The sequence below is a fragment of the Epinephelus moara genome, chromosome 5, assembly GCF_006386435.1.
Source record: "Epinephelus moara isolate mb chromosome 5, YSFRI_EMoa_1.0, whole genome shotgun sequence".
Taxonomy (NCBI): Eukaryota; Metazoa; Chordata; class Actinopteri; order Perciformes; family Serranidae; genus Epinephelus; species Epinephelus moara.
In genome coordinates this window covers 39104263-39225569 of record NC_065510.1, presented here as the reverse complement: position 1 = coordinate 39225569, position 121307 = coordinate 39104263, and the positions used below count along the sequence as shown (strand labels likewise).

General features: G+C 41.2%; 4 protein-coding genes and 1 long non-coding RNA gene across 12 annotated transcripts in view; 1 reads left to right on the top strand and 4 right to left on the bottom strand.

Annotated features, from left to right (window-relative positions):
- Positions 1-42821: 42821 nt before the first annotated feature.
- atf7ip (activating transcription factor 7 interacting protein) lies at positions 42822-79750 on the bottom strand. Of its 4 annotated transcripts, none has more exons than XM_050043994.1 (15): positions 79212-79750; positions 54114-54166; positions 53032-53155; positions 52631-52863; positions 52026-52488; positions 50557-50735; positions 50298-50435; positions 50057-50128; positions 49855-49952; positions 48180-48244; positions 45389-46054; positions 45003-45104; positions 44807-44884; positions 44124-44206; positions 42822-43737 (listed from the first exon to the last, which is right to left on the bottom strand). In XM_050043994.1, the coding sequence occupies exons 3-15, from the start codon at positions 53147-53149 to the stop codon at positions 43279-43281; spliced, it is 2754 nt and encodes a 917-aa protein (XP_049899951.1). In that variant the 5' UTR covers positions 53150-53155; positions 54114-54166; positions 79212-79750; the 3' UTR covers positions 42822-43278. The 4 variants fall into 4 exon arrangements, with proteins under 4 accessions (XP_049899951.1, XP_049899952.1, XP_049899949.1 ...); XM_050043995.1 differs by having other exon boundaries at positions 52026-52238; positions 52431-52488; positions 52631-53155; positions 79212-79749; XM_050043992.1 differs by having other exon boundaries at positions 52631-53155; positions 79212-79749.
- Positions 79751-96290: 16540 nt separating this feature from the next.
- septin3 (septin 3) lies at positions 96291-113639 on the bottom strand. Of its 3 annotated transcripts, none has more exons than XM_050045468.1 (10): positions 113484-113639; positions 108051-108491; positions 107759-107887; positions 104131-104212; positions 103762-103899; positions 103014-103131; positions 101363-101458; positions 101049-101145; positions 100880-100931; positions 96291-98891 (listed from the first exon to the last, which is right to left on the bottom strand). In XM_050045468.1, the coding sequence occupies exons 1-10, from the start codon at positions 113542-113544 to the stop codon at positions 98762-98764; spliced, it is 1344 nt and encodes a 447-aa protein (XP_049901425.1). In that variant the 5' UTR covers positions 113545-113639; the 3' UTR covers positions 96291-98761. The 3 variants fall into 3 exon arrangements, with proteins under 3 accessions (XP_049901425.1, XP_049901426.1, XP_049901427.1); XM_050045469.1 differs by lacking the exon at positions 113484-113639 and adding an exon at positions 113103-113396; XM_050045470.1 differs by lacking the exon at positions 113484-113639 and adding an exon at positions 111380-111577.
- Positions 113640-114164: 525 nt separating this feature from the next.
- LOC126390926 (probable serine/threonine-protein kinase samkC) lies at positions 114165-115604 on the bottom strand. Its single transcript, XM_050045443.1, has 3 exons — positions 115394-115604; positions 114537-115279; positions 114165-114202 (listed from the first exon to the last, which is right to left on the bottom strand). Exons 1-3 carry the CDS (start codon positions 115597-115599, stop codon positions 114165-114167), a joined length of 987 nt encoding a protein of 328 aa, XP_049901400.1. The 5' UTR covers positions 115600-115604.
- A 53-nt stretch (positions 115605-115657) lies between these two features.
- LOC126390950 (uncharacterized) overlaps positions 115658-121307 on the top strand; it is a 9875-nt gene continuing 4225 nt past the window's right edge. Inside the window, exons 1-2 of the long non-coding RNA XR_007570003.1 lie at positions 115658-117863; positions 117965-118207. This is a non-coding gene — a long non-coding RNA (uncharacterized LOC126390950). The remainder of the gene's footprint in view (positions 117864-117964; positions 118208-121307) is intronic.
- The window catches only part of LOC126390948 (serine hydrolase-like protein), a 9459-nt gene continuing 6507 nt past the window's right edge, over positions 118356-121307 (bottom strand). For all 3 annotated transcript variants that reach the window (XM_050045472.1, XM_050045471.1, XM_050045473.1), the window contains one exon: positions 118356-120358. In XM_050045472.1, the coding sequence (XP_049901429.1) occupies positions 120239-120358 (120 nt within the window). In that variant the 3' untranslated portion in view covers positions 118356-120238. The remainder of the gene's footprint in view (positions 120359-121307) is intronic.

Here is a 121307-nt window from a genome sequence, read left to right as displayed (position 1 = left end):
TCCACATTCACATACGACGTGCAAGGTACCCTGGGTGCGTTAGTTGTTGAAGTTCTGGGACACCATGTCACCTTCTTTCAAGATACACTTCCGTTTTCACAGGAAATTTAACGTTTACATACAGTCTCTTTCAAAACAAACGCACTACATCAGTACAACACCGCAAATTGACGTTTTTTTTCCTTCAACAACAAACACACATGGTTAGGTTTGGGCAACAAAAGGAAGTGGTTAGGTTTAGGAAAAAAGAACAGGGTTTGGCTTTAGAATCTTACTGAACACAAACACTGCTCTCTCGGGTAAAGGTCAGTGTTTGTTGGACCCATGCGCCACCCCTCCTGCCCACCCAACTTGCACTATCGCCACTTTAACCTTCGGCCTTGTCCCGCCATGTTTACCCCTGGCACCGATGGGCGCCGTTAAACTATAACGGCAACTGGCCGTGTATCATGCCAACCTTAAAGGGTGTCTTTGTTCCTTGGTTCAGCAAGTCATTGCCCAAGCGCCTGATTTCGACAATTTCGGAGTGAGACCGTGCTCACCAAGCCGAAAACCGGCTGTTGGTCAATGTCGGGTTGCCAGTGAGCATCTGTCACCCCAGTCCTTGCTGTGTGTCCCACACTGTCAGCCCTCATTGGCCCTTGTCTGCTTTTTTTTTTCCCCGGCTGATTCACTTTCTTGAGCTGAGAAGTGAGATAAAAACAAAGTTGTTATATTAGGTAAGGCTGTGCTTTATGTCTTCAACTTTGTGTTGTGTTGCTAATGTTCTAACTGGCTAATTACCACCTTGAACGTCCTGTCCATCTTCCCGTTTCCCTTTTTTAATGCAAATACCAACCATCGCCACCTGCTGGTGTGGATAGTTATTTCCTCTCACACAGGTGCAGAACGTGCGTGATGGTTGGCTATTGGTTGGTTTAGTGTCTTTGCAGTGTGTTTATATGCAACTTTTTCGCCAATACACAGGCAACGTGAGGCCACACTTGGACTTCGTCACCACTAGTTCTTTGATGTTGGTTGTTGGTACCTTAAAGGCAAGATAGCTTTACGAATTTTTCATGTCATTCAGAATTAAATTTACTATCAGTTTTACAACGACCAAGAATTAAGAAAATAACAACATGAACCGGCAATCAATTACTAAGGGTGCGGGGCAATTTTGCTCAAATGTTAACTGTAAATTATGTAACATGACTTGGCAATTTTCTCACTCTGCATGTGGGATCCCACTGCCTCCAATCCCATCATACAGAATTTGAAAAACTTAAAAATACACAGAGTCTCATATGCATTGCCTTGTATGAGCTTTAGCAATGTCACAAAATCTTGGTCAAATAGCCAAGTTCTGTTGAATTTGTGCTTTACCATGATGTCCTGGGTACAGTTACATCTAGCTAGGAGACAGTGAATCCTCTGCTCTGAGCAGAAACAAAATATGACTGTTGTCAGTTCTGCTATCCTGATCTACGTAGTGTTAATGCAAGAGACACTCAGTATTTTTTTTTTTTATAGATTATTTTGAGATTTTTGCCATGCAACATTAGAAAAAAGCATTTCATAAAATTCTATTTCCCGTGTCTTTGCATTTTTAGGACTTGTGAAAGATTGATTTAAGGCATGTTCATACCAGTTAAGGCCTTATTTTTAGATTAATAAATTCAATGCCTTTTAAGGCTTCTTAAGGATCCACAAAAACCTTGTTCTAGCTGCAGAAAATGTTTGACAATGTTTTTTTTACTCAAATTAGCTTATAAACAAACAAACACACTAGTTCCTTTTTCCAGAGTAGCCTATTCAACCACATGGCGTTTGAACAAATTCCATCTGTTGGCAGGAGATGTGGCTGAAAGCTCTGGACAAGCTAATGAGATTCATAAAATAATGATAAGATATAATTTGCCAAACTATCTCCAAGATCAAGAATGATATTTCATACTCAAATATCTTGGACCGACTCAACCTTTATCAAATAAACTGAACTAAATATACCTTGAAAATCAAACACACAGTATGTTACCAATACCATTACTCATACTAACAAGATAGCTGCAGAGAATCTCTGTTGCATGTCCCATTTTCTCCAAGAGGTAGGCTGCATCAAAAATCTAATAAAAACCCAACCTCAGCCCCATATGGATTCTGTCATTTTTCTGTGAGGGACTTAAACATGGCTAAGCCTATTAACACGACATTATTTAAGGATACATTTCAAAGCCATTGTTCCGTTTCTGGATCAGCGATTCTCCTTGTGCGGCCTGGTTTGTGCCAAATCTCTTGTATCCCGATCCCACAGAGATTTTTTTTGTTTTTTTCACTTGTTATGTACTCTTTTGTTTCATGCTGTGAGTCCTTTCAGAGTTGAGTCGACTCGCTGTCAGGAGCTTCAACATGACGTCAGGCTCACAGAGGAGGTCAATTAACAGCAAACTCAATCAGCAGAGAGACTGGGTTAGAATGAGAAGCAGCACTGAGTGGTGGGAGGCTGATGCATCTTAAAAGAAAGTATGAGAGAAAGTTTTTCTCTACATTTCCTTATTATCTTAAACAGAACAAAAAAACTAATACTAGATATCCTAAATAAAACTATTACGACTTTCATAGATGAGTCACCTAAAATATAAGTAGATTATCTTAGAGATAAATGATTCAGTTATTTGTTTTCTGTCTGTAAATCTTAATTAAAATGGTTGCAGTTAACATGATTTTGCAGGTTCTTCAAGGTGGCTGTTAAATTTAATCCCACCCAGGTGCTATTTTCCTAATGTTAGGTATTTTAAAATAATCTTTTACAGAAATCACATCCAAGAAACATTATTGTAATTACTGCTGGATAATGAAGCAACAACTTACAAAAAGATGTCTATTCCTGCCTCACTAATCACTATCAGTATTTGGCCCTGGTGATTGTGCAGTGTGGTCAAATTATTGGTGAAAAGTTCACAGTGCAATGTTTTCTTTTCCTACCTTGGCAGCCATGACCATAGCGGAGCCTCCCCTTATGCCCAGGATGGGGATGTGTGTCTGGGCAGAGATGAAGTCCAGGATCTGAGCGATGGCCTCTTGGTCTGTGTCATCACCGAACACTACGCCTTGCAGAGAGTTCCTCGTCATTTGTGCGCAGATCCGATTGATGATACTCTTGGGGTCTGTCTCATTCATTGTGACCACCTCGACTTTGGGAGGGTAAGGGATGTGGAGGAAGTCTTCTTTCTCAAGTCCAACCCCCAGGGTTACTTCACTAGAGTTGCCCACCAGGATGACAGCTATACTGAGCGAGTTGATCAGTTTGGGATTGATTGGGGGAAGAGCCGGCAAGGCAGGAGAGTACTGAGGAGGAATGGCAACGCCTCTCTGGCTGCCGCCTCCCCTCTGGCCACCTTGTCCCCCTGGAGCACCTCCAGGCCCAGTCCCTGGACCTCCACCCCTGCGAGACTCGCAAACGGGCAGAAGGAGTATTGAGAGTAGGAGCAGGGAGAAGGACAAGGAGAGGAAGGGCAGGGTCAGCCGAGGCTGAGAACAAAGATGATAAGAGGACTGGTCTGAAGGAGGAGGGGGAGGAGGGGGAGGATGATGAGGCGAGGAAGGGGAGATGAAGCGCTTGTCCTGAAGACGGGAGGGAGAAGGGTGGAGGCTGACAAGCATTGTGGAGGAGTGTAAATGCCGTCCCTGGAGGGAGAGAGAGGGAAAGAGAGACAAAGAGGCAATAAACAAAAACAAAGTGTAAAAATACAAGACCAATTTCAAACTTGCTGGCTCAATCTATATCTGCCAACATTAGCATATCAGAGATACATATCCATATATTATATGTCGGCTGATAAATAATCAGGAATTGCAGTCAGGGTTGGAAATTAGCACCAGCCACCATGCAGCAAAATGCTGGTAAAATATGCAAGAGGCTGCTAGATTTGCTTCACACACCAGGCAAAAACACAATGGTAATCTATTGATTGGATGCTCGATCTTGGAATCCACCAGCCACAGTGGCAGGTGGGAAGAAAGTGAATTTCCAACCCTGATTGCTGTACAGAAATGCCAAAGACATGTTTGTCATTATTTAGAAACAGTATCACCATTCCACAGTTTGTACACCAAAGAGCACTGACAGCCTTATTTTTTCAGCTGTAAAATGTCCTTCTCAGTACATTTGGTGGTCACAGTTACATAAATTAAAGGGGCTCAATGTGAAATTCAGAGTGCATGAGTTGTCTGAACAGTTGTCATCATGGAGGTGGCTGAGCCGGCAGCTAGCTGCTTATGGTGCGAACTCCATAAACAGCGCTAAACGACAGCAACAGTGCTGACAGAGCTAATGGTGTTAATCATGGGGGAACCAGATGGTGGGTGCTATGCTTCTGCAACAACGCCGCACAATACAACATCGTATTGTGGCAGACTTTGTAATATCTGCAAATATTGTATCGTTGTCAAAAGAATCGATTTCATATCATATCATGGTGATACTAGTGATTTACACCTCTACTGGAAAGATGGTCTTTTAATAAAACTGGGCTGTCTATGCCAAATACTTTTGAAATTGGTGCTACATGACCAGAGAAAACAGAGAAAAAGACTTGTGGCTCCAGAGGTAGAAAACCTACAGCTACCATAATGCATTGCACCACATCAGACCAAAAACTGCTCCTACTAGTAGGGTTGTCAAAAGTATCGATACTCTGAAAAGTATCGATACTCAAACGCTGTATCCGGATACAATACTAATTTACAAAAGTATCAATACTAACAGTGCAGGCCACCTCAGCGCCTGTCAGGTGCGCGTGACGGGTCCGACGGACACGGGCTGTGCAGGCAGCGTCTGGCAGACACAGAGCCTTCGCTGCAACCCGGCTTGTTGTCGTTGCTGTGCATGCATGCACACATTTCTGTTGCTGTAATATGGCCAGCGCAGCTGCAGGAGGGTCAGAGCAGCCAGTTTTGGTCAAAAATGATAAAGGAAAAAGCGCTCTTTGGAAATATTTAGTGAAGTGAGCACAGCACGCTGCAGACGGCAGGTACAGCCCCTCCCCTCACTAGCAGCTGAGCAGCTGGTGTCGCCAGCATCAAACTAAAATATAACTTCTAACGTTAATGTGGGAGCTAAGCAGAAAACTTTATCAGTCATGCCCGTCTGTAACATTAATAGACAATGTTAGTTTAACAGGACAACACAATTATGTGTGTCTGAAAAGTTATGTTAACTGTAAAGTCACAGATTGAAGCTGAAAAAACGTTTGGTTTCTCCCGTAACCCCTGGTTAGGGAGAAGATAGTGAGGTAGAAACAGGAGCATCCTGAGCCTAAACTACCAACTCTATTTGATCAGCAACGAAAATATGGTGCCAATTCACCAGAAGCACAGAAAATAAACAGGGCTGTAGATAAATACATTTGTATGGACAGATCTTGTTTCTGGTTGTTATTTATTTTGGGGGGATTTTTTGTTGTTATCATTGATGTTACTGTCTTATCTACTACTCTTACTACGACTGCTGTCTTGTATCTTTATTTAAAAAATGACATGCCTCTTAATTTTTTGCTGCTGTATCGAAAATGGTATCGAGTATTGAATATTTTCCTGGGTATCAATATTGAGTTTGAAATTTTAGTATCGTGACAACCCTACCTGCTAGTAGGTGACATTATGTGAACTTGTCTGTTTTACACAATGGCAGCTGCTTCGTAACAAACCATCTTGTATTACAGCAAACATTAAGCCAAAACATGTTTCTGAAAACATTTGAGGTGAGAAATAGCCAGTGCAGTAACACAATCTTGGTTTATATTTAACCAGCACCGTTTAGTTTCACTGTTTGATCTCAGTTCAGCCTCCGTTTCTACTATGTGGGAAACAGTACGGCGCCCACTTCCTCTTCACAAACTCTCACTATTACAGCTAAACAGAGCAAGCAAGTTTTACTGGGAAGGGCGATGAGCTAGCTTGCGGATACACGTTCTAACATGTATGCACAGCTGGACCAGTTTACCACAACAAACCATAGAGAAGCTCAGATTACAACGCGCACCGAGTGAGTGTAACTTTATCCTCTGTTCTAGATGCCATAACTCCACTTTATCTATAGCAAACAGTGGTTTGCTGTTCTGAATGTCGCGTACAGAACCATTAATAATTATAATTTCAACTTAAATAAAAATGCAAGGGATCCTTATCAAAAATGTTCGTTTATGCTATAAAAAACAACAACAAAAAATATTGGTTGGTGAATTATTGGTGAATTGTGAATTATTTTCTTTTTTTGTTGTTGTTGTTAAATCTCAAATATTGATATATGTACCTTAAGAATCTAGGAGACCCATAGAAGATACAGTTGCGCTATTTTAAACTTATCTAGCAAGTTAAATTCTCATCTACTTCATCTAAATTTCGGAGGGACTTTCACAAAAAGAAATGGAGCATACCACTCAATTTTTCATTCTGTATTAACTATCATTTTGTAATATTGAGAGGAATGGTTGTTACAAAAGAGATGAGCATCTGATGAGGATATTAATTTATTTGAGTTGCTGCAAAATACACTACATCTGCAATTGTCAAAGTGGGCAAATATGATAAAATAACACATGAAGTAAGAGCTAACTTATTTTGGATAAGGAATTTCTCAGTTTTCTAACATATATTGACGTAATACAAATTCTTTAATTTCTCGTTCTTCTCGTCTGATAGAGCCACACTGGGCAGAGCAAGTTTTACTAACTGAAAAAAATATTCTGTAATTATACCATTGCTGTTGGCTCCATGTTATGAATGACGCTAATAAAGAGTATTTTCCGGTATTGGTCAGGGTCTTAAGACATACAGATGACTCAACCCTTTAATTGCTGAACCAAGTGACCCAGATAGCACGGTATCAAACCATACACTGAGAGAGGCCTGTAAGCTCTCATAGAGCATCAAGTGACAACGCCACATCCATTATACTGTGCTGTGACTTCCTTGGAGGAACCCTGTGGCACACATCAAAGACAGAGCGGGAAGGAGATAGAGAGGTGTGTGTGTGTGTGTGTGTGTGTGTGTGTGTCAGGACAGCACTGGGTGCATTTTGACAGATTGACAGCCTCACAGCTTCATGGACTAGCTGCCAGGCTAAGTGACCATTAGACACTCAGACTGGGCTCCACTGAGTCTGTCTCTCCTTTTTGTCTCTCCCCCCGTCTCTTTCCCTCCCACACTACGTTTATTGCTTTTCTCCCTTTTACCCTCCAAACATGTATTCTTTCAGTTGCTCCCTCCAACCCTCTGAGATCCCTTCACTGCTCTTTGAAGTCAACTGAAGACCTATTATTTACTATTATTGCTATTATTTACGGCTCCTCTATTAGCAGCCGTGCAAAGAGCACATGGAGTAGAGTACAGAGGAGAAATGTTCACGAAAAAAAAGAAAGCAAGAGAGAGGCGGAGTGAAACATGTGAGCAGAGGGAGGTGACAGGCAGGGGAAACACAATTAGTCATAGCCTGATGTGAAAATTGTGGTTTCTTACTGTGTGTGTATGTGTGTGTGAGTGTATCGGGGGGACAAATTTGGGTATATTTTCTGCATAGATAAAGATGTGGAATCTTAATGAGTATATGTTCATGCTCATATTCTAAATTAAGCACGATGGAGCACTTTCAGAGAGGGATAAATGAAGGGCAGAGTAAAAGGCTTGCTCCTCTTCTTTGCTAGCACAACACCTTTGCTAATCTTTTATTTATCAAGCACCCCGTGTGTTGAGGAGCTGATCCAGTCAGCACCAAGTCCAAAGAAAACAAAGAGAGAACTTGGGAGGAGAACTGAAATCCGGCAGAGGCAGAAAACAGCGAGGAGTAATCTGTAAAACAGGGCGGGCAGAGAGTGAAGAGGCCTGAACTGTATTGAAAATAAGAAGAGGAGGAAATGTGATCTCCACATAAAAAACAGTTTGTCTAAAAGGTCTAATTACCAGAGGTTTGTCAGGCTTAATTGCAGGTGCACATGCTAATTGTAAACGAGCTGAATTTTCCATGGGGGCGCCACAGAGGAGCAGACAGATAGAGAGAGAGAAAGAGGGAGAGAGAGAGAGAGAGAGAGAGAGAGAGAGGGAGAGAGAGAAGGAGGAGGAGGAGGAAATGAGTGGGAGGAAGGCAGCAGAGAGAAGAGAAGAGGAGAGAGAAGAGTGGGGCGAGGGAAAGAATAAATAGAGACATACACAAAAGAGATGGAGGTGGAGGAAGGAACAGCAATAAGAAACCCAGAGGAGGGAGGGAGTGAGGGAGGGAGGTGTGGAAGGGCAATACAGCTGAGGAACGAAAGATGAAAAGAGGACATGATTAGCACAGGATGATAAAAGAAGAGTCAAGGGTGGGGAGGAGGTTAAAGAAATCTAAAGAAAAAAGAAAACTGAGCAAGGAAGAAGGAAATGATCTCAATCCACAGCGTGTTGCGGGAAAAAAAGGATGGAAATTCTGCTAAAGGGCTGATGAATCTACTGAGAGGGACACCAGAGGGAAACTATTAGAAAAAAATCTTTGAAAATAATGCAAGAAGTGTGACAGTGAACGAGGGAGCAGAGAGAGAGAGAGAGACAGAGACCCACTCGGATATGCGTTTCTGTATAACAGCAGTGCTCGGTTTCCATAGTAACAATTCAAATATGCCTCCACATAACACCCTGATGGACAGGAAGATACACACAACTCGCACTAATTCATGCAGCACACTTCACGCAGTGCGTGCCCTCTCCTAATAATACACAATTTACTTTTATCTAAGCTGGCGCATATTTCTGTGCCGACTCTCACTGACAAAAATAAAACGCTTGTAACATAAAATAAATATCACAGTGCCTTCGCACAAACGTGTGCATGCACACCCACGTACACACATACGAGTTAAGTTAATGCACTCCTGCAGATAGAGATGATCCACTGCTCCGCCTTTAGTGTACCTCACATTAAAAATGAATCTCCAAAAGGGCTACAGGCAAATAAACAGAAATAACAGGATGGAGGGAGCATCCAGCCAGCAAACAGGCGGAGCAGGAGCTGCTATGCATGCACTGTCATTAACAGCCCACCAATTAATAACATTTAAATGGAGGGTGTCAAGAGTGGATCATATGCTCACAGCGTAATAGGACAAAAGTAAACCACCTAACACTGCGTCAACGAATCAAAGTTGACACATGAATTTATGTGCTCTTGTGTGCCCATTACAGCACTTACACAGCAATTACAATAACATATGCAGCGCCAGGAAAACATGGATAAGTGGTGCTGAACAGCTACATATAACACCCACATGTAAGCATTGCCTGTATCCAGTAATTTACTGCAGACGTGACAAACCCTCTGCCCTGTGCTCCCATAAAGACACACATGCACCAGCACTGAGCTGGTCATGCAAATGGTTTGAATGCATGCACTGTAGGTCAAGCACTGTTTGGGTCAGACATCTGAGCGCTACTGTTGCATATATGGCTTCTGTTTTTCCAATATGAGAGGACATATGTGCCCTTACATGCAGAAATAATACACAATCAAGTTCATGTGCACACAGCAGGCTACAGGTCAGCCAGATCATGCCAATACGACAGAGGCATTAGTCATATCACACTTAACATTTACAAAGCACATTGATCATCGCAGTCTTTCAAATGGCACAAGCCACCAATAGAATAACCAGAGCTGCTTGAGTCGCGCAACTGCACACGCTCACACTCAAGGACTTCCAATCTGCCGATAAAGATTCCACACGATCAATCAAGCCATGAACCGTGGGCCTCAATCAACTTGTCCCCCACAGTAATGAATGTGTGCGGACTTTAACGATCAGATGTTTTCTTCCTGAATATTGCCGGGGATTACAGACTATAGTGTTTATACTGCAGAGGCTGAAAGCAGCAGGCTGACAGACATTAAAACTGAAACTGCCACGCTATTTAAAACACACGTAGGCCATCATTATCAGGCTCTACTATATCCCTGGAGACTTGATGTGGTGGGCTGCGCCATATAGCATTTGAAAGGCATTGTGGATAACATAAGCTGACAGGCATATCTATTACGGATCCCATTTACATTCAGTGGGTGGTCAGTTACAGGTAAGAGTGGTACTTTTGTCATCTCCACGAAAGCACACACTAACATCGGATGTGATTTCTAAATAAAAACAAATACTGAACAAAAATGTGCTTTAATACATTAAAAAAGGCATTATAACACTACTATAGCTTCAGTATATGCACACATTGTGACCTGGCAACTGTGAAAAAAAGAAAAATCTTTGAGAGTTGAGTGCTTTCATTTCATTCAAAAGTCTAGATTGCCCCTGGAGAGATGCCACAGCAGGTGACAATGTCTGACGTTTCTCTTACAACTCCAATACATCATCAATAATTAAAAAATAAAAAGTACTTTATACTAGAAAATAGTGGACTAGTTTTCCTTTACATACACCAAATGTTTCCTATGACAAATGCTCTTTAAATATAAGACTATTTCTGTTGTTTATTTAAAACAGTAAACAAGTGACAAAATAAGGGCATTATCTAGTGTTAGCACATCTTTCAAAATAATCCTAGCATAAAATGGTGTGTTATCTACATATTGGACATCTGTTAACTAAAGGGCCCTTTAAAAAACAGTACACCTAACCTAAAGTAACCTAAGCATCACAGCAGCAAATGAGCAACTGTCTGACACATCTCAGTGTGAAGAGGGGCCTTGAAAAGCTGGTATTTAACACAGATGAATAGAAAATGACTTAATGCATAGAGGCAGATCTTCCTATAGGCAACATAGGAAGCCACTTAAAGAGTGTGTGTGTGTGTGGGGGGGGGGGGGCTAGATCCGGCCCCATTTCTATATATATGTACATTTTTTTGACTTTCCCAGAGACAGCACCTGAGTTTGAGCAAAACAGTCTGTTTTATCTGTAGCTGTGACAAAAATGACTCAAAGATGAGGAGAGTTAGGCCCTCACTGTTTACTCCTATTCAATTAAGATCTGGCCGGTGAGTGCACAGCCAACACTCCTAAGTTTCAAATCACCTGTACCAGGAGACTAAAGATGTTTTTGTTTTCAGTGAATGACATTCTGACTGTCAGAGCTGTGTGACTTTGTGTTCAGTCAGGTAATCAGACATCATGCAGCTATAATCACTCCCCTGCAGGGGTGGTGGGAGTCAACACAAGTTCTATTTACATCCTCTCTAATTATTCAATTCACTCTCACAAAGTCAACTGCCACTTTGAGTTGAATGTTGGCTGCAAAGTATACTACTACATTTTCATGGTCAGGATTGAATGAAAATACACTATCCTGCTGTAGAACAGGCAATCACATTTAAGTGATGCAAGTGGTGTTATTCTATATTTTATTCCATATTTTTCTTATTATCAACAAATCCTTTGAAAGGACTGACACAATGTGTTGGCAGGTGTTCAGACCAAAAACAACCCTGAAATATGATCCAGACAGATCTGAGTAACAGATCCTTGAGTCTCAAACAGTGATTCATAACACTCTTAAGACAGGATTTTACAACTGAAGTTAATTATTATGGCTGCAATTATTCTATCTTTCAACAGATGATGTTGCGGTACAGTCCAGCCAAACTTTTTTCTTTGCTAAAGGTCTCTGTGTTTTCTTGCTGGAGCCTTGTGTGCTGGCACCAAGCGGCAACATCCAACGCTGAAAAATGAAGCCCACACACATGTGCCAAAGCTGCAATTCCTCCGATGACCACTTGAAGCTGGCTCAAATCTTCATAGACCCCCTTGTTAAAATGCCCAACTTTACAGCAGAAATAAACATTTACAGCTTGGTACAAAAAAACGGTTTTGGTCTCAAATAGCTAATTTCCTTTTTTACAATAACTGTATGGAGGGTGATTTTTTTTTATTTACGCTGAATCAACCTATTCTCATTCCAAAGTCATCAAATACTGTTGCTTGGTCAGGAATTTCGGCATCAGACACAGACAAAAAAGGCACCCTTGCCACTGGGCGACATCAGTTAGAAACACTGCTGGATAACAATGTAATTTACGGAGCTGGAAAGTCCCTATAGAGTGGGCCAGAGGGGTGTTGGATGGGTCCAACAAACACTGGACTTTCACCCGGGAGCCCAGAGTTACCTTCCTGTATGAATGTGGAGTCAAACCATGATGTTTTTTGCTAAACCTAACCATGTGCCTTTGTTGCACAAGGAAGAAATGGAAATACAAGGTGTTTTAACAATGTTCTAAATTTATTTTGAAAAAGACTGTGTGCATTTAACGAGTTGAAACTGTACATTTTGAAAAGACATAATTCATGTAACATGCATGAAGGCATTGAGTGGCACGCATCCTGGAACGTCAACAACAGACACAGGAGGATACCTAGCACGTCATATGTAGACGTGCTAGGTATCCAAAAGTGCAATATTTGATGAGTTGGGAGTGAGAACATGTTGGCTGAATTTTAAATATGGTCTCTGCTGGCTCCAAAAATCCAAAATGGCAATGGCCAAAATGCCAAACTCAAGGCTTCAAAACAGGTGTCCACAGACCAATGGGTGACCTCACAATGGCTATGTCCATTATTTTCATACAGTCAGTGGCTGGCAACCTGCTACATCACTGACCTGTACATATTCAAATGAATGAGGGGGCTTCTTTTCTCACTCAGGGCTAAAGTCAATGTGAACAAGGACATCTCTTAATAATTTCCCACCTTATCTGTAGCTCTCAGCACCAAGCCCATTTGTTCCTACTAAGGATGTCGGTCCTTGAAAATGGCTCGTAATTATCTAGATTCATTTGCTATTCAGCGTTTGTTGGGGAATATTTTCAGCTGTGGATTACCACACATTTGGTGGCCTTGTGAGTATTGACGGCAGCAGGATGGTTATTTTGAGACTGACTAGAAATAAACTCATCGTAATGAAGGAACACGTCATCCACTGTGACAGTGTGGCAATATGTTTTTAATAGTTTTCTGAACAACAATGGAGGTCTACAGTGCAGAAGAAGAAACTATATCAGGATTTGGCTACACAGACAACACTTTTGTTTTTGGTCTTTTCGTGAGGTTTACTGCCAATATGAAAAATATAAAATATCACCCACCTTATCACTTAAACCATGCAGATTCTTTTGGACGCTTAAAGATTTTTAATTTAGTATCAAGGTGGGATGATATGTAGAGAAAGATGGAGATAGATTTTATGGAATTAGCAACAAAGCAATGCAGGCAAGAGACAACAGAGAGTCAAGGGAATATAACATATAAGGGACAGTAACCAACAGTGTGTGTGTTGTGATTGTATTACTGAAGTCTTTGAGAAATCTTCTAATACAGTGCTCTCTATTGAATAATCTGTCACTTTACCGCTGTCTTGTGGAAGGGCCAGAATGGCAGAAAAAAAAATCGCTAGTTTATTGAAGAGGGTCTTGGGTGTTTCATTAAGTGCACTTTAGTCTGGTCAAGAATGCTCTCCCTGCTAATTGCACTTATAATGAGATGCACTATGGATCTCGACTGTCGTACTGAGGCTGCCTGAGCTCTCTAAATAACATTATATGGTCTCTTCATCAGAGGCAAATAAACTGACCGAGACAGGGAGCACGCACACACACACACACACACACACACACACACACACACACACACACACAAAACTGCAAGCACACACACATATATATATATATGACCACACCAGTGCAATACATGCATGCACAAATACACACAACTAAACATACACACTGAGGCACAGGGATGAAAAAAATGCAAGATTGAGGCAAGATCCATCTATCCCCCGGGGTCTTCATTACCTCATTGAAGCCATTTATTCCACTGAGGTTATATCTCCTGCTCTGGACTTAATTTAGCAGCAAAGTGACGTGTCCCTCTTTGCAGAAATACAGGACTCTTTACCGCCTGGACCACCTCTACACAGTGCATGTAGACCCATGTCTCATGTACAATCTGTCACAAACTACACGTTTCCAGCCTGTTTTTTCTTTTCTAAAGGGTATCATAACTCACTCTGATCCAATATGTTACCCCTTTTTATCTGAGGCAGCGCAGTCCATAAAGAGCCAGTCTCACGCTCCCTTCAGCCTGAGCCCATAATGTATTTTCTCAGGTTTCTTTGACCGGCCTTTCTGAAAAGCTGAAACATGATACTGGAGTTTTTCATTCTTCATTCTAAACCAATTTGGTATCTACTACTTTACTGGTGGCAAAATCTGAGCATTCAACAGCTACAGCTCTCCTGAGGTTTTGATAGCACGCCTATGGCGCCTAGGACCCATGAGACTAGTTGTAATGAAATACCGACAACCCACTTTGTCAGTTTTATAATTCCTTAATTACCTAAGGGCCTTGCAGCAGCCCAAGACCTCTGTAGTCCCCTTACACCTCTACTTGCACCTGTAGCTGCACTGCCTGCAAGCAAGCCCTCTGTCCCAGGCCATGTCAGTTTGTTGAATTTAATTTATTTGCTTTTTTAAATCTATAACCTGACAACCCCTCTGTCTAATGGTCACCAACCTAACATCCTGAAAACATCTGCTCTGACTTGGAACCCAGTTTTCATGAGTGCACAAGGCACATATTAAATGTAAGGCTATAACATGTTGCTATTTTCCTGTGCTTAACATGCGCTTTGTCTGTTTGTTTGGTATTTTTGTGTCCTGCAGAGTGTGTATGGCAAAAAAAGGAAATTAAAATCAGGGTTTTTCTGTTTTTGGATCAGGTCTGTTTTCAGCACGACTGCACATCATATCTTTATCATGATATTTTAGTGATTCCAGTGGAAAAAAATAAAATGCACAACAGAAATGTGTGGTAATTACAGAAAAATGGTGAATACACACTTTCATATATCGTCCAATCAGTCGACACCTCAAATGAAATGTTACTACTGTGCAGATTCTAGTAAAGTCTGTATTAAGCACAAAGCTTATGGATACGGACTAAATGGAGCAGTACCACTGGAGATTGTGAAGGCAGTGTAGCACAGTTCAAGTGAGATACACTTATAGGAGACAACTAAGATATTTCAATAATGGCAAAACACAGCGAATCAGGACTATAGTGAAAAGAATTCTCCGTCCATGTCAGGATGTATATAATGGCTGCACAGACCACCGCCGTCTACAACGCTGCCTTTGTTTAAAGGTACAATATTACAACCTTGTCCCATGTCAACCTGTTTCCTGTGGCAAGTGCGTTGAGGTGCGCTCAAACGCTAGAGCAACGCTGTCACAGCGTACCTAAGTACCTATTTTTCAGGGCGCGATGAGTGCACCCTGAGAGTTCAACTTTTGGAACGTAGCAGCGCGCACTGCATGTCATGTGACAAGGATCAACCAATCACAGCCAGCAGATATCTTTCCCTTCTTCCGTGAATATCAGCCTGTAGGAAATATGAATAAGAAGTTGATCATCTTAGTGCAAGGCTACCCAGAGCTTTACATCTGCACAATATTTTTAGCCAAATACACAATTAAAAAACAACAACTGGAAGAAGATCAGCTCTGCACTCAGGATTTCTGGTAGGTAGGCTATGATATGGTGCTGGTTATGGTCGCTTAGCAACCTCAGACACAACCTGTCTCTGTGCCCTTGGAAGATGGCACGGAGCAGGCATAAGAGTAGAGCCCAGCGCCTGACCTTGCGTTTCCCAGGCAGTTAAAGACGTGGCATGTGTATGGCCCCTAAATGAGCTTTAACAACTACAACAGTGACAACATGTCTCAGTATGTAAAGAAAACATGACAACCATGATTTACGTTGCATATTCGTGGAGAATCTGGTTTGCACTCTCCTCTCTGTTGGATGAGCCAATCATACAAGGCACCATTATAATCTGCACAGCTATTTAAAAGGTGAGACAAGTTATGTGACTTGCTGAGCATTAATTATTAATAATTACCACACCTTTCTATTTATATTCTACTTTACCAACCCATTGTGTGCACAGCTTTGTGCCTTTGAACAGAAATAGCAAATGTGTACAGTTATGCCCTTACTGACCTTGAGCATGTGACTAGTGCAGATTTCTGTGATTACAAGGTTATACAAAGGTGGAGAGATCAAAAACAACTCATTACAGTTTCATAAACTGAGAAGAGCAGTTTTCTGTGTGAGAAAAACACACAGTACAGACAAACAGTCCTACGTCTTTTATTTACTTCTTACTGTTTTCAGCATCACGTCTTTATAGACATTTAATAACTGTTTGCATACCAAGTATTTCATTTATTACTTCTTCAATTTACATAAAGATGCTCCGTCATTGCTCATTTAACATTCATCTCTATAAAACATGCTCAGTAATATACATTAAATGGAGCACCCAGAGAGTCTGGACTGGTCCAACATCTCTACAAAGCAGCTGGTCCTGGTTCTCCACTCTTCGAGTCTCTCAGATTATCAGCTGAAATCATTGACCAACTCATTCATCATCACCACAGCCTCACAAAACCGTGTGAGCCTACAATCATGCTATGATCTTCATTCCAGTCTCAGTGGATCTCTGAGCTGCCTCATCTGAAAGAGCTTTTAGGTTAAAAAAAAAAACTATGCTGATAACCTGAGATGTACAGCTGATTACATCCTCAACTACTTTTTGTTAGCAATGGTCTCATTAAATTCCTTATAGTTTTTGAAATAATTCAGTTTCAACTTTTTTGTTTTGTTTTGTCAGCGATTGCCATGATCATGCAACAAGAGGAAGGTCAACGAACTCTGGTCAGTTGATGATCGGCAGAAATACTCCAGATCAACAACAGTGCAAACAACAACCCAAACAGACACAGACATAGATAAAGATATGCAGATACAGACATAAACATAGATAGTCTATTTATGACAGTGTCCAACAGCACTGTTCATCACTGTCTTTGTAAAGGCAGAAGTCATGGTGTCAGGCTGTTGTATTGAGTGCATTAGATTTTACAGGTATACTTAAAGTGGCCACTGGGTGAGGGTCAGGACTGGGTGATTGCAGTCTTATTAGCCTTCATTATTGTCAAATAAATCTATCGAGCTAGCTGTTTGTCGAATTCACAAATTTACAGCACTACTAGTTTTACTTTTTTGTCACCTAAGCATTGCAATATGAATCTAGACTGTTCAAAATCAGCATTTCCTTTGTGCAATAATGTGAATTCAACCATTCATCTACTTACACTTTCTTTTTTACTATGTACTTAATTATTATATGATATTTTATGTTTTAACTGATGCTTGTGGTTTGTGCTGCTGTAACCCTGCAAACTTCCACGCTGGGTGACTAATAAAGGATTGTCTTATCTTAATACCTTATTTTAGGATTGTTTTATATGCATATATTGTTTACATCAACAATAAAGAGACAGTTTGCCCCAAATCAAAAATACATTTTTACATACTACATATTTGTCGTCACCTCTTGTACCAATCATCAGTATAGATTGTTTTGTTGTGCGTTGCGTCAGTGTGTCGTCCTTCAATACATTTGTCAGGTTTAGTTTGGTAGGAAGAAAATAGTTCCTACATGAAACTGCTCGCAACAATGTCTGTGGATTATCTTGAGTTACCAGGTAATGTTTTCTGGCAACAGACATTGCTGTTGAGTGCCATCTAGTTTCATTATATTATATAGAGAAGACATCTCTACAGCCGATATCTCCAACACTCAGGAACTCACACCATACCAGTCTAGACTGATAAATAGTACTATGGGAAACAGGAAAAACATGTTTGTTTGTTTGTTTGTTATTGGTTTTTTTTGGCGGGGGGGGGGGGGTATTGCACTGACAACTACATATAGATCAATCTAGAGCTGCAACAACTGATTTTTTTATTGACTAATCTGGTAATTTTGTTCTTGAATTTGGATATGACAACAGATGAGATTGAACTAGGTAATATATGCTTTGGCTTTTTTGGATTATCAAAATAGTTGCCAATTAATTTTCTGATCCATCTAACCAGAAGCTGGAACATTTATTTTAAGATCCAATCGCACCTACACAAATAAATCTCAGTAATATAAGCCTGCACACTCGCCTCCACTTAGGCCTAAATGTGACAGCAGAGCCCCAGACACATCGTTACATGTCCTCTTCTTCTCTTTCCTCACCTTCCAATTTACCCCCCTGAGAGGTCTGCTCTAGCCTTCAGCCTTGCCTCTGTCTCACTGATCACCTGTTCCTCTGCTTCGTTAGGAAGAAGGGAAAAAAAAGAAAAATGTCTCTGACAACTGCAGCTCTTCCCCACTGAGCTTGTGTTGTTCCTTCATGTTCAAGTCTGTGTATGTGGAGGGGAATTTGTCCTCACCTCGGCAGATGTCTGCTCTCCAAAGCCACTCCTAAGTCTCAAGTCACGGCTAATTAATTGACAAGTTGTCCCAGCTGAGGGTCAAATGTAGACAGATTCACTGACACTTGGAACGGGTTAGCAAACACAGCCACTGGGGATGTCAAATAGCTGCCACCTGCTAATAGCGCTGCAAACAGGTTGTGAAATATCAACAAAACAAAATCTGATTGAAGTCTTCCAATGGTTCCCTTACAAAAGATTGGTTTTATAATTATCATTGGTGTATGGTTGTTTAGAGGAATGAATTACTCACTTACAAACAAGATCTGAACCTGTCAGAGTTTCTTCCTCATTAAAGTAATCTTACTCTGTTGATGATTACCATCACAGGCGCGTTTCTTCCTCTGGTTCAATTAAACATTCTGTTGTTTCAGCACTTCCCTGTCTGTCTTTGAAAACAGTATTATCATCTTATCATCCCCTCTAAGCAAAGCCATCTGCATGACATGATTTCTTGCAAGTCCTGATGTCTGTCTCTTGTGCGCCTTTTGAGGACAGTATTATCAAATGTTACTCAGTCTTTTTCAGCTATCAAACCCTCCATCAGCTCCTCTCATCTCCGCACCTCGACCCTTTTCTCAGCCAGTAGATCTTGTCTTTTGTTCTATCGGTCTCTTTTATTTGTCTGAAAAATTATTTGAAAAAAATCTCTGTCTCTCTTCCCTGTCTGTCAGTGGAGAAGCTTCAAAGGCCTCCCTTTGGCATGGCATGAAAAAGTGACAGTTTCTGATGAAATTTCTGCATGTGCCAGCCCAGACATTCTGATCATGTTATTAGTGAACATATACAGGGTGAAAAACAGATCTGTGGCTCCATCTCTGCATCAGTGGAAAATAAAGTGACTTATATAGCAAAAGCGACAGTTTGCATTGTGTTCAGTTACAGCAGAGCCTGCATTAACAGATATCAACGAAAAGTGGTTGGATGCCTGCTGACTTCACTAACAGAACGGCACACCGAGAGGCTGAGCAACGTGGGTAGAGGCGGCATCACAGCATTGGGCCCCCTTTTCTCTATTCTTAGCTCTTCCTCCTTCTCTCACAGTCACACATGACTAGGTAAAGAAGAGGAGAGGTAGAAGAGGCGTCTTGAGTTTCGGTCTCTAACAAAAATGGGATGACATTTATACTCAGTTTCCAGTTTATTAAATATTGTCTGTCTGGACTGTCTTTTTTTTTTCAAACTTCCATTTAAACTTGAGGGTGAATTAAAATTAAATCTCTACCATCTGTTCGAATTCAAAATTTACAATGTACAGTAGAAGTGACAGGACTGAGTCTTGTACTCTTGCAGGAGGTGCTTGTAAAATGCACTGTTCATAGGAGCCATTGGGTGCCCTGTGGCCCTAAAAAACTCGGCTGTTGTTGTGCAGCCCATTCACCAGAAGAAAATGTGCACATTACATTTGTGCATTTCATATGCATTATATAAACATTTCTAAAGTGACATAATATATAAGCTGACTTCTGTCACAGTGAGGTGGAGGGGATGGTGGATGGCTGGAGACCACTGCAGACCACTGTTCTGAACCAACAACTCGCCATGTTTCCCAGCAGTGTTTGAGCCAGCGTACCTTGGTGTTTTTCATCGGCCCGTCCCTGCTTTTCCAGTGGCTTTTGTGGCCACCAAACGTTGGTGTTTTAAGCCAAAGCATGATCCTTTCCTAACTTAACCAAGTGATTTTTGTGCCCAAATCTGAGAGACATTAAGTTTCAACATATTCACTACAAAATTATGTTCAAATGCCATGTATCTGTGGTTTGCAAAAACGCACAATACAGACTTTTTTTCCCTAGAATTTCAGTTGAGCTGCTCACACCTGCACGTCAAGCAAGCTGACTGGGTGATCCAACTCCTTTTGAGGGGCAGGTGCAAAACAGAGAAATAAAAGATATAAACATTACGCAATTGCACATACAAGTATAAAAGAAAGGGCTGCGTGAACAACTCATGTCCTTTGCCTGCAGTCCAGAGAGGCAAGTTTTAGCCTTTAGATTACATTAGATTTTGCTATAGTTAGTAATATATTCGTATTTTTTTCTAGATTGTGTTGCATGGATCATTTCTTGAAATAATCTGAAAATGCATGGATGATAGAGGCTTTTCTGAGGCATTGTGTAACTACTTTGCACTTCTCTCCCTCCCCCCCTCTCTCTCTGAGTAAACAATAAACACCAGGCTGTTCAGCACCTGTAATCCTTCAACGACTCAATCAACATTTGTAAAGCTGGTCACATGAGGCTCCCATCCAAAACTGAGTCAGTCGGCTGTCTGTGTGTCCAAGCGTCAACATCGCAACGCCCATATACTCATGGCACTTCACTGCGGCCGCTCTGTTCACGGTCCACCGATCAAAACAGGGGGACCATGCTGCCCGCCTGACGAGAGCCAACGCTCGGATCCAATAATCCCCTCTATCCAACCCACTCTCCAAAAACATGCAGCATCACGACGCTGCAACAACACGCCCCTCCTAGGCCTTGTTGCTTACGCACTCAGAGCTACATCTGTCTACAAAGCTTCCTCCTTCATCCACTGTCAGTGAAGCTCCCCCTGGATTTACCGCCTGCGCCTGGATCTTTGCCTGTCTGTCTCCTTTTCTGTCTGCCACGCCTTAACCCCTTGCTCACTCTGTCATGTCTCTCCCCTCTTTTTTTTTAGATGGAAAATCTGCCCTAGAAACACAGTTCACATGCAGCCATTTCAAGCCTTGAGTGTCAGCCAATACCCAACTGTCGAGACAGAGGGTGAAGTTTAGATTGAAATATTGCAATGAGGAATTCGGGAGCTGTGGAGCGCAGTGTCTGTGCAGCATATGTGAGTAAGGAGTGGAATGCAGTAGGTCTGCTCAGTGTTGAAGCTGTTGTGAAGGAGGGACATAACCAGCTGTCACACACCTCCTCTCAGTCACGCTTCAACAAAGAGGCGCATCATAATTAGATAGTTACATCAGATCCTATGAGTCGGTGAATGCAAATGTGGAAAAGCTCAGTTTAGATTTTTGAGCATTAACTCGTCTCACCCAAAGCTAAAAACAATCCAGCCAAGAATCTGATCCACGATGCCACCAAGAGACAAATCCTGGACTTGCTCCATTGGCAGCAGCCGGACACTGTGACAGAACATGGGATTTCTGAGCATTTTCTGTTGCAAAAACACTGACACACACACACACACACACACACACACACACAATGAAAATGACTATAAACTAGTCTTAAAGTTAACTCTGTGCACATGAATGTCAGGTGTGAGCTCTCCTCTTGAGGTGGTTTTACCTTATCTCCTCTCTTGTAGTCTTTGTCACACTACCTCTTAGACAAGTCTTTCCATTATCTTTACACGCCCCTCATACTTTTAAATGTGCCTTTTATCAGTCAAACTCCTGCTGAAAGGCGCACAAGCTCAGCAATAAAATAGGCTCCAGCTTCCCCGTTCTCCTGCTTTATACTGTTACTATTGTCTAGACCTGTTTTCCCTTGTGAAGCAGCACAACTCATGGTTTTGATGGGCTTATTGAAGCTGGTGCCTCGTTATCCGTTATCTCAACACGGGGTTCCCTCACAAAGTGCCGCCAGAAAGCATATGTGACTAAAAAAAGACATTCGTCCTTTCTTCTTTTGCACTATGAACGTTCATCCGTCTCTGTGCTTTCATCTGTTTGCCTTGCTCAAAATCAAAATTGCCATTAGCTTCTACACATACATTCAAACAAAGATATTTGTGTTCATGCTGGGCTTTACTTGTCAGACAATTTTCTGATAAATTTTTTTTCTCAACTTTGAAATAACAACTAAAAATCATTCCTATCTAGAGCCTCAAAAAAGAGGCTACTTTTTTGGTTTAGCCCATTTCTAGACTATATGATTATGAAGTGGTGTGCAGGATCACTGTAACAAAACTGTACAGTGAAATCGCTGTGAGCTGCTGCCAGCTTGAAAAATAAAGCCCAGTGATTCCCCAGTTTTACAAGAAAAAAACCCACAAGGCAGATCCTTGAGGCTGTTATCCCAAGAAGCACCATGTGTCATCACAAATTACAAAATATTGTATACTGTAACACGACACATCTGTAGATGTGTTTTGACCCATTATTTTAATCTGCTCTGATATTTTACATGACCCGTAATTATCATGAATATCTGCGGTTAAATTTTAGCAGGACACAGGAAAGAAAACAATCACAGAAGTTGGATATTTTGAATATTTTAGATTTTAGGATGCAGTCGGGACTACAGCTGAAATGATTAGTCAATTCGTCAATTAATGAACTATCAGAAAAATATTAGGCAATTTTGTTTAGCAATTATCAAATCCAAATGCCACCAGTTCAATCCGTTAGAAGATGTTTTGTCCTCCAGGCAAATGTGACTTTTCACATTTTTCACTATTTGTTACCATAACAACAGAAATATCTGTAGATTCATCAATAATGAAAATAATAGACCAAGTTAGGATCATTACCAAAGGAATACTTCAAACCCACAAAATGAATGAATGATTTGTATATCAATTACTCACACTGTGTTACGTTGAATTTGTGAAGAAAACTGTTTTTCTCACATCGCTCCATGATGAACCAAGGATCCAAAAACAGAGAAAATTCTTGATGAATTGAAGAAAAATGAAGCCAAGTTTGACAACAGCAAAACTATATCAAAACATCTGTTTACATACTCTCACACAACTCGTGCAGTATGATCCAAGTGTCATTTATTCTTTCAAATTTACAGTACACACATGCATTTTCTGTAAAACCTTACTATTCAAACCACTTACCCATACGCATAACGGGTCTGGGTGAACACATGCATTTGAACTCTGCTTGTGCATTCCATCCAGCACAGTTCAAACGCACGCACTTGCCATGGCACACTACTCGTCCGTGTGTGAGACTGTTTTTGTGGAAGGGTTTTAAATGGTAAGGTTTTACGAAAATGTATGTTTGCAAAGGACCTGGCCTATGACTTGGTAAATGAGACTTGGATTATACCATGAGTTGTCCGAGAGTTTGTAAACGCATGTTTTGATATAGTCTTGTTGTTATTTTACTCCAATTCATCAAGACTTTTCTCTGTTTTTGGATTCTTAGTTCACTGTGGAGGCATGCAAGAAAAACAACATTTTCATTGTGAATTCAGTATAAAACAGGGCAAGGAACTGATATACAAATGTACCATATTGCGATTGAAGCATTCCATTAAACAATAAGTTTCAAGCAAAAGTTCATCTGAAATTTACCTCAGCAAACACACAGCAAGCTGATTTCAGAGGAAAAGGTTCAGGAAATGCTCACAGACACAAAAATCCAATTACTAGAATCACTGGCCTACCTTGAACATTGCCAGCCCGGATCTCCTCTCTGCTCTTCAGAACTGGCATGATGGAGTGATCTGGGATTCGACTCCTCCTCTCATAGCCTCGGATGAAGGGATGGTAGACAGATGAAGTCACGCACAGAAGACTAAGGTCGGGTCTTGCAGGGCGAGGGGTAAGCGATCTTGGGTTGAATGAGGGTGGAGGTGGGCGATGCTGGGTGTTATCAGAGTGCTGAGGTGGGAGGGGTGGAGATGACTGTTTTTAAAGCGTAATAATACATACAAAGGACACTTGATTGCTGAGAAACGATGTCTTTACGTATATAGAGGCCAAAAAAGATTAACCTGCTGATCTAAGCTGGTTGAAATGTGTTTTGACTAAGATCTTATAAGACTTCAAAAGTTGACCATCAACTTAAAATGTCAGCGGTTGCGTGAACTCAATAAAAGAAACTAAAGGGTGATAGATGGTGAGTGATGAAGGGACGCTCTTTCATTCGTCTCTTTCCATCTGACTCTCATTCCCCTTCCTCCAATGCTGGTGATGCAGCTCGCCAAGGTCTCCTCCCAGAAGTCTGTGAGCGTGTGAACGCAGTTGCCGTGGAGATGAGCAGCAGTGGGTGTGTACGTACTCCTCTTCTTCTTCCCTCCCTTCCTTCTTCTTCTTTGGCTTTCTTGCCTTCGCTTTGCCTTAGCCGGTCATGATGATCAGTTTTCCGGCCTGTGCTGCGCTCTCCTCTTCCTCAGTCTGAAAGGGAGAAGAGGAGAAGGACAGAGTCAGATGGCGGAGAAAGACTGTGGATGGATGTGTTGTTGGTGAAGGCTGTGTACACAAGTCAATTGCCTCTGAGGTCAAGGCTTAACTCAGTCAAGCCGCTGTGTCTACATGCCCCCTTTCACTGTGTTGAACGTTGTTGCCTAGTAATATTGCTGTGCTATTTTCTTCATAGTACATGCTCACAGTGCTTTTGTTTTACCCTTGCTTTAATCTAGTGTTTCTGACACTATGGGTCCTGACTCAAAGTGGGTTGCAGAGATTTTTTGCCGTACTGCTCACATCAAAAAAGTCCTTCTTTAATATCTTTGGTTATATTGGGGCGCTTGTTGAAAATGAGAGTAATAGCTTTATAGCTTATTGGCTTGATTGGCTATTTATGTTTGCTGCATCAATGTGATAAAGTACCTTGATTTGTCAGATATTAAATTTGCTAGATTTGCCCAAAATGGACATTCTTGGCAGTTTATTTTGTCCTTAAAAGGTTTCTCAGTTGATTTTTAGAGACAATTTACTGTATCACAATGCACTGTACATGTAAACAGCATGATTTAAAATCACATACACTGTGATAGGAGATTTCATTCCTTCCACCCACTCCTAATGTTTATCTGTAACTACTTCATTCACTTTCTCAGATTTTAAAATATGGCCCTCCCTCGCACGCAATCTGCTTACATCGTGTGTTACTAGGACACTTTTTTCCATGATTTTCCTCTTAAAGGTAATGATCTAAAGGTTCGACACATTAGATGTTTAAATTTGTGTATTTTAATCAAAATTTGTGCCTTTATTGATTGTAGGCTAACGTAGATATTAAAGATACCATGCAGGACTTTTCTAAAAGAAAAAAAAATGTATACATATACATAAATCCTCTCATTCATCACTCATGAACCCACAAGAAATATGTATGAGTGTATTTATCTGCAGAGACTTCGCCCTCTGCTTGTATTTCCTTGTTTTCTTCTTATTTTGGTATGCTCAGGACGTTTCTAAGCACAGGACGCAGGTGTGGTTGAGACTTTACGTTCCATTTGTACGTTATTATGTAGTAGATACATTGAAACTTTTTGTTTCTTTACGTTTTAACAACATTGTGGTTACTGTGTGTTTAAGTTGAGGCACAAAAACCACTTGGTTTTTGTTAAGAAAAGATCGAGTTTGGAGTAAAGAAAGAAATGGTTTTGCTGGCATAATCACGGTTGGAGAATGATGTTCATTAAAAAGCAAACGCTTTTCTTGGCACTTTCCCTGGTGGAAAAACAGCAATGGGTCGGTAAAAGATGACCCATTTTGTTGTTTGTTGTTCTTCAACAGTGTAGCTTGGAAGGCGTTTCGCCAAGGTGCTATGCCATCTACCACCCCCTCCCCCTGACGATGATTAAGTAAGCTCATATACTACTAGGGTTGGGAACGATTAACCGATACGACCGGATATCCGGTTTGACAAGCGAGAGATACGGCTACGTCGGTAGCAGCCTCCTCAATCAATACGAATCAGCCATGAATCCTTAGATGAATCGATTGTAGAGTCATGGATTTGGGTATCGCGAGACTAGCAGTCGGGTGACTGGCTTTAACAGTTTGCATCTCGAAAACAACGCAACAGCCGGCCCGGCGGCATGCTCTGTAGCAGGCATTACTGACAACGATAATGGATGTAAACATCAGCGCCAGCTTGACCGGTGGAGATGAGGAACAGAAGCTAATGCTGGTTGGATAAACCAGGGAGCAGCCAAGCCGCAGCAGAAACTAAAGGCGAATCCTGCCAGTTGTGGGTTGAACGCGGGGTCACAGACACAGACAGAAATACGTATTCCTGTCAAATACGGCAGCGCATGATAACAGCTTACCGGCCGGCGACCGAGAAGCCCGGCTCCAGGTCCAAGAAGTCTTCGTCGGTGTCATGACTGCCCAAAAATACCAGCCAAGCCCTGGCAGCACACAGGTATGTGACGCGTCAGAGGAGAAACAAGCCGTTCACATTTCCACAAACCTCACCGCACTTTAGGGACTGTTCTTTACTTGTCAGGGGAGGAGGGTGGCTGGTTGATTTTGATTTCATTTATTTATTTATTTTATTTTGATCCCCCCTATGTTAATCACTTATTGATGCTGTTTTTGAAGTATGAATAAGTCAATAAGTAATTTATTCCATTGAAATATCAGTGATGTATTATAGAAAAGTGATTTATCTTTTTATAAATGACAGAGTGTAGCAAACACAGAGAAATAGTCTGACATGCTGTCAGTGATAAGCTGCTAGTCATCATAGTCCATGATATCAACTATTAACAGGAGATGTCAGATTCTGCCCCTACATTGCAGGTTATTATTTTATTCTACTTTATGTTTATATTGTACAGCATTATAATAAACTTTATTCCAGACTCAAGTCCATATAAGATACATACAAAAACACAGACAATACCATAAAAACAACACAACAAGTAGGTTTAAAACACTTAAATTTTACTTAAAGTTCACTTCATTTAAAGTTTAAAACTTCTTCTCATTTTTATATTGATCCCATCCAACAAAATGATGTTCATTCAGCAAGTCTTTTTTTGGTCCATGTCTAAAAATAAATACATTTGACATGTGATTTTGTTGTTGTTTGTCTTTTTATTTTATTTTTGCCAGTGCCATACAGCAACAATGCTTGGGGATGTGGTCTTTTACAAATTTGAAAATACTGTAAGAATGTCACTTTTATAGAATTGACTTCTTTATTCTATAATGTATGATTAATGTCTACATCAACAAATGTTAACCATAGAATCGTATCGAATCGTATCGTTCATACACTGTATCGAATCGTATCGAATCGTTCTGTATTAAAAATATATCGTTTTTGAATCGTCTATCACAGAGAGATTCCCAACCCTATATACTACGTATATAAAACGTTGATATGCTATGTTCGAAACATGCAAATATGAAATGTATCCTTGGGTTTTTGCGTGGCTATGAAAATTGCGGACTCAGGGCCTAAAAACACAAATGTAACAAAGTCAAACACCAATGAACAAAGCCTGCTCAGGAACTGATATTTTTAGTTCTCTTGATTAAAAAAAAAAAGTTTATCAATTTCTGCTTTAATCCAACGTTAAAAAAAAAAAAAAAATCTAAAACAGGCTAAAACATTTGAAGTATTTGTGATGATTCACTTTAGCTTCAATGTTACGAAAGTATAAATGGATTCTAATGAAACTGAAACTATTAGTTGATTAATCGATTAGTTGATCGGCAGAAAATTAATCAGCAACTATTTTTAGAATTATTTAAGTAATATTTTTCAAACTTCTGTGATTGCATCGTCTCATATGTGAATATGTGCTGGTGTTTTTAGTTTTTCACCGCAGTCAGTTCAGTTTTCGTATTTTGGATTGTTGGTTGGACATTCACCTTTGACTCTAGAATGATGTAACACATAATTTTTTCTCTATATCTTGATATATTGTAGACCAAACAATTAATCAATAGAGAAAATGAATCAATAGTGTCAGACACAGTAATGTTTGTTCTGTCTGTTTCACCCTTTAAGTCTTTAACAGGGTTGTCATTTTAACGTGTACATGCTCACAGGGATATGTCTGTATCTGGAAATGCGTGTGTGTGTGTGTGTGTGTGTGTGTGTGTGTGTGATGCGTGTGTGTGTGTGTGTGTGTGTGTGTGTGTGTGTGTTTATCTGTGTATTTTGGGGAAGTCGGATATGTAGGTATACACAATTTAGCCTTAGGAAATTTGTCAGAGGATATCTGCATGTGTAGAATTTTAATCCTGTCTGGCAGTGTAATGAATTATTCATTCAACAAATTTTATTTACAAAAATCCATCTTTCTCTCTGACTCCTTCAAATTCTCATTATCTCAAACTCTCACAGTAGTATTATAACGACACTGATAGCTTGACTCATGCAGAATAATACAGTATTTCCTTAAATAAACCTTAGCAGAAAATAACTGAATGAGGCTTGTTTGCTTGTTTTGTTCCCTCTCTAGGTTATGAATCAACAGCTTTTAAAAAATGCTGAATAATGTTATTAGGTGGAGTTATTCCAGAGAGACCTTTTCACTGAGGCAAAGGTTTTAATGTGTGTACTTATGTTACTTCCTTACTACATCAAAATGCCAAAAGTGTGTGTCCAACTTAACAGTTAGAGCTCATCCTATTTCTCTTTTCAGCACAACTTTTAATTTGCTTTATGGGTAGCACTGTTTTGATGTGAAATCAAGAACCATGTGCGCTCTTGATGTGCTCGGTATTTAAAGATCTCCACAATCTTAACACAGTCTTAATGACTCCTCTTTTGAACATAAATCCTTCATTAGCCTGAAACCCAAGAGGTGAGCATGCCCTTTTAAGCCTTTATATTTTAAACTACTGTGTGCTCACAGCGAGGCAACATCGCACCACTCTTTTGAAAGATGTCCTAAATCATTTAGACTGTTTGGGCTTAAAGACGCTGCGTTAAAATCAACTTGAAACTTCCAGGGCAGGGGCCCACTTGTTCACTCTGTTAATGGAGAATATTTAAGAGGAAGCCGCCGTAGCACCCTTTTTATGTTTTAAGTTTGCATATGAGCAATGTCAAGAGATCTGATAATAATTTTAAATGCTTACACACAACTTAATGTCTTACGACACTTGGTATTTTGGGTTGCAAGGGGTTAGGGTTTTCGCCTTATTTACAAAAATCAGCTTGCAGCATCGGTAAAACATACTGCACAGACTGGATTCATACAGTTGGGGAAATGTTTTATAATTTGTGTTTATGTGTAAACAAGTAAGAGTTTGTTCTCCCTTTGTCTAATCATCTTTAGGATAATTATGCCAGTATTAATTAGCTATTTAGTTGATTAGCTACTTAATTAACATAATAAAGACATCTGGTTGTAGAAAAGCACACAGCATTGGATCAGCTATCCCATATATGATGATGCACTCTGAGACATGGAGCCTAGTATGTCATCTATAGTGTACAGTGTACTCATTAAGGTCATGCTGAAGAGTCTGACACAGTTAAAGCTGGTGTATGAGTCACATTAGATCTGTGATTCATTGCCAGAGATCTAGTCATTTTTAGAGATCTGTTGTAGATCCATGGAGCAGGAAACAAGAAGAAATGCAATGGAGGAGGAGGAGGAGGAGGAGGAGGAGGAGTAGGAGGAGGAAGAGGAGGAGGAGGGCATCAACAAAGCATTGGTTAACAAACCTCAACCAACTAAAATGCACAATAAGGAGAGGAAGAGGGCTAAAATGAATGCATGTAAATGCATGCACCTGCACACTGAACTGGACTAATTGAGTGAGTCAGCTGATGAAGAGGGATTTAACCAAATTGACAGAGTATTTTGAGACGGTTTCTGCCACGGATTAGAGATCGTCCTTGAATGAGAAATCTCTGTTGCTCAAAATCACTATTGAGAGAAGTGATAATGCGTGAAATTCTTAGAGATATAACGGTACATATATAGAAAATGGATAAAGATCAAAGGCATGGTCTGATAAACAACCAATTAGTCACAGCAGGGTGAAGAAAGGTTTAGCAGTACAAGCAAATGTGGTGGAAAATATAAAAATTCCCTTCACAGAGAACCTGCTGATTAAGGTTCATGCACAATACATTTCCATCAGTATCATGCAGACGTTCAAACACACACACACACACGCACACGCGCACACACACACACACACACACACACACACACAAGCACATGCACGCTCGATAAGCTGTAATCTTGCACACACACACGTTCAGTGCACACACCTACATGCATGTGCATACATTCAGTTACAAAGAAGAAGTGAGTGCTATATTAATTCACTACTCACCTAATTAACTCTTTTCTGTAACACATAATTTATAGACTGTAGTGGAGATGTTTTACAGAGGAGCAGAGTTGAGACACAAAAGCAAAGACAGAGCAAAACGAGTGGTCCTTCATATTCCTTCATGACGACATCCCACTCTCAGAACAATCAAGAAAAGAGGTATTTATTAAGCCTCTTAATCAGTCCGTAAGAAATGAGGAAAAAGGGGAGACTAAAGTGGCTGGTGTGGGCCTACGCTACTGGGCGTAATTTTTGAGTGCACAGGTTGATGTCCATGGATATATAGGCTAAAAACTTACAGTCTGACAGTGTAATTAAAAACAGCGCTCCCAAAAAGGTGTGGCAGTGAGAAGTAGAGACAAAGCATCAAAAACAACGTAAAGAAAGGAAGGAAATGTGAGGAAAGGAAAAAGGTAGTGATGAGATTGGATATTAAGTGCTATCTATTTTCATCTGTCTATCAGTCTGTCTCTATCTTACAACCTGCACACCGTCCATTAGACCTCAAATCCACCACAAGGCATTACCCACTTAATCCACTGTTCAACATCCAACTAATGCCAACTGGTCTCTCTTGCCTGACAGAGGATGAGAATGAAGACAAGTTGAGGGGGAAGAGCTTCAGGGATGAAAAATGGCCAGTTCTGGATGAAAACTAATCATGGCGAAGGAAGGGAAAATTGAAAACATGCAGAGGCACGAGGATTCAATTCTGAGAGATATTTTTGATGATAATAAGGCGCATATTTAAGGTTTGAGGATTGTGTGTTTGTGTGTATGTGTGTGTTGGGCAGGTCATATGAGAACTAATGGCTGCTGATGGACTGGCAGGATGAAAATAAGCACAAATCAAGCATGAAATGGGATACACTCTTAATGACTTGAGATGGCCATTAGCTCTGAACTTTGAATGCAGCTCAATAAATAACATGAGAAGAGTGTCATTTCGTTAAGACGATATATACCCAACTTTGACAGATTATAATCAAACATACCAATATGCCAAAGTGTCAAAAGATTAATCTCATTCTCCATCAGGTCTAAACTTAAGTTTTCCTCTGTTGTTAATTCTCAACAGGTTGCAAAACAAATGTATTTATTTATTAGATGGAAAAGGGGACAAGACGTGTGAGCACATGAAAAAAAAATTCTCAGAGACGATTAAAAATGGGCGCACTTTGCCATGATGAGAAGAACAGATGAGAAGGGTATGAAAACGGTGCCAGACCAGACCGATATCGACCCACTAAACACTGTTGTTTTAGGCATAGTTTAGTGTGCGAGTGCATGTGTGTGTTAATGTGTGTTTTATGTATACGTAAAGCACACACAAATACACACAGACAGACAGATGGACAGACACTAAACGATAGTTAACCTACCTAGAGTAACATTTAAGAATCCCGCAAGAGTGTGATGCAAAGAAAATGGGTGTGGAGGGACCAAAGAGAAGGAAAAGGGAAAAAAAGAGTCATTCATGAGGAGTTTTTTAGTTGTCTTTGAAGAAAAATCATCCAAGTTCATATAACATCAGAGTTTAGAGACAGAAAGAGGCGTAGGATGGGGAATAATGGACTGATGGCAGCAGCTAGAAATGGAATGGCAAGGAGGGACTGACAGGTATGATATGGTTTGGTGAAAGGGAGGGAAGAGTGGAGAGGAGGAAAGAGAGGTCAAAAATTAAAACAAAACTCCTCCCTCCTTCCTCTTTTCTCTCACTCATAAATAGAGAAAATTATACACCAGGTAGATGGAGAAATAGATGAGGAGGCAAATGACGGAGAGAGAGACTATATGAAAAGATGAAGCACCTCCCAGCACCGCGATGAGGAATAAGAAAAATATAAAACGAAAGAAAAAATTGAATACTCCAAAGCCTTCCGTTTTTGCTCTGTTTAGTGAGGCGAGGGGGGGGGGCTGTCAGTTATATCCCCCCTCTCTCTGCAACTGGTCAGTCTTCTTTTCTCTTCTGTCCTCCTCAAAGTAAGGTGCTACTTTCCCCTTCAGATGAGCTGTAACCCTCTGCCAACACAGCTGTTGGACATGGCACTCAGGCTGGCTGCACGGTGGGGTGCTGCTACCCAGAGATACAGAGAGTGGAGCCGAAAGACACCTCTGGCTGGCATAGAGCGCAGAGCACAACTCCTACTGCACTCACTCGCTCTCCTCCCCCTCCTTGAGAGAGAGAGAGAGAGAGAGAGAGAAAGAGAGAGGGAGCGACAGATAGAGAGGGACAGAGTGAGAGAGAGATGTGGAGGTGGGTCCCTCTATAGGATTGTGAATTAGAGAGATGCTACAGTAAAGAAGAGCTGTTGCAACAATTGTCAAGAAAACTGTTTTTACAAAGAAAGCAATGGCTCCCTCTGTTGTTATACTGAGGAGAAAATAAAATGGTCAAATATGAGGTTGAATCTGAGAAGATCAATTTGAGAATAATGCCTCTGCAAACATTTTTCTAACAGGCAATTTTAAAAGCACCTACATTATTGTTATTACTTTTATAATTACTGTATTTGTTGTGTACTAATAATTTGTTTATTTAAGCTCATATCAGCCCAATAGTGGCTTACGTAAAACATGCTGGTTGAAGAAATGTTTACATTTTGTTCATTTTGAAAATTCATCTACCTACTTTCCAGAATGCTTAATGTAGTTTAGACGTTTAAAAATGTATTTGAATTTTTCATTCAAATGTTATTTGAAATTTTATGTGGAACACACTATGGGAAGAAAAACACATAAACTTACTGTAATAAATTCCTATATAAAGTAACAAATTACATTTACTCAAACACAGTAGCGTTACTGAAATAATGTTTTAGGTTGTTGTTACTAGCTAACAGATTAGCTAAGACTTTACGTACAAAACAATCAGCTTCTAAAATATGATTTCTAAACCGTACTACAGTGATATTCAACTTATGGCCCTTGGGCCAAATGTGGTTCCCAATAGGGTGCTGGGTGGCCCCCCAAACCATTTTCTAATTCACAGGAAAAATACATTGATTCACACTGAGAACTTCTTTTCTTTTGATATACATTACGCTGCCTTGCTGCACAGCAACTGTCCTCACAACTACAACATGACAACTAACATGGGTGGCAACTGTTTTATACCCCTACTGCCATGTTGGATACTGTGGCTAGTTACAGCACAGCAGTGTGAAAGCAGCTTAAGGTGCCAGAGTGCATTAAACAGCATCAAAATAGAGCTTGTTTATCAAAAATGTGCCTGGGAGGCTCCTCCAGATCCCCTGACAAATGTCCTCAAATCCTGGAAACGCCCTTGCATACATGTGCGGGGCTGCTGACTGGACCCGGACCTCCTGTCATTTTGCAAAAGTGACCGTGGCCCCCAAGCAATGCAAACTGAGTATGCCAGCCTGCCGTACTACTTTATTGTAATATATATAGCGATAGACAGATAGATAGATAGATAAATATAGTGTATATATATGAAGAGAGAGAGAGAAAGAGACTCCTAATTGGACAATCCTGCATGACAAATATGACTTTGTCACAGCAAAAATTTTGACTTGTCATAGTAGAAAAGCACAGGTGTTACTAATAACATTAACGATGGCTCTGTGGTAGTCAAGTGCTCTAGGGAGAGTGACAGTGAACAAACATGCAGGATACAAGGAATATGAAATCAAAGCAGCTAAATGGAATTCAGCCGTCATTAGTTTTATCATTTACACCTGTGTTGTGCCTTCTGTGACATGTCAAAATGTCTTCCCTAAAAACACCTATTCATACTGTACACTGCGTAACTTATTTTAAATTCAATGCAGTACTTTAATTTTTAAGTATGTTTTCCCATGAAAACATTTAAACTTTTAAACAGAAGTACAACTAAACGTAGAGTCTGTATAAGCTAACGTTAGCCTCAAACGTTAGCTAGGTTAGCTAACACTTACAACTTTTCACAAGTTACGTCAGACACAAGTTACAGACACAGAACAGACTTACCGTGTTGTTAATGGACTTGAATGAAGGAACAGTTCTGTGGGACACTCGGCGTGGTCCAACTTTCCACGTAACACTTCACAAAATAATAAAAATATGCCAACTAGTTAAATTATTGATGGCTGAGCATAAAGTGACAGTGAACATGAACGGACCTGCAGCAGTTGAAAACGTCCGCGACCTATCTACGTAAACACGTTCTGTGGAGCATGACACCAAAAAAAAAAAAAAAATATATATATATATATATATATATATATATATATATATATATATATAAATTGTTAATTAAATTAAATTTGCAGAGGGTATAATTATCATGAAGTTATATTCAGCTATTTATAATTCAATGTCCTTTTTGTCTAAAAATTATAATGACTATTATTACAAGTAATTTCAAAAGGCTTTCAAATATGTTATTTTTTATCTCATTGTTTCATTTGTGTCAGCATATCTTAACAAAACAAAACAAAAAACAGGCAGGCCAATGTTTTGGATTATTAGCTAAATATAACATTGTTATATTGTTGTACATGTAGGCTGAAAAGTAACAAGAAATGACATTACAGAAATGCAGAACCAGGTGGAAACAGCTATTGTCATCCCTCCATAGACTGTCCACCAGGGACCAATGACAAGTTGATTTTTCGACTGTAGAATTTCTTGCTTGGAATTGGTCATAATTACGATGTGCGATTATGTACAAATAAAAATTACCATCAACACATTGATAAACTCACAATTAGCAATACTAGAATTGGCCTCAAAGAATAAGTATTGGTCTGGCTACACTAATAATCTTATCACTAGAGGTGTTCAGTTCATATGTACTAACTTAATAGTGTGCTCCAGGGGTGAAGTTTTAGCCGAACGCAGATGCTAGCATCGTCCTGGTTCCCTTGTCAAAAAGCCTATCAAATTCTTCCATTGGATTTTGGATCAGAAAATAAGCTGTTTAGAAAAAAAAGTTTATTACACTTACACATTTTGTGCAGCAAGATAATCTTCACAAATGAACACCACTTTTATTATTTTTGAAGCCTAAATGCAATTGCCAGAGGTAAAAAGCTAACGTTAGGCTATAAACAAACTACACCTTCATTGCATGACTTAACGTCACCAACATAATGAGGCTGTAAAGCCATGTTTTATTTAGCCACTTGTTGGCACACTTTTTTGAGACATCTAAAGTGTTAAAAATTCACAAGTCAAGTATCAGCTGAACATGAACGTGAACACCTCTCATGCTTGTGTTAACAACAGACCTTATTTCAAGCATCTAACAAAAAACCCAGTCAAAAAACCCTCTGACTTTGAGACAAGGGAACCAAGAGTGCTAAAATGTCAACTCCTTTCTGTGTTTTTAGGACTCATTCCTGGGGCACTCTATACCGAATCTTCAAACTGAACTGACAACGGAATCATGTCACTAATTAGCTGTACTGCGCCCCTCACTGGTGACCAAGGCCATAACTACCATTGAGGACACCGAGGTCATGACCTCGGTATTTTTTCCCGACCTACATGAATGAATAAAATGAAAATAAAAATAAACCATTTCATTTGTGCGGTGAAAGTACGTGGGAGGACCGATGGAAGGTGATTGAGTGACTCTCTCTTCTCTATAATAACAATTATTTAAAAAAGAAAATTCTGGTACTCTTGTTTGATCAACGCAGCTTTCATACAGCTTTGCACACACATTATTCTTAGATGGATTACTCACGAATGCAGGGTCGCACAGAAATGCCACACATATCATATGAAAGTGCAGGACCAGAGCTTTCCGAGGATACCACACACATCATTGTGCTGTCATCCCATCACGCTATAAATACAGATCAATTGTCTACAAAATAAAAACCTGACGAATTTCTTTACAATCCATTATACAGATCTTGTTATCAGTCACTTCATATAGTGAGGAATATCGTATCTTACCACGTCTTAGGCTTGCGTGTGTTTCTCCCTGTCTATCCACATTTGTAGTCCGGCTTTCAAGATGCAAATATCTCCATATTCTCCAGTTGTCACTCAATCAAACTTTGTATGACAAGACCAGCGCACTTCACCTTTGCGCACCCAGACAACTGTAGCCTAATTATGCATGCGTGACAGGGCCGTAGTCACCATATACATTGTTTATTTCAAATGAAACACATTTTTGACTTGTGAATGAGTCAATGGAATTTCTTGCAATAATGAAAAAATACTGGCAATTATGTCTTCCTGGCACAAACCACATGTTTTGGACAGCTGTGAAGTGACAGAATGTCCCAGCATCATGGTTCTTATATTGCCAGATTCCAGAGAGTCTCCCCTCTTCATATATGGCAGAATATGTCAACTTCCAACTTGCTATGGTGAGATACATGTAAAAATGTAAGAATTTAGTAACACGGATTGTTTTTTTCATTGATATAAAAATTAATATAACTGACAACTGACAGATGAAGAGAACTACTTCCTGCTAAAGAATAAGTGGTTCAAACATAATTATAAATACCCACAAACAAAGTTTGGTGAAAGGCAATTACGCTATAGTATGAAGTGGGAAGAGAAACATGATAAAATGGGATTAATCTAATACGATGTGTGTAGTTCTTTATAGATGTAGCCTCTTAATTTGGCTGTCAAAGTACACCAGATTGAAGGCTTTTGATATATAATTGACAAAAATTTCTGACCCCCCCCCACGTGCACCACAACTAAATGACCTCGGTATTTCAAAAATCCTGCATACGGCCCTGGTGGTGACTGATGGCATTGTTGCCAGCTCAGCCATCAACACTACAGTATTGCCTGGTTTACAGCCTACTGAGAGGCGGCAAAAAACAAAATGAATGGTGTTGGAGCCTATCCCAGCTGACATTGGGCGAGAGGCAGGGTATACCCTGGACACGGGGAGAACATGGAAACTCCACACACCTGGGATTGAACCAGGAACCCTCTTGCTGTACAACGACGGTGCTAACCACCACACCACCGTGCTGCCATACTGAACTTACTTTTGCATTTTTTATGTTTTTAATGAACAAGCTTTTTGAATCAGCAAAGTGATTTGTAATTCAGCTTTTCTTTATCTGGTGTGAGGGTCCAAGGACAGAGGGATGTTGTATGCTGTAAAGGTTGTAGAGGCATATTGTGATTTGTGATATTGGGCTTTATAAATAAAACTGAAATTGAAATTGATTAATTCCAATGTACCCATCTGCCCCTAGTTTTCTTTTCTAGTGTGAAGGTGTCAGCCAGAGGTGCCAATCAAACAATGCAGCATACTTACTGAATTCAGGTCCTCAAGCACATGTTGGCTGGATGGGCAAAATCCCATGACTCACATTCTCTGCCAGTGTGTCCTTTTCAGCACCATGGCATAAGCTCCCCTGGGCTAAGCAGTTTGGCCTCCTAACCTAATCTTAATCCTAATCTAACCACGCCCGATGGGCCTCTTCAAGATGGATGCCTTGTTTAGATGTTAATGTCCATTCGTTAGTTTGGTGTCATTACAGGGATAGATAACACTCTGGCTACCACTTCAACCTCTCTCCTGGGATGAATAAAAAATCCTCCAGAGGTGGAGTTCGAAGACTTTATAGGTAGGGATTACACCTGAAACCTACCTTATTAAGTCAGATTCTGAACCAGTCAACCTTTCAGTGGATCAGCAGGAGTGGCAACATAAGTTCCAGTCCTGCCTTGTCATCTTCCAGGGCTTACATTGATGCAACCCAGTAAATCAGTCTCTCCACCATCAACCACTCCTCAAGCTGGCCACCCCTACAGTCAACTAGATGCCACACTAGCAGTCATCAAGGTGGCCTATCTTCATTGCCTCCCACTTGACTGTGCTCTATTGCAATCAGCTTGGTTTCATGTACTTCAACTCTTCAATCACTGGAACTGAACTTCTCTGTAACCTACAGCTCATATCCCCTGATCTTCAACACTCAGGCCCCTCAAAATCTGTTTCTCTGTTAAATCCTGTAGCCGTACCACAGTCAGTGTCTGGATTACCTTCTGTCAGAACCTGCTTTAGTTTCTGTTGCTCTATTCTGTTTTTGAGCCTCACCACAGTATGTCTCCTTCAGTTCTTTGTGGCAACCTGTTTTCCAAAGTTTTGTGTGCAATTCACCATTTCCTAAATTCCCCAGAGCCAAATCCTCCCAAAGAATCTCTGAACCACCTGGTTCCAGAGAACAAGAAAGGGGAGTGAATTGTCATTCTCTCAGTAGGGAAACATCACATCTCCCATATTCTGTGGGTCCACAAAATCAGGCTCCCATTCAGTTTTGCTTGTAACTGATGTGTGTATGAAGACCCCTAAATATATAAGGTTCTGGACAACTGATTTGTTTAATAATGTAGCCAAATGTCTATTAGAGGTATTAAAGGGCAATAGGGCAGATTTTCCCTGGTTAACTTTGTATCCAGAGATCTGGCTGAAATTCTCAACTCAACTCAAATTTATTTATAAAGCACATTTAAAAACAACTGATTTTGACCAAAGTGCTGTACAAAAGAAATATGATGCTAAAAACACATACATGAGTGGCAACATAACCGTTAGATACACAGCTCACACATTTAGAAACACAACATACACAGGCAGGCATCGGAGAAAGCCACGTTAAGGGGACTCAAATGTAATGAATAATAGTAGGTTTTGAGCCTTGACTTAAAAGAGTCAATGGAGGGGGCCAATCTGATTGGGAGGGAGATAGTGTTCCACAGTTTGGGGGCAGACACAGCAAAGGCACAATGACCCCTGGGCTTAAGACTGGAGCGTGGAACAGCCAGGTCAGCTGACCTGAGGGACCTGGGGGTAGAATAGGGGGTTAAGAGGTCTGCAATGTAGGATGGAGCCAGACCATTAAGGTCTTGCTAAAAATATGTGGGAAGCGGGGCATACGACTGAGGGACAGCTCGAATAAAGATCAGTATATCATCTGCATACATGGTGATGAGATACATGGTGTCTGGTATTGTAAGCAATTAAAAAATTAGCAAATTGCTGGACAGCCGAGTGACTGTTGCTTTGGTGTACATTTCCTGCCTAGCTTCCATGTTAGTGTCATTTTCAGAGATCGTAAGGAATATATTATTCAGTGTGTGTCATTGCTTTTATATTTGCCTACACTCCTTGTTATGCGGTGGACCTGGCTCATTGTCTTGCAGTATATCCGGATTGATACTTTCTGCTTCTAGCCTTTGCTTAATGCATCTTCACTGTTGTGGAGGTAGGCTGGTGTGTTTTTTGTTGCTAACCTTAGGTGGCTTCTATATGGCCTGCAGCTAAGCGTAACTTTGCCTTGGTCTCTGTTCCGTCATCAAGAGTGATGAGCAACGGTCTGGCAGCTCTCACCCTCCTTTTGTCCGAAAAGCAACATCTTCGCTCTCTTGTACGTATATGCAAATCTGCATTAGCCTACTTTAATATCAAGTTTAACTTCTAGTTGGTAATTTTAATTTCTCCATGCACTTTGCCGTCACTTGTTTACAAGACTGTGCATCACAGTGGTGGTCTGCTCCATAGTCCCAGCCTCCAGAGTGAAACTGCTGTTTTGTCTCTACGTGTCTCCACAACTCCTCATTCTGTCTCTATGGGGTTTTGTTTCCACAGTTACTGTATGTCTCTGTCTCCATACTCTACACTCCAGTCCTTGTCTTTGTATTGATTGGTTTTACTTCACTATCACTTTTGTTTGTGTTTTTGTAGCACAGTTGTTTTGGCTCTGTGGCTTTGTCCACACCATGTGACCTTTAAATTCCTAAAGTGGTTATGTGTTCTAAAAATTACCTGGGGTTGAAATTCCCCTGGCTGGCGTTGTCGACAATACTGCATAAAAATAACCCCTGCTCCTGCCACAGATGTTTCTGCAGTATTAAATATTCCATAACACAGACGAGGCCTTGAACGTTGTCCGAGGCAAGAGGATTTTTGATGAGCCCATTTGGTCCTCATGTACCAGATATATCATAAATGGTTCCACTTGAGAAGCTAGTGTTTTGACATATCTGTGTTCAAAACTGGCAGGGGCAGTAATTTAAGCAGACAATTGGGTCCTTGCCATTTTTCAGAAGGAGCGAAATAAAAGCTATGTTATTGTTACAAGAGAAGGAGTCTTTTAAGAGCAGAATAAATCATTTTGTGAATAAGAGGTGTCACAGTTTTGCATCACTGGTCACCTGCTCACTTATGCATGCCCATTCACCTAGCTCCTACTCAGTAAATTTCCATTCCCCCTTTTTTCCCGCTCCTCAGCATCAGTCATGCCCACTTCATCAAGGCAACCCAGTTCACCTGTTCCTGATTACACACAGCCAGTATATGTACCCCAGCCTCATAGACACTCCTCGCCAGATTGTTTTATGCCATTCTCCAGTAACTTTCCTTATTTCCCGTTGCCGAGCCGGCCTGCCTTTCACCTACCTGTCTCATCTGATTCCCGCAAAATGCACAAGCCTTCTGTCATTGACCTAGATCTGCTTCTGCGCCCCTGATTCCTGTTTGCTTGTGGCTGCTTGGCATTACCATCCGACGACGACGCTACAGTGCGAGTGTTCCCATCTTCTTACCTGTTGTTTCCTGCGATCATGAGATCAACATGTCGCCACAGTCGCTATTGTGTGTGCGTCCTGTGAGTACTCACCTCTTGATTTTGCCTGGCCTCGACCTACTTGTCTCCTACTGGTTCGTCTGCTTGCTGTGCCCTTGCCTGATTGTCGATCTTCAGCCTCTACGACTATGTCTCCTGCCCGCTCCTCCACAGTACTGCTGCCTGGAATTGAATTAACGGTGTGTGTTTTGGCAAACGTCACAACCCTTGGTTCCCAGCCTGGTTCACCCAGCCAGACCTGCCAGGTTACCAGAAAATTTGTGGAGAGACTTTGCTAGAGTGTTGAACTGTACTGTGTGCTGTTAACCTGCCCTGCCCTGTACCTGCTGAATGTGACATTAAACATCACTACCAACTGTTCCTGGTTTCCTGTGTGCTGCAATTGGGTCCTAACACAACCCGTTACAAAAGGGCTCAACTGGGGACAAAAGGACAAATAAAGCTCATGTGGTAAACCATCTAGACCTTGTGACTTCCCTTTGGTCACAGCCCCCTTATGGATTCTCTGGAATACCCCTCTGATCTGAGCGTCTCCCACCAGGTTCAGGAGGATGTGCCCAAATATTTAACAGGTTTAAATATCTGGACAATGTTGTTGCTCTAGCACCACCATCAGATGAAACTCTCAATTTTCAATTGAACAGGTTTTCTGTGATCAAGCTACCCAGACAAAACAGCCTATTAGTGCCACCATCAGGGCTAACATTTACTTTTCAAAGGTATGTTTCTTCTGAACTGTAAGCTATAAATGTGCAGTACTTGCTGTGCACAATAATGGCACCAAGATTCATGTTCCTTTTGATTTTGGATGCATATACTTTCCATAACAATGTTGACTATAGAAGATATGGTTAACAGGCTATGTTACTTTAAGTCGAGGTCGGCACTTAATCGAGTGCTGCAGGTTTGATTGATTTCACGCTCACCAATGTACTTGCTTTCCTCCTCTGCTCCTCTGCTGCAGTTGAGAAATGAGTAGAGTTAAAATGAGAAATGCACCAGTATGCTCGACGCTGACGTCTTCTTGTAGTCTGTGTGCAACAAATTGAAACATAACTGTAATTAAAGAGGTCCTAGATTTTTACTGTAAACAAACAAAATGTATGTTTACATTGAGTGTTTCTCACCCAAATGTATTGTGTATATTATTGAGGTGCTCATTTTTTTAAGTATGTAATGCTGCATTTAAGTCTGAAGTTGGAGGCTGGAGTTCGGAATGACGTCACACTCAAGTGGCCACATTCCAGTACAAGTGGGAAAGCCAAGATGTTGTTAACAATACCAGTTCTAGACAGGTAAGCAGTTGTTAGCATTACCGGTCATCTACCCTCGTCTTTGCTGGTGCATTGAAGCATATCTTAGCATGTTACTGCCAACTGTTCCATTTCAATAGAATTGGTACACCATTGTTAGGACTGTGTGTCATGTCACCCGCATGCATGTGCAATTGCACGAGATAAACAAACGGGGTCCCACTCATAAGAAAACAGCTTCCTAGCACCACTAGAGGTCTACGCCTTCACAGGGAACTCAAATTGTAACTACTAATGTTGGCAGTCCTGTGGTTCATCATTGGCTGCCAGATACTATGTAGAGCAGCTGTGAGATTCCCGAGGAAAACAAAGCTGCAGCAGATCAGCCCAATTATGTAGATCACCATGCAAGAGAAATAAAAAGTATTGGTTTCTTCTGTGCACAGCGCTGTATATCCGTTTGGAACTGGTAAAACACGAGACTTATGTCACAGACATCTTTGTATCCTGTTACCAAGGTGGCAATATCTCTGTGGGGCACTTACATTCAAGGTGGAATTGAACCAAATGAATGAAGGTCTGCAATGTAAGATGGAGCCAGACCATTAAGGGCTTGCTAAAAATATGTGACTGAGGGACAGCTCGAATAAAGATCAGTACAATGAACCAAAGAAACGCAAGATGAAATTAGTTACAAAATTAGTGAGCCTAGACTTTAATAAAACCTTTTATTGTGTTTGTCAAAGTCTGGTCACCAGACAAAACTTACAAAAGTTATCATTCAGTTTCTACCACACATTTATACATTTCTGTGCAATTCTGTGTTTACACGAACAGTCCTGTCACCTATTCTCAAGTAAAGCAAATGACGTCCGAATCAGGGTAACAGGAGACAACAACATAAATATCTGACTTGGTAGGGGGGGGCAATGTCATTGAATTATATAGAACAGCTTGAGTCACAGAAAATACATTACATACATTAACCAGACAAAACCAACTGTTTGCCGCTTCAATTCTCCAAGTCAGTCAGAAGTCCAGTTGTTATGTAGAGAGATATTTACAGATACTGTATGTGTTCAATGCACAATATTTGAGTTCCTAACACAAAAAGAAGTAAAGGAAGTCAAGGACTTTTAAATGCAAAAAAAGGTTTCCATTCCTTAAGTGTTCAGCTAGAGCTGGAACTGGTGACATTTGTGCACTGAGGTTCACAGAAGGAGCCAAAGCGCCCATAGATGTCTTTGGCTCGAACAGCAAAATGATAAGTGGAGCCAGGCTGGAACTGGGTCAGTGTACAGGCCATAGGCAGAGGAAGGGCCTTCACCTCCCCAATCTTCTTCCAATGCTGCTGCGCTGCATTGCTGTTAGAGTTGTCTTGATGGAAGGCATAGAGGTGATAGCTGTCTACAGCTGCACAGGTCCGATCAGTTTCTGCCACACACCAGGACAGCACTATACCGGTCTGGCTTGGCACTAGCTTCAGTTGAGGTTGCTGAGGAGGTGAGGTCCTCTCAGCCTCTGGGGGTAAGCGTGGAGGTGCGGGTGCAGCAGGGAGAGGTGGCAGTGCCGTGCTTGAGCCCCGGGTTGGTGTACTAGTGGTTACAGTGCGGGATTTCATTGGAGAGTCCTGAAAAAGAGAAAATTATTGTCATGAATTGTTCCTCTAGCAAAACAGGTTAGACATGATTATGACCACTAATTCTTGATTAATATAAAAAGTACCCAGTAATCACTCATATAGAAAGTGGGTCTAGAGGGGTGATGGGGAGAGTTTCTCATATGCTGAGATAAATAAATTCTCAACTTCCAAACAGCTGTCAGATGAAGCTTTTACAGTCAGAAATGTGTTTTAAATTGGTCTACCAGTACCCTTATATGCAACCTATCAGGATCCGTAGATTTCACATTTCATAACATGTGCAAATAACAGTTACCAAAGACTTGATATACAAGTTATAGAATTGGACAACTACATTTGAGCAAAACATGTAAAATGCAGTTATAAATCCTCACCAGTGGGGGGCGGTGGTGGACTGTCAACTGAGGATTGCTGGGAGAGTTCAGATTGCTTTGCGGGGACGACCTTGCTCCTGCACCTGAGGGCAGAGCACAAGAAAAAAATACAGATGTATAATTCACATGTAAAACACCAAATATATACACTTAATCACTTTAATTATGTTTTTTTAAATTTATATAAATTTTAAATAAATCATCATCATCATCATTGTGCCCAACAGCCAGCATTAAGGTTAGAGCCATGATTTAAGTGTTTGTAACATTATCACATACAGGCACAAAATAATACACATAGGAGAGGTTTTCCTTGTAGGCTTTCTCCCAGAATGCCTTTTCTGACAGAAATCTATAATTGTATACTTTTTTTCTAACCTTAACCAAGAGATCCCTTTCTGGTGGAAAGCCCTTGAGGAAAATTTCTCCCAACTGCCAAAATAACTCTTTCATGGGGTGCCGGTGGCTTAGTGGTAGAGCAGGCGCCCCATGTACAAGGCTGTTGCCGCAGCGGCCCGGATTCAACTCCAGCCTGTGGCCCTTTGCTGCATGTCACTCCCCCTCTCTCTCCCCCCTTCACGCTTGTCTGTCCTATACATTAAAGGCTAAAAAGCCCCAAAAAATATCTTAAAAAATAAATAAAATAACTCTTTCATTCCCTCAATACAATGTGGTGGACTTACTGTTGGGAATGCTGGTGACCGGGTTAGTACGCTGGGTGGGTGAGGGAGCTGCAACAGTGGCATTCTTCACACCTGTCACTGGATATAACAGGAAGTACAAAATAATTAGACAAACAGCCACTTTTCATTACAGAGCATAGTCAGGTATAAAAATGAGTTTTACTGTATGGGGGAGGGAGGTGTCTTTTAACCTTACCTTGTACATCATCATCATCCTCTGTGAGATCGATGACAGAGCCTTTGGGTCGTGCCGCTGGAGCAGCTGCTTTGGATGGAGTGGATCCTGTAGCTTGGTTATCTGAAAAAAAAAGAGGAGAAAAAAAGATAAATGTTGAGATAACTTCAAGAAAAGAAAAAGCCAGCAACACCACACTGTTTTTTGGCCAAGGCGAAGATGATGTATCAGGCAACACAATTTACCGGTGATAATAATATACCTCATATAAACCAAGGAAAGCCAAGTGTTAAATCTTAACTTCCCAATCAGACATGTTTGGGACTAGCCGAATGACTGACGACTTCAGTTTTACGAGCTGTTGACTGCTAAAGACAACAGCCATGCCAAGCAAAGTAGACCCCCACCTGTCTTTGATGTCAGAGACGTCCCTTGAGGCGGTCCTGGAGCGGTGGAACCTGTTGCTGCCGGCCCAGAGGTTGCAGGTGAAGAGGCTGAAGACATAGCTCCTGCTACAGACACAGACTGAGCCGGTGTCCTGGCTGTGGTCACGGATACCCCTGCATTGGGTGTGGTTATTGCCCCAGCGCCACCCTGGTACACAGCACGGGCAAGAGAGATCTGGGCAGAGGACATCTGGCCAGTGGAGGCCTGGAGTGCTGGGGCAGTGGCAACAGCTGGGGTAGAGGCTGATGAAGTTGTAGTAACGGGAGCAGGCTTGAGTATAAAAGTAGTGGTGGAAGCAGTGGTTTTGGCCTTGCTGAGTGAGCTGGCTGCAGGCAAAGAGGAGACAGGGATGTTGACCAGCGTGCCTGGCTGGCCATTAGCCATTGATAAAGGCAGCTGGATAAGCAGCGGCTGGCCCGCAGCCACCATGCTGCTCCCGGAGGCTGTCTTTAGCAGCAGGGTGCCTGTGGGGCTCTGAGTGGTGATGCCAGTGGCCAAGGTATTGCCAGCATTAGAGGTGGAGGTGATCAGCTGGAGGATGGGGGCCTGCGAGACCATGGCAGTGGAGGTGGATGTATGGACTGGACCTGTGGCAGAAGCTGGTGGGGCTAGTGGGGCTGGATTTGCTGAGGAAAATAAGAAAAATGGCTTGTTTCAGAATGTAACAGGAAGTTTTATGGAGATTTTAAAATGAAGTGCAGTCTGTGCTCCCCATATGCTCCTCATTGCTTAGAGGTAACTTCAATATTTTTTGACCTGGACCTGTTTTCCAAAGGTTTTGTGTCTAAGTGACAAATGGGAACACCTATTTCTGAAGTCCAGAACTGAGCAAGACCGGCGCTCCAAAATAGGCTGCAATGCAACCACTCGGGCATGTCCGCACCTTAAATTTACGTCCATTATAAAGGTTTGTTTTTGCTACCGACAGGCTCAGTTTGGTATACTAAGTGCCTGACAACATTATGGAAAGGATCCTACTGGGATAGACTTTCTTATTGAAGAGTTAGATCCATTTTGTTTAACCAGATACAGCCCCTCAATCACTATCACCAAATCCACCACACTCCAGTTAAACAAGCTGTAATTTTAGCATGTATAGAGACACTGTTAAGGGTTTATTTCAATCAAACCAGAGATGATCATTTTTGAAACAGTGTAAAGACAAACAAAGACGTTTTTTGAGAGGTTTATTTGGTTCCATCAACTGAACTGGAAACGCGTTTCATTATGATAAAATTACTGTTTATTTTAATGGCATCTGGCAGGTTTGGTTATGGTGATTTCACGGCTGTGTCTGGCTAAACAAAAAGGATCTTTATCTCTCACAAAAAAGTCTATCTCTGTATGGATCCTTTCCATGGTGTTGTCAGACTCTTAGATAATAATCTAAGCCTGTCAGTGGCAAAAACAAGCACCTTTCTTTCAACATAAATTACCAGAGCGCACATACCCTCAGTGTTTACATTTGGCTGCAGCCCTCTCACTTAATACTGGGAAAACAGGGTCCAGGTTGAATAATACTGAAGTTACCCTTTAAAGTCTGCTAACGGGTGCAGAAAAAAGGAGCAGATTAGTCATCATTATAAGTATCCATTATTTATTGCTTGCAACAGTCATGGCAGGTAAAACCTATCCTGGTATGCAAACAAATTCACTCCCACGCATGCAAACGCTACAGGACACTTAAAGGGTAAGGTTGGCAGATTTTATGTCCATCACTGTCAATAAATCCCAGACCAAAACCAACAATGAGTTAGTAATTGTGGCGGTAGTTGAACGGCGTGGGGGGCCTGGGCACAGATCTTCTGTTAGCACTCGAATTCAGCCAGAAGATCTGATCCTGAACTGCCCCAACTCATCAAAAGGATCAGCAAACTTTCTGTTGCTGCTGTTACACAGGTTAGACCAAGCACTGGTGCTGTGACCCATGGCATTGGGGTTTGCACTGGCTGAATTTGAGTTGCCACAGCTGCTAACTAAAGGTCTGTCTGGGACTGTGTGTTGGTTAGCTAGCTAATTCTCGGCTCATTTGATTTGTGGTCTGATGATGAAAGAAAGAGAGAGAGCTGAAGCAATGAAAAGAGGGGCTAAGCGAATCAATGTGCTGCATGCAGCTCTACGATGAAATAAGATTTTAGCCATTGTAAAAAGAACAAAAAAGACAGGAACAAAATTAGTAACTGGTGGACGAGCCAAATCAATCTATGGGAAACACTGAGCTCTGTGCCTCTCGTTCCTATTGAAAACAACTTTTATAAACCGTGTCACAAATGTACACTTTAATTTTTTTTAAAGGCAAAGCAATTTCCTATGACAGCTGGGCACTGTTGTTTTTGGAAACATTACTCAAACAATAGTAAACTGATGGGGTTTAATTTTAGCCACAGATTCCGTATGTTAAGTGAGAATTAACTGCAGCAGGACACAAATATTGAATTAACTCAAACTAAACTGCAGCACTGATGTTAAAGGTAATGAAGGAACATGTCCCTCCATGTTTGGCTACACATGCAATACTTGTTAGTTGGATCAGTTCATTGTTGGTTTTGGTCTTTTAAGAAATTTCTTTGCACTGTTGGGGGAAACTACATCATTCAGACAGAATCACATGAACACAGGGAGAACATGCAAACTCCATATGAAAAGAAACAGGACCAAGATTCAAAACCCACAACCATCGAGCCTTGGGTTATTCTATTTAAGGTAAGAGACCAACACAACATCCAGCATAAAGGAAAACCTGCTACTCACCAACTGTGCTGGACGGAGAAACAGTTGTTGGAATCTGCTTTACCTCCATGGAAGTACGGACTGGCCTGTTTAGAAAGATTTCTTATGCTTAGAGCTGTTTATGTCCACAAATGGAGGACGACTGAATGTGATTAGGTGCTGACATACCCTTTTATTCAATTTCATACAGTCATATTTGAACAACTTGTGGTGAGATTCCACCTTATAATTGAAGTACATGTCAGAGGTTTTCGTTAAAGCATTTATCAGTGTGTAAGTATAGTTTGTTTTCAAGCCAATTCCATGTTTTGTGTACAAGTCATCAGGTACTCATATCCCTTTCAATATGAAATTCAGTTTCAGTGAACACTCTTAAGAATCTAGGTGCAATGAATGCTATTTAGAAGTAATGTTTTGATCATTTTAATGATGCATAATGACAATTGTCCCAGTATGCTTCTTTTCCTGTATTATGAGACCATCAAAATGACGCATCAGTACTTTCATGATATTCTCGAAAAAATTCAGGTCTCCTCTTCACTCGCAGTATTTCATTGATAACGTCACGAATCTCTCTCCAGCTGTCACAAGATAGTAGAGGGAATCGCTGCTCAATGTACATCCTCATTGTTCTCCTCAAGTTTCCGGGCAGTGCTTCCTTGCCCATTAATCCAACATAGTTGACCTTTGCGACCCATTCACAGTAGATGTCGTATGGGACTAGGTAGCGGAAAATATAAGATGCATAGCGGTCAGGCCTGGGATTCCCTGAGCTTCTCTTGCAGTTGTGGTACAGCACTTGCTCCAAGTGGGAACTGATTGTGCGGAGTTTTATGTCTGCTCTGCATCTTCCTTCATGGTATTCTGCCAGCTTTTTTGCCATGGCAATATGACGTGACATATCTTTGTCCTCTTCCTCCTCTATTTCCTCCTCTTCCTTCTCCTTCTTGACAGACAGTACACGAGTCTTGCCAACAGAGGGCGCCACTCCCTCTCCAGGCTCCTCAGGCTGCGGCTCTACTGTCTGCCGACGGAGCACGCTGTTGGGAGGAGAGGTGCAGTTTTAACTACACTCTGCACTGCCTGAGGAAACGCTCAGGCTTCACATTGTAGAACGTCACAAGACTCAGGACCTGGACCCACGCGGGGTTACTTTGCAGGTGCAAAACACAGACTGTGTTTGTTATTTCCAAACCAGTCTTAAGAAATATTTGGATGTTAAAAGTTAAAAAGTTGATCCTGACAAACCGAACAAGGGACATTGAATCTTGGGTTTCCAAAACGGTATGGATTTGGAGGATGTAGGGATTCTTTATTCTGTCTATTAGATTTAAATTCAGTCTCTAGTAATTACAGATAGCAACCTGGGACAATGTCAACTATTCATGCTGTGAACGGCTCCGTGTGTAGTACTGGCTTCAGTCCGGTATTGTCACGTTCATACAAAGGCCAAATTATATTCACACAAAATACCAAAGTGCACAGACTGCTGTATGATTAAAAAATAACATGTTTCAATACATCTATACTGTGAACTTTGTCACAGAATGAAATGGTTAAGCTAACTTGTGAGCTTGCAGTGAAGTGATACAAATCACTTCCAAAAAACCCTAAGAACCCAATTTCTATATTAAAAAGTTAACACACATGGTATGGTTGACTGGGATTTAGAGGAGAAATTGCTCTTAACACTTACCGTTGAACTTGAGGGATACTTGCAACAGTTGCAGTCTTGGCAGCAGCAGCAGCAGCATTAGCAGCAGCAGCGGTGGCGGCAGTAGCAGCAGCAAGCGCCTGAGGAAATCAGACAGCATGCTGTCAGAACATTCTTAAGCACAGTCACTTGCATACAAATTGAAAAGGTATTAGCATGTAACAAAAGGAAACATATTTCTTACCTTCTGTTTCCTTTTGTTCTCTGACGCCTGATTGGCCTCTCCAAACTTTTTGGTTAGTCGGTTTATCTTGGCCTAAACAAATGGTGGAGAGAGAGGGACTTAAGATTTGGGCTTTGCAAACTGTGGAAAGTTAATTTAAGCAACTGCTTTACTACACAGTACGAATCAGCCAAAGAGCATTTTACTTTGCTGCATGTGTTTTCCTACAGACATTCACATTGCAGTATTACCATCTACTTACTTGGAGTGTGCTAATGGCGGTTTGGTGTTTGGTGGTACAGTCAATTTTGTCTACTCTGTCCTTCAACTCTTGGAAATGTTTGTCGAAAAAGGTCTGCTCCAAGGCCCTCAACCGTTCTTCTACCAGCTGCTGCACAATCTGGGAAAATCAGGTTAAGGGGTAAAAGTTTAGATTAAGTTATGAAGTATTCACTGGCATCAAAGCAGTTGGCTTAGATTTTAAGAAATCAATCTGTGCTGCAGGATAATTGCATACAAACCTTTTCAAGTTTATGGTGACTGCCAGCCTTTGCAGTGATCTTAAGTTCCAGTTGTGCCTCCAACTCCTCACGCTCCATCTTAGGCCTCTTCCCCTCTCTTTTAACAGATGATCCATCTTTTTCAGAGCCTACTGATAGAGTGCGCTTCAGTCCCGAGGTGGAGCCCTTCTCCTCTTGCACTGCTCAGGAAACACAGACAAACACCAACTAGTACCCAATGGTTGCCATTCATTGCTCTATATCTTTTATGCTTTCTGGCACTATTCTGTTTTCTCAGTAAATAAAACATGCAAAACAGATTTCTCAAAGAAAACACTCAAAAAATTACATTATTTTCTAGCAGCAATAATGTAATGTAAAGTACTTGTCAATACAAAATGTTGCCACGTAGTCTTTTTCCCCAAATTGGTAAATTTTGATTTACACTGAAGGTATACTATGCAGGATTGTCAGGTACTCTTGTAAATACATTCGCCCACTAAAGTGAGAGTCAAAGCCAACTCCATATTCACTCACTTTTGGTGTTCCACCTCGCTACATTAGGATTTTTTTCTTGGACATCTGCTGCTTACAGTCTAGCTACCTTTTAATAAAGCCCTGACATCACTTGAGCACTGTGGGGGTACACACTCATAAATGTCCAATTTATATGAAAATTACACACATTAAATGCATCAATTCTAAGTTAAAAGGAATTGAAACTCTGATTCAGTCTTACAAGTTCTGGTGCCTTGGGATGGTCTCACCCGTATTCATTACTTTATGCTTAGTTCCTTTCACCACAAAAACTCAAAATCATCAGAAATCATTTTCTGAAGATCGAGGTACATTTTCTGGCTTCAAAGTGCAAACACCTACATCTCCCTTATTTTCTTGATCTTGGTAATACTTGCCAATTAATACAACATAAAAGTGTTCTTAACATCCTTAACGGTTGATTTATTAAACTTACAGACTTGCAAAATATTTTGTAAAATTGTTAAATGAAGCTTGATTTTATCAAAATCAATTTATGAATCAGAGGGAGTAAGTTACAGCCTGTCGAAACAACTTTGTCAAGCCTAACGACAACGTCAAGTTACATCACTCGGGAATCTCATTTTGGGATTGTAGACTACAAATTTTTGTGTGGTCATGGAGTTAAAAGGTCAAGGGTATTTACCAAGCATGGAGGATCTAACAAAAGACATTGTTTAAATACTGATTGAAATGGCATCTTATTATCATGTAACACAGCCTTCAACTGCAAAAGAGTCTTTGTGTAATAGAATCATAAAATTTCCATTGCCATCCATTTTGGGGCAACATTGACACATTGAGAACAAGAACATAAAACTCTGCCTGTATAAAATTTTGACTGATGTCTAATGTGACTAATTTTGGTTAATTTCCTTTGAATTTGTACTAAACTCAATCAATATGGAGCAATTACCCTGAAGCTATCAGGCACAGTGTCCACTCTCTCATACCTGTATTAGATGGTGGAGTGGATGATGGCCGAGATGGCTTTCTTGTTTGTCCAACTTCATTTTTTTCCACTTTGATTTCGACTTTCACAGAGTCCACCTCCATCTTTTCCTCTTTTACTGATGCTTTCTTCGCACCCTCTTTTTTATCCTCCTTTTCTTTTATGTTGTCCTCTTTGATTTCCTTTTCTTGTTTTAGATCCTTAGAAGAGGGAGCTGGATGAGACGGGGAAGGACAAGGAAGAGAGGAATCAGTGGTAGTGGGAGATTTGGGGGGAGAAGGCTTTTCATCTTTCATTTTGGCTGTGGAGGCCCCAGAGTCCTTGGCCTTTGTAGTGTCACTATCTGTATCCATTGGTTCTGTGCAGTCAGATACTGGAGGTGGTACAGGCGAACATGGAGCCAAACCTTTCACAGAATCCTTCAACAAATCCACAGCTGGGTCCTCTGTAGTAGTCTGAGCCTCCTGAGTAAGAGCAAAATTAAACATTGATTAGTTAAACGGTTTCTGGACTCTCAGTCTATCCACACTTTAGCATTAACCCTGGCAGTCTGAGCAAATCCGCTATATGTCATTAACAATTTCCTAAAAAATTCAAAGAATTTACCTCTTTCTTTTCCGTTTCTGGAGTCGCCTCAGTGTCTGTTTCCTGGTTTTCCTTGGATTCTGTTGAAGCTGGTGTAACGGACTCCTTCGGTGAGGAAGATGGCAAACTTTTCTTCTCCTCATTCACCTCTTCGTCCTCCTCCTCCATCTTTTTAAGTTCAAAGTTCAGAGAATGGAATGGTGATGCCGGAGAAGTAGGAGTTTCTTCCTTTTCTTTTGGACTTTGTGAAGAAGCTGGGGAAGGGGATAGATTTAGGGACAGGAAAGGAGCAGGAGAAGCAGGGGATGTAGCTTGTGGGGAGTTTGAGTCCGAGATGTTGTTTTGCTCTTTGTCCCCCGCTTTTTGTCCATCCTCTTTGTGTGTGCCGTTCATTAGGGGTGGCGGAGAAGTGTCAGACAAACCTGGAGCTGCTGTCAACAGAGTGCTGTGAAGACTCTCCAGTTGCTGTCGATCACTGATCTTCATGGTTTTCCTAGCACGGAAAATCTTCTTCTTCTCCTCAGTCACAACAATTTCCATTGCTGTCTGTGGAGTGACAAGGAGAGATTAGATGCTATCAAATGGCATGATGCATATGGGAAAGATCTACAAACCGTAGTGATAGCTGCAAGAGTAAGCAGCACAGCCTCTTCCGCTTATGAACCTGTCCTGGACGTTACGCACTGCATAGTAAAGAAATGACTGCAGAGTTTCAGAGCAAACACTAGAGGTCACTGTGGAGCCCTATGGCTTTCCTGTTTGTTCTTTTCTAGAGGGTTCTTCTTTCACAGAGATCTGCATACCTAACTGTTTGGTTCCCCAACAGCCTGTTTCTTTACTAAAATTTGACTCAGTACCCAAGCCAAATCAGAAAGATCCTGACTGCCTGATTACACATTGCTCTATCTGTCCTGCATTGACAACAGTGAAGGTGCAGCTCAGTAAGCCAGAAGGACTTTTGCCTGTCAGTCAGAAAAAGCTTTAACTGCTATGACAAATGCCCCTTTACTTAATTTTCCTATTAAACCATGGATTTCATGTTTACCTAAGTCCCGATCCAGAGAACAGAAATGACATTGAAGTTAATAGCAGCAACCCAACCTTCCTCCCATCCCCCCACCTTCCTATTGGTTCAACCCTCAGCGAATCAGAGCGGGCGGATCGAGGCTGTGTTGGCAGCAGTAAAGAGGTTATGCAAAACCTGAAGGATTTTCCGTACATAGTTCTGACTGTTGCACACATTGTAGTGTTGAAGCTAGTTGTCATATTTCATATGTATTCATTTCATTTAGATTCATTTTATATGCATGCATGTCTGTAAAGATTTAAACTTCTATTTATGGGAGTCAAACACAATTAGAAATGCATTAAAGCTCTGTGCTGCAGGAGACTGTGCTTGGCTGCAGTAAAATTCTCATTTTACATTCAGTAGCAAAGAGGAAATGTGTTATGATATTAAATAATGCGGTGCATGCACTAATTAAATCATCTATGAATAACTCACCTTCACCCCGAAAGGCTCCTAGTCATGGATTTACCACAGAATTCTTCGTCAACCTGAGGAAATAAAAAAAAAAAAAAGACGGATTTTTTACTGAATGTTGTATTGTTGCTTGAAACTTGGGAGGCAACATCAACTATGTATGAAATCCATAGACCATACAAATGAAAGTGTAACCCTAAATTTAGGTCCTCTGAATTAAGCAGTCTATCTCCATCTCTGATGCTGTAACTGAGCTCTTGGCTTTAAAATGAGATATTTGTAAGGTTACTGCAAATTTCATCAAACTGGAGGTACAATTATGTTGATGACAATGAAGTATATCCACATTTAGTAAGAACTGATTGACCACGCATCTGGACACAAAAAGCTAGTATATATCAAACAATGAGAGCCATGTTGTTACATCTGAATGTTACTACAGTCATACTTCACTTTGTTAAAACATCTTTACAAAGGAATAATTTCTTCCCAATTTATGTCAGTTTTTTTTTTACAGTTTTATTTTGGCAAAAAAAATTTTTTTTTCCCCAAACAATTAAGACATGATTATTTCATACAGTTGATGCACATTCCTATTTAGCATTAGTATTAGGACAAAGCTTATAGGATCAATGTACAAAAACCTGTATCAGCTGATTAATAAGCTATTTGCAGGCAAGACAGCAAGAGAACCCAATTAGAAACATGACATGCTGACCAATCAAACAAAGACGTGGCGAAGAAACAGATTCACAGGAAACTGGAAACGGGAAACTATTTTGCCAGCACAACGGACAGAGAGAGGCATGGAACTGCAGAAAAGAGGCTTTCATACATTTTCCCACCCCATGTTTTAGTGAAGGTGAGCTCAAGAATACGCAGCCACAGGGATTCATTTTTCTGTTAAAATGCTGACTGCATTAGTGAGATCCATCAGTCTGTTAACATAACTCTAATGCTGTCACAAAAAGCAGTCATATTCCAATGGTAGATACTGTATGCAGGTAAATGTCTCTATTGCTTGCAGTGCAGGAACAGAACGCAAAGCCAGTTATCATATAAGTAACCTTTAAAATCCTATCTCATGAGAGCAAGCCGCTTCAGTTTTACGCTGTAAAGTTGGTTAGCTCTGTTACTGCATTGCTGACCTGCAAGACTGCAGCTGACACAACCACCTGAACAGGCCTCCTCCTCAAACAATGTTTAATTTAGACATGTGTATTTTGCCACCTGGCAGGCTGTCACATGTACATGGAAAAATGCAACTCCACTAGGAGACTGATCTGGGCCGAGTGCACACTTTACAATGTAAAACTGAGCAGCACTCTGACATGCTGGCGCATACGCACAACACTGTAAGTCAGTCCTATTCTGCTTTCATATCAAAAACCATGCTTCCTGCAATGATAATAAACTCCTGATTGTAGAAACAAGTGAGAAGATATTTTGTCAGAATTTCTTTCAATTTAACATGAGAAAAGCATCACGCCAAAAGTCAGCATAAAAAAATAAATAAAAACAAATAAATATAGAGCGTTGTAAGTTCACGATCACTGGTGCACTTCACATTCCAGTGTTATTGCACACTGCGCAGAGCACAATATCCCCCCTCCCCCATCAGACGGCCTCATTTACTGCGCCTGGATTCTGTGCAGAACTCAAAATGGCCGTCAGCCCTGCTGTTTGCTGCCAGACTGAGCTCTCAGTAGCTAGCTGAACTGGATTCTCTATCAGACATCAGGTTGCAGCACCACCCTGCTTAATCACAATTTTACTATCAGCCTGATGTTTCAGCAAGTTGGCACAGTAAACAGGATGTAGAATTTTTCAGAACATTTAACAAAAATGTTACATAAGCCAAAATTAAACATTATTAAATTGTTTATTTTTTTCCCATTCGTTCAATCTATCAACTCCTGTAATACATGCTACAGCTACTCCTCAGCCATTTTAATTGCACTGGGTGACTGTTTTAATATTAAGGCAGTTATGGTTTAAGTTGTGTTTTTTATAGTTTATACATTATATGTACATAAACTATAAAATCAGTGTTAGTGAAATAACTCATTCTCTTTTTTCCATCTTCTAGAAAGCTCATTAGCCCATATTTAGAAATGAGGCTATCGTGAGCTAAGTCAGTGAGTGCACTGCTGAACGTGACTAGGAGAAATGCAGAAAACAATCATTACACGTGTCAGATGAGTATGCACACGCTGGGTGTGGCATTTGCTGCGCACCTCAAAAGCTACATCTTTTTTTTTTAAAAAGACAGATACACATAGATTCAGACTTGTGCTTAAACTCTCAGGATAGCTTGACAAACTCAGAGGATTATCAATTCCCAGATTGTATTCCCTGCCCAGACAAACTGATGTCTCTGAGGTGATCTGAATTTACACCCGATAATGCTGTTACAGGCAAGTCACGCTTGTTTCCTGTGATACTATCCACTGACTGCTAACTCAAAACATTAGGCAGACTTCCATTATGTCTCTGCCTTTTGGTAAAAAAAAATCATGCACCTTCTGTGAAATTTAGGTCCCGCAAGATGGCATGTAAGTGGAGTCGACAATCCCAACATGCTCCAGTTTCACTGCAAAGAAAAGAGGGCTTACACAACTTCCAGCACATTTTAATAATTAAAAATATTGCTTGACTTGATTGTGTTTATTGTCATGTACTTGGTAAACAGGCTACCATACATAAGAAGGAATTTTCCACATATCCCTTTATGTGACGCTAGAGGCATCAACAACAGGAGACAAGGAGAAATGTCTACCTCTCTCTCTCTGGGTTTTAACAACTCCTTTTCTCTCACGTTGCAACACTGATCCTTGTAGTCTCAGAACGTTGCTTCTGCAAGAAACTTTTTTAACCCAAGGTGACTTGCCATTGAGTTAGTTGCTGGTCAAATGTCACAAAGTCACAGTGATTCTGTCAAACTAGACATGTAAGTCTCTTTAACTCCAAATAACTAGAAGATAGGGTGACTACGGATTCAGTCCTGCGGCGGAAGGACTCAAGTTTAAGCCTCTGTGACACCAAGCAAACAAAAAACTTGGCATTCTTTCCTCACAAGAACATCCAAACGGTCTCTTTCAGGCTAAAGTATCACATTATTGGGTCAAATGTGGAAGATGCTACCATAATTCAGCGGTTTATCTTGCTCATCAAATCTTGTCCAACATGATCCAAAGCTGTTAAGAAGACAATGGAAAAGTTGATCATAAACCCAAAGTGCAAGTCATATCTTGTTGGAATGCAGTACATGGACATGCATGTGCAACTTGCCAAAGCACGTTGGCCTCCCCAGTACAGGATCCAGACTGTGATACGTGATTTAAATAAATCACTTCTCTCTGATACCACTTATTCATAGGTATGTAACTGGTTGACAAATTAGACAGGTTCTGGTACACATGAAAGCACTTTTAATGGATCAGTATCTGACTTTCAGATACATATCCATTTCCAATTTCCATTTCATTTGTTGTATCTTCCTGTGTTCTGGTTTAGCCAGAACACAGGAAGAAAATGCATCACTGAGCTCCATTGAAACACTGGAACTAGAACTGTGACTGTGCGTTAGCAAGTACAGCAAGTGGGCCACTAAGAGCTAAAAACAATTCAAGAACAATTTTGCAGGCGCACTATGGCTCTAACATGTTTAAAAACTGTACTTGCTTCTATAATTAGTTTGTGTCAGGAATGATGAGATGATGCCAAGATTCTGTTCAAAGCTTCCTGCCCCAACAGGAAACTCCAAGGACATAAACAACAGCAAATGACCGACTTGGTCCTGATTACAAAAAATAATTAAACAAATAATGTTAGCAATTGAACTGCTAACTGGACTAATGCAATGGTTTTAGCAGCTGGATAGCGCTGCATAAAGTTTAAAGATACAAATTAAAAGTAACTGCCATAACGATAGTAAGCGAGATGCTTTACACCTTTGTGGAATCTGTGGGAGTCACATTATTGAACAACTATAAATGTGTTGACAGTGCTATAAATACATACAAGTACACAAGTGTGTATGGACACCGAACGTGAATGACTCACGTTAACAACTTTCGTTACTGAGCCCAAAGATGTGAGTGCGACCAGGTACAAATGTTTAAAAAGAACGCGCACTCCTGGTGTCACGCACTCTGCTGCAAGTAAGAAAATGCTTACTGACATCGGCTACATTTGTCTCCTACTTTGCAGGAAACTGAAATATAAAGAATGTCCAAAATTAATGTTTCCTGTTACAAAAAACCACCCCAAAAACATAAAAACATAAACAAGCCAAAACCCTGCCTTCTTCATCTAGCTTACTGCCCTTGAGAATTAACCTTAACCTTGAGAAGAGTGTGAAGCTGCAATGACAAAAACTGAGTTAGACTTAAATGACAGAGAGAAATGTTAAACATGCTTTAAATACAAAGAAACATGAACCTTTAGCAGGAGGTGTGGGGATTGAGGCCTTCCATGTATTTGTTGATTGTGGGAGCCGGGTGAGTGGCCTGAGAAGAACATTAAAGGAAGGAGGAGGGGCTCACTTAGGACTAGTCCATCTTGTTTCTTGCAGGGGTATGTTCTAAAAAGGGTGTGAGGCCTACATGTCTCTATAATGAGCATTAATCAAACCCTTTCAAAAGAACAGTCAGTTCAAAGCTCCTGACACAGCAGTCTGCCATTAAGTAAACCCAAAAAATAAAATGCATATTTTTTTTATGTCTGATGATTCCCAGTAAGTGCATGATATACTTGAAGGTCCCACAAATACATACAAATCAAATCTTGTGTCTACAACATTTTTAACTACAGCGTGGTGATTATCAATACTAACACTAGCTAGCACCGCACAGACAGAGGGGAAGTACACTGCACAGACTGTTGCTTAGCAACACCCATCCCCCAACTCTAGCACAAACTAGACCACAGTATGGAAAGCTACAGCCAGCACAGACTAAACCATTCTGACAAAGGGCAGGGGGGTGACTCTGCTTTCTAAAATAACACCATAGGAAAATCAAAGTAAATGACAAAAAAGAGTAAGGGAAAACACTGTAGCTCACAGAAATGCTACTGGAGTGCAGAGGTTGACCTTAATAATTTGTTGAGTGTTCACCACCTACTGGGTTGAAATGTAAAGCTGTGTTTCAAGCCATCATTTGCATGTCACTGTTTTCCTCTAGTGCTACAATAGTTAATTTTCACCACACTCTCACAAAAGACAAAATTAGAAACCCTGGCACAGCTTTAAATAAACTCTTTCAGTGAAATGTGTATTGTCTTCCCTGATCTGTCTTCTGACAGATTTTGTCTGAACTGCGTATGCGGCATGGTCACTTGAGGTACCGTGTGCAATAAACTGAGCACTTGCTGCGGCTGAGCAGAGTACCACGTTAGCCTCAGCCTACTACTATGTCTCTAATGACCCGACCACTGCGGACCAGAGCTTACCCAGGATGGAATATGATCTCACATATCAGCTCTCTTATAGATCACGGTAAAGGCTAACAAGATTCTGCTGTTAGTTAAACTGCTGAAAAAGCTATCTAATGAGGAGGCTAAATAATATCAGAAAATGCTTTGTCTGACAAGCTAGGTTATCAGGCCCTGACAGAATACATTTGATAGTCTACATTTATCTAAACACTCACTATGACTAGTTCAACTTGTTTTAAACTCTGGAAATACGAATAGTGATCCCCTTCTGGTTATGATGGCTCTTGTTTTTTTAATGGTGAGGTAAGCCACTGTATCTCAATAGTTTCAAGCAAGAACTGAGGAAAATCAGTGGCTTTGATGGTTTTACAGTTTGCTTTAATGTTTCTATTTCTTAAAACAGCACAAAACCACATCCTCCTTTATCCTCCAGAACCATCCTGCTACACATCCTTGCATCTTCCATGAATGTCACTTGCTCTTACTCCACTGTCACCACTTAGGGGAAAAACAACAACACAGAATCTCAACAGAGAATGTCTATTTTTGACTTTATGAGTGCAAAAAGTAGCCTTAACGGTGACCAAACAGAGAGTTTGCAATATCCTCTCAAGCAGCTCTATCACCCAGTCTAGCAGAGTAGGTTTTAACAGAAGCAAATTAGATGAAAACAAAACTGAAAACTCAATGTTCAACAAAATGTTGATGAAAAACATGTTTTTAAAATGATGAAAAGATCCCCTTAGAGAGAAGGGCTTGAAAATCTGGGGCAATCCATTAGAGGTTAGATTAATAATTTGTTGATCTTATCAATGGCCCACATGGTTAAACAGCCAAAGAAAAGGTCAACGGTCTAACATCTAACTAAAAACTCTGATCTTTTTTTACAGCAACTATGCCCTCTTAAAGGTCTATCTGTGGTTAACAGTCACAAACCAAATAGCAGAAAACCTCTTATTAGATATGCCATCAAACAATAACCAGTTAAACACATACAAAACAAATGAAGCCACTTTTAACATAACAAAGCAGCACAACATGCACTTTAGTCAGGGCCTAGCTAGCGGCGCACAGCCAGCGCTAAATTGCACACCAACAGCACTCAACGTAGAGGCAGCTGCACCCACCCTCCCCCATCTCTCCTTCTCTCTCCCTCTCTCACACACACACATACACACACAAACACTCTCTCTTTCTTTCTCTCTCAGCTCTCCAAGTCAGACACGGACTCAACCATTCTGATGGGGGGAGGGAGTGAATGGGGGTGGTGCGATAAAAACAAAAGAGATAAAATGAAGTACTCAAGTAATGGAACAGTCAAAGTGCTGTGACAGATTTGCTAAATAAAGGCTAGGAGTTTCATTTTCTTGGGTTTTCACACAACAAGTGAAATACTAACGCAAGTTTTATTTCGCTCAGATTTTTTAATATAATTTCTTAAAACAAGTCAATATAAGCCAGACTAACACTTTTCTCAGAAACATTAATGCTTTTTTATAATTAACTAAAATAACCACATTGGAGATAGAAAGATTATCTCAGTTTTGTTTTTTTTGTTAAGCACTCTTCATCTGCAAGCAAGAAAAATCGCTTTTTAGTCACTCAAGTCTCAGGCTAGCTGCGCACAGCAAGTAACTAGAGCACAGCATGACACATAAGCAGCCTCTATCCGCCCAGCCTCTCCCAGAGCAGGGAGGGCTGCTGTTAGGACTGAACCATTCCAACACGGGGGTGGCTCCTTACTCAGGAGGAACAAAGAACACCCACCTAAAAACTGAAAAATCCCCTATTTTTTGTGCATTACTATTAATCTTACTGAAGTTTGCACTGCTGGATTTTATGGATTTTTCACAAAATACATTATTTAAAACAATTTCCTGATTTGACTGGTTTAGACTCAAAACAGAAAAATGTTTTGCTGAAGAGGTTCTGCACTGTAAATGTAATGTGTAATTACAATGAACTTTAATTTGATACCTTCACCTGTCTTCGTCAAAAGCCCTATTGTGAGAGTAAATAAAACCTTGCCATGCGTTCTTTGCCCAGCCCCCCTTTCTGATACTAAACACAAAATGGCCACCAGCGCTGCTGCGAGCAGCATGCTGAGCACAGGCTTGAGCAGCTCATATAACAAACTCCGCCTCCAAAAAAAAAAAAAAAAAAAAAAAAAAAGGAAAAGAAAAAAACGACTGTATCTGCAGAAATCTCCATACTCATACATGGATCTTGGGGGAAAACTAAAAAAACTTACTTCTAAAACAGCAAATGTGATTTAATGATTTCAAATAATGTTATCTCAACATGTCTTTGTGAGTCTTTGTGACCACCTCTATACCCTGGGTTAGAGTTTCACTGTTGTTGCAAAGAGCCCACATGCCTGTCACTTTCAGCAGGAACACCATAAGCCATGGCTGGTGGGTTAACAAAACCAATTTCTTCCATTTTTCACCTCACATCAATTCAGAGCTAAACTGATAAATGTTTGATGAATTTATGTCTAGATAACTGGATATTAAAATAATACTTTTGTTCCTCCCGGCTGCAGTTAGTGCTTCAACCAATATGCCAAACAGTAAACCTGACACTTAGCTGTCCTCAACTGTCACTTACAGGGGATGCTGTCAGTCCTGATTTAAAAAAAAATGTTAACAGCAATCTAATATTAGAAATCTTCTATAGAGGCTAAATACTGAGTGTGAAAAAAAGATGTCGCCACTGAGAGCAGAGCCTGCATTCCAACATTACTGCGCACAGTGCGCAGTCTTCCCCTCCCCCACTCTCACCGCCTGCATCTGGATTCACTGAAACTCAAAATGGCCACCTGGTCTGCTGAGCACAGCTACACAGAGCCCTTAGAGCCTGCTATATCTAGCACAACATCTTATGTTGCGGCAGCACAACGTCTTCTAAAGTATTTCTTACTTGCATAATTCTCACCAAGACATTTAATTTCAGTTGATGGACTTACTAGAATATTTAGCTAAATGAATCAAGAAAATTTCGCACTATTCTCCTAAAGCACGTAGTCTACCTATGAGGCTGTTGCACCTATCTGAGCTTCACCCTATTAAACTGTTTGCACAGAGCCGAAGCAACTCATACATGATTCCTATGTAGAGCATTAAATCTGTATCATTATTATTATAATTACTGTGATACTGATTTAATAAGTATATTGTTCAGGCTGTTTCTCAATACATGCTAAAAAACATGATTACAGTCAGACTACTCTCCATTGTTATTCTTTTAATACATTATTTTACCCAACACCTCTTGGCTACAAGCAGTGATTGTGTAATCAGGAATGGTGTCTTTTCTGAGTAATGTGGTTTCCGATCACAGTCTAAACACATGCGAGTCAGGTGGAAACTCTAAATAGCCCAGAGGTGTGAAAGTAAGTGTGGATGTGTTTGTCTGTATAGATATTAACTCTGTGACGGACTGACAACCTGTACAAAGGATACTCTGCCTCTCCCCTAATGCATGCAGGAAGAGGCTTCAGTGCCCAGAGTAAGAGGATTCAGGGAAAGAAAGTGGACACACTTAAATGTAAATTCCCACAAGCAGTATAACGCACTAATTCAAAACTGTTAAAGAAATGAATAAATAAAATGTGGTTATTGTATCTTAGTGAAATCACAATTTTCACGGTGGTGCATAAAAACATACTAAAAGCTCGTTGAAAGGGAAAATTTGTTAAGCAGAAAATATTTTCAAGAGAAACATTAACTTACCGGATTTTCACTGTGGTAATACATTCTAGATATGCTAGCAAGTGCTAACGAGGCAGGCTGTCCGAGACACCATTTACGGCCTGCAGTAAACGCGTACTGAGAAAACGAACTGCAATCGAATGTTGCTGGACCACAAAAAGTAGGCTATGAGTGTAAATGCACCCAAAACGCATTGAGGATGGGTTGTGATCTGTTCCGCCAAAACACCTCCAGAGGTGGTCAGGGTCACATTGTAAACAGAGTAAATGCAATTGCGTTTCTAGTCCATCAACAACAACTATGTGGGCAGAAATAAATTATCGCGCGCAACAAATCAGTGGAGTAGCCACCATTAACCTGTTTGTGAACTAAACTACTAACAAGAAAGCATATGGACATTCAAGGAACTCGTGGATGGACTCAAGACGGGACTACAGTGTCTGCTTTCAATTTGGTCTGACAAAAGGACCAAAATTTGGCAATTCATATCACAACCAAGCCATTTATGAAGCAATAGCCAAGCAAATAATAGAGAATAGCTACAGATGGTTCTGATTAAATGTAGTCTGAGTGGGCGGAAGTTCGCTCCAGAGATCAGCCTCTCATTGGGCGGAACGAGCCACCCGCTGAAGTCCCGCCCTACCACCTCCGGTTGTGTAGCAGTTTTCAACCGTTTTCAACACGTCCTTTACTAACTTTTGCTGTGTTTGATCTTGCGGGGATGTAGCCATTTTTCTGCCATGGTTCGTGTCCTGTAGGCGATATTTTTGTGGGCGTGTTACACCAAAACCTGTTTCCCCCCGGCAATATTTTTGCAAGCGCACCGCTGCTGTGGCACCGCCCAGAACGACTGTGATTGGTTGAAAGAAATACAAGCAGCCGGGGTGTTTTTTTCTCCAATCTCAAAGTGAGAGTCGGCGCAGCCAGACCTTTCTTTTCTTGAGAAAGGTCTGGTGAGCGAGACTAGATTAAATGTAATCAGGATAAATCATATCTAGATACAATCTGGATACGAGACACATTTTATTACAAGGTGCAAGGTCTGATGGTGTTTTCACACCGATTGCAAAGCGAGCATTTCTCCGACTGATATTACAAACAAAGTCAATGCAATGATGCAAATAGAAGCAAACTCACAGCAGGCAACGTGAATGATGCAAACACGCAAAATTTTTCCTATTTGCGAAGTTGAAACTTTTTCAACTTGCATGACCCACAGCCGACGAATACATGAAAATTTTGCGCTATTAGCGCATTCTTGAAAGTTTAATCTTTTAACTTGGGCGAGCCGTTCACGAGATGCTCTGTTGCAGAAGCCTATCAGTGTTGAGATCTAGTTGAGATTCTCCTAATGTTACAATCAGAAATGGAGGACAAACTTAATGTCGCAGCCTGTGGGCACGTGGAACTCAACATTAGTATTGTAAAAAAAAAAGAGTGCTCGAGGATAAGTGAGTGAAGCCTTAGGACCACATGATAAGCTATTTTGCTTAGGTGCGTCTTAGCATATCGCTCTGAGTAATTCAAGTTGCTTTTTTATTGTAGCAGATTAACAACGGAATAAGTGAAGCAGTAGGCTCTGCCTTAAAAAGTATGAAAAATAAAAGAGTTGTAAAATACAGTTTATACTTTACTACGAACCAAGTTTGCCATTAGCCAACCTTCAAGCAAGTGAAACAAGACAAAAATTCGCTTTGCATTTGGTGTGAAGACAGCATTTGTCTGTAGGTCAATAATCAATAATAAATATAAACACAAAGTAAATTGCCTGCCGAAGTAAATTATAATCATACAATTCAAAATCCTGATGAAGTGTAATAGCTCCCATTTCACTTGTTCACATTTCACCTCATATAAATCTCACTCATGTCCTGCAGAAAAAAAATCCCAAAACATCCTGCTGCTTCCCCATATGATCAGACAGTTTTTATCTTTGCTATTTTTGGAGCAAAGACTTTGAGTTATTATAAGCAGGAGCTGATTATTGATCTTTACTGCGACGTTGCTTCATGTATGTCTGTTTGTAACCCGTTTTCCATTCAGGGTGGGTATTTTCCCTCCAAATGTTATAGACACACCACTTAATCATAGCAGCTACATTAGTTAATCTCTTGCCTCTACCTCAGGCCACTGTAAAATAATGTGAACTCTAATAGTATTTTAAAGAGAGAATTGACAAATGACAGATTGAAAGGGTGAACAATTCAAACATGCAAAAAATATCATTGTCAAAGGAAAGTTATCTCAAAACATGGTTAACCTGTTCTGCAATAGTATGAAGGCACTGCTTCTTAGGCTACCATTGCCCAAACAGTGTACGCGTGATTTCTTTTGGGTTTTTTATTTTGAATAAATGGAGACTAGCAAGAGCTGGACAGAAGGAAATGAGGGAAGAAAAATAGGGAGGGGGAGGGGGAGGGCAAAACCAGGAGTTTCCATGAGAATCAAGCAAAGCACATGGTGATTCTTTTGCCATGCCCTACTGAGGGAGGCTCCTGTCATGGCTACAAGAAAAGCCAATGAATGTTGATTGAGATACTGCAGAGTAAAAAACACACACCAGGCGCATATTAAAGTAAGCTAGGTAACCTAGGTAATAATAATACTTTTGGTTAATTGCAGGACTGAACTGCATGCAGTTACTCCCTCCTTTTTCTGGTACAATTCTAATAACCTAAAGACAATCTTTAAAGTAACTACAGTTTAAATCAGATCGTATGAGCTATAGCTAGCACCACAGAGTCAGAGCTGAAGTCCTCAGCCTTACACAGAGCGCCAACTCCCCTCCCCCACACCAGCAGTCTGCTCCAGTCTGGAGTTTTACAGCCAAGCATGGACTAAACCATTGCAGCAGAAGGGTGTTCTCACAAACAAGGGAGGGAGCTAGAGAGGTGAATGACAAATTTTAAGCTCTCTAAGCAATTGTAAATCTGTTTTAGAAGTTCAAAACTGAATTAGCCTATGTTGAGCATGACAATACTCTTGAATGAATTCTAGTTCTCCTAAATTTGCAGAGAAGCCTGGCCCTGAAAGAGCAGCTCATTCTCCCTGAGCTACTCGATCAAATTTTATTTCTGTCTCTGTAGCAACAACACCACCTCTTATGTCTAAACATGGCACATTTCTCAGAAGTCGAGGCAAAAATTCTACTGTCTTTATGGAAGGATAAATCCAACGCTTTAAACTGCTTTTTTCCTCTCAGCCAAAAACACTCATTTCAGACTGAGTAGAAAGTAGCTAGGAGAAAAATAGAGATTTTCTGTGATAAAGCTGGCATAACAAACAGCTAACATTTCCTGAGCTTAATGATTTGAATTAGTCAACAAGCTAGCTACTCGACACTTTCCCCTCCCCCACTCCTTTCCCTTTGATAGATTGCTTGCAGTGCTACAGCACAAAATGGCTGCTGCTGCTGTACGCACTTAGAGCAGGAAGAATCCCTTTTATCATGAGCACAGCTGAATTGCACTGCCTGTGACTGCACTGTTACTCCGCTTAGTTAAAAATACTGCTGCTTTTCCATCTGCTGGTTTGCTCTCTTTAGGTTTTTGATTCCTTTTGATCTGCAAATGGGTGACATATCTTAATCTTTTGGTCTTCTATCATATATTATTTTATGTCTCTGTATTACTTCCATGTTCTACATAATAATAACAGTAACCATTATTATCATTACAAAATCATTATAAATATTCATAAAACAACTTCAGTATGACCTTTTAGTTACATTCATGACCTTTTTCGAGGCAGTTACTTAAATGGCTAAATCACATGTTCGCTAGGCTGCACCAGAACACCAGTCCACAATTATTTTATACACTACTGACAAAACTCATCCAAAACATTATTTAGTTTAAATGAATTTCTCATTGTTTTAAATGCATCTTTAAGAAAGTTTCTCTAACCTCAGAGTTTCATTGGCCATTCATTTTATGCCATGCTAGAAAAATTTCGAGGTGGTTTAAATAATGCCCTATAGTGGTACAAGGATGAAGTTTTCTTTGGAAGTTAACATTGCCCTGGTTCCCCCATTTAAAAGCAAATGGGTTTTTCCTATTGGATTTTAGACTGTTGCAGAAAATAGGATAAGGGGCAAACAAAAGTTTATGATATTTAAATATTTTGTTCAGCAAGATAATCTCCACAAATAAACACCTTTCCTTTTTTTATGATTCTTTTAAGCATAAATGCAATCCACAGAAGGAAAATGCTAACATTAGCCTAAAAACAAAGTACACTACAGTCGCAATACTTATCGTCACCACCGTAATGAGACTGTAAAGCCATGTTCTGCGTAATGACATTTTGTAGTCTCATTCAACCACTTGTGAGCTATTTTTTAATTACACTAGGGGTGGGAATATTATTACGATACGATATTATTGTGATATACTGAGTATTGCCATACAATTAGCTAGCAACTGTTCATCTGACTTTAATCATTTTTATTTCAGCAAAATGTGATGCAAAGCAGTCAGACTGACCAACGCCATCATATAACCTGTCAGAAATGCTGCATACACCTGACAAACTGAACTGGCAGATTTAACACCCTCTGCTGGGCCAAACTAAGCGTGTGAGCGAAACACTTAAAATGCAGGTATCCCACTAACTGAATGGCGGCACCCATGTTAGAAGCGTTGTCTGTTACAACCGCAATCCCCCAATCTTGTGCTGCATCTTGCAGGAGGTTTGCAATGTTTATTCAGGTGTGACTTAAATTTCCTGCTCTAGTTTGGAGAATGCGAAACAGTGGTCGCCAGTCCTCTGTGAGATAATGTGCAGTTATAATCACATATGAACTGCACATGCACAGCTTCCGTAGAAGACAAAATAACATCTCCAGGCATCCGCGACCAAAAATCGTTTACCCTTGATTGCATTAATTTTGAAATCGTTTGACCTCAAATTCATAATTGCAATCACCAGACGATGAATTGCACAGCCTTATGCTGTACTCAAAGATTCGTCGACTTTATACTTCACTTCTCTGTAGCGCTGAGTTCCAGTGTTTTTGGCATGTAACAAAAGCTTTTGTCTTCAACAACGCTGTATGGACACAGGTCTTTGCACATAAAGTAGGTGATGGACTGTGTTTTTCCTATTTCTCTCAGAGTTGGATGGTAGTTTTGTCAAGATAAGTGTGTCCACTGTTGGTTGATTTTTTTCGGTGGAGCAGGTTTAGCATTCGCTTGGATCTCAGCAGCTAATGCTATCTCTGATTGGTTGAGTGTGAGGTGGGCCCTCATGTTCGTAGTATTCCCAGAGTATTTTATTCTCATATGACACTGCTTGCAAAGAACATGTTTCATATCTAAGTTCTCCTTTCCTTCCATGTTAAAAAATCCAGAATAAGTCCAAACGTTTGATTTAAATGCTAACGGCGCATTTCTGATTTCTTTCTCTGATGCCTCCATCTTTGTTTCGATGAACATTTTGCCAAATGCACCTGACTGAGACCTCTGCTGACCTCGGCAGGAGAAACATATCAGCACCATCTAGTCAACCGAACAAGCAATTGAGTTTATTATTCTAGTACCCTAGTACCAAAAGTTGCATTGAGTATTTACAAAAGTTAATTATGTATAATAAAAGATAGATACTTGGAGCCCCTGTATCAATGCAATATCGCCACGCAAAATATCACGATACTATGCTGTATCAACTGGATGACCGCAACTCCCTTGTTATGCTGCTGCTTCTGGCTCCTGAGCTACCACCTAGAGCAAGTCCACAATGCTGCCTGCCTCCTGGAGTTCAACCTCTCTACATTTGTCATATAACTACACTTGTCTGTTTCTATCACTGGCTACCTGTTCCAGCTCACATCCATTTTTAAATTCTAGTGCTAGCCTACAGGGAAGTGAAAGGTACTGCTCCAAACCATGTTCAAACCCACCACTCTGGCGTGACAACTGCATTCCTTTGCCTTTGGGCGACTGGCCGCACCAACTCTCAGATGACCATTTGGTCTAGCTCTTGTTCCCATCCTATCCTTTCTGTGAAGACAGGTGAGTGCTCCTGTCCTCATTAGTCCTTTACTGTCCTTTGCCACAAGGGTGCATATTTCTACTGATGAAACAGAGGCCGAGCGATAGTGACCACAGCAGTGCAAGTAAACCAGGCTCCTTGTCTCTGTAGCTCTACCTACTGTGGCCCTATCTTGTCATGCGAATATCTGCTAGTCAGTGGACTAAGGTATGACCAGTTTGCGGGACCTGTGTTGTAGCTTTAAGCAAGCGGCAGCAAGTAATTTATGTGAATGACAGGGAAGAAATTTTGTGTATCAAGATTAAGCTTATTAAGTTCTTTCTCATGAGTCAGCTTCAGCTTTATTGGTGACAAAGATTTTAACTTAGCACTGGGGAATCACACTGCTTACAATGCCTGACCACGAAGGAGAAGGAGACTGACAGTACACTTATTGCATTTGTCTTATGTGGAGGCAGCCAGCAGTGTTAGTGGCTAGCGAAAGCCCAGTATTTACTATGCTATGGGACATCAGTGTGCAAGTCAGGGAAGGGTAAGTATGACCCTTTACTTCCAAATCAAAGAGAGTGCTACAGGAATGAGTCCTAAAACCTGGAAATGAGTTAGCTTTTTAGCACTTCTGGGGCCTCTCTGCCCCTGGGCCTGTGCAGAAAGCCTAAGGTGGAGAGAGCACACCTCTCTGCCCTTCAATGCACCTATGTGCAAAGCCTTAAGGCAGAGAGAGCACAACTCTCTGCCCTTCCACATGTATACACGGAAAGCCTGAGGTAGAGACAACAAACCTCCCTGCCCTTCCATGTGCCTACATGGAAAGCCTAAGGCATGAAAAGGAGGAGCTGGGGTGGACGCAGGTTGCAAAGATGCTTGCAGAGGAAGACGCAACAGCAGGCAGGCCAAAGCTTTTTAATAAGGCACCCTGAATGAGATTTGCCAATTGGTTGCATGGAAAGGAATCATGTGATCTATCAGCTGACTCCCTTCCATCAATCAGCTGCTCCATCAGTTGATTGGGCTGCTTGAGATCAGCTGAGGTAGCTTGGATGTGAGCTGAGCTTGACATCATGTCCTGCCTGAACTAACGCTGTGCTCAATTTTCATTTCCTTTTGGTTCAAATTAAGTTGCAACATGGTATACTGTTGAATATTTGTTAGGTTAGGCTCCATAGAGTGCTCCAGGAATGAGTCCTAAAACTCCGAAATGAGTTATCATTTTTGCACCCCCAGTTCCATTGTCTTGCAAGTCACTGGATTTTTGAACATTTGTTTTGTTAGATGCCTAAAATAAGGTCTGTGGTCAACACAAGCTGAAGAGACTTTCAAATTTTGCTCTACAACATAAAATATAAGACAATACCCCACTCATGAATTCTGAAGCCTTTGTGTGTCTTAAAGCTATGGTCTATGTTTAGAAAGATTGATCATTATTATTAACATCATTTAGATGGTGGTTATGGCCCAATAGTGCTAGCTACACAATGTGAAGAGCAACAGGAACCAAAAAAATCCATTCTCTCTGGCGGCTGCAGGCCTGCAAAGAAATTGACCAGCCGTCCGGTCCGCATGGGAGTTACTCCTTGCTCAAATTTGCACTCTCTCTCTCTCTTACCCTCCACCCAATCCCCTTGCTCCACTTTGACACTCCTCTGCTCCTCGTCCCGCCTCGTCCCAACCCCCCTCCGCATTTGAAAGTACGAGCAGTTTTTAAGGCCCTGAGCGATTCAGCTACACGAGTTTCGATATGGAAAATAAAGAGAGCGACAGCAGCAAGTAGCCTCTGCTTGCCCCACCGGCAAAGGCCAAAAGGAAGCCTAAGTCTGCCTCTGAAAAGGCAGAAACAAAGAGGAAATCAGACAAATTGAGGGCTCAATTTTTTTCAAATCTTTATCGTCGTCTTTCTAAACATAGACCATAGCTTTAAAGCCACAGTGTGTAGGAATTTCTCCCATCTAACGCTGAAATCATATATGGCATTCAAACTGATAGCGCACTCTAGCCCCTCACTGTTTCAAACACGTATTGCAACAACGGTAGCCGCTGTGTACCAAAAAGCAAACATTGATGAAACCATGTCGTCCGATACTTCATGGAGTATTCATTCAGGCTTCTGCCTGATGCTGGCTGTGTTTATAACGTAGGACTGTTGGGGCGGGTGTAAATCAAGTCTTGTCTTTTGACAACTGACAAGTGGCTCAACCTCACACACCTCATCCCTCTCCTCGCATCACTGCACCGCTGACAGCTGTTAGCCGCTGTTAACGGCGCTGCTACTGCCCTGGCACTACTGCAGCATAACAAAGTCCCTCTCTTTGAGCATAATGCAGGATCATGCATATGCAGCATCACGGGAGACGGAATCCTCGTCGCCAAGAAAGTGCAAAGGGAATCAAAAAGGCAACGTGACCGGTGAATTCAAAAAACGAGGGTCAGTATCTGGGCAGCCTTTCCCAGGTGGAGAGAGCTGCTGAAGGAGAAAGGTAATGCAATCACAGGCCAGCGCTACTGTTAGCTGTTAGCCGCTGTTATCGTTAACATCGGCTAACAGCAGCACAGTGATGCGGGGAGAGGGATGAGGTGTGTGAGGTTGAGCTGCAGATGTCCCCTTTTCAAGTAAAAAAGCTGAATAAGCATGATCCTCCATCTTATGAAGCCAGAGATTTTCAAATGCACCGGCACTTGTGACTAGCCTGCTTGCTGCTGCTTTTCGTCACTCTACCTGCAGGCAGAAACCGGAAACCAACAAGTGAAAACGTGAAAGGCGATTCCGTATTTCTCAAGTATGTCCCTGTACGTACCTGTATTTTCAAGATGGTGCACATACATGATGAGACACCGGTCGCAATATATATGTAAATGAGAATTTCGGAGCTTACGGACATACTTAGATACGCTGATGGAGGTAAATACACATGTGCTAGGACACACTTTTGACTGCAAAATTTGTTTTTCTCAAAGAACAACTGAAATTGTTACACATAGTGCCTTTAAAAAATGCAGCTGCTAACAAGTGGCTGAATGAGATAATAATCTATGTTTCTAGACTGAACGCTGTACTGGCTTATGTCATCGCAGATCGTTCTGATAATCCATGGTTTCTGGTTGTGTAATGATTAACTGTAGTTTTGGGTGCACTTGCTTCTGTTGTTGCATTTTAAATTCACCACAGACACATCAACGGTGACGTCCGAGAAATTGCTCCAGACTCTAATTGGCTCCATCTAGCGCTTCACCGGGGGCATGGGTCATAGTTTTTCTACATTTCTGAACCTCAACAAGATGGCCACTGATGTACCGGGCGAGCAACAACAGGATAGCACCCACTTCCGACTGTCACATCAGTCCTTATTCACTATAATGCACATCTTTCGCCATAGATCAACATATAGAAAAGAGTCAGCTGATTGAACACCGTTTCTAGTCTTCCAAGATTTAAGGGCTGTACACACGCCACTTCTTAAAATTCATTGTTTTCAATGCAGAGCAAAACATGTCGCGACAGATATCTTCCCCTCCTTCCGTAAATGCCAGTGTGTGATAAATATGGAAACGCCATTTTGGTGCAGAGCTGCCAGAGCTTTATATCTGTCCCAAGGACGACATGCCCACACACAATGTCAGGAAGAAGACCAGCTCTGCACTCAGGATTTCAGGTGAACGGACTATGGCACAGTGCTTGTTAAGGGTGCTTAGCAACCTCAGACACAACCTGCCGCCATGTTCCTGAAAGCTGTCACAGACACAGCACAAAAGTAGCGCACAGTGACCGACCTCACATTTTCCAGGCGAGACAAGTTTAGACAAGTTTTGGTAAAACAAAGGAGGTTACAGTTCTTGATGTGTGCAGGTCCTTAGACATGTTCAACAGCAGTTCTCAGCACTCTGACTGCTTCTGAATTGAAGGATCTCAGACAGATTAATAACTTTAAGGCCCTGACGCACAAAGGCGACGGTCAGCTGTCGGTCAAATTTGGGCCGTTGGTGAGCGACTGTTGCCCTTGTCAGTGCAGTGTGTCCCACGACCTATCCCCTTGTCACCAACAACATGTTCTATCAGCGTTGGCGCAGCGGAGCCCATTGGTAACTGAAATCACTGATTGAGAGTTCAGCTCAGCACTCAAGAAGGGAAACGGAAGTGAGAACAGTAAAGAAAGAGCTTAAGTCAAGATGGAGTGAGACCAAATGCTAACTGGCTAACTAGCATCAAAATGGTCTTCCAGTTTCTCTTTTTGAACAAGGATTATAGAAAACCGCCATGTGCTGGTGTGGGGAGTTATTTCCTCTCATGCAGGTACATAACGTATGTGCTGGTTGACTGTTAGAAACACGCCTCAGACTCCCAGACCATCAGTACCGGTTCCATTCAGGGCTGTGCTCTTCACCCTCTGTTCCTCTCCCTGTACACCAACAGCAGCAAATCCAGTCACCAGTCTGTCAAGCTCCTGAAGTTAGCAGATGACACCACCCTTATTGGGCTCACCTCTGGTGAAGGTGAGTCCACCTATAGGTGGGAGATTGACCATCTGGTGACCTTGTGTGGACACTTAATGATTCACTTAAACAGTGGAGATGGCTGTGGATTTCCAGAAGAACACAACTCTAACCTTAACAGCTGAACATCAGCTTCCTCACCAAAAATCACAGCAGAGGACGTACTTCCTGCAGCAGCCAAAGAAGTCCAACCTGCCAAAGACAATGCTAGTGCACTTCCTCATGACAGTGCACTTCTACACTATCATCAAATCCATCCTCAGCCCATCCATTGCTATCTGATATGCTGCTGCCACTGCCAAGGACAAGACCAGAGCGTTATCATTCGTTCTGCTAAGTGCAAGTTACACTTTGTGAAATGGATCTAATAAATTTGGGTACAACATCAAGTTTGATGTATGCAGACTGTACAATGACAGAGCCTCCTGAATTGCAGGGTACAATGTACGATAGCTTCCCATACTGAATGTGCTTGGATGCTGCACAGGTTTTTACTTCTCCAACAGTGAAACACATCATAGAGGGTCACATAATAAACAACCTAAAATTTTGTGGGCGCTATATACAGTGATGTGTCTCTGTGTGTTTTCTAGCTGCTAGGTTGCTCATCTGGCAGCTGCAACTCCACCGCAATTTTCATCCATGCTTTGTCCTTCTTTACACGATCATAGTAAGAGCTGGAGGACGCACCATACAGGCAAAGCTTCTGCTGCCACAACTTGACAAGGTTTTCCTCTTTGCTGGAATCCCACACATTTCTTTTAGTGCATTTTGCCTCCATGGCGAGCTGCTATCTGTCTGTTTGTTTGGGTCTAGCACCAGTGCACAATTTCATGCTGTGTTTCTATTGGTTGGTTAGTAGATGTAGGTCATAACAGCAGTCCAAGTGAGATGGTCATCCCAAATTTCTGATAGTTAGAAATTTAACCAAGGCTGTCTTTGATCGCAAGACTGTGACAACAGCCATTCTTGAAGCTCTCACTGTGTGACGCAGGATCCCCGTTTAAGAGCCACGGCCAAAGATTTCCCCACATTTTTTTCACAATGGTCATCTTTTGTCTGGGACAACCCAACATTGCACAGTGTATACCACCCTTAAGAGTGTGATTGGCTCCAATCTGCCATCCCTCCAGGACCTGTACGCCTCCAGGACCCTAAGGCAGGCACACCTCCCACCCTAGTCACAAATAGCTAAAATTTAGAAGCTGCTAGCTGGACATTTCGTAGACTGCTCTATGCTAAAGGGAATTACGCATTTTTTTGTGTGTTGGAAATTGGTGTGTATGTCGTTGTATTCTGCCAGCCTTCACTTTGACCAAATATTTTTTTATGTTCACATACACTAACTTTCAGTTGCATATGCAGACTATTAAAGTAATGGCTAATTGTAATTCACACAACACTTTCTTCAGATGTCACAGGATATTTCCCAACAGAGCCAATGCTTACTCAATATCTAGCACCTAGTACACTGCGATGAGTTGGAATAAATCATATGAAGAAAGAACAGTGTTTTCTGTTCTTTCTCAGGCTGACAGATTTTAAATCTTATTTTATTGTTTAAAATTTAAGTTTAAATTAATTACCACTGTGAACATGAGGCACTCTCATCCCTTCTTTTCTCACAGTCAATCCGATATGTTTTCATATCAATTTAATTTATTATATGGAAAAATCTGCTACCTATTTGATTAAGACCAACAGCATACAAGCAAAGAATGACAAGATGCTAACTCTTGTTAAATTCTTATTTGCTTAGATGCTGTTTGTAAAGCATTATACTGGATATTCATTTAATGATCCATGCAGCTTGCATTTGTAGAAACTGAAAATATTGTAAGGGAGTCTCATAATTAATGCTGTGGTTGTACGTGAATGTTTTTTTAAATCATTTTCCCCCACACTGCAAGAGGGAAAAATATCACATCTGAAGGCTGATCCAATGCGAGAAGAATCTTCTCAACAACTTAGGCTCCTTCACAGTTTTTCATGGTTTGTAAGACAGATTTTATTCCCTTTATGCAAAAAGGAGATAATAACTGAGTGATACTTTATATAGTGCTCTTGGTGAACAAGAAGATGTACATTTAATTTCTTTGTGTGCGTGTTTTACCTTGCGCTGCTGTAGCCTTGACGTTAATCTAACGGCAATTCGGGTGTGTCAGACATTTTACGAGATCAACCCTAGAAAGACTGCCACCTTGACCTAGGCACTTATTCAGAAACATGAGCGACGTGAAATTGCCATTTCACTGAAGTATCAAGATACATGTCTAAAAGGGGCTAAAGACTGAAAAATAGAGCGAGACTGCGCAGAGATGTTTGTCTTAGCAATGAAAATTCAGGCAGCGAGCTACCACGACTACAGCAGACACACTGAAACATAATGCACAAGGCAGTGGGAGTGGGAGGAGACAGAGGTGTATGTGCAAGCCTGAACATGTGAGACATATAATCCTATACCAAGCTCTCACTAAAGCCTTAAATGCTAAAAAAAAAATCACCTACATCTTTTAAAGTGGCAAATTAGTATAAAATTTTAAGAGGGGTTTTATTGAGGCAAATATCAAAGACATGATGACATCATTGAATTAAATCAGTGTGTTGCATATAGACATGTATGCACTAGTGTAGTCCATGAAAATAACAAACAAGGTTAACATTTGTATTAGGCCCCCTTTAAAACAGACACACAAATATGAAAGCCTGACTCATTTATTATCACCAACATGTGAACATCCTAATACTAATTTAAAACAAGCCAGTCTTTCTAATTATCAGCATGGCAAGATATGAATGATGAATAACAAACATTGGGTATTCTGATACTGAACCGAGATCATATTTCGTATCACTCTCCTTTACAGGTTGAAGCAAAGAAACCAGCTGTAAGTGGTTGAAACCGGTCCTGATGTATTTGGTATGATTTGAAAAACTTAAAATCAGAAGAGAAATTATAGATACGGACTTTTCCATCATCAAAACTAAAATACAGGATTGGAAACTTTTATGAGATTCATGCAATTATGAGAAACACACACTGCAGCTTTTTTCTTCATTGCAGAAAAACAGTCAATTTTGCATGTAAATTTAGCTCAAATCTATATGGTCATAAAAACATAAGGATTGAGGGCTGCAATTTAATCAATATTCACACGCAGCTTGTTACATTTGTTGGAAACAGTGGAAAGCTGTATATTACATGGCTTCTTCACTGATACATTTATGGCGGCGCACACTGTAGCTCTCCTCTACCAATAATAAATGGCGAATTTCTCACCCATTATATGGAATTATTTTTGAATAGTAAAAGTTAGAGTTACACAACATCTGGCAAGAAAATCACTTGCCCTCTAACATTTATCAGAGATCTAATGTGGTGGTGACGCAGTTCAGCTGAAATGAAAGGTATTATACTTCTTTTTAATACTGCTTATTATGAGCAACAGTACATGCATCTCATTTATGTGGATGAAATCACTGACATTTATAACTGATATTACAGAGGCAAAAGATTCATATAGCTAGGGTTTCAATGGACCTTTGGTGGCTCATGAGCAACAGCTGCACAGCACTGACTTAGCCTACATTTGGGACCAAACCTGTATAAGCCAGGGCTGAGGAAGGTGCCACTGTCAGACACATAAACTTATCTTTTTTTTTTCCACATGGAGGACATCTGGAACTCTCATTTTTTAACTATAGCCAAGCAGAACCTCAGATGTTCTTACATTCTCATCTAGTATCAATCTGAATATAGCTAGCCCTGCAATGTGTTGTAGCAGTTGTGTGATCGATAGGAAATTGTCATTGTTTGATTTAAAGAGAGGCAGACAAATTTAGCTGTCTAACATCTACAGGAAGGCTTTTGAAAAATGTAGGAGGAGCCTTTCAAGGCTGCTTCCTCCTCAGTGGAAAAAACACATAGTGTAATGAATTGCAAGTGCACCGTCTGAGCACTGCCACTGGGTGAGGTGGGGGAGGTGAAACTAGAGACAGGGATGTACCATGTTCCCAAAAGGTAAAAGGAAACCTGAAACAGCTCAGTTTGTACAGAAAAAAAATATTTTTAAACACCACAAATATGATAAAACACTTGAATTCTGCCAACTGCCAAATTCCTCAAACTCTGACTTTTGGCTCTCAGGTTCATAGAGCAAACATTCAGTTGGTCACTTATCTGTGCATCACTTCACCTAAATCAAAAAAGATGCAGATTTTGTTCTCTTTTGCAAACCCACAGGACAAGGCAAAGACGAAAAACTGCTTAACTTGTGCATGCATTGATATTAAGCCACACCCACATCCTAGGACAGTGTGGTGCATGGAAAAATACTGGGGCTGTACCATTTTAGACCAAGAGGGGGGGTTTCACTGTAGCCTGTAGGGAATGCAGCAGTTTCCTCTTCACTTTAGCCCATTTTTGTACTCTGTGGTATTTAGGCTTCAATTCCATGTTGTTTTTCAATTTGGGGATATTCTCTAATCTTCTGCATTAAATCCTAGGAGTTTATGAAAAAGGCCACAAACTCTCCATTAAAGCTCGACCAAGGGCAATAATTAAAGTGACAAAGCTAAAATGTTATTTTTCTATTACCTGGAATACTTCACTATCACAGGGTAGTCAACTTTTCTTCCTTTATGCCCCTCTGTCAAAGTGTCACCTCTGTACCATGCTGAATGTGCTTGCTGCCTGTTTTAGCACCAATGCACCATAGTTGCTTCACCGACTTGGTGGGATTTAAGACTTCGGTGAGGTACAAATACATCCGAAATGCAAATATTACCAGCTGTGAAGCAAGTAAGTCACTTAAATACAATAAAGTGTTTAGATTAATTATGTGCGGCTATTGACAACATGAGTGGGGTGGGATCTGGGTCACCTTTTTTCTTTTTGCTCATGTGCTCGAATGTGCATTTGTGTACAATCATTTTTCAACAAAGTTACCACTCCTTAGCGGCAAGCAAAGTAACACCCTTTAAAAGCAGTTGTGTGCAAAAGAGAGTTCATTTTTCAGATAAAATCAAAGGACACATTAACGTTACCTTTCTTTTACAAAAAGGTTGCCTGAATGTAATATTTAATGTAAAATCAAAAAGAATTCAGTAATGTTAGTCTCATAGAAGCAATTTACATGATCGCAAAACTCGCGAGACTGCTTTCACAAAGGAGAAAACTTCAGGGATGCAGAAGTAGTTATTGTAAAAAATAAATAAATAAATGAAAGGGGCAAAAAACACTGCTAATATAATTTTTTAATTTAGCTTACGTATTACCCGCAGAGCTTGTATCTAAACAAGTGCTAGCTAACATTGCTTTCTCCGCCGCTAACTCACTGTACACCAAAATCATTAAAAAATGCAATACATGACCAAATGTTTATATTCATAAGCCCAATAAGTTCTAAAAGCACACTATCTGCTTGTGTTAAATATAAAAGGCAAGTGAGAAGTTCTTTGCTAGCATGCTAGCTGCAATGCCACGACTCACCGACTTTTCGCGTCGCCTAACGATGTTCCCGCGATTTCCCGTCTCCTCTGAGGCAGACTCCGTGCTCCTCCTCCCGCTGCTGTCGAGCTCTTCCGGACCGTGTTGTGTGTAACGTTAACTCGTAGCAGTCACAGGATGTGGGAATCATGCAGCCTTCACCGCAAAACTACCGAGCTGTGAACCAAACAACCGTGTAGTTTTGCTTTAACGGACTCGACCCGCTGCTCTTCCCTCTCGCGAACAAATAGACTCCTCCTCCTTTTGAGCACAAAACCCACTACAATACGTCACCGTCGGTGGCGGTTGGTCGACAGATTCGGTTGCGTCTGACCAACCGTTGCGGTCTGAACGTTAATGTTCTTCAGAATTTACCGGCGACGTTGCTGAAGCCGCAACTGGCACGTTAGGAAGGAACAGCTCCAGGAACGGGAGAGATCGGTTTGTATGGAGGGTCTGTGAGGACTGGCATGAGTGTGTTACAGAGCAGCAGAGCCGGCACTTGGAACAGGGACAACAGGGAGCTGAACATTAGCATGGAGAGGGAGGGGTCTGTGATTTTGTCCCCGACGGAGAGCAACTGCGGGGCTAAAGGGGGAGGGATCATGGTGGAGGAGGAGTCGGTTGAACAACAGTCTGAAAAATTGTCTGAAAACTTAAAGTACAGTGAGTGGTCATTGTATTTCACACATCATAGGAATGCAGTGTGTCTTATTTGTACTGTAGGCTATGTGCACCCCAGCATTTGAGTGACCTTGAGTGGTTTGCGCTTGCTCTGATGATGATTTTTTTTAAAAACAGTAAAAAATGGCACACATGAGATGAGAAAATGGTCTAACCCAAGGTAACAGGGAGAATACTAACACAGCTAGTGACAGGAAAGGTCCCTTTTTTCCCTTTAGCCTGGGCTGCAAATAATGAACTTTTTTTTTTTTTTTTTTAAATATGATTTTATGGACTCTCACAACAAGAGAGGAGAGCGAGGACAAATCTTTTCATTCTTAACTCCCAAAAGATCACTTCCATTACATGGACATATGGTGTATAGCTCTCTCCTGACATTATACAGCACAGTCAGCCATTTTGTTGACTCACTTCTGTGTATGAGACTTGTGCTTCCCCAGGAGACCAGCAGAGGGCGAGTTATGGTGATGTGCTAATCATAAGCGTAAAGATGTTCCCCTCATGGATAAACCCTTGCTCCTACTGTAGTCTGCCATAGCTAGTCCCCTCGCAGGTTCTGTGTCCGTACTCCAAAGTCCATGTGATGTGGAGCAGGAGTTGGTAGGTGTGCTCTTCCTTATCCTGAGATTTCTCACTCACACACCCTTGCACACCAGATAGGGTCTGCAGTGCTAGTCAAAAAGAAAGAAGCCCTGAGGTTAGGCAAGTCTCTTTGTCATCTTCATGTGTGTGTACAAATACAGCAAGGCGTCACAGTAGCATATCGCCTCTACATCGACATGGAAGGAAGTACAAAATGAAATGACATTTTTTCAATGTGACAGAGCTTTTATGTTTAGGGAACACTACATGCAGAACCCAGGCTCCATTAGGCAGCACATAAAGCAAGACTATTATTACATGAATCTGCCCGAGGCTCAATGATACAAATGAAACTGCTACAATACCCAGTTAAACAATGGTTAAAAAAAAAGAAAAACATGAATACAGGCGTCACAATGGTTGAAGAAGAAATAACACAAACATTTCTACATAGACTACCCACAAAATTTGAATGGTAAGAATGTTATTGTGTAATACTTTAAAAAATGGAAAGTTATGTGCATTTTCAAATGGAACATAAGCACAATGCTGTCAGCATTACCGTAAATTAAAGCACCTGTGAAGCCGATGAGCTAAGTACGCCCCTTTTTGCTATTTTCTGCGTTTTTACCTTGAAGTAGAGATAGACATGAAAAATGTGGAGAGAGTGAAGTGTAGGCAGTGCTAGGTTTTGCTTAGCATGTGCTTGTTGTCTTACTTGTGGAGGAAGAAAGGAAAAAGGGGAAGTGAAGAGTAAGCAGAAACTCCACGTAAAAAATTGCCATGCTTAACAGAATGACTGCCTTTAACCCCAATTCAACAAGAAAGCCCACTGATGAGGGCAGATGAGCGCCAAAGGAGCCAGACACACCACAAAACGGTTTATAGTCAGCCACAGACACTCATGGTGTGCCAGGATCTTTAGACTCTCAGTAAAAGCAAAGCTAAAGGAAAACAACAAAGCGTTCCTTATCAGGCCAACTGAGGGCGCAATAGTTCAAAATAACAAATTGGACAATAATTTGGACAATGATGAGACAATAGTTAATGAAGAGACCGCTTTTTATGAATGTTGTGTGACTCTGTCCAAGTAGGGCCAGGATCCACCTCCACTGCACAGCTGTAAAATAGCTGCTGAAAATGCGAGGTTGGCAGACTGACATCTAACAGGGTGTGTATGTGCCGCCCAAACACGTAATCCTCTGGGGACAGGGGGCTGAAGCCCGCCCCCAAAATATGTAATATGGACGTTTGCCCCCCATCCCATTAAAAGCTAAAACATTCCCTCAATATTCAGAGTTGGACCGACTCCAAAACCCACTGCACGGTCACTGAACTCCCTCATGTTGTAACCATGCCAACTCACAACAGTGAACACAACAGCTGTCTTTGGCCCGTGTTGGCATGCCAAAGTTTTTGGTTGTTCAACATCCTCTGCTCGCCATGCACAGTTTATCACTCAAAGGTCTACTGCACAAGTCTGTTTCAGTCACAGCCCATCTGATGTACATGTTAAAGATATGCAGTATTTTGCATAAAAAACAATCTATAGACTCATACAGAAGTAATCCCTCTCAACCACTTATGACCCACTATGAGTGTTTGGCGGTGTATTTTTTTTCTGCCCTCCTCTTGTATTTTCCTATTTTCTTTTTATCTTCTGTGTTGAGAGCGTTTATGACTATGTACCGTACAGCGCTTTGTAAAAAGGTAGCGACACAGTGCTGTAAGCAGCAGGCATCCAAAAGATACAATGCAGAAAAAACGCAATTATAGCAAGGCGAAACTCCAAACAAGTGAATCTGAGGTCTGCTTTCACTTTCACTTTTGCTGATGAGCATGTTTACAAACAGAAAGGACAATCCTGCACAGTAATCCAGTTATACCTTTCACACCGATAAAAACATCTGGTTGGACATTTTGAAGGCAGGCTGGCAGAATTTTAAAATCCAGGTCTGAAGTTGATGTGTCAATGAACTGTACCGCTAATAACCAACCAGGTTTTCATTGTGTTGTTGGTCAAAATGCACACTTGCTAACGGGTGGCAAGTCTGAAACATGGGTGAGCGTTTGTTTATGGTCCTTAACGCCCTGAGGATACGAGAAGAAGCTAGTGCAGGCACAGCCTCAGCTCCCAGATCAGCAGCAGTAAACAGAGTTCATTTGCAAAAACAGATAAAAGCCATTCTTGAAACAAATAACTCAACACCAGTTAGATGGATAATACTTGAAATGCTTACACACAAAATATGATTTAAGAAAATATGTAAAAACATATAGAATAATAATGATTGTTATTATAATTATTACCGCCACAGCAATTTAGCTTTGAAAAGAAAGTGTTATTATTAATTATCATTGATTTAAACAAATTAGAATAAAAAAGTCGCAGGTGCAATAACAAATTAAAGAAATACAGTTGGGATGTATATTACACATTTCCATACCTCTAAAGCTAAAGCAGAACGGGTGCGTAAACAAAACAAATAAATAACAGTATTATGAATAACGCAGAATAAATACAGCTCGAGGAATTCAATGATTTAAATATAAAGTGTAACATTTAACTTGTTTAAGGCAGAATGAGCAGGATTTGTCCTTTGCGGTTTGTAAACACAACATTCAAAGTTGACCCCTCCTCTCCGGCTCAATAGCTCCTCTTGGGTGTGTGCTCATGATCTGGCACCTGGTCCCTACCTTGTCCCACCCTCACACCCTGCATGCTGTCATTGGCTGGGGGCTTCACACCACTGCCCAAAGTGTGACACCCACAAATGTCCCAAAAACAGCAAAATAAGAAAATACAGGCAGAGGGCAGGGGCTCTGCAGACACAAACACCACCACACACTTTTAGTGGATTGTAAGTAATGACTGACAGGGTTTATTTTTGTATTATCTATATATCGTTTTTGAGAAAAATCGTTGGAACATATTGTCACCGTTAATACTGAGTGACCAATCATGGTGTAAAGTGCTTGCTTGTCAATTTTTTTTTTCTTCAAAATTTTCTCTGATGTGTGTGTATGAAGACAAGAGCTCCATAAGGAACTTATCTGAGATGCGAGTAGAAAAAATGTCCAGATGTCCTTAGTTTAGTGACATCTAGAGGCAGTGGTGGGAATCGTATCGTTTCCTGTTTGTGTGACTTTCTTTGGCATAACAATGACAGTGAAGATATCATATATTTACAAATTGATCCATTTTTAGTGTCAGGATGCTTCCAAGCAGCTACTTGATAGTGAAATGTTTCTTCTATCCATATTCTTTGTCAGTGACACACAAAAATACTCGACAAAAAACACAAGATGAACTATGAGCTAGACATATTTGCCAACCTCACGATTTTCCCAGGAGACTTTCATTACCCTCTCATGGTTTCCTCCCTCGCTAACAATTCTTCTGCATTTCTACCAATTTATGACCAATTTTCACACCTTTTTTCCTTTTTGTTATCACAACCTTTTTATGACCCTGTACAGCGTGGGTTACAAAGCCCTGTGACATTTTGTAAAAACTGCTGGGTTGATTTTTCCATAGAGCACAGGGGTCGCACTGTGCATGTAATTAATTATTTAAACTGATGAATATTGTTTAATGCCAGAGATTCATGCAAGTTTACTTCAGAGGAGTGAATTATTCTGTATTCTTTCCTGAGAATAAAAGTATTTTAAGTAGTCTCTGAAACTCCTGTGCCGTTACAGCAACGTGATGCAGTGATTTGGGCAGCGACTAGGGGTACCACTGTCAGGCAATTTCTCCACCAGTTAATAATATGACTGTGTTATCGATTATACTGAACATTTTACAAGAAAAAATATTCATCAATGATGCTCAGTATCTGTAGAGTGTTGTGTTAAGGCACTGCTAATGCAAACTGAACCTCTTACTGCTGCAGCTTCACATTAAAAGCATTTAACTGGTGAAAAACGTTATTGTATGTTACAACTCTATCAGACATGCACCTACAAAACAAGACAATGATCATTTTTGGCATTTGCTGGCAGAAGATCAGTTTGAAATATGCAGGGAGCAATGGAACAAGAACGAGCAGCCACAGTGAACTGTTAGATAGAGAGCTGCACATGACAGGTTACACACCTCCAACCTCTTGGTGAAGTAGATTATCCAACTCCGTTTCCCTAATTGTTGCTAAATAGGTACCATTGCTTTTCATTTTGAAACCAAATCCTTTGCCGTTGTCTTGTCAGTCAACTTTCCCTTATGGTGTGTTCACAGGCAAAGCTAGCGTTTTGCGTGGCCTGATTACATACAACATAAATGCAAAGATGCAAATAGATGCAAATTTGCACCAGGCAACAGGAATGACACAAACATGCGAAATTTGCACTTTTTGCACAAGTTGCAAATTTCCACCTAGCACAAGAAATTCCTGTGGACACTGTGTCGTGATAGCCTATCAGCGTTGAGATATGGTTGAGATTCTTCTCAGCATACTGAGAATCGGAAATAAAAGACAAACTTATTGTCACTGTCTGTGGGCAACCTGAGCTCTGCGACCCAATGTCAGTATTGTGCAGAGACAGAACAATAAAGGAGAGTGCTTGAAAAAAAAGTTAGTGAAGCCATAGGACTACATGATAAGTTCTGAAAATATGTATTTGTGACTTGTGTAAGCTATTTTGTTGAGCTGCTTCTTACAAAAATGCCTTGAGTAATTTAAGTTGCTCTTTTATTGTGGAAGGTAAACAACATGCACTGTTGTGGAAAATATAATAAAATAATTGGTTCACAGTGGTTCAAAGCACAGAGTCTCTGTGTTTAACATGTTGACACCACTTGATTCTAGCCATCGGTTGTAGTTTACTACAAAGTTAGTTGTTAGTAGGTTGGTTGATACAACCATTACAGGCAAATATTTGCCAGCTGCGCAATACTACCAAAAGACACTCCAGTGACTGTATTAGTGAGATTAACACGAGGCCGACATTCACTTCACATTAAGTTTGAACACACCATCACACTCCCATCACGTGATAAGTGAAATCTCACTCTAGCTACTCTGCTGCTCTGCTGCGACTCGAAAGGAAATAACCTCCCTGTGGTTGTATGCCTCTGCGCACCAGTCAAATTTTTCTTACAGTTTGTCTGTCAAAACATGGATGCTTCACACACATCTTCCCCCTGGCAGCACGGCAGATCTACACAGTTAGCAATTTCAAGGTGGGCACCCAAGATTAGTGTCACCAATTCAGTATCTAACCAAGTATCTCCCCTTCTGTTCCTGAGATACAACATTGAATAATGGCCAGAAAAGTGTTTTATGCAGAATATTATGATGTCACAGTGAAGTTGATCTTTCACCTTTTGGATATTTATATGTATATATTTAAATGTCATTACTTCATTGTTTTATCGTATTAGACATTTAAGAATTGGGTTGAGTAGCGTTCTGTAAACTACATTGTATCTGCTTTGTTAAGACATGCACTTGCTTGTCTGTATGGCAATCAGACAAATCAAAGAAATTTTAATTGGGTCCTCCACATATTTGGGACCATTTTTCATTAGTTATTCACCCTCTCTGTCAAGTGCATATGTTTTGACTACCAAGTGCTGCAGAGCTATAGCTTTAACCCACAAATGCGTTAAAATAAATGATTTTATTCTATACGGTCATACAATGGCAAGATAGTGGCACATAATTGTATAGATTAGAGAAAGAAGACATGCTAGCGCAAGCAGTGACATAGTACAAAGCTCTCACCTTAACAAAAAAAGAAAGCAATGTCCGTACAAGTATTATAATTTGCTTTATTACTGAATATTCAACTAAAAGTATTAAAACATTTAACATCTCAAAATCTCTCCTCTCAACTTTTCTTTGATAATTTTTCCAATCAGAGTAAGTAATGCTCAACCCTGCTACTGCTGCTAAAGGAGCATGGTTTGGGTAAGCTGCATTTGGACATACTGTTGCTGCATAATTTGCATCGTCTCGGCCACCTGCTGCCACCCTATCAGTTTGACTTCTCTCCCTCAAAATTGCAATTGTGTCATTGCCATTTCTTCTACGCTGTTTGCTCTACTCCTCTCCATCCTCACTCTGCCTCAGTTTGGTCTGGCCCAATGTCTCCATGGCCTTCCTTCTGGCCTCTTCAGCTTTGGCCCTATCTGTGTCGATCTTCCTCTCTTGTTCCCCTTGTTACATCCTCTTATCTCTTTGGCTACCTTCTGCCTTTCTTTTATTTACTCAATTAACTCATCAAATGCGGTGACTTCAGTGGGCGTTCCACTACTCCTCTCATCTTTACAATTTTCTTCTCCTCTTCCTCCTGGATCGGGGCAATGTCCTGCCAGTCAAATTCGAGGGGTTGCTTCTACCCAATAAAGAGTGGGGGCATGGCACATTACTATTGAATTCCATTTTTAATTGACAGATTGTAAAGTTCTGACTGGCCAAATAAAATTATGATTGACAGTTACCGCGCCCATTCAAAGTAGTTACCCTACCTTGTCAAAGTCTCCAGTCTGCAAAGAGATCCTACTAGTCTCTTCAACCATTGCTGCTTAAAGTCCTGAATGTTAAAACTGAGCGGCAGGGGAGTGGAGAGGGGAGTCAATCGTACTCAGGCACCGCGTGAATACATCTTACCTAATATGATATCATACTTTATTTTATAGTCTGTGAGCGACATACAAAATCTGAGATACTGCTTACGGGATTTTCACAAACTTTAAGAGAAAAAAATATAACACACATAACAAGGATTTTTTTTTATTAAGCTGCTGTTTTCTAAATGAACATACTTTTATAACTATGAAAAACAATATGAGATACATAATTATTAGCTATTTAACCAAAACAATAAGCTGTATTGGTGTGTTGGAGCAATGATAGCTAAGTTACCTTATCCTAACTAACATCCAAGCCTGACGTCTGAGATGTTGAGTTATTTGACTTTTGGCAAAAAGACCTTTGTTGAGGTCTGTTGTCCAAAAATATGTGCACTGTAGGAAGGGCCCCAAAAGAATATTTATTAACGTGAACGAATGAATAGGAAAGTGGAAAGTCTTTGGCTATTAGAACCCGTAGAGATGGTTTGATTTAAGGAGGGTGATGAATCCATAGTCGAATAGGGAAACCCCCCCAGGGTCTAGATGCTGGTGGTGGTAGAGGTGGTGAAGATGAGATGAGAGGAAGGTGGAAAAGTGTTGATGATCTGGATGAGTAGAGGAATGAGTCTTTGAGAGCTTGTCCTGGACTGTGGATACGATGGCTGGAGGTGACCGGGGTAGGAGGAGGGTGCATGATTGAGCTAACTGGAGTAGTTTCATGTCGTATCCGGCAATGGGAGGCTTTTAACAGATGACGTCCTGATGTTAGCTTTGCTAACTGTCCCTGTCAGCTGCAGCCACTGATGCTTTCTAGACATCGTGATTTCCCATAACTGAATAAATACCACGCATAGCAACACAAAACTGCTTTGCTAGCTCAATCATGTTGTAACTAAGATATTCGCTGCAAAAAATATTTTATTCACGGACCGTTTATTGAGTTATTACCTTATTTTTTATAGTCTATGGTTATAGACAACGCTAACGGCTAACGTTAACAGCTAACGGTTAGCCCAGCTAATCTACGATAACCACATTAATTACGTGCACGCAGAAATAGTAACGTTTGTTCAGTCATTGTGTTTATAGACTTAACAAACATCAGATTAGTCTACATGGTGATACAGTGACGTGAAAAATGTGATATATAGCTAAACTCTGCTGGTTTTCTACCCGAAGTATTTGTAAACAACACGGTGATTCCCTGGGGGCACCGCCGGAAGTGAAGGGCGTGAGGCCCCTGCACTTCCGGTTAGTCGAAAAACTCCGGGCTGTGCCTCCAGAGGTAAAGGAACAAATATATATATATATATATATATATATATACATATATATATATATATATATATATATGTATATATATATTTTTTTTTTTACCGATGGATTTCCAGATTGCTTTATGAGTGACTTATGAGTTACAGAGATATGGATAGTGTTCCACTTTGTAGTTTCTTGTTGTGCACTTGCACTGCATGCCCTACAAGACCACAAAAAATGTGCTTTAGCCTGAGAAGATAAAGCTATTAGGGAAATGCTGCTTACTGGAGATCACGACAGTCGCATATCTTGTCATGGGGTCATGCGCCCACCTGCACCATGAAGCTCTTTGATGATGCTGGTGTGTGGGTGCTGCCCAGGCGGACAAACAAACAGTAAAAGCCAAAATTAGATTTCTTAGTATTAAAAGTTTAATATATGTATATATTTCCTGCTGTGAACTGACTAGGCACACACTGACTGCTAAGTACTGTATATATGACGGTATAGTTATTTTGTAATAGTATAGTAGGTTATTACTCAAGGACACTGAGTGTGATGATCATAAAAGGTCATAGCTTGATAATAATGACCTTTAATAAAGTGTCTAATAAACTGTCAAAAGAAAAGCATGTATTTGTAGACAAATGTATAGGACCCAAGATGCAACCCTGTGGCACACCACAAGACAGAGAAGCAGTTAATTACTGATACAAGAAAAAATCTATACTGACAGATATAAAACCCACAGGGGGGAGCCCATACTGTTAGAGCTCTGACACAGTAAGCTGATGGTAGGCCGTTGGTCAATATCGGACTGCCAGTAGCACGTTTTACACTGCCTGTTCAAGATGGACAAACAGTAAAAGCCAAAATTAGATTTCTTAGTATTAAAAGTTTAATATATTTTCTGCTGTGAACTGACTAGGCACACACTGACTGCTAAGTATATATGACGGTATGGTTATTTTGTAATAGTATAGTAGCTTATTACTCAAGGACACTGAGTGTGATGATCATAAAAGGTCATAGCTCGATAATAATGACCTTTAATAAAGTGTCTAATAAACTGTCCAAAGAAAAGCATCCCCAAGAAAAAATCTATACTGACAGATATAAAACCCACAGGGGCATGTCCATACTGTTAGAGCTCTGACACAGTAAGCTGATGGTTGTCCATTGGTCAATATCGGACTGCCAGTAGCACGTTTTACACTGCCTGTTCAAGGTGGGAATATTGCGCCCTTATTTCGCCTCACAGTTCTGTGTAAAAGGTACGATCACAGAATGGAGGGACAGAGTTGTCTTGCCTCTGCGCCCAACACATTCTCACTCCGACCTCACCACGTATTGACATTTTGGTCATGGACTTTCCACATTCACATATAACTTGCAAGGTACCCTGGGTACGTGGTTGTTGATGTTCTTGGACACTGTGTCAGGTTCTCCTCTTTCAAGATACACTTTCATTTTCACAGAATAATTTAACATTTACATACAGTCTCTTTCAAAATAAACACACTACGTTGGTACAACACCGCGGACTGGCATTTTTTTTCCTTAGGCAACAAAAGCACGTGGTTAGGTGTAGGAAAAAGGAACAGGGTTTGGCTTTAGAATCTTACGAGACGCGAACACCGTTCCCTCGGGTGAAAATCAGGGATCCATCCACCACCACTCCCACCCACCCTACTCAGACTTTTGCCGCTTTGTCCAGCCGTGTTTCCCCCAGATGCTGGTAAACTATGCAACTGGCCGCAAATCATGCTGGCATTAAGGATGCCTTTTTCCGCTGGTTTCTGACCCTGTATGTCACTGCCCAAGCGGCGGATTTTGACGATTTAGGAGTGAGACCGGGCTCCTGAGCCAGGACTGTAGGTAGTAACAGCACCAAAACATCTTGACAACATGTTACGCATGCGCCCCATCGTGATAGATTTAAAAAGCAGGTTATAGCAGTTAGCTGCTAAAGAAGAAGAACAGCAGCCGAAAATGTCCGCAAATTGGGAAGACAATGGCCCAATTCCAATCCGATCCCTTACAGACTCACTGACTTAGAGGCGCGTTCATGTGAAGTGCGTGAGTGTGTGAGGGCTGTCCCATTGTCAAATCGTCAAGTCAGTGAGTCAGTGAGTGAGCCCTTTATGCCCCCTTACCGTAGGTCAGCATCGATGCGGACTTACAGTAAGGAAATTACCCACAGTTCATAGCGTTGTGACGTCAAATACAGGGGTTGCCCTCGGAACACCAGAAGAGTTATAAAAAAAAACGAAAACACGGTTGGCAGATATGCAAACGGTAACGTTATGGAAGGAGAGCGAAAAAAACAGATACATAAACAATGAAACATTACATTAACAAGGATTTAAGATGGTACATAAACACACATGAAGTCAGAGAAATACCAGTGGTTATATTCCACACAAAAGAATATATATCTATATCTATATATCTATCTATCTATCTATAGATATATATAGATATATATTCTTTGTGTGTGGAATATATGCTGACAATAACCGATAAATGATCACGCCCAGAGCCGCCAGTGTCAACAACATTTTGTAGAGAGGGGGATAAGTGCTGTCCCATTCCTATTTGTAGCATCCGGAGCCCTTTCAGACTCTCACACTCACTTACAGCTGACGTCAGTTAAGTCAGTGAGGGTTCAGGGCTTGAGTCTTTAGGGGCCAGATTGGAATTGGGCCAATGAGGCCGGAAGCTCTTACCCTCCGAGCAGAGAACGAGATCAGCCACCATATAACGTAGGTGGTAAATGATTCTTATTGACATTGCCATTGTTATTGTTTGTAAAGCTCTGCCAACGCATATGTTATATGTCACACCAGAAGCCAGTGCTGATGTGTTAGATGTCACGCCCGTCATGTCTCTATGATTCTGCAATGCTAGCATGCTATTTATAATCACACACAGGAGCGGCATTATGTTGAAGTCATTTAGCTGTGTAAAAATGCAAAGGTGGCATAAAGAAGGGATTGTGTAGCGGCTCTATTGCGTGATCGCTGTGTAAAAAGGGCTAGTGAGCATCTGTTGCCCTAGTTTTTGTGTTGTGCTCAGTACCATCAGTACTATTCTGCCCTTACTGGCATTTTTTCAGCAGATTCAGCAACCCTGCAGATCAGTAATATATGCACTTCAACTTGGTGCACGAGAATAGAAACGGAAGTAAAGAAAGCAGCCAAACGGCTAAAGTCAAGAGGGCGTGACATCGAAACAAACTTTAAGATTAGTTTTTAAGCCATCGAGCTCACTAGAAAAAACTGTTGTTGTTCACTAGTTCACAGTAAATTAAATTTGTTCTTTCAATATCGGGTTGTGTTGTTAATGGGATAACTGGCTAGCTAAGTAGAATCTTGCACCCGTCTCGTCAGTCTTCTTGTTTCCCTTTTTGAATGACAGATACAGACGACCGCCCCCTGCTGGTATGGAGAGTTATTTACTTTCATGCATGCACAGAACAAACGTGCAAGTTTGCTGTCCGCTGCAACAGTTGACCTTTGCCTTAAGAATGTATTGATCAACTGCATTGAAAACTGTTTGAAGGTTAAGAAGTAGTCACCTGAATTGCCTGCAAAAATATGGACCATATTGTCATTACAGACAAAGCAGAGGGTTGTTTTAGTGCACTGCATTTAATTTAAACCAAAATGGTACTTAATAGAAAGGGAGTTTTTGCATCCAAACAGTAAAATTCATAGACACATGTGGTCAAGCACAGATCAATATTTCGTTTATGGATTTAAAAAGTCCATATTCCTTTACACCAGTTAGTAACCTCACAGTTTGTGAAAACTTGTGGTTTTATATATTGTAGCGAGCTGGGGACTCTTGCTAACAAGAGGGCAGCAGAGAGATGAACTCTCAACCAGGAAGTGCTCTTTATGTATCAATTAGGCTTGTGCCGGTTTGAAAATTTTCCAACCGGTTTGATTTAAAGCCAAATATCTAACCGAACCGATATATCGAATTATATACCTAATTTTACCACTAGGGGTCGCATTTGAGCTATTTTTCCCAATAAAAGCCCATTATAGGTGTAATCCACTAGGTGGCGATAATGCCATATTAACCGCCAATACACACAAGGTTACACAAGAAGAAGAAGAAGACGCAGACGGACACTTCTCTTGCAGCAGCAGCAAGAAGCTGAGCGGAGCCTCTGAGACACATTAAACAAAACACTTGTAGGCTCCTCCACTTCATTTAAAAACATACATAAACCTTATTAAGTTGTCATAATGCATGTTACAATGCAAGATAAGTTGAATATAGTCCCTTGACACGCCACTGATGTGAAAAGCTCACCCCCCACCCCCCACCCCCATCCGGTTTATCCGGTTGACGTGAAATAAACCGGGTGGAGCTCTTAAACCGGACCGAACTGGTTAAACCGGAAATCAGCACAAGCCTAGTATCAATAGCACAACTTCTCACACAACTCTCTGATCTACACAGGTGGGAGGTCAGCCCCTTCGGGGCAGTGCAGGAGTCACACTGGTGTATGTAGAACTCAATATCCTGGCGACACCCTGGTCAGTAGAACTGGGACCGGAGGCGTTAAAGGGTCTTGGTGACTCCTGTGGACAAGCTTGAGAACTCTGGGGCACAGCCGGTGAGGCACCATGAGTTGGAGGATGTCATAGTTGCCTCCGAGGGCCTGCAAGCAGAAATGGAGGTGGTACTATAGGTACTTTACTGCCCTTACTGAGGCAATGTAAGGATGTCACAGTTGCCCCCGGGGGCCTGCCAGCAGCAATGGAGGGGGCCATCATGGTTGGTGATGCTGGACCACTTGGTTTCAGCATCCAGGGGTGATACTGCTGGCCATGCTGGTGGTTGCCCTGCCCTCACCTATCCCTGGACATTAGAGAGGACAGGAACTTGCCTCTAGTCACATCGAAGCTGTACTGGATTGATAGTCTCGAAGCTGTGATTGTGGATCGTGGGTGATGCATGGGGGCCATTACTGCTACCATCTGGGGGAGTGTCAACATCATCTGCTGCAGTGTCTCGTAAAGCTGCTATCATTGGGGTTGGGGCAACGTGTTTTTCCATGCCCTGGCAGTACTGGCATTCCTCATCCTCACAGGGGCGACAGTGAGACAGCGTGTCTGCATTGGTTTGAAGGCAGCCGACTCAGTGGCAAATCTCAAAGTTGTAGTCCTGTAGTGCCTCCAGCCACCGGGCCAGCTGCCCTTCAGGTTCTTTGAAGTTGAGGAGCCAGGTAAGGGATGCATGTACTAAGCTGGTGTGTGTACAGTCCTCATCCCTGGCTGCAAGGTTGTCAGCGAACAGGTCAGTAACCCTTGCAGCTGGCGTCTCTGTTCCACCTCCAGGCCCTAGCTCCTGCGGAACAGGTCATTGATAGCTTGCTTGGTCTCAGTGGATGGCGGCTGGGGTTGCTGTGATGCTGTGGAGGCCCCTTTGGCTGCTGGCTGCTGTGTGGGGGACCCTACAGATGGTGGTTGTGATGCAATAGGCCCCTCTGATGATGGAGTTGAAGGTAGGTTAGCAACAATGATCTGTTTGACCCACTGTCTTTGAGTGGTGGTGGCGATACCGTGGACCCACTGGTTGTCGGTGATGGGGTGGAGGACCCTTGGGCTGGCAGTGAGGTGAGCCACAGTCCTTCTTCACCTGTGTTGTGGAGTGCTATGGCTTCAAAACTCAGGTAGAGTGTAGCTCTGGCTACATCCACCATAGCTTTCCATTTGACCAGCAGGTTAAGCCCAACAATGCAGTGGTCTTGTATGTTGACTAACCAAAACTTGTGGCCAACAATGTGGTTAGCAACAGTTGCTCAGAGAAATTTTGCTCCTATCATTCTTGAGCGTTCGCCAGTAACTGTGGTGATAGGGAGCTTGATTGGCCTCCATCGTCTTGAGCCATGTGCCAGGCAGGGTTCCCGGGCAGACTAGGGAGATGTTGGACCCAGTGTCCACCAGGGCTCTGAATGGAGTGCTGTTAAGGTTGAGATCCACATACGGTCCATTGGCATGGCGTAAATGAATGAGTCGCAGCTGTAACTTGGTGAGGGGGAGGAGATGGTTATGGGTGGCTGATCCCCCGTTGTGCCACCCTGCTCTAGTTTGATGGTGGCAGAGGCACTGGGTTTCTTGAGGCTGGTGCTGGGCAGTGAATTGTGATGTGGACTGGCTCTCTGCATCAATAACATCCCTCTGTAGACTGGCAGGCATCTCTTCCAGCTCCCTGTTGTGGTTGTCGTTGAGGTGCACTGGTGACTTGGTGGAATGCTGCTTCATCTTCGCTCCCCTCATAGTCTGTTTGGCATACCCGGTGTCTTGTGCTGGGAGGGCAGTCACTTTTGACCAGTACAGGCTCAACCTGCTTTGCTTCAGTAAGGGCCTCAACCAAGGTTTTTGGTGTGCACAGGCGGATGTGTTCTTGGGATCGTTATGGCTGGAGCCTCGGGAAGAGGGCTTGGAGAGTGAGCTCTTCCTGTGCTGCAGCGTCAAAGGTGGGATACCCCTACTGTGCATAAAGATGGAGATCTGCAGTGTAGGCGCCCAAACTCTTAATACCTCACCTCCGGCAGCTGTCCAGCTTGTCCTGGGCATCACCAGCATAGGCACTGCAGACAACACAATGCTATATCGATCTCTCAGTACTAGGCCAGTTGAATCGCTCTTGTGGTTGGAAGTCTGTGAGGGCAGCTTGTACTGCTGTCTCCTCTGCTGACCAGGAGTTACATTGAGCGGCCAGATGCACTTGAATGATGCAAGTATGTGGTGGCTCCTCCCCATTATAACGTGGCAGCTTCATCCCAGCTCATCGGGAGCCGTCTGGTGGCGCTAGTGGGGCTGGCAGCGCGTTGTCAAGGGTGACGCTGTCACTGGCTGTCAGCAGGGGTAGAGGTGTGTGGGCCATCACCAATTTTGAGGGAATGGCAGCGCTGTCCCTTGTTGCTGATGTCAGTATAGGAAAGCTGGCTATCTATCGCCAACGATCTCCCGCCTCTGGCTCCACCAGGCAGGCTGGCTATGCTTTCCCCAGGATGCATCGTCATAGTGGGCAGGAGGTCAGTCATCTGCGGGCAGGTACCCTCAATAGCGTGCAGGCGTGTGATAAGTTCTTCTGTCTCTTTCATCATGGGTGCAGTCCAGCATTCCACTTCGGCCACCAGTGTAGCCAACTGTGACAATTTGCTAACACAGAAGAAGTAGAGAGATAAAAGCTGAAATAGGAAATGTTATGTACTTACCCATAGTTGCTTCCTCACTCAACCCTCTTATAGCTACACAGGCGGGAGGTCACTAAACACGTGCACAACTTAACTCATGGTGCAATACGTCCCAACATTTACCGCAACCCATTACAACCATTATGAAGTGCACCAACATTAATCACTGCATAATAGATAACATGTGAGCGATTTAAAACACATTTAAACACAACTTCCTTTGGCTCATGGCCACATTGTCCCACGGCATTCTGGGAAACTCCACCTATTCAGCCCCTAACACGCCACAATATTTAAGACATGCCTGCAGGTATGTCCATATGTACAGCTGTGAGACATTTCTACCACTGAGAGTTTAGCTCATTGGGTTTGAGTTTGAATCTGTGTATACAGTGTCTGTTTTACTAAGACCACGGCTCATCACGCAATCAGCTACTGGGACTGCCCTCCAGACATACACTGTGAAGCAGAGGTTGAAGGACGCAGTTCAGCAGTGGGATGAGAACAGTGCAGCCTGTAGTGGTTTAATAGTTCATTGATGATTCAGGTTTGATTAAATCAAACCGAAACTGTCCACTATTTGTTGGCATGACAGTAATCAGATATTACGCTCAATAATAAAAGCCTCCACCACAACCTTCCTTGTTGCTCTTGACTTTGAGATTTCTGAGGGTCATGTAAGTTCAGAAATGAAAAACTAAACCTACTTATATAAATGTTTATCATATGTTTATTGTTGAGACATTAATGAAAACAACTCTTTCAAAAAAATGGGAATGTGCTTTTATTAAATAAAGAATAAATTACAATAATAAGACATTAATGTATAAATAACTCAATATAACACTGAAAATTATATCTCAATATGTCACAGCAACGTTGAGAAAAATGATTATTAAATAAATATAATACATTGTGAAGTACTGATTCAAGGGCATGAGTGATATGTGGATAGTGGGCTGTCAGTTTAGTTACAGGAGTTAAGACAGCAGCGTTTTAACCTCATGAAATAGCAATTTGATGTACACATCACACATTCAGAAACAGTTGATAAGTTGATGCAAAGTTGCAGTGATGTGTGAACTGACTGGCTGTTAGCAATCAGGCGATATGAACACAAGCATGCACACAAACACTGTTTCAAATTTCTGCTTGAAACCTTTGACTGCACTACAATCACAGACAACTATTATCAGTTTGTTGCAGACGTCACATTTCATATCAAAATCGCACAAACGTGTATGATTGTACAAAAAGAGGATTGAACTTGAAAAAAAAAAAATGGTTAAATATTGAAAGATTGAATTACTTGTAGTTTTGGCATGTTTGTGCTCTACTGCAGACACTGCATGGCAGAACAGTATAAATGTTAAGTTCCTGAAGAAAACTTCGTAAACATGTTCACAACTTAATAATTCAAATTGATTTGGAATAATTACACCAACACTTTGAGTGCATACCATTGGGGTAATATGATTAAAGCTTCTTGTAAACCTGATCTGCAGAGATATATTAGTTATCAATGGCAGCAGCGGACCATCCAAACCTTGTAAACTTTATCAGGAAATAAGACTGGGCTCTGCAAAACTTTACCTAAACAATCTCAACATTTGGAATGTCTGAGGACTCAAAGCCAGGTATATGTCTTGTTCTACTGAATCACTGCTAATACATGGCAGAGTGCTGCCACCAAGTGGTGAACATATGAATTTCATTTTAAAATGGTATTAACACAATTACTCATCACCACATCAGAGTTCTGTCATGTTTACAAAAACCTTTGCACAAGACATTGAGGAAAAAAAGAAGTATTTTGTTAACCTATTATTAGGTGTATTGATTACACCACTGCTTTCTCTTGGGTCAGAAAATATTCTTTCATGGATGGCTGGTGGGAACAGGGAGGAGAAAATGCATTAAATCAACTGAGCCTAACAAAAAACATAAGCAAATGGCAGCGGTTTTCAAGGACTGATTTACACTATATATGATTTACTCATAGCTGAGTAAGCTTGTGTGCAATTTTTTATGGCATTATTGGCCATGCTACTCCCTAATTTATATAAAGTAATGCAGATAACATTACATGCTGCAGGCTTTTAGATTAACATTCAAATTGGATGCACGTTGTCCATTTAGCTGTCAAAATATGTCACAAAGTCAATATGAACCAAGGAAAAAATATGCATTATTTATTAAACCAATGATCAGTTTTATAGTTATCCTTTGGTGTCACTGCAAGAGCATACACAGCTAATGCAAGTGAGCACAAATGCGCTGGACCACATTTTTTTCCTCTTTACCCACTGTAATGGAACAAAGCATGCTGAGCTGTATCATCCCACAGCGTTCAGTTTGTGTGCACTATTATGGTGAATCATGGAGTCACAGAATCTGCAGTATGCACAGTCATAGTCAATTACACACACACACTGCCGCCCACAGAATTGCATTCAATATGTGACTGATGTTGCAGCTTTTCCTCATTTTAGTATGCAGGTCTGTGCAGGCAAACTATTTTTAAATGGAAAATGAAACGCGAACAGGGCTGGGGAACATTAGAGGAATTTCATTTGTTTTCTCCGTGAGGGTGGGTATTAAAGAAGACAGCGCAGCTTGCACTGTTTGTTAAGCCCTCCTGACAGAAAAGCCACAGGGATTCTCTCATGGAATGAGCAGTTGCTGAAGAGAAACTTAAAAAAAGAAGTTTGTACGGAGTCGGCTGCAGAGATGTCTCGTGCATCACTTCTGTACAGAACTTACGATTTTTATATTTTGCAACTCAAATTAATTTCATTTGTCTGAATTCAGACATCCGTTGCTACAATACTAAAACTTAAAAGGTGCCTCTTACAGCTAGCCTAATAATGTGGCACTTTCCAATCTTACACTACCTGCTCAATGATAAACAGCAAGGCATTGGCAGTCAATAAAGTCTTAATTTTACAATGGCACTAAGTTATCTTTTTTTGACTGGACTTTCATTCAAATATTCATAGGAATGACTTTGAAACCAGAGGGGTTTGATATGTGTTTGTCAGGAATAAAGTGTAGAGGATGGTGTATGGAGTTAGGAATCAAAACAAAAATGGACATGTTAAATGACCAATTTTTACAGATAGAAATGTTTCCAAGCATGCAGCGATGCCGCCGTGACGATGATAATAATATTCTGTAGAGTCATCTACCAGCTTCATTGCACTGTTTTTATTCACACTCTGACTGAACTGACTACAGGTTGCTTTCTTGGGTGTCATTGGAGGATATGGGGTGGAGACCTCCGTTCTCATTCAGTCTCTTGGCACGATAGGTTTCATAGTGAATGTTGTGAGTGACTTCCTTCAGATCCTGGAGGTGAGACCTGAGAAAGAGAGGTAAAGGAACACAAAGGGGACATGTTATTAGTTATATATGTATCTATTTGACAAGGAGGTGTCAGATTTATTGTGTTTTTTGGATCATGTTTTAGGCCTAGCCCACACATACACAGGTATTTTTTCAAATATAGTTTTTTCTATGTGTTTTGGCCTTTTGTCCACATGCAAACTGCATTTTAGGTCACTGAAAACTGACCTTTTGTAACTTCTTACAGGGTGAAGATTTTCAGAAATTGTGTTTTCAAACAGAGTTTGTTAGTGTGCGCTGTTATCTCATTTGTGAAGCAACAAATGAGGCACCATTTCCTGCAGTTGTGGAGGTGGCCAAAATAGTGCTGGCTTTAACCTTGCTAACATGACTTTTTAAATGTTTACACTAAGAAGCAACCTGCAGGGCTGAAAATTGAACACTTAAGTGCCAAAAACTGCAGTTCTTTGAATGGCCACTTGAGGCTGGCTCTAAAATCCAGTCAATCCCTGTAGACCCCCCATGTTTAAATGTCCAACTTTACAGCAGAAATAAACATGTTTACAGCCTGATACAAAAACTGTTTTGGTCTCTATATATAATTTCCCTGTTCGTGACAACTGTAAGGTGGGTGAAATTTTCTTTAACTTGCTTGCTTAAATGTTAGTAAGGCTTAAAGTTATGCATAACTAAGGCCATGGCCACTTTGATTGACAGGTGGGTGCTGTTTGCTGACAAGCCACCATGGTAACAATGTTGGTTAGGTAACGTAACACTGACATAACCCAAGATTCAAAGAGTATAGGTGTAGCAGTAGCTGTCACTCTTCAGTTTGTTTTCTGTTCATGAAAGTTAATTAGTCACCTAAAAAAATGAAGCTGCTGCCCTGTATTGTTTCAAAATTTTGGAAATACTTTGTGGAAAAGTCTTGTTCAGCGTTTGGTTGTACTAAACTAATGTTCAGTTTTTCTGGAAAGCACAGTTTGTTTTAATGGTTTAAAGTCTGATTTTCGCCAGTGAAAATTAGCATCAGTATTATCACAGTTGACCACTGACTGTAAATGCAACGACTGTAATCAAGCAAGCAGCTAGCGTTAGGTTTATCTCCAACCTGTCATCCAAATATGGTCATTTCTGGCTTCAAAAAATGCAAAATGGCAATGGTCAAAATGCCAAACCACATAAATTTACAGTTACTCTTCCACTATATTAAGGAATGGGACACAAAGGTCACTGCTACACAATCCAACACTCCCATTACCCACGGACTGCCACCTGTTGGTCTGCCGTTCTGCTGACAGCACTTCAGTTGTGTTTCTGTGTTTTCATTTGGATGGATATTTTTTAAAACAGTTTTTTGAGAAAGAGGAGGAAAAATCCTGTTTTTAATACAGTGCAATAGCATGACTGGACCTGACCTGGGAAAGAGACTGAACCAATAGGATTTGCCACAGAGTAAAAGATAAAATCATACGCTTACAAGCAAAGAATTACACAGAATATATACAATTCAAAATGCTTATTATGCTTATTTTCACATTACGTATTACAGCTGAAATTACTGGATGATTAATAGATGAGTTGGTAATAGCTGCTGATAATGATCACCAAATATCTTGGTGACAGACTGAGTCCTATATTTCCACAAAAATGCCCAAACAACTCCTGGTTCTCTCAAATAGTAAGTAATAAGTAAGTGTAGTAATAGTAATCAGAATATCATTATATTTTAATATCAAATTTGAAGACTTCACCTTGAGAAATTGTGATTTTTAAAAAATATTTAATAACATTTTAACATACAGAACAATTATTTGATAATAAGAAAATAATCTGCAGATTATTCCATAATGAAAATAATGATTAGCTGCAGCTCTATTACATCCATGATTCATGCTGCTAAAACAAAATGATGCCCTGTGGCATATCCCATTGTTTTTAATTGCTCCTTAAATCCAGTGCATTGTATTAGATTTTAATGATATATTTAAAAGACTATTTTACCTGATCAGGAAATCTCTCAGCTGAGCAAACTCACAATGGTTGGGATTTTCAACTGCAACAACAACAAAAAATGGACAGGATTAAATATCACATATTGTCCTTTGCCTGACACCATCAGTATAATCTCTGTATGTCATGAGTGTAAATGTTACTTATTAAGAAAGGCCACCTTCTACAATGCCCCACGCTGTCTTCCTTCCCAGAACTCGTTTGCCATTCACTTGATATTCTTTGTCGCTGCCCACGACAGCAAAGGGCATCGCCTCCTATGGACAGAGACATTTTAACACAGTTCACTGTACCGAAGGGAGCTGCACAAGGTTTATGAGACGAAATACACAACTCCAGTGCCCTGGCATTCTGTTTAGAGGAAGCAGTGCATGAGTGTATGAGAGAGACAGTGGGTCGAGCTGGGTGGAGAGGAGGGGTCAGAGGGAGACTCATCGGACAAATGTGTGTGAAAGAAAGAACAGAACCACTTACTCTGATCTTGTCATTGTCGCTCTTGTCCTCCATGTCCTCATCAAACTCCTTCTGTGGGTAAAACTCAATCCCGCCCATCTCCAGCTCCTTCCTTACCTACAGCATGAAACAAAGCAGGGAGACAAAACACATCTGTGACACTTCACCCGAGCCCTGTCTTCAAATCACTTAATTACCCAAATCTGTGAAGAGGCTGTGGGATCTAATGCCTGTCCAATATTGGAATTTGGAGACAGATACAAAAAAAACGATTCTTATAAATAATCCTATCAGCCGATATGAGCCAATAGTCTTTTTTTTTTTTTTTTTACACACACACACACACACACACACACACACACACACACACACACACACACACACACACACACAAATAACAAAAACAGTGGCTCTCAAGTGCCTTGCCTCTCTTCATCTTGCTACAGTGCTAACAATGTGCAACAGTAGTTAACATTAGCTTAGAAATGACATCTACTACCGGCACCCATCACAACCCAGACTCCACACAGGCTGTTTTTCAGTTCCATACATTTTGCAGTGGTGGCCTGGAGACAGACCTTTACTTAGAGGCTGTAGCAAACTCAGACCCGAGGGTCCCACACCTCAGCAGCAGCAAGAGGAAATGTGGCCGGACTACAATGTAAGTTAAACGGGCGAAAGACCAAGATGGTGCATGGGTCCAACAACCACGACTTTCAACTGGGACGCCGGTCTTCAGTTCCCCTGTTTTTGTTAAGCCAAACCCTGTTCTTTTTCTAAACCCAACCACCTGCTTTTGTTGCCTAAACCCAACCATGTGCTTGTGTTGGCTAAACATAACCATGTGCGTTTGTTGTTGAAAGAGGAAGAAAAAAAAAATCAATTCACTGTGTTGTACCAATGCAGTGTGTTTGTTTTGATAGAGACTGTATATAGAAAACACGCAATGCATGTAACAGGCTGAAGTTGACATAGTGTCCCAGAACGTCAACAACCAACTCACCCAGGTTACCTTGCATGTCAAATGTCAAGGTAAAAACATCCATGACCAAACATTAATATGTGACGAGATGAGAATGTGCTGGACGTTATTAGCAAACAGCTGCTTATTTACACATCCAGCAGACAGAAAACAACATCAGCAGTCACTTGTGTTTCGGGTCATATGAATAATGTAATACTGATTTAACTTTTTGGTCTCTATCAACTCCATTTTGTTCACCAGCTGGTTGCTAACTGAGTCTGCCAAAAACGGCACTATGAGAGGGAGACCAAACCAAAAAACTCAAAACATAAAACTGAGACAATGAGTTAAACAGTTTGCTAGAACTGCAAAGTTGGGTGATAATTCTCTGTCATTTTGTCACTATGAGCGTCACCGTTCACATTAGTCATTTGATCCATTGGTATATATAGTGATTTGAGCAGCTTTAAAGACCAAAATATGAACTGAGCAGCACATTCTGGAGTTACAAAAAACGTGTCTTAGCAGAAGAAAAACAGTGCAATAACAAATAACTCAAACACGTCTTTGAATTTCTTGATAAATATAGGCTATGACACGACATGTAAACGAATACTGTATATCATAAATAAGCTAATATCAGCTGATATATGGGCCTGGAGGATTTATCACTCTAACTGTAAAGGGCTTTTCATTGGTGGAACTCACCCGCTGTTTGAATTCCTGTCTCTCCTCAATGGTCATTGTGTCCGCCTTTGCGATGACAGGAATAATGTTGACTGAGTGACTCAAGCGCTTCATGAACTCGACGTCTAGTTGCCGAAGACTAGGACAGACCGACAGACAGAGAACAGGAAAGACAGAGAGGGAAGGTGAGTAAGTGGGTAGATTTAGGAACTGTGACTCTTCCAGAAGGCTCGCATGCGACAGTGAAAAGAGGGTCAGGCTAACGAAAGGCAGAAGGAGGCACGGGGGTTTTATTTGTCATGTTTCATACGTCTCATTACCTCTACCCGGTCTTGTAGCAATCACAAAAGACTTACAGTGTGCATGCTATTTGAAAAGTGGGCTTATCATTGGACAAAGGTTGCGTCCCAGTTCTTGTTCGCCTGCACACAAAACATCCTGTCGCTCTCAATTACCCCGGCTAAGAAAGATGGGATACACTGGCTGTAATACACAAAAGACTGTATCCGTTTATCCATTAAAGAGCAATTTCACAGTTGTCAGCGGGAGCTAATTGTGAGGTGTTCAGAGGAGAGAGTGTTGTCTGCAATATAAAGTAGCTCTCTTGATATAAGGCTTTGTTAATCTGAAATGAAATGTTTTTGGATAAAGGAACACGAACACTGGTGCACTGTATGTACACTGCTCTCTGCCAACATATTACTGAAAACAGCTTTTAGATCAGATATTTAACTTTGCTAATCTCTAGTTCAGATAAGGTTTAACTCACGAGTGTCCAGTTGGGGAGATGAAATAGAGACAGCAGTGCACCCTGGTGTCGGGGATGCGCTTCTTTCTGGTGATGTTGACCTCCTCCTTCAGGAACTTCTCATACTGCTCATTGATGTACTTGGCAATAGGCTCCCAGCTGTGGATAAAGCAGAAGAGGTCAGCTTGAGAGAAAAAGATTATTTGAGCAAGAAAAGAGAAGGGGAAGAAGATGACTTTACTTGAATGGGATCATTTTCAATACTGTTTCAGGGAACTAAATGCACTGTTGCATTTGGTAAGATGACAACTGAAAAATTGTTGACGGTAAGATGAGGCAGTAATGATGACATTTATGAGGCTTTCATGATGGAGGAGTTGGAAAGCCTACCAGTTGTCATTATTAATTTGGTCTCCAAAGCCTGGAGTGTCGACGACTGTCAACTTCATCTTCACACCACCCTCCTCAAGGACTGTAAGAAAAATATACACACACAAAGAAAAGAACAACATAAACCACAGTTGTTGCTTTGTTTGTGCAAAATCAATTTTATGCAGCGGGTTTGTATTTGATGTGTTTTCGCAAACAGAATATTCAACATATTGAACAAATTTTTATGCCTGAGATACACAGAAACAGCACTCATGCTAAAAACACTGCAAACCAAAGATGATGATCTGATTGAGATATTTTTAACACGTCTGCTGTGTCTCTCTGGCAACGTCTCTCTCTGGCAAGAGCGTAATGATGTCAGGTCACTGTCAACCACAGGCTATGTGTGCATGATCGTGTACTAAAACTGTAACAACCAAACACTGGGCTCTTTCCAAGGGTTTGACATTTCGCCATTGTTTCTCTGTTGCTGTTAAATCATCAAGGATGTTGACGAGTTCAGTCACATCTCCAGTCCCAGATTCCATAATGAGCAGAGTTACTACTGAATGCTACATAGTATAGAGTCCCCGACTGATTTCATAAACAGCACGCAGAGCTGTCTGGCAGTGACTGATTTGATACTAACACTGGGGGAGGGGTGCCAAAGTCAGATATTTTCAAATACTACACATAGTGACTTCAAATAGGAGCAATCGGCTCTGCATTCCAGCTAATTAGGACTCTTTTCAAACCAAAATCATGGCTGATTCTTGCTGCACAGTGTGGTTTATTCCTGCAGAAAGCCTGCGTGTCGAGGAAGAACATCACAACATGAATGTTTTATGAGAGAAACTCAGCGATGAGCGAAACAAGCCTGACTCCTCGCTCTACAACATTGTTAGCGAGCCACAAATTGAGCCATGTTTACCTCTTTGTGTCATTTGTCAGCAGGGGTCATTCATTGTTGCCATGGAAACAAAGCTTGCAGTTCAGAGACTGTCTAGTGTTATGGCAGTTAACTTTTAAGGGTATCCCTATCTTTATGCAACTGTCTTACTTGTGTTAGGCAAACAAAGTAAGAAAGCCTAAATCCTCTCTCATCTCTTTATTAAAGTATCCCTTATATTAGCAGAATGGAGTTCTTTTTTACCAACTGTAAAGCTTGTGTGTCTCATTTGACATGTCCTAGTATAATAAAAATGTCAGACAAATGTAAACTGGCTGGATAGTTCAAGTCTGCACTGGGTGTTATGGAGAAAATCAAATATCACAATATTTTTGTCCAAATACCTCAATATCAATATTGTGATGATATTGTAGGGTTGACTATTGGCATCATGGTATCAGGTTTTTGATAAATAATCATCAGTAATGTGGATATAATGACTAAGTAGGTAAAGGCAAATAATAGAACAGCTTGAACAGTCTGGCAAGTTCAGGAAATAACATCACTTTACTGTAACATAACCCTTACAACCAGGAAAAGACAACAATTAGGATATTACAATATCCATCCATATCCATATATTTAGATAAAATATCAGTATATTGCCCAGCTGTAGTTGTGTGAGACAAAAAGAGACAATTTCAAAAGCTCAGTCTGTCAAACACAAGTCAAATGAAAATGAAAAGAAGTTCTGATGCACTTACAGTATGTGTGTGAACAAATACTATCTGGCCTGAAGATCAACAAGTCTGTCCACAGCCCTGCATGCCAGCAAAACACTTTGAAAATCCTCACAGTTACAGACATACCTCCGAGGATTAATGAATTTGTGTCAAGTCCTAGACCCAGATAATCACAAATCGAAGTAGCTGATCCTTGAACAACAATCTGTCATCTGTCAGTGATCTGTCCACCAAATTTTAGCATAGGGATGCCTGAATTTACCAACTGAAAATCAGTATCGGTCAATACTCGCTCTGTTAAGTGCCATCAGCCTATCAGCAAATAAGAAGACATCTACCAAAGACAGTGGCCAGTGTTTTTCTGTTGTGTCACATCAATTTCAAATCAAATTGTCCCTAAACAATGTGTTTTCGGACAAACACAGATGTTTTCCGGAGGTGAATTTTCGTTTCCAGAATAGCGAAGGCATGCCCCACCCTACTTTGCCTTAATGTAGACACAAATCCCTGCCGCACTGGGCTGACGTGCCAAGTCAAACCAAACCATGCCAAGCCAGCATGAGTGTAGAAAAAAGGCATTACTCTGCCTCTAACTGGCTTACCCTGACATTCTTACCCTCACCTTAACCAATCCATCTCCTCTTGCCTAAACCTAGCAACCTAACCAATCCAACCAACAAAGCCAATGAGCACTAGACAATCAGAGGTACAGTCGGGCACGTCATGCCTTCACTATCCTAGGAAACATAAAAATTACCTCCCTAGGACACCTTTGGGACAAAAGGACACAGTAAACTGACAATCCGAGGATGCACCCTATTTTTTTCTGACAATGATACATTTTGAACAACAAATCCACATTAACATCTGCAGATGGACAGCTGGTTAACATTAGCTGTTAGCAGCTGGTGGTCGGAGACAACAGCATTGCATTAAAGAGGTATTTCACTGCCAGAAAGATGGCTGTTTAAATAAAACTACTCTGTGCAGGAGAAAGACACAAATGCTTTTGAAATTGGTGCCACAGAAACAGAGAAAATAGAGAAAAAGGATGCTTTTGCTCAAGAGGGAGAAAACCTACAACTACCAGAATGCACTGCACCACACCAGACCAATAAACACTTCTGCTGGTGGATGACACAATGCCAACACATCTGTTTGAAACAATGGTGGCCAGTTGGCAAGAAACAATGTCGTATTACAAATAAAAAGTGGCTAAAACATGTTTCTGAAACATCTGAAGCAAGAAATAGGCATGGACGAAGTAATTTCTGTAATCTGGCAGAGTTTTGCCAGGGGGCAAGGAGGGATATCTAGGCACTGGCCAGATGGAGGGAAGTTTACCACAGTTCATGTACACATACTACTCAGCATATTGATTTGATACAAAGATGGTTAAAAAAATGGGGAACTATCACTTTAAGTTACATTATGATATGCTCAAGTTCTATTCAGTGAAACTGAGTACTGGACAAAGGTAAATTATAATGTTATCATGATGTGCTCAATTGTAATCTTGGCCTGAAACTTGCAAAAATACAGTTTGATGTTTTCACCACAAAATAAAATATTTATTTGAGAGGGAATCACAATATGTTACATGAAGTAAAAAGGCTTTTACAGCTACTCAAAATAGACACGAGTCGGGCAGGTTTTTTATGATGTATAGTATAATATTCCAGAACAATGTATCCAGACAGAAAATGTATTCTTGTGAAATGTGAGGGAACCACCAGCTGTGACAGTAAATGCACAGCCACAGTAAACAAATCATCAAAGCCTCTCACACAAAGTAACTGCAGAAGACACAGAAGTTGGCCAGCGCATCCGTAGCTCAACTAAAATAAATGAGAAGCTCACTTGGCAGCTACCAGGGTGCACTGATAGACTGTAAGTAGGCTACATGGGACTTTTAAGAACACGGTCAAAGATTGTTAATTTTCTCTGTCAAATTAAAAGCTGCTATAAATGTCTGGCTCTAAAGAAAGAACAGAAGCTCTCTCCCTGTACTCACCATGAGACACTGCTTTGATCTCCACAGTTTTGGGGATCTTCTCATCACGGCCCCATCCTGCGCTCCTCCTGCTCACCTGGGACTTGAACAGGGTGTTCACCAGAGTTGACTTTCCGAGACCGCTGTGACCTGAGACGAGAGGGAGGGGAAAAATGTAATGAACAAGCCCAAAGAGTAGACAAACTTATGATGGTATGAGGTATGAAGGAAAAATTAGAATTGATTTGCTTTTCTCTGAGAACAAAAATCAAAGACAAAGGATAAAAAAAACCCAACTAATTCTGTGACTTACCAACAACCATTATGTTAAAGTCAAAGCCCGTCTTCATGGTCTTCTTCCTCATCTGCTCAATGATGGTGTCAATACCAATGTACCCCAGCAGAGTGGATCCACCACTGGAGGTGTGGGAGCCTCCATGCCCATGACCTCCATTGTGTGCTGCAGTGTGACCTCCACCGTGGCCCACACCGTGACCCACTCCGTGACCTACGCCATGACCCACATTATGACCCATATTATGACCAACAGCGTGGCTCGGGCCGTGAGTACTGATGGGGACTGGAATGGCACTTGGAGGAGGAGCTGAAGTGCTCCTTTCCCCTCCTACTCCTCCTCCAATGCCCGGGCCCTGGGGTGGGAAGGGGCTGGAGGGGGAAGGACCCCCCACATTTGGAGGCTTGGCAGGGACGGCTGGTTTGGGTCTCACTTCTGGAGGAACTACGTCTGACATGTCTACAGGGGGAAAAAAAGGAGAGGAGGATAAAAAATATATTGTTTCATCAACAGAAAATACTGCCACATTAGGAAGTAGGCCAGCACAGCAAGCTGAGGCCTCTCCTCCTTTTAACTTGTAATACACTGAAGAAATGGGTTATTCCCTCTTTGATGGTAAGCTGCCCAAAGTATTAAACTAATATATTGCTTTCACGGAAAGCGTTTTGATTTTAAGATATTTGTCTTCAGTTTGTAAAAATAGATGTTGCTGTTGAGCGTTATTAAGTGAATTAGGTACTGGTCCCAGATCCACATTAAATACAGTTTCTTCATCAATGTCATTGTAAAATTCAGTATTTCCGATGTCAGTCAGCACCACCAACTACATTTCTAAAGCCACAGCAATTGCTAGTTATAATAGGGGTGTAAAAAACAGGTCTCATCAAGGGGGGATACTATATCGATTTCTTGGACAAGGACACAATATTTGGATTTCCTAATCTCAACCCAAGCCCGACGGGTCCGAAAAGCCCGACGGGTACCGCACCAGGCTCTCTGTCCTTCCTCCCTGTCGGAGGAGGGAGCATCTCTGGTATAGAAATACAGTGTGAGTCAGTGATCCACCAAGCTGGTCCATTTCCACTGGAGATGTTTGTAGCTTGCGCTGCCACACAGCCAGTGTGTCCTGGGTGTTAGAAGCCAATTAGTGCTTTTTTGGGGGGTTCAGGCTTGGTTGGGCTCAAGCTCAGTATTTTCTGTGATGATCTCGGATCAGCCGGTTTCAGGCTTCAACTTGCATGGGTTGGTTCGGTTCAGGTTGTAATTTTTTTCAGCCCGTTGAGAACTCTAATGGTATTTTCTGGTATCACAAAGTCTGCCATGATAAGATTTTGATTTGATTCAACTCAGGGCCCTGGGATCAATATGAGACGATATCAGTAAATATGCTCATTGTCTTCTTCTTGGCTGGTTACCATTGTCTGCCTGGCTAGGCTGCTAGCACTGTTTGAATGTTTGAATGCCAAAGGAATTTCAACATAAAGGTGTTTCTTAAAGGTGACAATAGCATTGATGTTTCGACTTTGCGTTGATAATATTGGATTGCTGATCACTGAATTGATTTGATCCAGTTCGATGTATCCTTACACTCCTCCAATCCAGGCTATGGTACTAAAACTTGCAGATACCCAGAGTTTAGGTATCCCTACATGTAACTTTTTTATACTATGAGCACTACAGCTACAACAGTTAGTCAACTTATTAAAACTTATTGAAAAAATTTATCAGGAGTTACTTTGATAATCAATCAGTTGTTTTGAGTCTTTTTTTTTTTTTTTTTTTAAAGAAAATGCCAAGCTCAGCTTCCAGCTCCTCATATTTGAATGTTTTCCTGGTTTCTTGTCTACTATGATAGTATTAAATATCTTTGGTTAGAAAAAAACCAATACATTTTAGGAAGTTACTATGGACTCTGGCATTTTGTAGATATTTGCTGCAAATTTATAGACTGAATGATTGATCAAGAAAATAATAGCTACATTAACAGATAAACTCATCATCAGTTGCAGCTCTAGTGAAGACTACAAGAGACACTATATTCATCTCTTTTCAATCAGGGTGGCAGCATACATCTGACAAATAGACATTCAATCTTTATCTGCGTGGGTAGACACCACTGCAACCAAATTAAAAAAATACTGTACGTTGGTGCGAACTGATCCTTTAAACGAAGCAAACAGTGCGGGCAGGCAGATGGTGCAGTAACAGGCATGTGGTTGATCACCTCATCCCTGCAGGCTGTACACATGGATCAGCCTGCTGCCATGCTTAAAATCAGTGCTGCCATGCTTTAAGTCAGAGCATCCACAGTGGGAGATACAGATGATAGAGGTCACTGAGGCGGTGGCTGTCGCTTTGATTCATGCAGCTTTGCTCCCCCCTCTCTATGCCTGCCCTCCTGCCTTCATACATACAATCAGATTTACAGAATTATTTTAGCACTACTGTGGATCTAAATGCTGCAAGAAAATCCCACTTGAAGACTGAAACATACAACTGCTGGCATGGAAGCTACAACCTGTTTCCTATCTACAATTTTGGATCTGGATCTCTGTCCTCCAGGAAATTCTGCCTCTCCTCTTGTCCCTCTCTTCCTTCTGTGTGTGTGTGTCCATTTCATTCTCCTTTCTGTGTGAATGATGTGCTTCAGTTATGTTTCTTTAGTGTTTGTGTAGCCTGTCCACTTCCCAGGTTACATGTCTCAGGACTCAGGCTTAGCTATTTGGAGACACATGGAAGCTGCTTGACATCCTCCTGCATCCATCTTCTTCAGATGTGTTCACATTCTGTAACATTATGTCTTACTGTCTATAATGTAATGTTATTGTGTTGGTCTGTCCTGTGCACACGACACCTATTGCATGTCTGTCCGTCCAGGAAGAGGGATCACACCTCAGCTGCTCTTCCTGAGGTTTCTTACAATTTTCCCCGTTAAAGGGTTTTTAGAGATGTTTCCTTTATCCGAAGGAGGGTTGAAAAGGACAGAAGGTGTCATGAGCTGTACAGATCATAAAGCTCCCTGAGCCACATTTGTAATTGGGATATTGGGCTATATAACGGTCAAATAAACCGAACTTGACTAATAACCGTTATTTGCGCTGGGTGGCCGCGCATATTAACCTGACGGGCCACGCACTATGTCTCCACATTTAAGCTAACCATATTTTATCTGTTTTAACACACCACACGAGGTTAGCTCCATCACAGCCAGCCCACCCCCATTGTCTCACTCCAGTCATGCTGGATAATAACGTTAACAGCCAGCGGCGGCTCTGTGTTAGCTGCTAGCTAGTTACAGCCCGCTAGCTAACGGTCGACTCGCGGCGCTGATGTAGTGTCACACTCACCTATTCACGTTCAGTTGAGCCGCAAATCCGCTGTTTAGTTGACTGACTGATCAATAGTCGCTCTGACTCCGAGAACAAACGATGTATATCCAAACACAGAGATAACAATTTGAGGAGCGGTCATGTGATTAGTCTGGGTACCTCTTCTCTCCTTCCCCCTGGCAGTGAGCCCCCCCCTTTCCCGTTACCACGGCGACAAGAGGAGAGGGAGTGGGGAGATGCAGCGCGCATGCGCAGTGTAACTTTTCATCAAAGACTTTTTTTTTTTGTTTCAGTGCCTTCTGTCAGTGATACAGACTATTTTTAGGGAACATTTTGGATCGCATTATAATTAGACAAGTACTGGTGAAAATAAAATGCTGAAATAGGTATTCAGATATTTTACTTGAGTGAAAGTACTGCCATGTAAAATATTGTACCATTACAAGTATAAGTTCTGCATTTATGATTGCACTCCAGTAAAAGTGAGGATGTTTTATTAGCATAATATACTTAAATTATCAAAATTAAAGGTCCTCACTGAGGGAGAATGGCCCCTGTCAGTGATATACTTGTATTACTGTGTGTTATATTATTGGACAGCCTATCTATGCAGAGCGAATTTTATATAGCCTACAGAAATACATCATTGTGCTACATATAATACCATATTGTATTTTGCCATTAAAATATCTTACTATGTAAAGAATAAGAACCAAGGACCAGAAGCTATAACTGCAAGGTCAATGTAGTGGAGTAAAAAGTGCAATATTTCCCTCTGAAATGTAGTGGAGTAGAAGTAGCAGACAAGATACAGTCAAGCAAAAGTACCTTAAAATGGTACTTAGCACAGTATCTGAGTAGATACTGCACACGGTTACATTTTGCTGTGCCTAAGTTAAAGTAACAATAGACTACCTCAGTGTAAAAATACTCCATTACATGTAGAAGTTATTCATTTATAATTTTCCCTTAACCAAAAATACAGAAATATTATCAACAAAAAGTACTTAAAGTTTCAAAATTACTCATTGATACATTATCATTTAAGCAGCATTTAATATTGCAGCTGGTCTGAATGGAGCTCACGTTCGTTTTAAAGCATAATATTCTATAAATTCTATAAATGTTTTGTGTTTAAAATCTTAGTGTGCTAAATGAAGATTGACCAAATGTAGTTGAGTAAGAAGTGAAATGTTTCCATCTCATTTGTCATTGACGTAAAAGTGTGAAGTAGCATAAAATGACAATATAGTAAAGTAAAAGTTCCTCAAAATTGTATAAACATACAGTTCTCAAGTAACTCTACCTATATATCCAGTGGTGAAACCTGTGAGGACAGTGTACTTTCATAAAGAATCACTAACAGTGGTTCCCTCTGCTACACAAAATTTGGTTTATTTCCAGTTTCTAAATCCACTTGTCAACAGATTAATCTCTATGACAACCGAGCAAACGCCAAGACAAATACTAAATATTGGACAGTTTGACAATGTAGGGCCTTTAAAAGTTATTCAGATGAAACCATGTGACCATAAACTAACTGGACTACACAATCTGTGGCAGTGGGATGTAGATACTTAAATCAAACTTAGTGGTGATTTTTTTAATGTCTATCCTATAATTTTACTGTAGGACTTACATTTGTATAAATAAACTTTAACCAGCAGTAATTGCATATGTAAAATTGTTGAAAATTGTTTCATAAAACGACTTCTTAACCTAACTGTACCACTCTACTCACAGTTTATCTCTGAGTTGCCCTCCAGTCATCCCTCTTTTGCTTTCCTCTCTGCATGTTTTTGTTGTGTTTGTTTGTCCCTGTGGAGTGCTGTAGTGGCATGTCCTCCTGGACTAGTCGTCACTTTGATAGATACTGCTAACCAACGTTGTCATGTCTCTCCTCAGCATGTCTGTTACTCTACTGATAAGGAGCGAGGTCTTAAATCCCTCTGCTTTCCTCTTCGACAGCCCCCTCGTCTGACTTCCCGCCCCCTTAGATAGACAACATTTAACTCTAAAAAAGACTAAAAACAAGGGATGAGAGAGTCATGTGTGACTGGAGGGGCTGTTTGACTTTGTTAAGTTAAAGTTTTCCAGGTGGTTTGGATATCTCTGTACTCACCCACGTACACTGAACCTGGGTAATACATGGTGACGTAATAGGGGTCTTCTGGCTCCTCCATGATAAATGCTCTGTCTGCCCGAGAGTAATTTGGTCCGTGTAGTGGAGGGGGAGCTGTTGTTGTTGTCTCATCTGCTCTCTGGTGCACTGTGTGCTGCAGCTGGGACGGCAGGTCAAAGACCTCCTTTGACCTGATGCCAAACCTGTTTGTGTTGAATGGGCAGTATTTCTCTGAGGGATATTCTGGTAGCTTTGCCGGCACAACATGATGGTCAGATGGTGCAAAAATATCTGTTTGACTCAGTCCTTTGTCACTGAGGCTCACCTCTCCATGGCTTTTATTTTGATTGTGATCAAACTGATGTTTGTGTGAGATTATATCTGGTTTGGAGAGGGTCATTTTTGAAGTGGTGCACTCAACAGAAGCCTCCTGTGTCTGAGGTGCCACCAGACATGTCTTAAGTCGATTTAATCTGTGTGCACACTGAGGAGACTCCGTTTCACGATCAATGTCTCTCGACTGGCAGCTGTAATCCTTTGAAACACAGTCGGACTGACTTACTGCGCTCCTTACATCCATCTGTGTGGTTTGATTCTGAGCCTTCGACCAGAATCTGTGTTTCTGAGAAGACTTGATGTGTTGAGATATATTGGTTTGTTGACAGAGTTTAGATGAATTTCCTAGAGTTGTCCTTGTGTTGTTTTCTTCTCGAGGTCTCCTGAGATTAGATAAAAATGTTGTATCCAGTGTTATGTCACTACTGAAGTCAAATCGTCTTCTCCTGGTCTCAACATTGGGTGACTGATTCAAGAAAGGCTCTTTGGAAAAGGACATTTTGGGAGTCGTCGGTGAAGCTGCACTTTTCTCAGAACACATTCGTTCACATGATTGGTCACTGGACGTGTAATTCCTCCTCTGAGGGTAATCTATATATTTTCTGTGAAGGTTCAGGCTCGACTGAGTAGCCGGGACATCAAACGCTGACTGAGAATCTCTCTGAACAACATTAGCAAACTTAATCCCTTCAGACTCGGAGAGAGATGTTTGTGTACCTGTCGCTCCACTTGGCAGAAATCCCTGTTGCTGTTTGATGTTTGACTTTGGTTTAGGGATTGAAGTAATCTCTGTATTCCTAGGCGGAGGCTTTGGTTTATCTATCGCAATATTGTCTTTTTTACTCAAACCAACTTTGTCTTGCAATGAGCAGGACCTCTGAGACATGGCTGCGTATCTCTGGGATTCAGTCTGATATCGAGACATGGAACAAGCTCTCCTCAAGGTAGGGTGAGTAAAGTCTAGTAAAGCTTCCTGGTCAAGAATGTCATGCTTTGCTTCATTTGAAGACCTCTGTTTGCTGGATTCAGGCTCAACTTTAGTATTGGATATGGTAATTGATCGAGCACGTCTTTCTTTAGCAACAGGAGAGGGCTGTTTGCCTCCTTCCGAACTCATCCCTTGGCACAGAGAAGTCGGAGATGGACTCAGTCTAGGTGTTGGGACAATCAGAGTTGGAGATACACTTGGCTTCAGCTGAGGCTGGTGAAGCAATGGGGAGGGATCACTGGGATGAAGAGAATCCCTTGGCTTTGGTTTCAGAGTGGGAGAGGAATTTGACTGTGGCGCAGGAAAAATGGAGATGCAGGGCCGTGCAGAGAGAGTTGGAGAGATGTATGTTTTGGGCTTGGCTCTTGGCAGGGTCGAAGCTCTTTCCCCGTGGTTTCTCTGTGAATGCTGAGATGATTTACTCCAAGAGGGCTGACTGGGTATCTTGGAAGAACAAATGGGGACAAAAGATCTGCAGCCACAAGAGGGAGGGAAAAAAAAGTAACCTCAAAATGAATTCAGCACAGTATTTACTTTATTACATACAGTATAACTGAGCTGCAATAGAAGCTACAGCTTAATTTACCTGTCAGTGTTTGTCTGTTTCGTGTCATTTTCTTCGTAGACGAGTCCCTTCTCATCAAATGATGGGATTTTAATGGCTTTCTTCCTGATGACAGGAGAAGAGAGGGACAGAGGAGGAGACAAACAGACTGACGGATGTTCCTTTGTTTGTCTGGAGGATGCAGATACTTGAGGGATCAAAGGTGCCAGATGGTCAAAAACACTCATCCTGTTGTAAGTTTTGAGGGAAGAGATAAAAAGAAAGACTTAGATTTCATTGATAGGAGTGGAGAAATGAAAGAAAATCAAGTTGTCCGATAAATATCAAACATTTATATCTGTAAATATTTTGCACATCACAATCTGACAGTGGTGGAGGAAACATTCAGATTGTATATTTATATAACATTTGTCAATACTACAATGTAAAAGTATTCAATTACAAGTAAGAGCATTCAAAATATTCCTTGAGTGAGAGCACAGAAATATCTGCAACAGTAAAAGTACTCATTAGCTTAAACAAAAATGGTGTATGTTACCATATTTAATATCAATAGCTTGCTAATACCGATACATTAATGTGTAAGTTGTATTTTACTGCTCTATTCGGTTGAGATGGAGCCTGTTTTACACAACCATAACATAGCATACAGTGGGAATACTCAAGTAAAGCACAGTTACCTAAAAACTGCTCTTAAGTACAGCACTTACATAAATGAACCACTTCTAATCACTGTCTAAAACCATATGGCAGCTATGTGATAACACTGTAAATTCCACTTTGTAACAAATCTTTATAATGAAAAAAGCAACTTTTATGAAGTCGCAATTGAGGAAAACAGACACAAACCTGCTGTCTGAAGCAATGTCTCTGTTGTTGACACGCTGAGCGAGTAAATAAGTCGCAGAGTGCAAGACGGGGAACTCAGCAGTAGGAAGTAGTGGGCACAGAAGTGCCATTCTCTCCATTCCTCCACACTGAAGCTGCACTGTTTCACTCCCACTCTGGGCTCTCATCTTGTTTGGTTCATGGGCCGTCTGTGAAGTCTAAATGTGATCTTATTGTAGTTGTCTGTCTGGTGCAGATCAGTGGTGAATCAAGTACTCAGATCTTTTACTTTATCAAAAAAAAAAAAAAAACGTACTTGAAGGTGCCACAAGTAAAAGTGCTGGGCCCTACTACTATGTGTCACATTACTGGATTGTTAACACTGATGCATCTATTTGTAAGCAGCAATTTACTGTTGGTCGAGGTGGAGTTACATATAGCTTATCTACTCTAGTTTGTGCAGTTATCAATAGGGTCGGGCAGCTGAGCAGGGTCAGGCAGGGTCAGCACTTAGGTAGGAGCCCGCCTGGGAATCCCGGTTCTCTTTCCAGGACCTGAAAAATAAAGGGGACAGAGTGTGCCCAGAGGCTCTGGAACAATCTGCTCGTGGGAATCAGGTCGGCTGAGTCAGTGATCTCTTTTAAGTCCCTTCTAAAACAACATATTTTTATCTGAGAGCCGTTCATGATTTTACTTAAGGTTTAATTTCCTTTGAACTGTCTTTTATTTCCTCAGTTTTTATACACCAAATTGTTTTTTAAATCGGTTTTCTTTTAAAAACCTGTTTATGAGTTGTCTGTTTTATGTTGCAGCTTTGTGAAACACTTAGTAATGCTGTTTTGAGATACATGTAGTGGAGTAGAAGTATAAAGTAGTACTAAACAGAAATACTCAAGTAGATTACCTTAAAGCTGTACTTAAATACAGCACTTAAGTAAATATACAATTACTTTCCATCCCTCGTGCAGATACTCATAAATTGTATTACTTTCAGATATTCTCAGATATGATCATCTACATAAAAACAGAGAGTAAATCCAAATAATTGGGGATTAAACAGTTTTATTTTGTATGAACAAAGAAAGCATATGATCATCAAAAGAGGGTCATTACACACCCACAGTTTCCTCACCATGCTGTCAGGTAAAAACAATGCAAACAAACAAAATAATACACTTTGAGCATTACCAAATACTGCTTTTTCTTGGTCCACCTAGTTTCATCTTGGCACCTTGAAAGAAATCCTGTTGCATGTATTCAGTACATATTATTTTAATAAAGTCACTACTAACACCATTTTGGCACAGTGGCACTAACAATCCACATGCTTCTCAGCAGCTGCCGTGCCGACATCACCAGTGAGAGGATTAAAGACCCTCCCTGCTGGCTGCCAACAAATTCATTGCACTTCTGTCGTTCACTTCACTAATTAAATGCACAATATAAGTAAACTTTATGATTTATGTAAAGTGATTGTCAAATTACAAAACGTATGTAAAAGTTGGCACAAGTGTAAGATGGCGTGAAATTTACATCATGTTTTAATCACATTTCTAAAGGGCAACGTGTCCTCGATCCTCCTCACAGTCTCATCCTGCATGAAGTCTTCTCCTCCTTGTGCATTTGGCTTCTTCCCTCTACTTTTCCCTCATCTCTACATAAAGTACGTGAGAGATCAGAGAAAAGTTGGGATGATATTAGACAGGGCAATCTCTCCTCCATCTTTCTCATCCTCCTCTTCCATTTTCTCTCTCCATCTTTTAGGTGTTGGCTCCCATCCCGCCGGTGTCCTGGCAGCACCCCTGTCCAGATGGCCTCCCGCCCTGCTCCGCCTCGCCCTCTTGATCATATCAGGGCATTGCTATCGTCATCTCTGCAGTTCACACTGGCCACCAGCGGGTGATGCCGGACTGTTTTGTTGCTCCACTTGTGGGCATCCTGCAGCCCGGGCTCGAGGAAGTAAAGGCACGCTCCGAAACCTGCCAGCACCAAAACCGACACCAGCAGGTAGAGCGGGACGAACCAGTCCAAGAACAGCCACGACATCACTGCTGTCAGAGGGAAGGGATGGGAAGGGTGGAGGAAGGAAGGACAGGGAATGGATGAGGTGATGGGGAGGAAAGACATGACGGAGAAAGGGAAGGAAAGGAGGAGATTTGTTTTTTTAAAAGTAATCCTTCAGGGTGAGATATCATGCATGGCAAACTGCAGCATCTCAGCGTCCCATTATTTTCAGTCATTCCTTAGAAAGCCCTGCTCACTACGATCACAACTGTGGGACGAGGCACTCAGGAATCAAGACATTACACAATCGGCTTCCAGCAGGCAGCGCACTGTCTGTCACTGCCTCTATAAGACCCAGACACGATTTTTAATTTGTAAAACACGCACAGGTGTTGCACTCTAAAAATAGTCCTCAGTAGTAAATAAAGCCATCGTGCTTACCTGAAGACGCTGCCGAATCAGTTGCTCTCTCTGTGTTTGATGGTATGTGATGTGCAGCAGCTGCGAGTCAAATCAATCAGACTATTTCCAGCTCCGCAGCTCCGACTGTTGCATGCGAGATGGCAAAAATCACAGGTGCTCTCTGAGAGGCACAAGAGGCAGAAGCTGCATGCGGCTTCATCCTCCAAGCTCCTGGCTCTGACGTGCAAAAGGAGGGGTGGGGGTTGCTATGACAACACCCCTGCTGATGGCGGAGAGGATGGAGGGAGTGGGAGGGAAACTTATATAACTATAATAATTTTTTGGGGAGGGGGGGAGAGTGGGAGGAGGAAGGGCCCTTCAGATGTCTGGATGCTCGCCGCCTTGCTGCTCGCTGCGTAAAATCAATTCCACTCCATTTAACAGCAAGGCCATCACACAGTTTATGTGACATTGAGAGAGAGAGAGAGGGGGCCATTTTTGTGTGAGCAGCACCCCTAATATCTGCCCTGACTGACAGCAGCTGCAGTGTTTTATGGAGTCACTCCCCAGAGTGAAAGTGGTGGGAAAAAGATTTTTTTTTTTTGTCTTGCTGGCTCCGAGACAAAAGCTGAGCACAGAGAGGATTGGCCTACATGATGAAAAGTTGTCAGAGGATGTCATCTCTTTTAATGACTGCCATTTTTAGCTCATTCTGCACAGGCGTCAGATTCATGAAAAGAAGGCGAGTTAAAACAGATCAGCTTCAAATAAAACAATGACATGTGACATCCTGGCCACACAAGTGACATGAAGAAATAATAAATGATTTGAAAAACGTAGGATATCAGTTTACAGCTCTTATTAATATGTCCTGCACTGAAAACTGAATCAGATCTGGCTGTGTTTGGTTTACTGACAGCACTGTAATATATTTATTTACATATATTTATATATTTATCACACTGTGTCAGGGACAGAACCAGAAAGTCGTCTTTATTTTATCTCATTTTACTGGAATTGGTTTTGTTTTGACTGAAGCACCTAATAACTCGGGTTTTGGAAAGATAAACATATTATATATTCTTTTTATTATGAAAGTCTAATATCCATCATTGTCCCCAGTGTCTTCACAGTCCACCAGTCTTCATCAAGATGCAGACAGGCACTCAGTGACTTAAAAAAAATAATCAGAAAATAGGAGCGAGAACTCAAAAAATATCTATCATATAAAAAGAATAACTTTTTTTTAAAGAAGCAGGCAAAGCAGAGGGTATCATAAAGACCTGCTATGTGAAATGGTGATAACCAAACATAATGAAACAATGCAAAAAAACAAAACCTTCATTGAGATACTGTAGTCCTTCTGTGTGTGTGTGTGTGTGTGTGTGTGTGTGTGTGTGTAAAGCTAAATTTAGTAACTGGAGTAAATTCAAATCAGAAGCAATTTCAGCAATAATGGATTCAGTTACTACATATATTTAGATCTGATTATTCAAAGTCCCTGAAGAAACTTTATAGTACTGATCAAATAGTAACATATCAGAATTATGTTAATGACTTCTCTGAGAGAGATGAGAACAGCGTACTGAAATTTAATGAGTGTGTGTGTGTGTGTATGTGTGTGTGTGTCCACTATGCTGGCAGCCGCTGTGAGAGCACTTTGTTCCGCAGAAAGTCAGACACAAGTGGAGCGACAGCTTCTGGATCATTCAGATGGACGTGATGATCGCCTGATACCGTCACCACCGTGTGCTGAGAGAGGGAGAGAGAGAGAGAGAGAGAGAGAGAGAGAGAGAGAGAGAGATATGTTTATGAACACAGTTGAAAATCTTATATTTTCTAGTTTGTCTGTGTTCTGTCATTCAGTGTTTCAACAAGCTTTGGCAAAACTTTACAGTGGAAGATCTTTTTGCCTTTACTATTCTACTGGATAATTTCTCGCACTACATTCATTTGTGCTGTAAAACTACATTTTGCTTATTTTGCCACTAACTACACTCGCTAACCGTGTCACTGCACAGACGGAAGCGTGCATCTACTGCTAGCTCACCTAGCACCACTAAGCTAGCTAACGTTACAGGTCAGCCGAGGAGGACACCAATAATGTGTACATCTCACGAGCTGTCACGATAACAAGCCTCTTGTCCATACGTAGATGCACGCTTCCTTCTGTGTGGTGATACAGTTGGTGGTGTAGTTCTGTGGTAGAAAGAAAATAACTCCTCCATAAAACTGCTCACAATGGGGTGTCGGTGGCTTAGTGGATAGAGCAGGCACCCCATGTACAAGGCGGTTGCCGCAGCGGCCCAGGTTCGATTCCAACCCACGGCCCTTTGCTGCATGTTATTTCTAGCCTGGGAGCTTCAGTCTGACACTCAGGCTAGGAATAACATGCAGCAAAGGGCTGACATGGCTTCCATTGAAGGCGATTTACAAGGGGGAGGGAATTTGATTTTTCCCTAACCAATCAGTAGAGATCAACGACTCACCCAGAATGTGACGTCATTAGTATCCATGCCTCGGGGGTGCCGAAAACAAGCGAGCATTGCCCGTTTAAAATGTCTCCGTCATCGTGCACACCCAGCTGCATCGCCGTTAAATCCAGTTTAGCAGCTTCCTTAATTTGGTCCTCCATTAACACGAGTAGTGGCGAAATACCTCGATAGCGTCGTTAATGTGGTCTGTAGGATCTGTAGCGGTC

Bases quoted from the DNA above. Each gene is read 5' to 3' on its own strand.
- atf7ip (XM_050043992.1), bottom strand. From the start codon at position 53,149: ATGGAAATTGTTGTGACTGAGGAGAAGAAGAAGATTTTCCGTGCTAGG. The intron at 52,489-52,630 runs GTAAATTCTTTG...GCTCTTACTCAG, and splicing joins CAGAAACGGAAAAGAAAGAG to GAGGCTCAGACTACTACAGA. The intron at 50,736-52,025 runs GTATGAGAGAGT...TTTCCTGAGCAG, and splicing joins CACTCCACCATCTAATACAG to TGCAAGAGGAGAAGGGCTCC.
- septin3 (XM_050045468.1), bottom strand. From the start codon at position 113,544: ATGGAGGAGCCAGAAGACCCCTATTACGTCACCATGTATTACCCAGGT. The intron at 108,492-113,483 runs GTGAGTACAGAG...TTCCCCCTGTAG, and splicing joins CCCAGGTTCAGTGTACGTGG to ACATGTCAGACGTAGTTCCT. The intron at 107,888-108,050 runs GTAAGTCACAGA...CTCTCGTCTCAG, and splicing joins CTTTAACATAATGGTTGTTG to GTCACAGCGGTCTCGGAAAG.
- LOC126390926 (XM_050045443.1), bottom strand. From the start codon at position 115,599: ATGAGTGTTTTTGACCATCTGGCACCTTTGATCCCTCAAGTATCTGCA. The intron at 115,280-115,393 runs GTAAATTAAGCT...TTGTGGCTGCAG, and splicing joins AAACAGACAAACACTGACAG to ATCTTTTGTCCCCATTTGTT. The intron at 114,203-114,536 runs GTACACAAACAT...ATCTAATCTCAG, and splicing joins TCTGCCAAGTGGAGCGACAG to GAGACCTCGAGAAGAAAACA.